We start from the raw sequence: 103,558 nt of genomic DNA on the forward strand, positions 1-103,558 counted from the left end.
GGGGCTAGTACAGGTTCAATGGGCTGAAGCCTGTGACAGGCGGAAGGATGGGTTTATTCTCACCGTTTGAGCTGTTTTCTGCCTGTCCGCTGGGTCGGCTGTCCCTCAGCTGCTCTGCTCCCTCGAGATTTCCACCATTCGCAGTGACAGGTCCGTGAACTCATCTGTGGACTGAGAGCAGACGGGAACCCAGATCAGAGCCGGAGCGGATGTGGATCAGAGCCGGAGCGGATGTGGATCAGAGCCGGAGCGGATGTGGATCAGAGCCGGAGCGGATGTGGATCAGAGCCGGAGCGGATGTGGATCAGAGCCGGAGCGGATGTGGATCAGAGCCGGAGCGGATGTGGATCAGAGCCGGAGCGGATGTGGATCAGAGCCGGAGCGGATGTGGATCAGAGCCGGAGCGGATGTGGATCAGAGCCGGAGCGGATGTGATCAGAGCCGGAGCGGATGTGGATCAGAGCCAGAGAGGATGTGGATCAGAGCCGGAGTGAACAGAGACAGCTGGTTACACATGAACCCTCACCCATTTCCCCCGTCCTGTGACGTTAGTGTGAAAGTGAACAGCCCACCCCCTCCCCCCCAACAACACATTCCTCCCCCCCCAACACCGACACATTCCTCCCCCCCCACCCCGACACATTCCTCCCCCCCCAACACCGACACATTCCTCCCCCCCCAACACCGACACATTCCTCCCCCCCCAACACCGACACATTCCTCCCCCCCGACCCCGACACATTCCTCCCCCCCCACACATTCCTCCCCCTTCCCCCCCCCCCCGTACATCCCTCCCCCGCCCCCCCTGCACAGTGTGTGTGATCGGTGAGCTGGAGTTAGCTGGAGGCCAGACTGGTGAGGCTGGCAGATTTCCTTCCCCAAAGGGGCATTAAGGGGTTATTTTTTGAAGCCACAGTGTGGGTGCCATGGTGACCACCCCAATCTCTTCCGAACCCCTCCCCCGTATTACAATCGGGGAGACCCCCTCCCCCACGATCCTATTCCCTTCGTCCCCAACCATCTCCCAAACCTCCCCCCCTTCTCTCTCTGCCCTTCCTCCCTACCCCCCTCCACTCCCAAAGCTTCTTCCCCCTCCCCTGCTTCTCTCCCACCCCCCTCTGCCCCCCCAAGCTTCTTCCCTCCTCCCCCACTCTGTCCCCAAATCCCTTCCCCCCCCCCCCACTTTCTGCCTTCAGCCTGACCACCCTCCCCCCCCCCCCCCCCCACCCCACCCCCAGTGAGCGGGGACCAATCCCGTGTGCCTCAGGACCCGAACCGAGCATTCGAGCCTCTCCGGAACATTCCACTGAGCTCAGCGGTTAGTTGTTGAGATCGAATCCCCCTATCCCTCTCCGTATCCGGCAGAAACCCCCTCCTCAAACAGCCCGACTAAACCCACCTCCCCCCCCCGCCCACCCCTCGCCACCTCTCCCCATCCGGGTGGGAACCAGCTCCCCGCCCCGATCAAACCCCCCTCCCCCCCCGGGTGGGAACCAGCTCCCCGCCCCGATCAAACCCCCCCTCCCCCCCCGGGTGGGAACCAGCTCCCCGCCCCGATCAAACCCCCCTCCCCCCCCGGGTGGGAACCAGCTCCCCGCCCCGATCAAACCCCCCTCCCCCCCGGGTGGGAACCAGCTCCCCGCCCCGATCAAACCCCCCTCCCCCCCCCTCACCACCTTTCCCCATCTGGGTGGGAACCACCCCCCTGCCCCGATCAAACCCAGCTCACCCCCCCGCCCCCCCTCGGTCCCTGGGCCGGACTCAACTCGTTCCCTGACCAGCGCTTGCTGCCACTGTCCACACTGTTAAAACCCGAATCCAGGTCACTGTGCTGCTGGCTCCCCACACAATTCATCAGGGAGACTGCAAACAGGGCAGGAACACAGTTACAACAGCAACAACACTCCCTCGACTCAATTACTCCCCATCTCTAACTGTCCCCCTGAACTGAGCCTCGCGCTTGGCTCCCCCCCAGAGAGAGGGAGGGTCGCGAGTCACCCACATTGCTGTGTCTCTGGAGTCACATGTAGGCCAGACCAGGGTAAGGACGGCAGATTTCCTTCCCTAAAGGGGCAGCACAGTGGGTTAGCGCTGCTGTCTCACAGCGCCAGGGACCCGGGTTCAATCCCAGCGGCACGGTGACACAGTGGGTTAGCGCTGCTGTCTCACAGCGCCAGGGACCCGGGTTCAATCCCAGCGGCACGGTGACACAGTGGGTTAGCACTGCTGTCTCACAGCGCCAGGGACCCGGGTTCAATCCTAGCGGCACGGTGACACAGTGGGTTAGTGCTGCTGTCTCACAGGGACCCGGGTTCAATCCCAGCGGCACGGTGACACAGTGGGTTAGCGCTGCTGTCTCACAGCGCCAGGGACCCGGGTTCAATCCCAGCGGCACGGTGACACAGTGGGTTAGCGCTGCTGTCTCACAGGGACCCGGGTTCAATCCCAGCGGCACGGTGACACAGTGGGTTAGCGCTGCTGTCTCACAGCGCCAGGGACCCGGGTTCAATCCCAGCGGCACGGTGACACAGTGGGTTAGCGCTGCTGTCTCACAGCGCCAGGGACCCGGGTTCAATCCCAGCGGCACGGTGACACAGTGGGTTAGCGCTGCTGTCTCACAGCGCCAGTGACCTGGGTTTGATTCCCGGTTTGGGTCACTGTCTGTGTGGAGTCTGCACATTCTCCCCGTGTCTGCGTGGGTTTCCTCCCACAGTCTGAAAGACGTGCTGGTTAGGGTGCATCGGGCCGGGCTAAATTCTCCCTCAGTGTAACCCGAACAGGAGCCGGAGAGTGTCGACAATGGGTTTTTCACAGTAACTTCATTGCAATGTTAATGTAAGCCTTCCTTGTGACACGAATAAATGAACTAAAAAACTTAATGTAAGCCTGCTTGTGACACTGATGAATGAACTTCAAACTTTTTTCAGTGAACCAGATGGGTTTTGAATCGATGAGGGGTCAATGGTCATCATTACTGGGATTAGTGCCAAATTTTATTAATTGAATTTGAGTTACATCGGGTATGGGATTCGAACCCGGGTCCCCAGAATATTAACATGGCCTCAGGATGACTGGCCAATTGATGTGACCACTTGTCCCCGCAGCCATCTCCACATATCTCGCTGGGGCTGGAATCCCGGGGGAGGGGAGGGGAGGAAGTGATACACCCAGTGGTACAGATTCTCACTCAGACCCCACTGGGGGAACTGGGAGCAGTTCTGCCTACCCCCCCCCACCGCCCCCACTCAGGAAGGTGATGCTGGCCTTGGAAGGGGCGGCAGGGGAGCGTGGGGTACAGCCCTGTTTGACCAAAATGAGACCAGCACTTAAAGGGTTAAGATACGAGGACAGGCTGGTATTGCCTCGAGTGTAGAGGATTAAGGGGGCGATCTAATCGAGGGTTTAAACTGATAAACACAGAAATTTCCACGCTGGGGTTGGGAGATTGCAGCAGAGTTAAAGCAATAAAGATTAGAGACTGAAGGCAGGTAGATGGAGTGAAACCAGAGATAAAACATGAATGGTGGAAGAGGCTCGAGAGAGGGGCTGAATGGCCTCCTCCTGTTCCTGTATAACAGGTTCGGGTGGGGGGGGGGGGGGGGGTGGTGCTGAATGGCCACTTCCTGTTGCTCTGTGACGGAGTTTGAAGGGTAATTTTCCCAGGGGGGCCAGGGCAGCCCTTTCCACTGAGTGTTCCTCAGTTCGATCCGCTGTGTACAAATTCAGAAAACACAGAGTGAGCAACTCACCAGGAGCCGAAACCGTGAGGTCGCATCGATCTCTCTAAGTCAGAAAGGTCAGGAACTGCTTTACAAGCTTCAATGTTCAAATATTTAAATATATGGATCTTCCCTTTGGTACAAATCTGAAAACAACAGGATATATACAGAATAAACCTCACAAACCGTCCCCATCAAACACTCCCAGGACAGGTACAGCACGGGGTTAGATACAGAGTAAAGCTCCCTCTACACTGTCCCCATCAAACACTCCCAGGACAGGTACAGCACGGGTTAGATACAGAGTAAAGCTCCCTCTACACTGTCCCCATCAAACACTCCCAGGACAGGTACAGCACGGGGTTAGATACAGAGTAAAGCTCCCTCTACACTGTCCCCCCATCAAACACTCCCAGGACAGGTACAGCACGGGGTTAGATACAGAGTAAAGCTCCCTCTACACTGTCCCCATCAAACACTCCCAGGACAGGTACAGCACGGGGTTAGATACAGAGTAAAGCTCCCTCTACACTGTTCCCCATCAAACACTCCCAGGACAGGTACAGCACGGGGTTAGATACAGAGTAAAGTTTCACAGTACTTACTTGTGCAGGTGGGGACTGTAAGGGGTTGTTATCCAGGAGGATGTTCTGGAGATGACGGAGATGTCGATAACAAACCGGAATCCTTGTGACTTTGTTACAGGAGAAATCGAGGCGGACCAGTGGGAGCTCGGAAAGTTCTGCAAGTAAGGAATGACATTCCGTGTTAGCCCGCCTGTCACCCAACAACTTGGTTCCCGGATGGTGAACTGGGAGATCAGAGGGTGCTGGTATCCCTCCCCTCAATCCAACCCACAGGACACTCAGAGGATTGGGCAAGCTGTTCAACTGTGAAGGCAGCACGGTCCAGACTTCCCCTGAATTGTGCAGTGGACAGGGGGTGTCGCTGGGGACGAGGATTGGGGGGGGTGTGTCGCTGGGGACGAGGATTGGGGGGAGGGGGGAAGGTGTTGCTGGGGACGAGGATTGGGGGGGAGGGGGGAAGGTGTTGCTGGGGACGAGGATGGGGGGGTGTGTGTCGCTGGGGACGAGGATTGTTGGGGGGGGGGTGGTGGTGTCGCTGGGGACGAGGATTGGGGGGGGTGTGGTGGTGTCACTGGGACGAGGATTGGGGGGGGGGTGTGGTGGTGTCGCTGGGGACGAGGATTGGGGGGGGGTGTCGCTGGGGACGAGGATTGGGGAGGGGGGGTGTGTCGCTGGGGACGAGGATTGGGGGGGGGTGTCGCTGGGGACGAGGATTGGGGGGGTGTGGTGGTGTCGCTGGGGACGAGGATTGGGGGGGTGTGGTGGTGTCGCTGGGGACGAGGATTGGGGGGGTGTGGTGGTGTCGCTGGGGACGAGGATTGGGGGGGGGGGTGTGTGTCGTTGGGGACGAGGATTGGGGGGGGGTGTGTCGCTGGGGACGAGGATTAGGGGGGGGGGGGGCGAGGAGGTGGTGTCACTGGGGAAGAGGATTGGGGGGGTTGCCAGAAGAGGTGAGGTGGGGGCGCCAGGGTCGAGAGAAATTAGTCACTGAGTGCTGGGGACTGGTGCGTGGTGGAGGGCATGTTGACCAGGGCAGGGGAGGGGTCACTGGGTTGAAGGGGGGGTAGGGGCAGGGGGTGGGGGGGTGGGGGGGGCAGGGTTGGTTGCCGGGGATGGGGAGTGTTGCCGGTGGGGGTTGGCTGGATAGTTCAGCTCGGCCTTTCCCGAGTCCTCCTCCCAAACACACTGATCCCCTGTCACCATCCACCTCCCCGATCCACTCACTGCAGCAGTGGCCCAGGGTAAAGCCCAGCCATAGACCCCCAGTGGGGAACACACTCACCACTCAGATATTACATCCTCAGTTCAAATCCCACCCCAATCCAGGACAACACTCTCACTGCCCGTGCCGAGGGAGTGCCGCACTGTCAGAGGGTCAGTGCTGGGGGAGTGCCGCACTGTCAGAGGGTCAGTGCCGGGGGAGCGCCGCACTGTCAGAGGGTCAGTGCTGAGGGAGCGCCGCACTGTCAGAGGGTCAGTGCTGAGGGAGCACCGCACTGTCAGAGGGAGCGCCGCACTGTGTGCTTGGTGCTCTGATAACATTGCATAAACAAGAAGCCCATTGGTTGTGAATGTCTCTCTGGGATGTGCTGAGGATGTGGCAGATGCTATAGAAATGAAAGTTTCCCTTGCCGCTATTGGGCACTGGGGAAGTGGCTCAAACTGGAGTGTGCAGCTTTTAGGGGAGGGGAGGGGAGGGGAGGGGAGGGGAGGGGAGGGGAGGGGAGGGGAGGGGAGGGGAGGGGAGGGGAGGGGAGGGGAGGGGAGGGGGTGTGAGCGACTCACCTTCGGGAAGGGTGACCAGCTGGTTACGTCGCAGGTTGAGGTCCCGCAGCGACTCCAGATTCCCGATCTGTGACGGCAACATCTGGATCTCATTACAGCTGACATCCTGCACGGACAAACACATCCCGGAGTCACCCACACGGAGAGAACCACACCCCCGCCCCCCCCCCACCCCTCCAAAACCTACCTCTCTCCAACAGGGGGTTGGGGGCGGGGGCTCCTCATTCCCCCAGTAATAAACACCCCCCCCCACCCCCAACACTGGGTGTGACCCACCCTGTCAGTGCAGCCCCTTCCCCTGGGGACAGGCTCCGTCCCTTCTGTCCTGTGTGTGTGCGGGTGTGTATACACTCACTCACACGGGTCCACGCACATGGATGCACACACAAAAACATACTGATGTGTGTACACAGATATACATGAGCACACACTCGTACATGCTTGCATGAACAAAAACACAAAGGCAGACACCAATATACACTCTGGTACGTGCACAGACACACCTGCACACAAAAAACTGCATGTACACACATACAGAAAAACATACCGGTGTATATACAGACACAAACATTCAGGGATTCAGAATTCATAATACAGTCACCCACACACACACAGTCAGGCAGGAAGGGTGTTGGTACATTGAGAAGTGACCCATGTCAGATGTCCACCCTCAGTTGGCAGAGTGACCCTCACTGAGTGAACCTACCAGTTCCCGGAGCTGTCGAAGGCACCCGATATTCTCAGGAAGTGACGTGAGCTTGTTGTTACTGGTGATGAGGACTTTCAGCGGAAGACAGCACAGGAACGGGGGTAACACACACAGCTGGCTGCGACTGCACACAGAGAGAGAGAGAGAGAGTGAGAGAGAGAGAGAGTGAGAGAGCAACAGCACAATCCCTCCACAGCTCAATACTTACCCCACAGGGGTCACTGGACAGTGATCAGGAGCAGGAACCCTGGCTGATTTCCCCCCTCTCTCTCTCTAACCCAGGGATCACTGGACAGTGATCAGGAGCAGGAACCCTGGCTGATTTCCCCTCTCTCTCTCTCTCTAACCCAGGGATCACTGGACAGTGATCAGGAGCAGGAACCCTGGCTGATTTCCTCTCTCTCTCTCTCTCTAACCCAGGGATCACTGGACAGTGATCAGGAGCAGGAACCCTGGCTGATTTCCCCCTCTCTCTCTCTCTCTCTCTAACGCAGGGATCACTGGACAGTGATCAGGAGCAGGAACCCTGGCTGTTTTCCCTCCCTCCCTCTCTCTCTCTCTAAACCAGGGATCACTGGACAGTGATCAGGAGCAGGAACCCTGGCTGATTTCCCCTCTCTCTCTAACGCAGGGATCACTGGACAGTGATCAGGAGCAGGAACCCTGGCTGATTTCCTCTCTCTCTCTCTAACCCAGGGATCACTGGACAGTGATCAGGAGCAGGAACCCTGGCTGATTTCCCCTCTCTCTCTCTAACCCAGGGATCACTGGACAGTGATCAGGAGCAGGAACCCTGGCTGATTTCCCCTCTCTCTCTAACCCAGGGATCACTGGACAGTGATCAGGAGCAGGAACCCTGGCTGATTTCCCCTCTCTCTCTCTCTAACCCAGGATCACTGGACAGTGATCAGGAGCAGGAACCCTGGCTGATTTCCCCTCTCTCTCTCTCTAACCCAGGGATCACTGGACAGTGATCAGGAGCAGGAACCCTGGCTGATTTCCCCCCTCTCTAACCCAGGGATCACTGGACAGTGATCAGGAGCAGGAACCCTGGCTGATTTCCCTTCTCTCTCTCTAACCCAGGGATCACTGGACAGTGATCAGGAGCAGGAACCCTGGCTGATTTCCCCTCTCTCTCTAACCCAGGGATCACTGGACAGTGATCAGGAGCAGGAACCCTGGCTGATTTCCCCTCTCTCTCTCTCTAACCCAGGGATCACTGGACAGTGATCAGGAGCAGGAACCCTGGCTGATTTCCCCTCTCTCTCTCTAACCCAGGGATCACTGGACAGTGATCAGGAGCAGGAACCTGGCTGATTTCCCCTCTCTCTCTCTCTAACCCAGGGATCACTGGACAGTGATCAGGAGCAGGAACCCTGGCTGATTTCCCCTCTCTCTCTCTCTCTAACCCAGGATCACTGGACAGTGATCAGGAGCAGGAACCCTGGCTGATTTACCCCTCTCTCTCTCTCTCTAACCCAGGGATCACTGGACAGTGATCAGGAGCAGGAACCCTGGCTGATTTCCCCTCTCTCTCTCTCTCTAACCCAGGGATCACTGGACAGTGATCAGGAGCAGGAACCCTGGCTGATTTCCCCTCTCTCTCTCTCTCTAACCCAGGGATCACTGGACAGTGATCAGGAGCAGGAACCCTGGCTGATTTCCCCTCTCTCTCTCTCTCTAACCCAGGGATCACTGGACAGTGATCAGGAGCAGGAACCCTGGCTGATTTCCCCTCTCGCTGGGTCAATGTTAGGCTCCACACTTCGGGGTGGATGTGGAGACCTAGGAGAGGGAGTGGAGGCAGATTGAATGGAATGGGGGCCGGGATGAGGGAGTTTAGTCCACGCGGAGAAAAACTGGGAGAAGTTGGGATCGTTCTCCTCAGAACAGAGAATTTACTGAAGTTTATTTATTTATTATCGTTACAAGTAAAGCTTACATTAACACTGCAATGAAGTTACTGTGAAAAGCCCCCAGTCGTCCACACTCCAGCTCCTGTTCGGGTTACACTGAGGGAGAATTTAGCACGGCCCAATGCACCCTAACCAGCACGTCTTTCAGACTGTGGGAGGAAACCGGAGCACCCGGAGGAAACCCACACAGACACAGGGAGAACATGCAGACTCCACACAGACAGTGACCCACGCTGGGATTGAACCCGGGTCCCTGTGAGGCAGCAGCGCTAACCCACTGTGTCACCGTGCCGCCGGGATTGAACCCGGGTCCCTGGCGCTGTGAGACAGCAGCGCTAACCCACTGTGTCACGGTGCCACTGGGATTGAACCCGGGTCCCTGACGCTGTGAGACAGCAGCGCTAACCCACTGTGTCACCCCCATTGAATTAATACTCAGTAATGAGGGGAGTGTGTGGTGCACCCACAGTCTTTGGACATTCATTAACAAACCACAGCCACCCTGGAAATCCCCTGGCCACATTCACCTGAGGTTGAGGTAGGTTAAAGCCTGGAGGTTAGTAATTGCTGAGGGAATAGTCCTCACACAGTTGTGGTACAGATTCAGCGTTTCCAGGGAGATGTACTGGCAGAGCTCACACGGAATCTCCGAAAGCCTGTTCTTCGATAGGTCTGTGAAGGGGAAGGAAAGGATGGCAGAGTCAGAGCACCATCTTTCTTTAGGGAAATGCAGGAAAAGACCACTGATTATCCTGAGGACCCAGGCTCCTCTCCAGGGCCCACCCCCCCCACCAAGGGCCTGCCCCGGGCCCGGGCTCCTTTCATTCAGTATTCATTAAGTACCTCTGCTATTTCTACCAGTTCCGTCACATTTAATAGATCCTATTCCTTCACCTCTTCTCCTCTCACTCTTCACATACTTGTAGAATGCCTTGGGGTTTTCCTTAATCCTGCCTGCCAAGGCCTTCTCATAACCCGTTCTGGACGTATACTATTCTCGATCTCTAACATTACTTGGCTCTCTGAACCTTTTATAACCTTTTTTCTTCTTGACTCGATTTATTACAGCCTTTGTACAGCACGGTTCCTGTAACCTACCATAACTTCCCTGTCTCATCGGAACATGGCTATGCAGAACTCCAGACAAATATTCCCTGAAAACTTGCCACATTTCTTTCGGATATTTCCCTGAGAAAATCTCTTTCCAGTTTAAGCCTCTAATTTCCTGCCTGATAGCCTCATAATTCCCCTTACTCCAGATAAACACTTCCTAGCCTGCCTGATCCTATCTCTCTCCAATGCTATTGTAAAGGAGATAGAATTATGATCACTGTCTCCAAAATGCTCTCCCACTGAGAGATCTGACGCCTGTCCAGGTTCATTCCCCAATACCAGACCAAGTACAGCCTCTCCTCTCGTCAGCTTATCCACATATTTGTCAGAAACCTCCTTCCCATCCAAACCCCTTACCCTAGGGATATTCCAGTTGATGTTTGGGAAATAAAATCTCCCATCACGACAACTCTTATTATTACATCTTTCGAGGATCTGTTTCCCTATCTGTTCCTCAACATCCCTGTTACTATTGGGCAGCCTATAGAAAACACCAGAAAAGTTATCGACCCCTTCCTGTTCCTAACCTCCATCCACAGAGACTCCAGAGACAGTCCCTCCACAGCGTCCATCTTCTCTACAGCCGTGACACTATCTCTGATCAACAGTGCCACTCCCCCACCTCTTTTGCCTCCCTCCCTGTCCCTCCTGAAACATCGGAAACCTGGCACTTGAAGTAACCAGTCCTGTCCCAATCATGTGACATTAAATCAAATCTACGTACACTATGAATGGTATGCTTTGTCTGTATATCGCACAAGAAACAATATTTTTCACGGTATCCCAGTGCATGTGACAATAATAAATCAAATCTATGTACTCTATGAACGGTATGCTTTGTCTGTATATCGCACAAGAAACAATACTTTTCACTGTATCCCAACACGTGACAATAATAAATCAAATCTATGTACTCTATGAATGGTATGCTTTGTCGGTATGGCCTACAAGAAACAATACTTTTCACTGTATCCCAGTACACGTGACAATAATAAATCAAATGTACTCGATGAATGGTATGCTTTGTCTATATAGTGCACAAGAAACAATATTTTTCACTGCATCCCAGTACATGTGACAATAATAAATCAAATCTACGTACTCTATGAACGGTATGCTTTGTCTGTATAGCCCACAAGAAACAATACTTTTCACTGTATCCCAGTACATGTGACAATAATAAATCAAATGTATGTACTCTATGAATGGTATGCTCTGTATAGTGCATAAGAAACAATACTTTTCACTGTATCCCAGTACATGTGACAATAATAAATCAAATGAAAGATTCTATCTATCTGGGTCTTTCCTGACAATAGAACTTTCTGATTTGGCACTGTGTCAGTGATCCCAGCTGAGACCAGCCCCAGAACGGATCGCAACGGAGCTGGAACCGGGACAGAGGGATTTCAGCAAATCTGGACTGAAACATGGGGTATTAGTGGGGCGATAGAGAAGATTTACTCCAAATCGATAGTTCAGACAGACACACTGTGACATTGTGCTAGTTGTTAAGCAATGTGAACAGACCCGGGACTGAGAAGTGCTCCAAAATATAACTAAATATTCAACTAAATCGCAGAGCACCAGGGTGAGAGGATGCGGGGGGGGGGGGGGGGGGGGGGGGGCAGAAATCATACTGTCCCCAACATAGACAGACTCAGTTAGAGTGCAGGGAAGGCCGTTTCACACATCACCAGCTCTAGGATAACTCCCTCAGACAGGGCACTGACACTAGAGAGAGAGACAGACCCTCCCCAGCAGGACAACTCCCTCAGACACAGCACTGACACAGAGAGACCCCTCCCCAGGATAACTCCCTCAGACACAGCACTGACACAGAGACAGACCCATCCCAGGATAACTCCCTCAGACACAGCACTGACACAGAGAGAGACCCCTCCCCAGGATAACTCCCTCAGACACAGCACTGACACAGAGAGACCCCTCCCCAGGATAACTCCCTCAGACAGGGCACTGACACAGAGAGACCCCTCCCCAGGATAACTCCCTCAGACAGGGCACTGACACAGAGAGACCCCTCCCCAGGATAACTCCCTCAGACACAGCACTGACACAGAGAGACCCCTCCCAGGATAACCCCCTCAGACACAGCACTGACACAGAGACAGACCCATCCCCAGGATAACTCCCTCAGACACAGCACTGACACAGAGACAGACCCCTCCCCAGGATAACCCCCTCAGACACAGCACTGACATAGGGAGAGACCCCTCCCCAGGATAACTCCCTTACTGTTCCCTCTCTTCAAAAACATTCTACCTCAAGAGAAACTTGGTCAGTCACTCCATAGAACCTCACGTGCTGTACCTGTCCTGGGAGTGTTTGATGGGGGGGACAGTGTAGAGGGAGCTTTACTCTGTATCTAACCCCGTGCTGTACCTGTCCTGGGAGTGTTTGATGGGGGGACAGTGTAGAGGGAGCTTTACTCTGTATCTAACCCCGTACTGTACCTGTCCTGGGAGTGTTTGATGGGGGACAGTGTAGAGGGAGCTTTACTCTGTATCTAACCCCGTACTGTACCTGTCCTGGGAGTGTTTGATGGGGGACAGTGCAGAGGTAGCTTTACTCTGTATCTAACCCCGTGCTGTACCTGTCCTGGGAGTGTTTGATGGGGGGACAGTATAGAGGGAGCTTTACTCTGTATCTAACCCCGTGCTGTCCCTGTCCTGTTTGATGGGGACAGTGTTGAGGAACTGTGTTGTAAACTGTACAGGAACTCTGAGCTGTGCATCCTTCCCAGGGATCTGCGGTCAGAGGTCAGGATAAGTGGACATTGGCAGGCTGCCCAGATGGTAAAGATCAGGGGTCGGGGGTTACATCGCACGAATGACAAGTATTCCTGCTGGATAAATGTGTACATTCCACAGCTGGAGTCTGTGTTGCCGGCACAAGTGTCTCACTGATACAGTCACAAGAACGTCTTTGTTCAAATCTGCATTCATGTACAAACAATCATTCCCACAATCCCTCCGTCTCGCTGCCAATCTCCATCTCCGCTGAACGGAGTCAACACTGCCTCACACTGCACTCCTTCGGAAAAATATTCCCACCACAAAGAACAGAGCTGGGGATGTGGAAGGCTCTACAGCAATGCACACTCTTATCCTTGGTCTGAGCCACTGAGGGCTCAGTGAAGAGTGGTCACTGTTGTCAAGGATCAGTGGCCATTTTAGACACAGCAAGATCCCAGAAAGTGATTTTTTTTTTTAAAGTTCATCTATTAGTGTCACAACGAAGGCCTACATTAACACTGCAATGAAGTTACTTTGAAAAGCCCCTGGTAGCCACACTCCAGTTTGGGTTCCACTGAGGAAGAATTTAACACGGCCCAATGCACCCCAACCCGCACATCTTTGGACCGTGGGAGGAATCCGGAGCACTGACCCTCTCACAGTGCGGCGCTCCCTCGGCACTGACCCTCTCACAGTGCGGCGCTCCCTCGGCACTGACCCTCTCACAGTGCGGCGCTCCCTCGGCACTGACCCTCTCACAGTGCGGCGCTCCCTCGGCACTGACCCTCTCACAGTGCGGCGCTCCCTCGGCACTGACCCTCTCACAGTGCGGCGCTCCCTCGGCACTGACCCTCTCACAGTGCGGCGCTCCCTCGGCACTGACCCTCTCACAGTGCGGCGCTCCCTCGGCACTGACCCTCTCACAGTGCGGCACTCCCTCGGCACTGACCTGCAGAGTTTTGATTTGATTTATTCTTGACACGTACTGGGATACAGTGAAAAGTATTGTTTCTTGCACGCTATACAAAGCATACTGTTCATAGAGAAGGAAAGGAGAGAGTGCAGAATGTAGTGTTACAGTCACAGTGAGGGTGTAGAGAAAGATCAACTTAATGTGAGGTAGGTCCATTCAAAAGTCTGACAGCAGCAGGGAAGAAGCTGTTCTTGAGTCAGTCGGTACGTGACCTCAGACTTTTGTATCTTTTTCCCCCGATGGAAGAAGGTGGAAGTCAGAATGTCCGGGGTTTGTGGGGTCCTTAATTATACTGGCTGCTTTTCCCGAGGCAGCGGGAAGTGTAGACAGAGTCAGTGGATGGGAGGCTGGTTTGTGTGATGGATCGGGCTACGTTCACAACCCTTTGTAGTTCCTTGTGATCTTGGTCAGAGCAGGAGCCCAGACCAAGCTGTGATACAACCAGAAAGAATGCTTTCTATGGACCATCTGTAAAAGTTGGTGAGAGTCGTAGCGGACATGTCAAATTTCCTGAGTCTTCTGAGAAAGTACAGGCGTTGGTGGGGCTTTCTTAATTACAGCGTTAGCATGGGGAGGGGACCAGGACAGGTTACTGGTGATCTGTTTTGATCTGGATTATCTTTTATGGCAGTTATAATCTCCCTCCCCGTTCCCCCCCCCACCACTGTCAGCTGGATCCTGTGTCCTGTCTGAGTGAGACACTGTGAGATCAGTGCTGAGTGTGACAGTGAGAGGGAGCTGGGGTGAGAGGATCAGTAATCTCCCCAGTCTGTGTGACTCAGGCTGTTGTTGCAACGGTAATCTCTCTTCCCCGTCTCACTGAGCAGGGGGATGTTTTGGTGATTTTCATGTGAGTCACACCTCTCCGTCCCAGTTCAAAAAAACATTAAATCCTGGGGTGGGCGGGCGAAGATCCACAGAGGCAGAAAGACAGAGTGTACTGTGCTCCGGACACAGACACACAGGCAGCAGCATTGTACAGTGTGTAAATCAGTGATTCTGTCAATGTCCACATTCTCCTATCTGTGACTGTAAGGCAAGGCACGATGTGGAGATGCCAGCGCTGGACTGGGGTAAACACAATAAGTCGTCTTGCAACACCAGGTTAAAGTCCAACTGGTTTATCTGGTAGCAAACAGCACTAACTTTCGGAGCGCTGTCCCTTCATCAGGTGTTTGAGACTCAGCAAGTGATCCAGAAGCTCGGGTTTTTGCTACCAAATAAACCTGTTGGACTTTAGAACCATATCCAGCTCAGAAACAGGCCGTTCGGCCCTCCTTGTCTGTGCTGAACCATTTTTCTGCCCAGTCCCACTGACCTGTTCTTGGACCATATCCCTCCACACCCTCTCATCCATGAACCCGTCCAAGTTTTTCTTAAATGTTAAAAGTGACCCCGCATTTCCCACTTTATCCGGCAGCTCATTCCACTCCCACCACTCTCTAATATTCCCTTTAAACTTTTCTCCTTTCACCCTTAACCCATGCCCTCTGGTTTTTTTTCTCCCCTAGCCTCAGTGGAAAAAGCCTGCTTGCATTCACTCTATCTGTACCCATCTCACCTTATACACCTCTATCAAATCTCCCCTCATTCTTCTACGCTCCAGGGAATAAAGTCCTAACCTATTCAATCTCTCTCTGTAACTCAGCTTCTCAAGTCCTGGCAACATCCTTGTGAACCTTCTCTGCACTCTTTCAACCTTATTAATATCCTTCCTGTAACTAGGTGACCAAAACTGTACACAATACTCTAAATTCGGCCTCACCAATGCCTTATATAACCTTACCATAACACTCCAACTTTTATACTCGATACTCCGATTTATAAAGGCCAATGTACCAAAAGCACTCTTTACGACCCTATCCACCTGAGACGTCACTTTTAGGGAATTCTGTACCTGTATTCCCAGATCCCTCTGTTCAACTGCACTCTTCAGAGTCCTACCATTTACTGTGTAAACTGGTGTTGTGACTCTTACTGTAAGGCAAGGAACAGCGGGTCTATTAGACCATAGGAGCAGAATTAGGCCATTCAGCCCATCAATTCTGCTCCCCCATTCAATCATGGCTGATATTTTTCCCCTCCCCATTCTCCTGCCTTTTCCCCATAACCCCTGATCCCCTTATTAATGAGGAACCTATCTATCTCTGTCTTAAAGACACTCAATGACCTGGCCCTCCACAGCCTTCTGCGGCAAAGACTTCCACACATTCCCCACTCTCTGGCTGAAGAAATCCCTCCCCATCTCTGTTTTAAAGGATGGTCCCTTTACCCTGAGGTTGTGCCCTCTCTGGTTCTAGTTTTTCCTACTAGTGGAAACATCCTCTCCACGTCCAGGGCCTCGCAGTATCCTGTAAGTTTCAATAAGATCCCCCCCCTCATCCTTCTAAACTCCATCGAGTACAAACCCAGAGTCCTCAACCCGTTCCTCATACGACAAGCTCTTCACTCCAGTCTGAGTGAGATCTAACCTCACCACTCACTCACTGCCTGGTTCCTTCACACTCATCACCCAGTGTACGAGGTATCACAGAATGGAGAAAAGTCTACAGCAACCAAAGATACCCCACTGTTAACGTGTCTGTGATACCCCCCCACAACACGGCGATGGGACGGGGAGGGGGTGGTGATCCCCCCCCACACGGTGATGGGGAGGGGGTGGGGGTGGTGATCCCCCCCACATGGTGACGGGGAGGGGGAGGGGGTGGTGATCCCCCCCACATGGTGACGGGGAGGGGGAGGGGGTGGTGATCCCCCCCACATGGTGACGGGGAGGGGGAGGGGGTGGTGATCCCCCCCACATGGTGACGGGGAGGGGGTGGTGATGACTGAGGGTGTGTCCTGGCTGCGAAGGGAAGCTGCTGTTTTGGGAGGAGAACGGGAGCAGTGGAGGCAGCGATCTCCAAGGGAAACAGCTCAAACACACAGGACAAAGCACACACTGGCAGGATCTCCCAGCTCTGCTCTGCAGCAGATGACAGACTGAGGAATATTCGCTGTGCGCTAATCCCAGTGTGGTTACACCCCTCCCCAGGGAATCCCTCCACCCTCACACCCAGCAACACTGGTTACCGGGGATCCAATCTGAAATTCCATTCCTCCCTAACACAACCCGACAGACAGGTCTGTACACCATTCCTTCCCATCAATTCACACACACTGGATTGAGAAATCACCCTCCCATCAATCAACAGAATACTTCCAGCCAACTGTGGTTTCTCTCCCTGTGTGTGAGTCGCACCGAGAGCCAGGGTTCCACACTTCCGGGGATCAGACTTTCAAATAGACCGACCTCACATTAACCCGATCTTTCTCCACACCCTCCCTGTGACTGTAACACTACATTCTACACCCTCTCCTTTCCTTCTCTATGAACAGTATGCTTTGTCTGTACAGTGTACAAGAAACAATACTTTTCACTGTATCCCAGTACATTTGACAATAATAAATCTTATTTAATTACTGTTTTGAATTTATGCAGACAACAGGAACTTTAAGGTTTGCTTATTTTAAGTGGGTGTAATTGATGAGACAGCTTTTCTGAGGAAAGATGCAGTGTAAACTAGACACAGGATACAGCTGACCAATCTGAAACTCTGTGAAATGTCAACTGTGTGTGTGCTGTTCTGAATAAAGCCATTCGACAGAACACATCAACAGAACTCTCAAACTAGCCTCAGGATTGAGCTTGGCTGCTGGTGAGAAGTACACTGCCTGTCAGATCATTCACACACATCTGAAATCTCAGCATCACAGAGTCAGAGAGGTTTCCAGCACAGAGACAGGCCCTTCGGCCCAACATCCCCACACCCCGTAAACTAATCCCAATTGTCCGTGTTTCTCCTATACCCCTCTATACCCATCGCACCCATCTAACTGTCTAAATGCTTTTTAGAAGATAAAATTGTACCCTTCTCTACTACTGCCTCTGGCAGCTTGTTCCAGACACTCACTACCCTCTGTGTGAAAAAAATTGCCCCTCTGGACCCTTTTCTATCTCTCCCCTCTCACCTTAAACCTCTGCCCTCTAGTTTTAGACTCCCCTACCTTTGGGAAAAGATATTGACTATCTAGCTGATCTGTGCCCCTCATTATTTTGTAGACCTCTATAAGATCATCCCTCAGCCTCCTGCACTCCAGAGAAAAAAGTCCCAGTCTATCCAGCCTCTCCTTATAACTCAATCCATCAAATCCCAGTAACATCCTAGGAAATCGGTGCAAGACTCCCCGAAACTTGTTGGCCTTCCAGTGCGAGGAACTGTCCTCCACCGGCCGCGAGTAGCAGACGGACACGTTCTAAGGTCCAGGACTGCGGGCCAAGCGACGCTCTCCAGCCTGGGGCAGTCTCCACCGAGGTACAATGGGGAAAGGTCACCGTCAGAGGCCTTTCAGGCCATGTAGGCTGAGGGGCTAGTAACTGGGTAAACCCCCTCAGACTGCATGCTTAACCCAACTGTACACAGTAACGATAAAAATCAGAAGCGGGGTGGGGGGGGGGGGCACTCGGCCCAGAGGCTGCTCTGCCATTCAGCTCAATCATGGCTGATTATCCAATTCAATATCCGGATTCCCCCCCTTCCCCCCTCCATATCCCTCAATCCCTTTAGCCTCAAGATTGATATCTAATTTCTTCCTGAAATCACCAATGTTTTGTCCTCAGCTACTTTCTGTGGGAGTGAATTCCACACATTCCCCACCCTCTGGGTGAAGAAATTTCTCCTCCCCTCAGTCCTAAATCCTCAAACTCTGACCCCCTAGTTCTGGACTCCCCCCCACCACCATGGGGAACATTCTTTCTGAATCTACCCTGTCTAACCCTGTGTGAATTTTATAAGTTTCTATCAGATCCCCTCTCACTCTTCTAAACTCCAGTGAATATAATCCTAACCCACTCAGTCTCTCCTCATACGAGGAGGGGGACCCTGTACCCCAGAGAGAGTCAGCACCTTCAGGAGAGGAGGGGGACCCTGTACCCCAGTGAGAGTCAGCACCTTCAGGAGAGGAGGGGGACCCTGTACCCCAGTGAGAGTCAGCACCTTCAGGAGAGGAGGGAGACCCTGTACCCCAGTGAGAGTCAGCACCTTCAGGAGAGGAGGGGGGACCCTGTACCCCAGTGAGAGTCAGCACCTTCAGGAGAGGAGGGGGACCCTGTACCCCAGTGAGAGTCAGCACCTTCAGGAGAGGAGGGAGACCCTGTACCCCAGTGAGAGTCAGCACCTTCAGGAGAGGAGGGGGACCCTGTACCCCAGTGAGAGTCAGCACCTTCAGGAGAGGAGGGGGACCCTGTACCCCAGTGAGAGTCAGCACCTTCAGGAGAGGAGGGGGACCCTGTACCCCAGTGAGAGTCAGCACCTTCAGGAGAGGAGGGGGACCCTGTACCCCAGTGAGAGTCAGCACCTTCAGGAGAGGAGGGGGACCCTGTACCCCAGTGAGAGTCAGCACCTTCAGGAGAGGAGGGGGACCCTGTACCCCTCCGAGAGTCAGCACCTTCAGGAGAGGAGGGGGACCCTGTACCCCAGTGAGAGTCAGCACCTTCAGGAGAGGAGGGGGACCCTGTACCCCAGTGAGAGTCAGCACCTTCAGGAGAGGAGGGGGACCCTGTACCCCAGTGAGAGTCAGCACCTTCAGGAGAGGAGGGGGACCCTGTACCCCAGTGAGAGTCAGCACCTTCAGGAGAGGAGGGGGACCCTGTACCCCTCCGAGAGTCAGCACCTTCAGGAGAGGAGGGGGACCCTGTACCCCTCCGAGAGTCAGCACCTTCAGGAGAGGAGGGGGACCCCGTACCCCTCCGAGAGTCAGCACCTTCAGGAGAGGAGGGGGACCCCGTACCCCAGTGAGAGTCAGCACCTTCAGGAGAGGAGGGGGACCCTGTACCCCAGTGAGAGTCAGCACCTTCAGGAGAGGAGGGAGACACTGTACCCCAGTGAGAGTCAGCACCTTCAGGAGAGGAGGGAGACCCTGTACCCCAGTGAGAGTCAGCACCTTCAGGAGAGGAGGGGGACCCCGTACCCCAGTGAGAGTCAGCACCTTCAGGAGAGGGGGGACCCTGTACCCCAGTGAGAGTCAGCACCTTCAGGAGAGGGGGGAGACCCTGTACCCCAGTGAGAGTCAGCACCTTCAGGAGAGGATGGGGACCCTGTACCCCAGTGAGAGTCAGCACCTTCAGGAGAGGAGGGAGACCCTGTACCCCAGTGAGAGTCAGCACCTTCAGGAGAGGAGGGAGACCCTGTACCCCAGTGAGAGTCAGCACCTTCAGGAGAGGGGGGAGACCCTGTACCCCAGTGAGAGTCAGCACCTTCAGGAGAGGAGGGAGACCCTGTACCCCAGTGAGAGTCAGCACCTTCAGGAGAGGAGGGGGACCCTGTACCCCAGTGAGAGTCAGCACCTTCAGGAGAGAAGGGGGACCCTGTACCCCTCCGAGAGTCAGCACCTTCAGGAGAGGAGGGGGACCCTGTACCCCAGTGAGAGTCAGCACCTTCAGGAGAGGGGGGAGACCCTGTACCCCAGTGAGAGTCAGCACCTTCAGGAGAGGGGGGAGACCCTGTACCCCAGTGAGAGTCAGCACCTTCAGGAGAGGAGGGAGACCCTGTACCCCAGTGAGAGTCAGCACCTTCAGGAGAGGAGGGAGATCCTGTACCCAAGAGAGAGTCAGCACCTTCAGGAGAGGAGGGAGACCCTGTACCCCAGTGAGAGTCAGCACCTTCAGGAGAGGAGGGAGACCCTGTACCCCAGTGAGAGTCAGCACCTTCAGGAGAGGAGGGGGACCCTGTACCCCAGTGAGAGTCAGCACCTTCAGGAGAGGAGGGAGACCCTGTACCCCAGTGAGAGTCAGCACCTTCAGGAGAGGAGGGAGATCCTGTACCCCAGTGAGAGTCAGCACCTTCAGGAGAGGAGGGAGACCCTGTACCCCAGTGAGATTCAGTACCTTCAGGAGAGGAGGGAGACCCTGTACCCCAGTGAGAGTCAGCACCTTCAGGAGAGGAGGGGGACCCTGTACCCCAGAGAGAGTCAGCACCTTCAGGAGAGGAGGGGGACCCTGTACCCCAGTGAGAGTCAGCACCTTCAGGAGAGGAGGGGGACCCTGTACCCCAGTGAGAGTCAGCACCTTCAGGAGAGGAGGGAGACCCTGTACCCCAGTGAGAGTCAGCACCTTCAGGAGAGGACGGGGACCCTGTACCCCAGTGAGAGTCAGCACCTTCAGGAGAGGAGGGAGATCCTGTACCCCAGAGAGAGTCAGCACCGTCTGGTCAGTATGGGATTCAGTTCCGTGTAGATGACGGAGTCATTGCCCAGACAATTTCTCACTTCTCACTATCACTCTGCCAGCTCCTGATTTCATGGGCAGTCCAATGGGAACTGATTCCACTCGATTGTGTGATAGAAGGCTGGATACTGGCACTTCCTCAGAAATACACTGACAGCTGTGGCTCTCTCACACTGAGAACTTCTCAAACTCTCAACTCTGGGACATCTCCATTGTGACGGACAGTAACAACTGTGGGAGCACAGAGCCAGCGCCCCATGTCCTCAGGAACCCCTGGGTTAGACAGAGAGAGAGAGAGAGAGAGAGAGAGAGAGGGGAAATCAGCTGCAGTTAATAACATTTTGTGTGTGGGACCCGTACCCCAGTGAGAGTCAGTGTGTGTGGGAGCCCGTACCCCAGTGAGAGTCAGTGTGTGTGGGACCCCGTACCCCAGTGAGAGTCAGTGTGTGTGGGACCCTGTACCCCAGTGAGAGTCAGTGTGTGTGGGACCCCGTACCCCAGTGAGAGTCAGTGTGTGTGGGACCCCGTACCCCAGTGAGAGTCAGTGTGTGTGGGAGCCGTACCCCAGTGAGAGTCAGTGTGTGTGGGAGCCGTACCCCAGTGAGAGTCAGTGTGTGTGGGACCCCGTACCCCAGTGAGAGTCAGTGTGTGTGGGAGCCGTACCCCAGTGAGAGTCAGTGTGTGTGGGACCCCGTACCCCAGTGAGAGTCAGTGTGTGTGGGAGCCGTACCCCAGTGAGAGTCAGTGTGTGTGGGAGCCGTACCCCAGTGAGAGTCAGTGTGTGTGGGACCCCGTACCCCAGTGAGAGTCAGTGTGTGTGGGAGCCGTACCCCAGTGAGAGTCAGTGTGTGTGGGAGCCGTACCCCAGTGAGAGTCAGTGTGTGTGGGACCTGTACCCCAGTGAGTGAGAGTCAGTGTGTGTGGGACCCGTACCCCAGTGAGAGTCGGTGTGTGTGGGACCCCGTACCCCAGTGAGAGTCAGTGTCTGTGGGACCCCGTACCCCAGTGAGAGTCTGTGTGTGTGTGTGTGTGTGTGTGTGTGTGTGTGTGAGAGACAGACAGACAGACTGGGTTGGGGACTTGGGGGGGGGGGGAACAGAAACTGGGCAGTGGTGGGGAGAGGGGAGGCTGTAATGTACAGATCCAGGGTCGGTCCTGATTATTTCCCAGTCTCTCGATCCCATGGTGACGGGTCGGAAAGCCCACAATCAGAGGACAGTCCAAGTTATTTCCTGAACTCTGTGCAGTGACTGAATTACTTCCTCCATCACTGCCTCCAGCGGCCTCTCTGACACCAGGTCAGTTTTTATAAAAATGTCAGAATGTGTCTCCGCCCTCACTCCGCTGGTATCGGGGCGGCAGTTTTCGCAGTTTGGAAAATGATGATAAATCGTATCTCAGTCCAGGGAATTCCGACAATGAGAGTCGCTTCCCGTCCTGCTTTCCACAAGCACTACAATAAAAATATCCTGTTTCCATCACTCGCCTGGCTACTGTCCAATCTCTAACCCTACTGTCCAATCTCTAACCCTACTGTCCAATCTCTAACCCTACTGTCCAATCTCTAACCCTACTGTCCAATCTCTAACCCTACTGTCCAATCTCTAACCCTACTGTCCAATCTCTAACCCTACTGTCCAATCTCTAACCCTACTGTCCAATCTCTAACCCTCAGCAAATGCCAACTCATCCACAACCTGGTCTCTCAAAACAACTCCCACTGAATCCCACTCCCCAAACATCCCCCGATTCAAACCCCCAGAGCACAGTCTCAGAGTCACAGACTCCCAGCAGGCCATTCAGCCCATCGAGTCTGCACCAACCACAATCCCATCCAGGTCCTATCCCCATAACCCCATGCATTTCCCTGGCTCGTCTCCCTGACAGTAAGGGACAATTTAGCATGGCCAATCCCCCGAACCCGCACATCTTTGGACTATGGGAAGGAAACCCACACAGACATGGGGAGAACGTGCAGACTCCGCGCAGTGACCCGAGGCCGGGAATTGAACCCGGGTTCCTGGCGCTGTGAGACAGCAGCGCTAACCCACTGTGTCACCGTGCCGCTGGGACTGAACCCGGGTCCCTGTGAGGCAGCAGCGCTAACCCACTGTGTCACCGTGCCGCTGGGATTGAACCCGGGTCCCTGTGAGGCAGCAGCGCTAACCCACTGTGTCACCGTGCCGCTGGGATTGAACCCGGGTCCCTGGCGCTGTGAGGCAGCAGTGCTAACCCACTGTGTCACCGTGCCGCTGGGATTGAACCCGGGTCCCTGGCGCTGTGAGGCAGCAGCGCTAACCCACTGTGTCACCGTGCCGCTGGGATTGAACCCGGGTCCCTGTGAGGCAGCAGCGCTAACCCACTGTGTCACCGTGCCGCTGGGATTGAACCCGGGTCCCTGTGAGGCAGCAGCGCTAACCCACTGTGTCACCGTGCTGCTGGGATTGAACCCGGGTCCCTGTGAGGCAGCAGCGCTAACCCACTGTGTCACCGTGCCGCTGGGATTGAACCCGGGTCCCTGTGAGACAGCAGCGCTAACCCACTGTGTCACCGTGCCGCTGGGATTGAACCCGGGTCCCTGTGAGGCAGCAGCGCTAACCCACTGTGTCACTGTGCCGCTGGGATTGAACCCGGGTCCCTGGCGCTGTGAGGCAGCAGCGCTAACCCACTGTGTCACCGTGCCGCTGGGATTGAACCCGGGTCCCTGTGAGACGGCAGCACTAACCCACTGTGTCACCGTGCCGCTGGGATTGAACCCGGGTCCCTGTGAGACAGCAGCGCTAACCCACTGTGTCACCCTTTAGGGAAGGAAATCTGCCATCCTTAGCCTGTCTGACTCACCTGTGACTCCAAAACCACAGTGATGTGGTTGACGCGGAGTCCCAGGGTAAGATGGTATGTTCCTCAGCAATACCCACATCCCATCAAAGGGGAATAAATAACAACCAATCAAACACTCCGATGTGTACACACTGCTGTAACACAGGAATTCGAGAAGCCAATATTTACACAGCAAGATCCCAGTATAGATAACTGACCAGATAAACAGTGTCACTGACGCTGCGGGTGGGATAAATGTCAGCCTCAAAATTGGTGTGTCTACTCTGTTCTGCTTCCGACTGGGAGTATTTACCTCACCAACAGTCAGGGGTCTCAGCACAGACCCTCTGACAGTGCGGCGCTCCCTCGGCACTGACCCCCTGACAGTGCGGCGCTCCCTCGGCACTGACCCTCTGACAGTGCGGCGCTCCCTCGGCACTGACCCTCTGACAGTGCGGCGCTCCCTCGGCACTGACCCTCTGACAGTGCAGCGCTCCCTCGGCACTGACCCTCTGACAGTGCGGCACTCCCTCAGCACTCACCCTCTGACAGTGCGGCACTCCCTCAGCACTGACCCTCTGACAGTGCGGCACTCCCTCAGCACTGACCCTCTGACAGTGCGGCACTCCCTCAGCACTGACCCTCTGACAGTGCGGCACTCCCTCAGCACTGACCCTCTGACAGTGCGGCACTCCCTCAGCACTGACCCTCTGACAGTGCGGCACTCCCTCAGCACTGACCCTCTGACAGTGCGGCACTCCCTCGGCACTGACCCTCTGACAGTGCGGCACTCCCTCGGCACTGACCCTCTGACAGTGCGGCACTCCCTCAGCACTGACCCTCTGACAGTGCGGCGCTCCCTCGGCACTGACCCTCTGACAGTGCGGCGCTCCCTCAGCACTGACCCTCTGACAGTGCGGCACTCCCTCAGCACTCACCCTCTGACAGTGCGGCACTCCCTCAGCACTGACCCTCTGACAGTGCGGCACTCCCTCAGCACTGACCCTCTGACAGTGCGGCACTCCCTCAGCACTGACCCTCTGACAGTGCGGCACTCCCTCAGCACTGACCCTCTGACAGTGCGGCACTCCCTCAGCACTGACCCTCTGACAGTGCGGCACTCCCTCAGCACTGACCCTCTGACAGTGCGGCACTCCCTCAGCACTGACCCTCTGACAGTGCGGCACTCCCTCGGCACTGACCCTCTGACAGTGCGGCACTCCCTCAGCACTGACCCTCTGACAGTGCGGCGCTCCCTCGGCACTGACCCTCTGACAGCGCGGCGCTCCCTCGGCACTGACCCTCTGACAGCGCGGCACTCCCTCAGCACTGACCCTCTGACAGTGCGGCACTCCCTCAGCACTGACCCTCTGACAGCGCGGCGCTCCCTCAGCACTGACCCTCTGACAGTGCGGCGCTCCCTCGGCACTGACCCTCTGACAGTGCGGCGCTCCCTCGGCACTGACCCTCTGACAGTGCGGCACTCCCTCAGCACTGACCCTCTGACAGTGCGGCACTCCCTCAGCACTGACCCTCTGACAGTGCGGCACTCCCTCAGCACTGACCCTCTGACAGTGCGGCACTCCCTCGGCACTGACCCTCTGACAGTGCGGCACTCCCTCAGCACTGACCCTCTGACAGTGCGGCAGTCCCTCAGCACTGACCCTCTGACAGTGCGGCAGTCCCTCAGCACTGACCCTCTGACAGTGCGGCAGTCCCTCAGCACTGACCCTGGATATTGAGTTCTCCTCTGTCTCTGGTTTTCACTGACCGGGGGAGAGGGCAGAGAGTTTCGTTCTGCCTCTGGGACAGTTGAAGAGACTGAGGATTGTGTAAACCCTGGAGATTGCGTAACACACAAGCTGAGATCAGGGCTGCAGGAAGCTCGACAGAGTCACAGACAAGACACAGCTCATGAGGAACAGCTCGGCCCCAGTACTGCTACCAACAGCCTGCAGGCTGCTCAAAAAAGATTGCAGAGAGAGGCCTTTCAGCCCAGTCTGCCTTTACTATCCCCTTTGAAAGTGCCAAATAACTGGCCCCTGATATCCCTGCAAACTTCCCCCTCCAAACCCCGCTTCTGAAACTTCCTGTTAAATCTATTTCCGTTTCTCTTTCAGGCAGCACCTCCCAGCCCACGACATCTCGCCTTGTTTAAAACAGTCTCATCTGCTCAGCCTGTGATAGAAAGGAGATGATTAAACTGGAAAGAGTGCAGAAGAGATGTACCCGGGTGGTACCGGGACTCGATGGATTGAGTTATAACCAGAGGGTGGACAGACTGGGACTTTCTTTTCTCTCTGAAACGTGATGTTCACTGAAGTGAACCCAGATGGGTTTTTCCGACAAGCAGATTCTTAATTCCAGATATTTTTTATTGAATTCACCGTCTGCCGTGGGTGGGATTCGAACCCCGGGGTCCCCCAGAAACATTCGCTGAGTTTCTGGATGAGTCATCTGCTGATAGTATGGCGAGACCATCACCTCCCCGACTGGCGGGGAGAAAGTGGGGGGGGGGGGGGGGGGGGGGGGGGGGGGTCACACTCACACGTCTCACACCAGGGGTGACCTTACAGAGGTCTATAAAATAATGAGGGGCACAGATCAGCTAGATAGTCAATATCTTTTCCCCAAAGGTAGGGGAGTCTAAAACTAGAGGGCAGAGGTTTAAGGTGAGAGGGGAGAGATACAACAGGGTCCAGAGGGTGGTGAGTGTCTGGAACAAGCTGCCAGAGGCAGTAGTAGAAGTGTTTAGACAGTTAGATGGGTACGATGGGTATAGAGGGATATGGGCTAAATGTGGGCAATTGGGATTAGTTTAGGGGTTTTAAGAAAAAAGGGGGCAGCATGGAGAAGTTGGGCTGAAGGGCCTGTTTCCGTGCTGTAAACCTCTCTGACTCTATCACCCCATACCTCCCCCCCTTTTGTTTCCTGGTTCTCTCTGATTTGAGGTGTTTGCTCATTCCCAGGAGAGGAGATGGACTGAGAGGTATGGGTGTGACACACAGCTACCCGCAGTTACTCCCTCCCCACACCGGGATGGTGGCAGACCTGCTGGAATTATCCCCAGGCTATTAATCCAGAATCTCAGCTAACGTTTCTGGGGGACCCGGGTTCGAATCCCACCCACGGCAGACAGTGGAATTTGAATTCAATAAAAAATATCTGGAATTAAGAATCTCCTGATGACCCATTGTCGGAAAAACCCATCTGGGTTCCCTTTAGGGAAGGAAATCTGCCGTCCTTACCCCGGTCTGGCCTACACGTGACTCCAGAGACACAGCAATGTGGGTGACTCTCAACTGCCCTCCAAGGGGTAACTAGGGATGGGTAATAAATACTGAATGTGCAAACTCCACATAGGCAGTGACCCGAGGCCAGGAATCAAACCTGGGTCCCTGGCGCTGAGAGGTAGCAGTGCTAACCCACTGTGTCACCCCCCCCAACCCCAAAAGAGGCAAAGGTGAAGGTTCATTCAGGCCAGTAACCACAGTAACTACACGCAGAACGTCAAACCTGCCCCGGGGTAATATTTACAGCAGGAATTAAAATCTGCTGCTTTACGACAGCGCTGGTTACTCAAACCACAGGCTTTCCGTTCACTAACAGGCCGCTGATCTGGCAATCAATCTCAGCAGGCTGAGGCGAGGCCTACACTCAGGCCCCAAGGCCCAGTTCAGATCCAGCCCTGACCCTGAGTGGCAGAGACAGAGGGGGTGCTGAGAACATCAACCTGCCCACTACCTAACGCCAGTGAGCGGAACAGTGGAGGAGGAAGTGGGGGAGAGAGGCACACACACACAGACAGAGAGAGAGACACACACACAGACAGAGAGAGAGAGAGACACACACACACAGACAGAGAGAGAGAGACACACACACACAGACAGAGAGAGAGAGAGACACACACACAGACAGAGAGAGAGAGACACACACACAGACAGAGAGAGAGAGAGACACACACACAGACAGAGAGAGAGAGAGACACACACACAGACAGAGAGAGAGAGAGACACACACACAGACAGAGAGAGAGAGACACACACACAGACAGAGAGAGAGAGAGACACACACACAGACAGAGAGAGAGAGACACACACACACAGACAGAGAGAGAGAGACACACACACACAGACAGAGAGAGAGAGAGACACACACACAGACAGAGAGAGAGAGAGACACACACACACAGACAGAGAGAGAGAGAGACACACACACAGACAGAGAGAGAGAGAGACACACACACACAGACAGAGAGAGAGAGAGACACACACACACAGACAGAGAGAGAGAGAGACACACACACACAGACAGAGAGAGAGAGAGACACACACACAGACAGAGAGAGAGAGAGACACACACACAGACAGAGAGAGAGAGACACACACACACACAGAGACAGACAGCGTCTCTCACACACACACAGTCAGAGTCACACAGTCAGAGTCACACAGTCAGAGTCACACACAGAGAGCGAGTAAGAGGCAGGCAGGGAGTGATGCTGGGCAGTGCTGTGACACAGTGCTGGTGGTTTCTTATTGCTCTAAACAAGGTTGTGCCTTTCTGATGGTCACTGGGTGGGTCTGTGTCTCTCTCTCTGCATCTCCTGCCCAAACCTCTCATTCCATCATTAAATCCACATCAACATTTATTTTTGTCCATGGAACTCTGACAGAGGAAACTAACACGACAGTTTAAACACACGGCCCAGAACGGGGAGAAAACAGCCCCACAAAAACAGGAAGCAACAAGTGATGTAAAATCTCTCTCAAACCCAGCCTCCCACAGCACACACACAACCCAGGGGAGAACCCAAACCACAAACACAGACTGTCTCTAACCTCCACCCCAAATACAGCACTGACCCTCTGACAGTGCGGCACTCCCTCGGCACTGACCCTCTGACAGTGCGGCGCTCCCTCGGCACTGACCCTCTGACAGTGCGGCACTCCCTCAGCACTGACCCTCTGACAGTGCGGCGCTCCCTCGGCACTGACCCTCTGACAGTGCGGCGCTCCCTCGGCACTGACCCTCTCACAGTGCGGCGCTCCCTCGGCACTGACCCTCTGACAGTGCGGCGCTCCCTCAGCACTGTGTGTCTGTGTGTGTGTGTGTGTGTGTGTGTGTGTCTGTGTGTGTGTGTCTGTGTGTGTGTGTCTGTGTGTGTGTGTCTGTGTGTGTGTGTCTGTGTGTGTGTGTCTGTGTGTGAATGAGGAGGATATTCCCCGTGCCTTAAATTTAAACGGTGACATCCCCCTAGCAGGTCAGACAGAAGCATCCTCGAGCGTGTCACCCCCACACACGGCAGAGTGAACCCCGAGTATTTCTGATTCACTTTGCGGGGAGGGGTTGGGTTAGTGCTTACAAGCAGCTGTTCCCTCGGCTGGCTCAATGGGGAAGGGGGGAGGTGGGAGCTGGAGCCGGGAGTTGTGGGGGTTGGGGGGGGGGGTTCTCTGCCTCAGGCGAGCTCCTTCTGAAATCCAGCAGTGCATTACTCAAGTGCCAGGGCCAGTATAAAGCTCGGAGCAGGATTCACATCTCTGCCATTCCTTGAAGGATAGAAACCAGCAGCTGCTGCCTGTCTCCGCCAGGATTCCTCACTGTCACACACTCCCCCTGATTCTGGCACACTCTGTCCATCTACCCCACATTACACACACACACACAGTCCATCTCTCTCTCTCTCTCACACACACACCCTGCCCAGATCTCTCTCCCCTGTGCCCCCCACCATCCATTTCTCTCCCTCTCAATAGCAGAGTGTGACCCACACTGTGCGCTGGGGGGAGGAATCCCAGGGCCAGGGGCCTCACTCACAGACACAGACTGCAGGTAGCAGAGAGCTGGAACACACCAACCTACTTCCTCAGCAACCACTGAACACAAAAGAAATGCAGACCCACTGACCCTTTGTAACCATCGCCCCCCCCCCCCCACCCCACCCCCCACCCACCCCCGCTCAACATCATCCCCAGAGTCCCTACAGCCAGCCTGGGGGCAGCATTCCACAACCCCCACCACCGCCAACCAACCCCCACCCCCAACCCCGCCACCACCCCTGCTGTCTCGCAGCGCCAGGGACCCGGATTCGATTCCTGGCCTTGGGTCACTGTCCGTGTGGAGTCTGCACATTCTCCCCGTGTCTGCGTGGGTTTCCTCCCACAGTCTGAAAGACGTGCTGGTTAGGGTGCATTGGGCCATGCTAAATTCTCCCTCAGTGTAACCCGAACAGGAGCCGGAGTGTGGGTGACTAGGGGATTTTCACAGTCACTTCATTGCAGTGTTAATGTAAGCCTATTTGTGACACCTTTTCTAACTTTTCCCCATCCCATAACATTTCACCTACCCACAGACAAAGTAAAAAGGGTCAAGACTGCAAGTTTTTAGGTGTCCAGATCACCAACAACCTGTCCTGGTCCCCCCCAATGCTGACACTATAGTTAAAGCCCCACCAAAACCTCTACTTTCTCAGAAGACGAAGGAAATTTGACATGTCCGCTACGACTCTCACCAACTTTTACAGATGGTCCATAGAAAGCATTCTTTCTGGTTGTATCACAGCTTGGTCTGGGCTCCTGCTCTGCCCAAGACCACAAGGAACTACAAAGGGTTGTGAATGTAGCCCAATCCATCACACAAACCAGCCTCCCATCCATTGACTCTGTCTACACTTCCCGCTGCCTCGGGAAAAGCAGCCAGTATAATTAAGGACCCCACACACCCCGGACATTCTCTCTTCCACCTTCTTCCATCGGGAAAAAGGTACAAAAGTCTGAGGTCCCGTACCGACCGACTCAAGAACAGCTTCTTCCCTGCTCCTGTCAGACTGTTGAATGGACCTACCTCACATTAAGTTGATCTTTCTCTACACCCTCGCTGTGACTGTAACACTACATTCTACACCCTCTCCTTTCCTTCTCTATTAATGGTATGCTTTGTCTGTATGGCACACAAGAAACAATACTTTTCACTGTATCCCAGTACATGTCAATAATAAACTGAATCAAATTCCACCCCCCGAGCCAGGCTTGTGCAACACAGCTGCATTCACCCCCCCCACCCCGTCTCCTCACAGCACCCGCCTTTGCCCACGAGGCCCCCCACCCTGGGGTTTACAAGAAGGTAGCCAGGGCTGGTAAAGTGTAGTTATGTGGAGAGGTTGGATAGGGTGAGGTTATTTCCCTCAGAAGGCTGGAGGTGTAGTAAACTCTGAGGGGGAGATCACAGGATAACATTGCTTTAAACAATATCGCTGGTGAGGGAGAGGCCTCCCCTCATCGACTGACTCAGCATCACACCAGGCTGTATTAAAATCCATACAATCCACACAGTACAGGAGGCAGCCATTCAGCCCCTCAATCACACCCAGCCCCTATCCCATAAACCCACACATTCCCCCGACACTAAGGGACAATTTAGCATGGCCAATCCCCCGAACCTGCACATTTCAGGGGTGTCGGACAAACCGGAGCTCCCAGAGGATACCCATGCAGCCTCCATACAGACAGTGATCCAAGCCAGGAATGAACCCGGGTCCCTGGCACTGTGAGGCAGCAGCGCTAACCCACTGTGTCACCGTGCCGCTGGGATTGAACCCGGGTCCCTGTGAGGCAGCAGCGCTAACCCACTGTGTCACCGTGCCGCTGGGATTGAACCCGGGTCCCTGGCACTGTGAGGCAGCAGCGCTAACCCACTGTGTCACCGTGCCGCTGGGATTGAACCTGGGTCCCTGTGAGACAGCAGCGCTAACCCACTGTGTCACCGTGCCGCTGGGATTGAACCCAGGTCCCTGGCGCTGTGAGGCAGCAGCGCTAACCCACTGTGTCACCGTGCCGCTGGGATTGAACCCGGGTCCCTGTGAGGCAGCAGCGCTAACCCACTGTGTCACCGTGCCGCTGGGATTGAACCCGGGTCCCTGGTGCTGTGAGACAGCAGCGCTAACCCACTGTGTCACCGTGCCGCTGGGATTGAACCCGGGTCCCTGTGAGACAGCAGTGCTAACCCACTGTGTCACCGTGCCACTGGGATTGAACCCGGGTCCCTGGCGCTGTGAGACAGCAGCGCTAACCCACTGTGTCACCGTGCCGCTGGGATTGAACCCGGGTCCCTGTGAGACAGCAGCGCTAACCCACTGTGTCACCGTGCCGCTGGGATTGAACCCGGGTCCCTGTGAGGCAGCAGCGCTAACCCACTGTGTCACCGTGCCGCTGGGATTGAACCCGGGTCCCTGTGAGACAGCAGCGCTAACCCACTGTGTCACCGTGCCGCTGGGATTGAACCCGGGTCCCTGTGAGACAGCAGCGCTAACCCACTGTGTCACCGTGCCGCTGGGATTGAACCCGGGTCCCTGTGAGGCAGCAGCGCTAACCCACTGTGTCACCGTGCCGCTGGGATTGAACCCGGGGCCCTGGCGCTGTGAGACAGCAGCGCTAACCCACTGTGTCACCGTGCCGCTGGGATTGAACCCGGGTCCCTGGCGCTGTGAGACAGCAGCGCTAACCCACTGTGTCACCCTGCCGCTGGGATTGAACCCGGGTCCCTGTGAGACAGCAGCGCTAACCCACTGTGTCACCGTGCCGCTGGGATTGAACCCGGGTCCCTGTGAGACAGCAGCGCTAACCCACTGTGTCACCGTGCCGCTGGGATTGAACCTGGGTCCCTGTGAGGCAGCAGCGCTAACCCACTGTGTCACCGTGCCGCTGGGATTGAACCCGGGGCCCTGGCGCTGTGAGACAGCAGCGCTAACCCACTGTGTCACCGTGCCGCTGGGATTGAACCCGGGTCCCTGTGAGGCAGCAGTGCTAACCCACTGCGTCACCGTGCCTTCCTTCACACCTGGAGAGGCCAGAAGGAAGGAAACAGATAGATTTGAGATGATAAAGGCGTCACGGGGAGTGTTGAGAGAGCGGGAATGTGACAGTGTGACAGAGGACCACTCCTGAACAGCAGAGCAGGATCAAGGAGGCCGAGGGGCCGACACGTTTGCCTATCACACCAGGGGCAGGTGCCACATTGTGCCAGCATGCCCCCAGGCAGGTTCATGTCAGTATTCGGAGAGGATTACCCAGCTCACATTGCCAGGCTGAGACAGATAGTGCTGGAAAGGACCCAGCCTCCAGACGCAGCAACACAATACCGCAAGGAAAATCACCAGTACAACGTCACAAACCTGCCGTGTGAGGGCAAGCATCAAACATTCTGATCGGATCAACACTAGCTGTCAGCTATGAGGAAGGATGTGTAAAGACCACAACAACAAGAAAAGGAACTTGCCATTTAATCAGACACTGAAAGTATTCACTGCAACATTCACACACACACTGACTCTCACTGGGGTACGGGGTCCCACACACACTGACTCTCACTGGGGTACGGGGTCCCACACACACTGACTCTCACTGGGGTACGGGGTCCCACACACACTGACTCTCACTGGGGTACGGGTCCCACACACACTGACTCTCACTGGGGTACGGGGTCCCACACACACTGACTCTCACTGGGGTACGGGGTCCCACACACACTGACTCTCACTGGGGTACGGGGTCCCACACACACTGACTCTCACTGGGGTACGGGGTCCCACACACACTGACTCTCACTGGGGTACGGGGTCCCACACACACTGACTCTCACTGGGGTACGGGGTCCCACACACACTGACTCTCACTGGGGTACGGGGTCCCACACACACTGACTCTCACTGGGGTACGGGGTCCCACACACACTGACTCTCACTGGGGTACGGGGTCCCACACACACTGACTCTCACTGGGGTACGGCTCCCACACACACTGACTCTCACTGGGGTACGGGGTCCCACACACACTGACTCTCACTGGGGTACGGGGTCCCACACACACTGACTCTCACTGGGGTACGGGGTCCCACACACACTGACTCTCACTGGGGTACGGGGTCCCACACACACTGACTCTCACTGGGGTACGGGGTCCCACACACACTGACTCTCACTGGGGTACGGGGTCCCACACACACTGACTCTCACTGGGGTACGGCTCCCACACACACTGACTCTCACTGGGGTACGGGGTCCCACACACACTGACCCCCACTGGGGTACGGCTCCCACACACACTGACTCTCACTGGGGTACGGCTCCCACACACACTGACTCTCACTGGGGTACGGGGTCCCACACACACTGACCCTCACTGGGGTACGGCTCCCACACACACCGACTCTCACTGGGGTATGGGGTCCCACACACACTGACCCTCACTGGGGTACGGCTCCCACACACACTGACTCTCACTGGGGTACGGGGTCCCACACACACTGACCCTCACTGGGGTACGGGTCCCACACACACTGACTCTCACTGGGGTACGGGGTCCCACACACACTGACTCTCACTGGGGTACGGGGTCCCACACACACTGACTCTCACTGGGGTATGGGCTCCCACACACACTGACTCTCACTGGGGTACAAGGAGGAAATAGCGAGGCATCTTGAGGAGAATTGTTTGATAGAGCAGACGCAGCACGGTTTCGTTAAGGGGAAGTCGTGTCTGACGAATTTATTGGAGTTCTATGAGGATGTGTCTAGGGCGGTGGATAGAGGAGAGCCGGTGGATGTGGTGTTTCTTGACTTTCAGAAGGCGTTTGACAAGGTACCTCACAAGAGGTTACTGCAGAAGGTCAGGGGACATGGAGTTGGGGGTAGAGTGTTAGCGTGGATAGAGGATTGGCTGTCAAATAGGAGGCAGAGAGTGGGGGTTAATGGGTGCTATTCGGATTGGCGGATGGTGACTAGTGGAGTGCCCCAGGGATCGGTGCTGGGGCCTCAGCTATTTACCATTTATATAGATGATCTGGAGGAGGGAACCGAGTGTATGGTGTCGAAATTTGCTGATGACACCAAGATTGGTGGAACAGCAAATTGCACGGAGTGTGTGGAGAGTCTGCAGAAGGATCTAGATAGGCTGGGCGAATGGGCCAGGAACTGGCAAATGGAATTTAATGTTGGCAAGTGCGAGGTGGTCCACTTTGGTAGGAATAATGGTAGGAAGGACTATTACTTACATGGCGAAAAACTGCAGCAGGCGACGGTGCAGAGGGACCTCGGGGTCCTTGTGCATGAGTCGCAAAAACCCAGCTTGCAGGTGCAGCAGGTGGTCAGGAAGGCGAATGGGATGCTGGCCTTCATAGCGAGGGGGATTGAATATAAAAGTAGGGAGGTCTTGCTGCAGCTGTATAGGGCATTGGTGAGGCCGCAGCTGGAGTACTGTGTGCAGTTTTGGGCGCCGTACTTACGCAAGGATATTTTGGCCTTGGAGGGAGTGCAGAGGAGGTTTACTAGGCTGATACCGGAGTTGAGGGGGTTGAACTATGAGGAGAGGCTGAATAAACTAGGCTTGTACTCGTTAGAGTTTAGAAGAATGAGGGGAGATCTCATTGAGACGTATAAGATGATGAATGGGCTGGATAGGATAGAGGTGGAGAGACTCTTCCCGCTCAGAAAGGACAGTAGGACTAGGGGGCACAGCCTCAAGATAAAGGGGGGGCGGTTTAGATCGGAGTTGAGGAGGAACTTCTTCACTCAAAGGGTGGTGAATCTCTGGAATTCTCTGCCCGTTGAAGTGGTGGAGGCTGCCTCGCTAAATATTTTTAAGAGGCGGGTTGATGGGTTTTTGATAAGAGAGGGGATTAAGGGTTATGGGGAGAGGGTGGGAATGTGGAACTGAGCCACGACAGATCAGCCATAATCTTAATGAATGGCGGGGCAGGCTCGAAGGGCGAGATGGCCTACTCCTGCTCCTATATCTTATGTACGGGGTCCCACACACACTGACTCTCACTGGGCACAGTGAGAATGTGAGTGAGCAGTGGGGAGTGAGTGAGAGAATCAGTGAGTGAGTGAGAGTGATATCAGCACAGTGCCGCTCCCCACCTCTCTCTCTCTCTCTCTCTCACACACACACATTTTCTCTGCTGTTTCTCTCAGGATGTGGTTGGTATCGGGTGCACATCAAACGGCTACCTTCCGCTGTGGCATCAACAAGTTCAGCTGCTCCTCTGGGGCCTTGCAAGGCACACACACACAGGCACACACACACAGGCAGCCTTCAGCTGTTGGAATGGTCACTCCTACTCTGGATTGTACACGGCCTCCAGTTCTGCCACTGGATCAAACTCCCCTTCTCTCCATCCAGTCCATTCCTTCAAAAAGGCAGCAGAACCTTCCATCACATCAATATTGTAGAGAAGACTAATCTCTAAATAACACAGGCCATCTAGCCCTTCGAGCCTGCCCCGCCATTCAATAAGATCATGGCTGATCTGAAGTGGATCAGTTCCACTTTCCCGCTCTCTCCTCATAACCCTTAATTCCCCTGTCTATCAGAAACCTATCTACCCGTGACTTAAATATATTTAGCGAGGCAGCCTCCACCACTTCAATGGGCAGAGAATTCCAGAGATTCACCACCCTTTGAGTGAAGAAGTTCTTCCTCAACTCCGTTCTAAACCGCGCCCCCCCCTTACCTTGAGGCTGTGCCCCCTAGTCCTACTGTCCTTTCTGAGCGGGAAGAATCTCTCTCCCTCTACCCTATCCATCCCCTTCATTATCTTATACGTCTCTATAAGACCTCCCCTCATCCTTCTAAACTCCAACGAGTACAGACCCAGTCTATTTAGTCTCCCTTCATAGTCCAACCCCCTCATCTCCGGTATCAGCCGAGTAAACCTCCTCTGCACTCCCTCCAAGGCCAAAATATCCTTGCGTAAGTGCGGCGACCAAAACTGCACACAGTACTCCAGCTGCGGCCTCACCAGTGCCCTGTACAGTTGCAGCAAGACCTCCCTGCTTTTATATTCAATCCCCCCCGCTATAAAGACCAGCATCCCATTCGCCTTCCTGATCACCTGCTGCACCTGCAGACTGGGTTTTTGCGATTCGTGCACAAGGACCCCCAGGTCCCTCTGCACCGTAGCACGCTGCAGCTTTTCTCCCTTTAAATAGTAATCCCTCCTACTGTTATTCCTGCCAAAGTGGATAACCTCACACTTGCTAACATTGTACTCAATCTGCCAGGTCCTCGCCCACTCGCTCAGCCTATCCAGATCCCTCTGCAGACTTTCCACACCCTCCGCACAATTCGCTTTTCCACTCATCTTTGTGTCATCAGCAAATTTCATTACCCTACACTCAGCCCCCTCCTCCAGATCATCTATATAAATGGTAAATAGCTGAGGCTCCAGCACCGATACCTGCGGCACTCCACTAGTCACCATCCGCCAATCAGAATAGCACCCATTGATACCAACTCTCTGCCTCCTATTAGACAACCAATCCTCTACCCACGCTAACACCTTACCCCCAACTCCGTGCACCCTAACCTTCTGAAGCAACCTTTTGTGAGGCACCTTATCAAACGCCTTCTGGAAATCTCAAAACACCACCCTTTACACAGTATGTACTATCCTCATAAACCAATACCACAATCCTGCTAAATCCAGTATAAATTTCCCTCGGTATTGTATCCAGGAACCACAGTTACCCTGTATTCTGTACACACCAGGCTCATTTCCACCCCCCGCCTCTCTAACCCAGGGATCACTGGACAGTGATCAGGAGCAGGAACCCTGGCTGATTTCCCCTCTCTCTCTCTCTCTCTAACCCAGGGATCACTGGACAGTGATCAGGAGCAGGAACCCTGGCTGATTTCCCCTCTCTCTCTCTCTCTCTAACCCAGGGATCACTGGACAGTGATCAGGAGCAGGAACCCTGGCTGATTTCCCCTCTCTCTCTCTGTCTCTAACCCAGGGATCACTGGACAGTGATCAGGAGCAGGAACCCTGGCTGATTTCCCCTCTCTCTGACCTGGGAGAATGGGACAGAGTGCTATGGAAGGTCTGTTCTCTCTCTCTCAGCCACGAGGAGTGTTCACATTCTGTGGGAAAGCTGGGGGTGAAGGAAGCGGGGTGATAACATTGAGATTCTCTGTTAATGGCCTTGAATCGGGTCCCATATCTACAGAGCCAAGCTGATTAAACAGCAATCTTTGCTCCACATTGGCACTGGACCTTCTCTGTCTCTCTCCCTCCCTCTCCCCTCGGTCTCCTTCTCTCTCTCTCTCTCACACACACAGTGGGTTAGCGCTGCTGCCTCACAGGGACCTGGGTTCAATCCCAGCGGCATGGTGACACAGTGGGTTAGCGCTGCTGCCTCACAGGGACCCGGGTTCAATCCCAGAGGCACGGTGACACAGTGGGTTAGCGCTGCTGCCTCACAGGGACCCGGGTTCAATCCCAGCGGCACGGTGACACAGTGGGTTAGCGCTGCTGCCTCACAGCACCAGGGACCCGGGTTCAATCCCAGCGGCACGGTGACACAGTGGGTTAGCGCTGCTGCCTCACAGCGCCAGGGACCCGGGTTCAATCCCAGCGGCACGGTGACACAGTGGGTTAGCGCTGCTGCCTCACAGGGACCCGGGTTCAACCCCAGCGGCACGGTGACACAGTGGGTTAGCGCTGCTGTCTCACAGGGACCCGGGTTCAATCCCAGCAGCACGGTGACACAGTGGGTTAGCGCTGCTACCTCACAGCGCCAGGGACCCGGGTTCAATCCCAGCAGCACGGTGACACAGTGGGTTAGCGCTGCTGCCTCACAGTGCCAGGGACCCGGGTTCAACCCCAGCGGCACGGTGACACAGTGGGTTAGCGCTGCTGTCTCACAGGGACCCGGGTTCAATCCCAGCAGCACGGTGACACAGTGGGTTAGCGCTGCTACCTCACAGCGCCAGGGACCCGGGTTCAATCCCAGCAGCACGGTGACACAGTGGGTTAGCGCTGCTACCTCACAGCGCCAGGGACCCGGGTTCAATCCCAGCGGCACGGTGACACAGTGGGTTAGCGCTGCTGTCTCACAGGGACCCGGGTTCAATCCCAGCAGCACGGTGACACAGTGGGTTAGCGCTGCTACCTCACAGCGCCAGGGACCCGGGTTCAATCCCAGCAGCACGGTGACACAGTGGGTTAGCGCTGCTACCTCACAGTGCCAGGGACCCGGGTTCAATCCCAGCGGCACGGTGACACAGTGGGTTAGCGCTGCTGCCTCACAGTGCCAGGGACCCGGGTTCAATCCCAGCGGCACGGTGACACAGTGGGTTAGCGCTGCTGCCTCACAGGGACCCGGGTTCAATCCCAGCGGCACGGTGACACAGTGGGTTAGCGCTGCTGCCTCACAGTGCCAGGGACCCGGGTTCAATTCCAGTGGCACAGTGACATAGTGGGTTAGCGCTGCTGCCTCACAGCGCCAGACACCTGGGTTCAATTCCCAGCTTGGGTCACTGTCTGTGTGGAGTCTGCACATTCTCCCCGTGTCTGCGTGGGTTTCCTCCGGGTGCTCCGGTTTCCTCCCACAGTCTGAAAGACGTGCTGGTTAGGGTGCATTGGGCCGTGCTAAATTCTCCCCCAGTGTAACCCGAACAGGAGCCGGAGTGTGGGGACTAGGGGATTTTCACAGTAACTTCATTGCGGTGTTAATGTAAATCTACTTGTGACTAATAAATAAACTCTCTGCCTGTCTGTCTGTCTCTCTCTCCCCCCCTCCCTGTCTCTCTCCCTCCCCATCTCACAGACTGGGTCCCTCAGTCCAATTTTAACAGAGAGACATACGTTACAGCTCGTCCGTGAAATAGACGGGCAACAGCAACATGCACACTGTCTCACGCGCTCGCACACTGTCTCACGCGCTCGCACACTGTCTCACGCGCTCGCACACTGTCTCACGCGCTCGCACACTGTCTCACACGCTCGCACACTGTCTCACACGCTCGCACACTGTCTCACGCGCTCGCACACTGTCTCACGCGCTCGCACACTGTCTCACGCGCTCGCACACTGTCTCACGCGCTCGCACACTGTCTCACGCGCTGTCTCGCACACTGTCTCACGCGCTCGCACGCTGTCTCACACAGTCTGGTCCCTATGAGACTCCATGACCACTGCAATGTGATTGGCTGTCCATGGCTCAGTCAGGTCACATTGCTAACCAGACAGAACCAATCAGTGATGGCCGTGGTCAGTGAGTGCCAGGGTTGAGTTTGGACAGTATTGTAATTATAGAGTCCACTCGAATCAAAGCAAACCTGACAGTCTAATGAGAGACACAGACACATCCCAGACTCACTCATCTCAAAAGGCAGACAGTGCAGACTGCAATCTTCACCAGAGGAGAATTCAACTGGGCAAGAGACAGGCTGAGTCACGTCTAACAGTGCAGAGGGACTGGGACAAAGGCAGCAGGAAGGGCACGAGGTTCAATGTGTATAACAGACCCGTCCTCAAACACACCCCAGCTGTACACTCAGGCATCTCCCAGGACAGGTACAACATGGGGTTAGATACAGAGTAAAGCTCCCTCTACACTGTCCCCCCATCAAACACTCCCAGGACAGGTACAGCACGGGGTTAGATACAGAGTAAAGCTCCCTCTACACTGTCCCCCCATCAAACACTCCCAGGACAGGTACAGCACGGGGTTAGATACAGAGTAAAGCTCCCTCTACATTGTCCCCCCATCAAACACTCCCAGGACAGGTACAGCACGGGGTTAGATACAGAGTAAAGCTCCCTCTACACTGTCCCCCATCAAACACTCCCAGGACAGGTACAGCACAGGGTTAGATACAGAGTAAAGCTCCCTCTACACTGTCCCCCTGGACCTGACAGGGTGGAACACTGTTATAAAAGCAGGAAACGGATTCTTGCCGCCGGCCCATCACCCCAAACACACCCAACCAACATGAAGTGTGTCCCTGCCTGCTGGCTGGCACAGAGACGATGGGCTGAATGGCCACTTTCCATCAACATGAACACGGCGAGTACAGTTGACCAGGGTCAGTGACAATCTTTCAGGATCGAGACACTGTCACAGCCCGGGATCATATCGATGATAGAGAAACTCACATTTATACCAAGGGGAGAATGCAGCAACTGGCACAGATCCTCAGACCCGACATCCTCCCCCCCCCCACCAACACACACACACCCCCACACCCCCCCCCCCCCAGAGAGAAACCCACCCCCACACCCCCCCACAGACACCCCATTCCCCCCCACACACCCCCCCACAGAGAAACCCACCCCCACACCCCCCCACAGAGAAACCCACCCCCACCCACAGACACCCCCCCCACACACACCCCCCCGTCCCCCCCCAAACACCCCCCCATCCCCCCCCCAGAGAGAAACCCACCCTCACACCCCCCCCCACACAGAGAAACCCACCCCCACACCTCCCTCACAGATACCCCAGCCCCCAAATATCCCTCTCTGCTGGTCCCTGTACCCTCTGCCCCTGTTACCCCCCCCCGGGTCACTCACCGGCCTGAGTCAGGCCGGACAGGTCCCTGACCCCCCCCCGGGTCACTCACCGGCCTGGGTCAGGTCGGACAGGTCGTGTTTGGCGGCGGCCGGGGGGAAGTCCCGGAGTTTGCGGTTGCTGAGGTTGAGGACGCCGCTGCCCGCCGCCTCCTCCAGCGCCTTCTCCACACTGCGGCTCAGGCTGGCCGAGCCCGCCGGCTGCGGCTCCTCTCCGGTGGCCATGGCCCGGGGATCAGGCTCCGGGCCCGGGGATCAGGCACAGTCTTACCGGGGATACAGTCTTACCGCCCGGGGATACAGTCTTACCGCCCGGGGTCGGAGATACAGTCTTACCGTCCGGGATACAGTGTTACCGGGGTCGGGGATACAGTCTTACCGCCCGGGGTCGGAGATACAGTCTTACCGCCCGGGGTCGGGGATACAGTCTTACCGCCCGGGGTCGGGGATACAGTCTTACCGCCCGGGGTCGGGGATACAGTCTTACCGCCCGGGGTCGGGGATACAGTGTTACCGCCCGGGATACAGTGTTACCGGGGTCGGGGATACAGTGTTACCGCCCGGGATACAGTGTTACCGGGGTCGGGGATACAGTGTTACCGCCCGGGATACAGTGTTACCGGGGTCGGGGATACAGTGTTACCGCCCGGACTCTGTCTCCTGGAGCTCTGGGGAAAGGGGCGGGTCTCCATCCCTTTGACTGACAGCCCCAGCCACCAATCACAGCCCGGGCTTGCCCGCTCCCGCCCCAATCGGAGACCCGTTTCAGCCAATCAGAGCCTGGCTGGGCTCGGAGGGCGGGGGTCAGCCATTGATTGACACTGAGACTGACCAATCAAGGGAAAAGGTCTGGCCGTCCTGTCCTGACTCACAGAGCGGGCAGACCAATCACAAAAGGGGGCGTCAGTGATTGACATAGAGGGTAAACCAATCAGAAAGGAGGTGCTAATGATTGACGGACAGGTTTGGCCAATCAGAATGAGGATGCTAATACGGGCAAGCGGGGCTAGACCAATCAGAAAAGGAGTGTTGATGATTGACAGGAAGACCTAGCCAATTAGGAAAGGGATGTTAATAGGGGGCAGGCGGAGCTGGACCAATCAGAAAAGAGGTATTAATGATTGACAGGAGGGCTTGGCCAATCAGAAAGGGGGCGGCAATGATTGACACAGCGGATAGACCAATCGGAAAGCGGATACTAATAATTGGCAGAGAAGGTTAGCCAATCAGAAAGGGGTAATAATGATTGACAGACGCGCTAAACCAATCAGAAATGGAATGTTAATTGGTGACGAAGGGGATTGGCCAATCAGAAAAGGGGGTGATAATGATAAACAGAAAGGTTGGCCAATCAGGAGTGTTCTACAGAATGACGACCAGAAATGATTGGCCAATCAGGAAGAGGGCAGATGATTGACAGGGCAGACTGACCAATCAGCAAGTGGCGGTTAATGATTGACAGGGACGAAGGCCAATCGGAATGAGAGTTTTAATGATTGACAGGGTGGTTTGGGCCTGAGGGGGTCGCTCCCACATTCTCCCCTCTCCCCCTCGGGGGGTCACTCCCACATTCTCCCCTCTCCCCCCCCAGGGGTCACTCCCACATTCTCCCCCTGGGGGTCACTCCCACATTCTCCCCTCTCCCCCCCCAGGTGTCACTCCCACATTCTCCCCCTGGGGGTCACTCCCACATTCTCCCCTCTCCCCCCCAGGTGTCACTCCCACATTCTCCCCCTGGGGGTCACTCCCACATTAGAACCATAGAAGATTCCAGCTCAGAAACAGGCCGTTCGGCCCTCCTTGTCTGTGCTGAACCATTTTTCTGCCCAGTCCCACTGACCTGTTCTTGGACCATATCCCTCCACACCCTCTCATCCATGAACCCGTCCAAGTTTCTCTTAAATGTTAAAAGTGACCCCGCATTTCCCACTTTATCCGGCAGCTCATTCCACACTCCCACCACTCTCTAATATTCCCTTTAAACTTTTCTCCTTTCACCCTTAACCCATGCCCTCTGGTTTTTTTCTCCCCTAGCCTCAGTGGAGAAAGCCTGCTTGCATTCACTCTATCTGTATCCATCAAAATCTTATACACCTCTATCAAATCTCCCCTCATTCTTCTACGCTCCAGGGAATAAAGTCCTAACCTATCCTCCCCACACCTGTGGCTTCAACATTCCCTACTCGATTTTCTTCCAGTTGTGTTTTGATTTTCCAGGGGACCATTCGGCCCATCGAGTCTGTCGCGCCATTCAGTGAGATCCATGACTTATCCGATGGGATAATTCTCAACTCCACTTTCCCACCTCATCCCCGTATCCCTCGATTCCCTAACTGATTAGAAACCTGTCCGTCTCAGCCTTGAACCCGTTACTGACCCAGCCTCTCCGACCCTCTGCACGAGAGAATTCCAGGGATTCACTCCCCTCCGGGAGAAGAAACTCCACCCCATCTCTGTCTTCAGTGGATCACCTCCTTACTCTGAGATTACCCCGGTCTGGTCCCAGGGGGAAACAACCTCTCAGCATCAACCCTGTCAATCCCCCCGCCCTGAGATGCCTCTCGTTCTTCTGAACTCCAGTGAGTCCCGGCCCAACCTACTCAAGCTGTCCTCCCTGCCCAGGACTGCCTCCAATGAACCTTCTGTGGACTGCCTCCAATGCCAATCTATCTACCTAAGGTAAGGAGACCAAGACTTGTTGACAGTATTCCAGCGCTGGTCTCATTAGACTGTCATATTCATGTTTGTGATCGTATAAGTTTGAACCTCTTTCCATTGTCCTGCTTCTTTTGTTATCCATCCCTGGGACATGGGTGTCTCTGGCTGGGTCCAGCATTTATTGCCCATCCCTAGTTACCCTGTGGGAGGCAGTTGAGAGTCACCCACATTGCTGTGTCTCTGGAGTCACATGTAGGCCAGACCGGGGTAAGGACGGCAGATTTCCTTCCCTAAAGGGAACCAGATGGGTTTTTCCAACAATGGGTCATCAGGAGATTCTTAATTCCAGATATTTTTTATTGAATTCAAATTCCATCATCTGCCGTGGGTGGGATTCGAACCCGGGTCCCCAGAAACATGAGCTGAATTTCAAGATTAGTAGTCCAGCGATGACTTTTTTTCTCTGGAGTGTAGGAGGCTGAGAGCTGATCTTATAGAGGTCTATAAAATAATGAGGGGCACAGATCAGCTAGATAGTCAATATCTTTTCCCAAAGGTAGGGGAGTCTAAAACTAGAGGGCAGAGGTTTGAGGGGAGAGGTACAAAAGGGTCCAGAGGGGGCAATTTTTTCACACAGAGGGTGGTGAGTGTCTGGAACAATTGTAGAGGCGGGTACAATTTTATCTTTTAAAAAGCATTTAGACAGTTAGATGGGTACGATGGGTATAGAGGGATATGGGACAAACACGGGCAATTGGGATTAGCTTCGGAGCTTAAAAAAAGGCTGGCATGGACAAATTGGGCCCAATGGCCTCTTTCCATGCTGTAAATCTCTATGACTCTAGAATACCACTAGATCATCACCTTCCCATTAACTCCTCGGGGATTTTCACAGTAACTTCATTGCGGTGTTAATGTAAGCCTTACTTGTGACCCTAATAAATAAACTTTAAACTTTACCTTCTTTATCTGGGAGGTTTTGTCTTTCTGTGGTACAGCCATCCCCAATCCCTCTGTTAATCTCTACCCCTCCTCCCCCCCCCCGGGCCCCCCCACCACCCTGCACCATCCCCCCCCACCCCCCCACTGTCACCCCACTGTTCCCCCAGATGCCAGCTTTCATCCTGTTCCTGTTGAGGAACGGGTTGAGGACTCTGGGTCTGTACTCGATGGAGTTTAGAAGGATGAGGGGGGGGATCTTATTGAAACTTACAGGATACTGCGAGGCCCTGGATAGAGTGGACGTGGAGAGGATGTTTCCACTAGTAGGAAAAACTAGAACCAGAGAGGGCACAACCTCAGGGTAAAGGGACCATCCTTTAAAACAGAGATGGGGAGGGATTTCTTCAGCTGGAGAGTGGGGAATGTGTGGAACTCTTTGCCGCAGAAGGCTGTGGAGGGCCAGGTCATTGAGTGTCTTTAAGACAGAGATAGATAGGTTCCTCATTAATAAGGGGATCAGGGGTTATGGGGAAAAGGCAGGAGAATGGGGAGGGAAAAAATAACAGCCGTGATTGAATGGGGGAGCAGAATCGATGGGCCGAGTGGCCTCATTCTGCTCCTGTGTCTTCTGGTCTTGGGTTCCATTCAAACCCCACCAACTCAATCCTGCTGGAATCCAGGTCTGTTCCCCTCTGCTGCCATCTCCTGACCCCATTGTCACTGGGTACTGCTCTAACCCCATCCTCTCCACATCCCGGTTCCCTGGGGCTCGCCTAGGCCGGGGTGGGGGGGGAGGAGTGGGAGGGCCGGCCTGGGACAACCCCAACCCACCCCCCAGCACACCCCACCCCTCCACCCCCCTCCACCCCACCCCACCCCACCCCACCCCACCCCAACACCAGCAGTGATGTCGAGGTTCTGACTGTGAGCTCACAGAGATGAGCCTGGTCTCCGGACAGCTCAAGGTGACCTCAGCACCGGGCGGGGGGGGTGCTGGAGGGGGCTGTGGGGGTGGGGGGGTTGTGGGGTGGGGTGGGGGGGGGTTGGGGGGTGGGGTGGGGCTGATTAATGGGGGTGGGATCCGTCTGCAAACACTTTACACCATAAACAGCTGAAATAATGACATGTGCGTGGTTACCCCGGGGAGAAACGCAGATCACAATCAACCCTTAGCTGTGCTGGCCCGAACATTAACTAACTGCAGACACCCAGACAGAGACAAGGACAATGACCAGCCGAACAGTGAGGAGCAAACTTCAGAAATATTCCCGACTTAGTAGGAATGACAGGCCACCCAGTGTAAGTATCAGGCACGCAGGCTACTTGGAGCTCACCCTCACCCACACCTTTGTGTGCAGAAGTTCCTCCTCAACTCAGCCCTAAACCTGCCCCCCCTTATTTTGAGGCCATGCCCCCCCCCCCCTCTCATTCTAGTTTCACCCGCCAGTGGAAACAGCCTCCCCTGCCTCTATCTTATCTCTTCCCTTCAGAATCTGAGAAGTTTCTCTCGGATCTCCCCCTCTGCAGGGGTTTTTAATCGAGGTTTATTAGAACTGGGGCAAGGCGGGACCCCTCGCTCCCGCACCTCTGTAGGAATTGGATTAACCTTTTCGAAAGAAAGGTTTATTTATCCAAGTGAGGCTTACATTAACACTGCAGTGAAGTTACTGTGAAAATCCGCGCCCCCCCCCCCCCGGGCGCCTGTTCGGGTTACACTGAGGGAGAATTTAGCCCGGCCCAATGCACCCTAACCAGCACCCGGAGGAAACCCACGCAGACGTGGGGAGAACGTGCAGACTCCACACAGACAGTGACCCAAGCCAGGAATCGAACCAGGGGTGCTGTGAGGCAGCAGTGCTAACCCACTGTGTCACCCCATGCTCCACATCTTAACGATCTGAATGTTCACTCCATAAGACACAGGAGCAGAATGAGGCCACTCGGCCCATCGATTCTGCTCCCCCATTCAATCATGGCTGATATTTTTCCCCTCCCCGTTCTCCTGCCTTTTCCCCATAACCCCTGATCCCCTTATTAATCAGGAACCTATCTATCTCTGTCTTAAAGACACTCAATGACCTGGCCCTCCACAGCCTTCTGCGGCAAAGACTTCCACACATTCCCCACTCTCTGGCTGAAGAAATTCCTCCTCATCTCTGTTTTAAAGGATGGTCCCTTTACCCTGAGGTTGTGCCCTCTCTGGTTCTAGTTTTTCCTACTAGTGGAAACATCCTCTCCACGTCCACTCTATCCAGGGCCTCGCAGTATCCTGTAAGTTTCAATAAGATCCCCCCCCATCCTTCTAAACTCCATCGAGTACAGACCCAGAGTCCTCAACCCGTTCCTCATACGACAAGCTCTTCATTCCAGGGATCATTCTTGTCAACCTCCTCTGGACCCTTTCCAAGGCCAGCACATCCTTCCTTAGATACGGGGCCCAAAACTGCTCACAATCCTCCAAATGGGGTCTGACCAGAGCCTTATACAGCCTCAGAAGTCCATCCCTGCTCTTGTATTCTTGCCCTCTCGACGTTTACCTTTCTAACTGCAGACTGAACCTGCACATGAACCTGTAGGGAATCTTGAACAAAGGATTCCCAAATCCCTTTGTGTTTCCGATTCCCGAAGCATTTTCCCATTTAGCAAATTGGTTTCACTCCAGGTTAGCACCCCTGTTACAGTGTCAGGGACGATGGGAGAGTGCTGCATTGTCAGAGCAGCTGCTTGTTGGACTGGCTGTTATGGGTAATGCTGAGAAAAGCCACTCAGGGGAACGTACACTTCCCTGTGCCTCCCAGTCCCTCACCCATAGCAGTATTACAACACGTCTCCAGCCAGCGTTCCTCCTCCAGCCGAGAGAGAGAACACACAGTCTAATGGGGCAATGATGGGGAGATCTTATAGAAACACATTAAGATGATGAAGGGAATGGATCAGATAGAAGCAGGGAAGTTGTTTCCACTGGCGGGTGAAACTAGGACTAGGGGGCGTGGCCTCAAAATAAGGGGGAGCAGATTTAGGACTGAGTTGAGGAGGAACTTCTTCACACAAAGGGTTGTGAATCTGTGGAATTTCCTGCCCAGTTGAGGCTCCCTCATTGAATGTTTTTAAGACGAGGATAGATAGATTTTTGAACAGTAAAGGAATTAAGGGTTATGGTGAGCGGGCGGGTAAGTGGAGCTGAGTCCATGAAAAGACCAGCCATGATCTTATTGAATGACGGAGCAGGCTCGAGGGGCCGAATGGCCCACTCCTGTTCCTAGTTCTGATGTAAATACTGACTCCTGTCTCTCTGCCTTTGCTGATTGGCCAGAACAGAATCCAAACCAATTCATTCTGAAAAATTGGTAAATAGTTGGGCAGCAGAATGGCCGGGGGGTGTGGGCAGAGTGGCCGAGGGGTGTGGGCAGAGTGGCCGGGGGTGTGGGCAGAGTGGCCGGGGGGTGTGGGCAGGGGGTGTGGGCAGAGTGGCCGGGGGGTGTGGGCAGAGTGGCCAGGGGGTGTGGGCAGAGTGGCCGGGGGGTGTGGGCAGAGTGGCCGGGGGTGTGGGCAGAGTGGCCGGGGGGTGTGGGCAGAGTGGCCGGGGGGTGTGGGCAGGGGGTGTGGGCAGAGTGGCCGGGGGGTGTGGGCAGAGTGGCCAGGGGGTGTGGGCAGAGTGGCCGGGGGGTGTGGGCAGAGTGGCCGGGGGTGTGGGCAGAGTGGCCGGGGGGTGTGGGCAGAGTGGCCGGGGGGTGTGGGCAGAGTGGCCGGGGGGTGTGGGCAGGGGGTGTGGGCAGAGTGGCCGGGGGGTGTGGGCAGAGTGGCCAGGGGGTGTGGGCAGAGTGGCCGGGGGGTGTGGGCAGAGTGGCCGGGGGGTGTGGGCAGAGTGGCCAGGGGGTGTGGGCAGAGTGGCCAGGGGGTGTGGGCAGGGGGTGTGGGCAGAGTGGCCGGGGGGTGTGGGCAGAGTGGCCGGGGGGTGTGGGCAGAGTGGCCAGGGGGTGTGGGCAGGGGGTGTGGGCAGAGTGGCCAGGGTCTGTGGGCAGGGTCTGCGGACAGGGGGTGTGGGCAGAGTGGCCAGGGTCTGTGGGCAGGGTCTGCGGACAGGGGGTGTGGGCAGAGTGGACAGGGTCTGCGGGCAGGGTCTGCGGGCAGAGTGGACAGGGTCTGCGGGCAGAGTGGACAGGGTCTGCGGGCAGGGTCTGCGGGCAGAGTGGACAGGGTCTGCGGGCAGGGTCTGCGGACAGAGTGGACAGGGTCTGCGGGCAGGGTCTGCGGGCAGAGTGGACAGGGTCTGCGGGCAGGGTCTGCGGGCAGAGTGGACAGGGTCTGCGGGCAGGGTCTGCGGGCAGAGTGGACAGGGTCTGCGGGCAGAGTGGACAGGGTCTGCGGGCAGGGTCTGCGGGCAGAGTGGACAGGGTCTGCGGGCAGAGTGGACAGGGTCTGCGGGCAGGGTCTGCGGGCAGAGTGGACAGGGTCTGCGGGCAGGGTCTGCGGGCAGAGTGGACAGGGTCTGCGGGCAGGGTCTGCGGGCAGAGTGGACAGGGTCTGCGGGCAGGGTCTGCGGGCAGAGTGGACAGGGTCTGCGGGCAGAGTGGACAGGGTCTGCGGGCAGGGTCTGCGGGCAGAGTGGACAGGGTCTGCGGGCAGGGTCTGCGGGAGGAGGCCGGGAGGGGGGGGGCGATGTTCTGCTCTCACTGACCCGGGGAGGGCTGTGAACGAACCATGTATAAACTGTGCTTCCCCCCTCTGTGTCTGTGTAAACAGGTGAAGAGGAGGAAAATGTCTTTTACCCGACTAACCACAGAGTGTGATCTGAGTGGAGGGGGAAGCAACAAGCAGGAGAGAACAGGTCCGTTCACCATCCTCTCGATTCCTCCTGAGTTAGTGAGTATCCTGAATAGTACATGGAGGAGGATACATCCGCTTCATCCCAAACGATGAACTCAATATTCCGCCCAAACCTTGTAAGATCCACTTCTAATCATACACCTTTCCATAGAACCAGTTCCTCAATCATTCATACTGTGTGTTCACATCCATTTCCACCCGGGATCCGGTGCCCCGGTGTGATCCACTGGGGATCCGGTGCCCCGGTGTGATCCACTGGGGATCTGGTGCCCCGGCACGATCCACCCGGGATCCGGTGCCCCAGCGCGACCCACCGGGGATCCGGTGCCCCGGCGCGATCCACCGGAGATCCGGTGCCCCGGCGTGATCCACCGGAGATCCGGTGCCCCGGCGTGATCCACCGGAGATCCGGTGCCCCGGCGTGATCCACCGGAGATCCGGTGCCCCGGCGCGATCCACCGGAGATCCGGTGCCCCGGCGCGATCCACCGGAGATCCGGTGCCCCGGCGCGATCCACCGGAGATCCGGTGCCCCGGCGCGATCCACCGGAGATCCGGTGCCCCGGCGCGATCCACCGGAGATCCGGTGCCCCGGCGCGATCCACCGGAGATCCGGTGCCCCGGCGCGATCCACCGGAGATCCGGTGCCCCGGCGCGATCCACCGGAGATCCGGTGCCCCGGCGTGATCCACCGGAGATCCGGTGCCCCGGCGTGATCCACCGGAGATCCGGTGCCCCGGCGCGATCCACCGGAGATCCGGTGCCCCGGTGCGATCCACCGGAGATCCGGTGCCCCGGTGTGATCCACTGGGGATCCGGTGCCCCGGTGTGATCCACCGGAGATCCGGTGCCCCGGTGTGATCCTCCGGAGATCCGTTGCCCCGGTGTGATCCTCCGGAGATCCGGTGCCCCGGCGTGATCCACCGGAGATCCGGTGCCCCGGTGTGATCCACCGGAGATCCGGTGCCCTGGCGTGATCCACCGGAGATCCGGTGCCCCGGTGTAATCTACTGGAGATCCGGTGCCCCGGCACGATCCACCGGAGATCCGGTGCCCCGGTGTGATCCACTGGGGATCCGGTGCCCCGGTGTGATCCACCGGAGATCCGGTGCCCCGGTGTGATCCACCGGAGATCCGGTGCCCCGGCGTGATCCACCGGAGATCCGGTGCCCCGGCGTGATCCACCGGAGATCCGGTGCCCCGGTGCGATCCACCGGAGATCCGGTGCCCTGGTGTGATCCACCCACACCATTGTCTGAGGGTGATCCACTCTAGGTCAATATCTGAGGGTGATCCACCCTGGGTCGATATCTGGATGTGATCCACTCTGATCAATATTGGAGTGTGATCCATTCTGGATCCAAATTTCCATGGGATCTACTCAAGTCAAATTATTCAATGCAATGTACCCCGCATCCATGTTGTAATGTGTAATGTGATCTACTCTCAACCAGCATTTATTGTTGTGATCTACTTGGGATTAGTGTTTGAGTGTAATCTGGTATGGGTCATTTTCTGACCATGATTGATCTATTCTGGGTTCATGTTTGAATGTGGTCTACACTGAACACATCTTTGAGTGTGGTCATATCCAATCACTGTGATCCACTGTGCATCGATCAACTCTGGGTCATTGTTTGAGTGTGATCTAGCCTGGGTCAGTGTTGAGCATAATCTACTTTAGGTTAATGATTCCATGTGATCTGCTCTGGATATTTGAGTGTGATCTACTGCTGGTCAGAATCTGAATATGATCTACTCTGGGTGAATCTGTACAGCTGTGATTGGATTGGATCTATTCTCTGCTGTCATTTTAAAATATGATCTATTGTGATTGTGATCCACTGAGAATCAACATCTGAATATGAGCTACTATAGGATCAGTGTTTGAATATGATCCACTCTGAATCTATAATCTGTTATGTTCTATGATTAATCTATTCCTGGCTGCCATGTTTAATGTGATCTACTCTGGGTGAATGTTTGAATGTGATCTAGTCTTGGTAAATGTTTGAATGTGATCTAGTCTGGGTAAATGTTTGAACGTGATCTAGTCTGGGTAAATGTTTGAATGTGATCTAGTCTGGGTAAATGTTTGAACGTGATCTAGTCTGGGTAAATGTTTGAATGTGACCTAGTCTGGGTACATGTATGAACGTGATCTAGTCTGTGTGAATTATTGATGTGATCTGCTCTGTGTGAATGTTTGAACGTGATGTATTCTATGTGAATGTTTGAGTGTGATTGAGTCTGTGTGAATGTTTGAGTGTGATCTACTCTGGGTAAATGTTTGAGTGTGATCTACTCTGGGTGAATGTTTGATTGTGATCTACTCTGTGAATGTTTGATTGTGATCTACTCTGAATGTTTGGATGTGATCTACTCTGGGTAGATGTTCGAATGTGATCTACTCTGGGTGGTTGATTAATGTGATCTACTATGTGTGAATGTTTGAATGTGAGCCAGTCTGCGTGAATGTTTGCATGTGATCTACTCTGGGTCAATGTTTGAACGTGATCTAGTATGTGTGAATGTTTGAACGTGATCTATCCTATGTGAATGTTTGAACGTGATCTATCCTATGTGAATGTTTGAACGTGATCTATCCTATGTGAATGTTTGAACGTGATCTATCCTATGTGAATGTTTGAGTGTGATCTACTCTGGGTAAATGTTTGAACACGATCTACTCTGTGAATGTTTGAGTGTGATCTACTCTGTGTGAATGTTTGAGTGTGATCTAGTCTGTGTGAATGTTTGAGTGTGATCTAGTCTGTGTGAATGTTTGAGTGTGATCTAGTCCAATCCCCCTAACCTACACATCTTTGGACACTAAGGGACAATTTATCATGGCCAATCCCCCTAACCTACACATCTTTGGACACTAAGGGACAATTTAGCATGGCCAATCCCCCTAACCTACACATCTTTGGACACTAAGGGACAATTTAGCATGGCCAATCCCCCTAACCTGCACATCTTTGGAAACTAAGGGACAATTTAGCATGGCCAATCCACCCTAACCTGCACATCTTTGGACACTAAGGGACAATTTAGCATGGCCAATCCACCCTAACCTACACATCTTTGGACACTAAGGGACAATTTAGCATGGCCAATCCACCCTAACCTGCACATCTTTGGACACTAAGGGACAATTTAGCATGGCCAATCCCCCTAACCTACACATCTTTGGACACTAAGGGGACAATTTAGCATGGCCAATCCCCCTAACCTACACATCTTTGGACACTAAGGGACAATTTAGCATGGCCAATCCACCCTAACCTACACATCTTTGGACACTAAGGGACAATTTAGCATGGCCAATCCCCTAACCTGCACATCTTTGGACACTAAGGGACAATTTAGCATGGCCAGTCCACCCAAACCTATGGGCTGTAAAGGGCAGTTTATCATGGCCAGTCTATGGGTTATACTTGCCGTCCCCTGTCTGCAGGGAGAGGGGAGGTGGAAGGGGGAACGATGGGCTGAATGGTTTTGCTGTGTTGTGAACCGGGAGCTGCCCGGGGCGATGGGCTGATTCCTGTTCTCTGTTGTGTAGCTGGATCAGATCATCTCGGATCTGTCTGTAAAGGATATCGTGATGCTGGGACAGACATGCCACTATTTACACGATTTCTGCAGTAACGAGGCAGTTTGGAAACGGATCGGCCGGAAGCTCGCTCCCAGGCTGAACACGGAGGAAACGGCGGAGGAAAGTTTCTGGAAGCGGGCATCCATTCTCAACTGTGAGTACTATCCAAACCCAGACAGTCTAGCTCCCATCCTGAGGGCAGAGCCCCTCTGCAGCCTGTCACACAGGAACAGAAGGCCATTCAGCCCCTCTGCAGCCTGTTACACAGGAACAGGAGGCCATTCAGCCCCTCTGCAGCCTGTCACACAGGAACAGGAGGCCATTCAGCCCCTCTGCAGCCTGTCACACAGGAACAGGAGGCCATTCAGCCCCTCTGCAGCCTGTCACACAGGAACAGGAGGCCATTCAGCCCCTCTGCAGCCTGTTACACAGGAACAGGAGGCCATTCAGCCCCTCTGCAGCCTGTCACACAGGAACAGGAGGCCATTCAGCCCCTCTGCAGCCTGTCACACAGGAACAGGAGGCCATTCAGCCCCTCTCTCTGCAGCCTGTCACACAGCAACAGGAGGCCATTCAGCCCCTCTCTCTCCAGCCTGTCACACAGCAACAGGAGGCCATTCAGCCCCTCTCTCTGCAGCCTGTCACACAGGAACAGAAGGCCATTCAGCCCCTCTGCAGCCTGTTACACAGGAACAGGAGGCCATTCAGCCCCTCTGCAGCCTGTCACACAGGAACAGGAGGCCATTCAGCCCCTCTGCAGCCTGTCACACAGGAACAGGAGGCCATTCAGCCCCTCTGCAGCCTGTCACACAGGAACAGGAGGCCATTCAGCCCCTCTGCAGCCTGTTACACAGGAACAGGAGGCCATTCAGCCCTCTGCAGCCTGTCACACAGGAACAGGAGGCCATTCAGCCCCTCTGCAGCCTGTCACACAGGAACAGGAGGCCATTCAGCCCCTGTCTCTGCAGCCTGTCACACAGCAACAGGAGGCCATTCAGCCCCTCTCTCTCCAGCCTGTCACACAGCAACAGGAGGCCATTCAGCCCCTCTCTCTGCAGCCTGTCACACAGGAACAGGAGGCCATTCAGCCCCTCTCTCTCCAGCCTGTCACACAGGAACAGGAGGCCATTCAGCCCCTCTCTCTCCAGCCTGTCACACAGGAACAGGAGGCCATTCAGCCCCTCTCTCTCCAGCCTGTCACACAGGAACAGGAGGCCATTCAGCCCCTCTCTCTCCAGCCTGTCACACAGGAACAGGAGACCATTCAGCCCCTCTCTCTCTCCAGCCTGTCACACAGGAACAGGAGGCCATTCAGCCCCTCTCTCTGCAGCCTGTCACACAGGAACAGGAGGCCATTCAGCCCTCAAATCTCAGTTTGGAAATTGTTAAATTCCCCCCATCACTCCTCCCCTCTCTTTCCCCCCACCGTGGGCTTGGGGGAGAATTCCAGACTCCCTTTGATGAGGAGGTGATTCCACCCCCGACCCCCGGACAGTCGGACTCCAGTTTGAAGGCTGGTTCCGGAAACTTCCCCCAAACCGGAGGAAATCAGTCTCTCCTGACCAATCTAAACACCCCCCCTCCTCCTCCCGCACCGCGACTGCATCACCCCGATCGACTGTGCTCCAGGGAGAGTGATCAGGGGCAGAGCCCCCCCCCCACCCGCCAGAGAGATCCCACACCCCTCCCCCCCCCCCCCCCCCCCCCCGAGAGATCCCACCAGGATTCCCCCCTCCCCCTCCCGAGAGATCCCACCAGGACTCCCCCCTCCCCCCCCGAGAGATCCCACCAGGATTCCCCCCTCCCCCCCCCGAGAGATCCCACCAGGACTCCCCCCTCCCCCCCCGAGAGATCCCACCAGGACTCCCCCCCTCCCACCCGGAGAGATCCCACCAGGACTCCCCCCCCCCCCCGAGAGATCCCACCAGGACTCCCCCCCTCCCACCCGGAGAGATCCCACCAGGACTCCCCCCTCCCACCCGGAGAGATCCCACCAGGACTCCCCCCTCCCACCTGGAGAGATCCCACCAGGACTCCCCCCTCCCACCTGGAGAGATCCCAGCAGGACTCCCGCCCCCTCCCACCCCGAGAGATCCCACCAGGATTCCCCCCCCCCCACCCCGAGAGATCCCACCAGGACTCCTGCCCCCCCCCCCACCCCGAGAGATCCCACCAGGACTCCCCCCCCCCCCGAGAGATCCCACCAGGACTCCCCCCCACGAGAGATCCCACCAGGACTCCCGCCCCAATGATCCCACCAGCATTCCCCCCCAGCACTGGCCCACAGACAGGGCTATATTTGCAGGTTGACTCCATCACTCTGCCTTGCTGACACACTGTATGCTCTGTCTCCCCCCGCGCCCCCCCCCCCCCCTTCCCCACACAGATACCAAAGGCCTGTACTTCCAGACTTTCGGAGGTCGCAGGAAGGCAGTCAGTCGGACGGTGGCCCCACATCTCTCGCACGGATACCGCAAGTTCATCCCAACCAAGGACAATGTCTTCATCCTGGATTACAGCGGGACCCTGTTCTTCCTGAAGAACGCTCTGGTCTCCTCCACCCTGGGACAGATCCAATGGAAGAGAGCCTGTCGTTACGTGGTCCTATGTCGTAACGTTAAAGATGTGAGTGATACATCTGTATCTAACCCCGTACTGTACCTGTCCTGGGAGTGTTTGATGGGGGGACAGTGTAGAGGGGGCTTTACTCTGTATCTAACCCCGTGCTGTACCTGTCCTGGGAGTGTTTGATGGGGGGACAGTGTAGAGGGAGCTTTACTCTGTATCTAACCCCGTGCTGTACCTGTCCTGGGAGTGTTTGATGGGGGGACAGTGTTGAGGGAGCTTTACTCTGTATCTAACCCCGTGCTGTACCTGTCCTGGGAGTGTTTGATGGGGGGACAGTGTAGAGGGAGCTTTACTCTGTATCTAACCCCGTGCTGTACCTGTCCTGGGAGTGTTTGATGGGGGGACAGTGTAGAGGGGGCTTTACTCTGTATCTAACCCCGTGCTGTACCTGTCCTGGGAGTGTTTGATGGGGGGACAGTGTAGAGGGAGCTTTACTCTGTATCTAACCCCGTGCTGTACCTGTCCTGGGAGTGTTTGATGGGGGGACAGTGTAGAGGGAGCTTTACTCTGTATCTAACCCTGTGCTGTACCTGTCCTGGGAGTGTTTGATGGGGGGACAGTGTTGAGGGAGCTTTACTCTGTATCTAACCCCGTGCTGTACCTGTCCTGGGAGTGTTTGATGGGGTGACAGTGTAGAGGGAGCTTTACTCTGTATCTAACCCCGTGCTGTACCTGTCCTGGGAGTGTTTGATGGGGGACAGTGTAGAGGGAGCTTTACTCTGTATCTAACCCTGTGCTGTACCTGTCCTGGGAGTGTTTGATCGGGACAGTGTAGAGGGAGCTTTACTCTGTATCTAACCCTGTGCTGTACCTGTCCTGGGAGTGTTTGATGGGGGGACAGTGTTGAGGGAGCTTTACTCTGTATCTAACCCCGTGCTGTACCTGTCCTGGGAGTGTTTGATGGGGGGACAGTGTTGAGGGAGCTTTACTCTGTATCTAACCCCGTGCTGTACCTGTCCTGGGAGTGTTTGATGGGGGGACAGTGTAGAGGGAGCTTTACTCTGTATCTATCCCCGTGCTGTACCTGTCCTGGGAGTGTTTGATGGGGGGACAGTGTAGAGGGAGCTTTACTCTGTATCTAACCCCGTGCTGTACCTGTCCTGGGAGTGTTTCTCTGAGTTTTGTGTTAAAATTTCCTCTTTTGCTCCTAGTTTGCCACTGACCCAAGGAATGATACGATATATCGGAAATATTTATACGTGTTGGGTACAAGGGACATTCCACCCTTGGTGACCCAAGACCCCAGTGATAGTACACACACATGTGACTGCGTGGAGGTATACCTACAGTCCAGCGGGCAGCGGGTGTTCAAGATGACCTTTCACTCTTCCATGCGATTTAAGAAGATTAAATTGGTGGGTCAGGAGACTGAACGTTCTCTGCTGTTGTTAACAGGTCAGTGTGACAGGCTCCTGACAATGTGTGGGTCATACAGAGCTTGCTGTATTATACTGGCATCAACCGGAGACGCTGTGTCTGTCTGTGTGTGTGAGTGTGTCTGTCTGTCTGTCTTTGTTTGAGTGTGTGTGGGTGGGGGGGCATTGCTCGTCTGGTTTTAATCATCCCTGCCTTATTGTCACTCGATAATGTAAACTCTGGTTCCTGTTATTGGAGCCTCTGAGAAGCGGCAGTGTTGGAATAGCAGTCATGTTTCACCTTAGGGTTCAGGGTTAAGGTGAGGGTTCGCGCTCAGGTCAGATTTACTGTCAGTGTTTGGGTCAGTGTCAGGGTCAGGCTGAGTGTTTGGCTGAGGGTCAGGCTGAGTATTTGGGTGAGGGTCAGGGTGAGTATTTGGGTCAGGGTCAGGGTGAGTATTTGGGTCAGGGTCAGGCTGAGTATTTGGGTGAGGGTCAGGGTGAGTATTTGGGTGAGGGTCAGGGTGAGTATTTGGGTCAGGGTCAGGGTGAGTATTTGGGTCAGGGTCAGGGTGAGTATTTGGGTGAGGGTCAGGGTGAGTATTTGGGTGAGGGTCAGGGTGAGTATTTGGGTGAGGGTCAGGGTGAGTATTTGGGTGAGGGTCAGGGTGAGTATTTAGGTCAGGGTCAGGGTGAGTATATGGGTGAGGGTCAGGGTGAGTATTTGGGTGAGGGTCAGGGTGAGTATTTGGGTCAGGGTCAGGGTGAGTATTTGGGTCAGGGTCAGGGTGAGTATATGGGTGAGGGTCAGGGTGAGTATTTGGGTGAGGGTCAGGGTGAGTATTTGGGTGAGGGTCAGGGTGAGTATTTGGGTGAGGGTCAGGGTGAGTATTTGGGTGAGGGTCAGGCTGAGTATTTGGGTGAGGGTCAGGCTGAGTGTTTGGGTCAGGGTCAGGGTGAGTATTTGGGTGAGGGTTAGGGTGAGTATTTGGGTCAGGGTCAGGGTGAGTATTTGGGTCAGGGTCAGGGTGAGTATATGGGTGAGGGTCAGGGTGAGTATTTGGGTCAGGGTCAGGGTGAGTATTTGGGTGAGGGTCAGGGTGAGTATTTGGGTCAGGGTCAGGGTGAGTATTTGGGTGAGGGTCAGGGTGAGTATTTGGGTGAGGGTCAGGCTGAGTATTTGGGTCAGGGTCAGGGTGTGTATTTGGGTCAGGGTCAGGGTGAGTATTTGGGTCAGGGTCAGGGTGAGTATTTGGGTCAGGGTCAGGGTGAGTATTTGGGTGAGGGTCAGGCTGAGTATTTGGGTCAGGGTCAGGGTGAGTATTTGGGTCAGGGTCAGGGTGAGTATTTGGGTGAGGGTCAGGGTGAGTATTTGGGTGAGGGTCAGGCTGAGTATTTGGGTGAGGGTCAGGGTGAGTATTTGGGTCAGGGTCAGGGTGAGTATTTGGGTCAGGGTCAGGGTGAGTATATGGGTGAGGGTCAGGGTGAGTATTTGGGTCAGGGTCAGGGTGAGTATTTGGGTGAGGGTCAGGCTGAGTATTTGGGTGAGGGTCAGGCTGAGTATTTGGGTGAGGGTCAGGCTGAGTATTTGGGTGAGGGTCAGGGTGAGTATTTGGGTCAGGGTCAGGGTGAGTATTTGGGTCAGGGTCAGGGTGAGTATTTGGGTGAGGGTCAGGGTGAGTATTTGGGTCAGGGTCAGGGTGAGTATTTGGGTGAGGGTCAGGCTGAGTATTTGGGTCAGGGTCAGGGTGAGTATTTGGGTGAGGGTCAGGCTGAGTATTTGGGTGAGGGTCAGGCTGAGTATTTGGGTGAGGGTCAGGCTGAGTATTTGGGTGAGGGTCAGGCTGAGTATTTGGGTGAGGGTCAGGGTGAGTATTTGGGTCAGGGTCAGGGTGAGTATTTGGGTGAGGGTCAGGGTGAGTATTTGGGTGAGGGTCAGGGTGAGTATATGGGTGAGGGTCAGGGTGAGTATTTGGGTCAGGGTCAGGGTGAGTATTTGGGTGAGGGTCAGTCTGAGTATTTGGGTGAGGGTCAGGCTGAGTATTTGGGTGAGGGTCAGGGTGAGTATTTGGGTGAGGGTCAGGGTGAGTATTTGGGTGAGGGTCAGGGTGAGTATTTGGGTGAGGGTCAGGGTGAGTATTTGGGTGAGGGTCAGGGTGAGTATTTGGGTCAGGGTCAGGGTGAGTATATGGGTGAGGGTCAGGGTGAGTATTTGGGTGAGGGTCAGGGTGAGTATTTGGGTCAGGGTCAGGGTGAGTATTTGGGTCAGGGTCAGGGTGAGTATATGGGTGAGGGTCAGGGTGAGTATTTGGGTGAGGGTCAGGGTGAGTATTTGGGTGAGGGTCAGGCTGAGTATTTGGGTGAGGGTCAGGCTGAGTATTTGGGTCAGGGTCAGGGTGAGTATTTGGGTGAGGGTCAGGGTGAGTATTTGGGTGAGGGTCAGGGTGAGTATTTGGGTCAGGGTCAGGGTGAGTATTTGGGTGAGGGTCAGGGTGAGTATTTGGGTGAGGGTCAGGCTGAGTATTTGGGTGAGGGTCAGGCTGAGTGTTTGGGTCAGGGTCAGGGTGAGTATTTGGGTGAGGGTTAGGGTGAGTATTTGGGTCAGGGTCAGGGTGAGTATTTGGGTCACGGTCAGGGTGAGTATATGGGTGAGGGTCAGGGTGAGTATTTGGGTCAGGGTCAGGGTGAGTATTTGGGTGAGGGTCAGGGTGAGTATTTGGGTCAGGGTCAGGGTGAGTATATGGGTGAGGGTCAGGCTGAGTATTTGGGTCAGGGTCAGGGTGAGTATTTGGGTCAGGGTCAGGGTGAGTATTTGGGTCAGGGTCAGGGTGAGTATTTGGGTGAGGGTCAGGGTGAGTATTTGGGTGAGGGTCAGGGTGAGTATTTGGGTGAGGGTCAGGGTGAGTATTTGGGTGAGGGTCAGGGTGAGTATTTGGGTGAGGGTCAGGGTGAGTATTTGGGTGAGGGTCAGGCTGAGTATTTGGGTCAGGGTCAGGGTGAGTATTTGGGTGAGGGTCAGGGTGAGTATTTGGGTGAGGGTCAGGGTGAGTATTTGGGTGAGGGTCAGGGTGAGTATTTGGGTCAGGGTCAGGGTGAGTATATGGGTGAGGGTCAGGCTGAGTATTTGGGTCAGGGTCAGGGTGAGTATTTGGGTCAGGGTCAGGGTGAGTATTTGGGTCAGGGTCAGGGTGAGTATTTGGGTCAGGGTCAGGGTGAGTATTTGGGTGAGGGTCAGGCTGAGTATTTGGGTCAGGGTCAGGGTGAGTATTTGGGTCAGGGTCAGGGTGAGTATTTGGGTCAGGGTCAGGGTGAGTATATGGGTGAGGGTCAGGGTGAGTATTTGGGTCAGGGTCAGGGTGAGTATTTGGGTGAGGGTCAGGCTGAGTATTTGGGTGAGGGTCAGGGTGAGTATTTGGGTGAGGGTCAGGCTGAGTATTTGGGTCAGGGTCAGGGTGAGTATTTGGGTGAGGGTCAGGGTGAGTATTTGGGTGAGGGTCAGGGTGAGTGTTTGGGTCAGGGTCAGGCTGAGTGTTTGGGTCAGGGTCAGGGTGAGTATTTGGGTGAGGGTTAGGGTGAGTATTTGGGTCAGGGTCAGGGTGAGTATTTGGGTGAGGGTCAGGGTGAGTATATGGGTGAGGGTCAGGGTGAGTATTTGGGTCAGGGTCAGGGTGAGTATTTGGGTGAGGGTCAGGGTGAGTATTTGGGTCAGGGTCAGGGTGAGTATATGGGTGAGGGTCAGGCTGAGTATTTGGGTCAGGGTCAGGGTGAGTATTTGGGTCAGGGTCAGGGTGAGTATTTGGGTGAGGGTCAGGGTGAGTATTTGGGTGAGGGTCAGGGTGAGTATTTGGGTGAGGGTCAGGGTGAGTATTTGGGTGAGGGTCAGGGTGAGTATTTGGGTGAGGGTCAGGGTGAGTATTTGGGTGAGGGTCAGGGTGAGTATTTGGGTGAGGGTCAGGGTGAGTATTTGGGTGAGGGTCAGGGTGAGTATTTGGGTCAGGGTCAGGGTGAGTATTTGGGTGAGGGTCAGGGTGAGTATTTGGGTGAGGGTCAGGGTGAGTATTTGGGTGAGGGTCAGGGTGAGTATTTGGGTGAGGGTCAGGGTGAGTATTTGGGTGAGGGTCAGGGTGAGTATTTGGGTGAGGGTCAGGGTGAGTATTTGGGTGAGGGTCAGGGTGAGTATTTGGGTCAGGGTCAGGGTGAGTATTTGGGTCAGGGTCAGGGTGAGTATTTGGGTCAGGGTCAGGCTGAGTATTTGGGTGAGGGTCAGGCTGAGTATTTGGGTCAGGGTCAGGGTGAGCATTTGGGTGAGGGTCAGGGTGAGTATTTGGGTGAGGGTCAGGGTGAGTATTTGGGTGAGGGTCAGGGTGAGTATTTGGGTGAGGGTCAGGGTGAGTATTTGGGTGAGGGTCAGGGTGAGTATTTGGGTGAGGGTCAGGGTGAGTATTTGGGTGAGGGTCAGGCTGAGTATTTGGGTCAGGGTCAGGCTGAGTATTTGGGTCAGGGTCAGGGTGAGTATTTGGGTGAGGGTCAGGGTGAGTATTTGGGTGAGGGTCAGGGTGAGTATTTGGGTGAGGGTCAGGGTGAGTACTTGGGTGAGGGTCAGGGTGAGTATTTGGGTGAGGGTCAGGGTGAGTATTTGGGTCAGGGTCAGGGTGAGTATTTGGGTGAGGGTCAGGGTGAGTATTTGGGTGAGGGTCAGGGTGAGTATTTGGGTGAGGGTCAGGGTGAGTATTTGGGTGAGGGTCAGGGTGAGTATTTGGGTGAGGGTCAGGCTGAGTATTTGGGTCAGGGTCAGGGTGAGTATTTGGGTGAGGGTCAGGGTGAGTATTTGGGTGAGGGTCAGGGTGAGTATTTGGGTGAGGGTCAGGGTGAGTATTTGGGTGAGGGTCAGGGTGAGTATTTGGGTGAGGGTCAGGGTGAGTATTTGGGTGAGGGTCAGGGTGAGTATTTGGGTCAGGCTCAGGGTGAGTATTTGGGTCAGGGTCAGGGTGAGTATTTGGGTGAGGGTCAGGGTGAGTATTTGGGTGAGGGTCAGGGTGAGTATTTGGGTGAGGGTCAGGGTGAGTATTTGGGTGAGGGTCAGGGTGAGTATTTGGGTGAGGGTCAGGGTGAGTATTTGGGTGAGGGTCAGGGTGAGTATTTGGGTCAGGGTCAGGGTGAGTATTTGGGTCAGGGTCAGGGTGAGTATTTGGGTCAGGGTCAGGGTGAGTATTTGGGTCAGGGTCAGGGTGAGTATTTGGGTGAGGGTCAGGGTGAGTATTTGGGTGAGGGTCAGGCTGAGTATTTGGGTCAGGCTGAGTATTTGGGTGAGGGTCAGGGTGAGTATTTGGGTGAGGGTCAGGGTGAGTATTTGGGTGAGGGTCAGGGTGAGTATTTGGGTGAGGGTCAGGGTGAGTATTTGGGTCAGGGTCAGGGTGAGTATATGGGTGAGGGTCAGGGTGAGTATTTGGGTGAGGGTCAGGGTGAGTATTTGGGTCAGGGTCAGGGTGAGTATTTGGGTCAGGGTCAGGGTGAGTATATGGGTGAGGGTCAGGGTGAGTATTTGGGTGAGGGTCAGGGTGAGTATTTGGGTGAGGGTCAGGCTGAGTATTTGGGTGAGGGTCAGGCTGAGTATTTGGGTCAGGGTCAGGGTGAGTATTTGGGTGAGGGTCAGGGTGAGTATTTGGGTGAGGGTCAGGGTGAGTATTTGGGTCAGGGTCAGGGTGAGTATTTGGGTGAGGGTCAGGGTGAGTATTTGGGTCAGGGTCAGGGTGAGTATTTGGGTCAGGGTCAGGGTGAGTATTTGGGTCAGGGTCAGGCTGAGTATTTGGGTGAGGGTCAGGCTGAGTATTTGGGTCAGGGTCAGGGTGAGCATTTGGGTGAGGGTCAGGGTGAGTATTTGGGTGAGGGTCAGGGTGAGTATTTGGGTGAGGGTCAGGGTGAGTATTTGGGTGAGGGTCAGGGTGAGTATTTGGGTGAGGGTCAGGGTGAGTATTTGGGTGAGGGTCAGGCTGAGTATTTGGGTCAGGGTCAGGCTGAGTATTTGGGTCAGGGTCAGGGTGAGTATTTGGGTGAGGGTCAGGGTGAGTATTTGGGTGAGGGTCAGGGTGAGTATTTGGGTGAGGGTCAGGGTGAGTACTTGGGTGAGGGTCAGGGTGAGTATTTGGGTGAGGGTCAGGGTGAGTATTTGGGTGAGGGTCAGGGTGAGTATTTGGGTGAGGGTCAGGGTGAGTATTTGGGTGAGGGTCAGGGTGAGTATTTGGGTGAGGGTCAGGGTGAGTATTTGGGTGAGGGTCAGGGTGAGTATTTGGGTCAGGGTCAGGGTGAGTATTTGGGTGAGGGTCAGGGTGAGTATTTGGGTGAGGGTCAGGGTGAGTATTTGGGTGAGGGTCAGGGTGAGTATTTGGGTGAGGGTCAGGGTGAGTATTTGGGTGAGGGTCAGGGTGAGTATTTGGGTGAGGGTCAGGGTGAGTATTTGGGTCAGGGTCAGGGTGAGTATTTGGGTGAGGGTCAGGGTGAGTATTTGGGTGAGGGTCAGGGTGAGTATTTGGGTGAGGGTCAGGGTGAGTATTTGGGTGAGGGTCAGGGTGAGTATTTGGGTGAGGGTCAGGGTGAGTATTTGGGTGAGGGTCAGGGTGAGTATTTGGGTCAGGGTCAGGGTGAGTATTTGGGTCAGGGTCAGGGTGAGTATTTGGGTCAGGGTCAGGGTGAGTATTTGGGTCAGGGTCAGGGTGAGTATTTGGGTGAGGGTCAGGGTGAGTATTTGGGTGAGGGTCAGGCTGAGTATTTGGGTCAGGCTGAGTATTTGGGTGAGGGTCAGGGTGAGTATTTGGATGAGGGTCAGGGTGAGTATTTGGGTGAGGGTCAGGGTGAGTATTTGGGTGAGGGTCAGGGTGAGTATTTGGGTCAGGGTCAGGGTGAGTATATGGGTGAGGGTCAGGGTGAGTATTTGGGTGAGGGTCAGGGTGAGTATTTGGGTCAGGGTCAGGGTGAGTATTTGGGTCAGGGTCAGGGTGAGTATATGGGTGAGGGTCAGGGTGAGTATTTGGGTGAGGGTCAGGCTGAGTATTTGGGTGAGGGTCAGGCTGAGTATTTGGGTCAGGGTCAGGGTGAGTATTTGGGTGAGGGTCAGGGTGAGTATTTGGGTGAGGGTCAGGGTGAGTATTTGGGTCAGGGTCAGGGTGAGTATTTGGGTGAGGGTCAGGGTGAGTATTTGGGTGAGGGTCAGGCTGAGTATTTGGGTGAGGGTCAGGCTGAGTGTTTGGGTCAGGGTCAGGGTGAGTATTTGGGTGAGGGTCAGGGTGAGTATTTGGGTCAGGGTCAGGGTGAGTATTTGGGTCAGGGTCAGGGTGAGTATATGGGTGAGGGTCAGGGTGAGTATTTGGGTCAGGGTCAGGGTGAGTATTTGGGTGAGGGTCAGGGTGAGTATTTGGGTCAGGGTCAGGGTGAGTATATGGGTGAGGGTCAGGCTGAGTATTTGGGTCAGGGTCAGGGTGAGTATTTGGGTCAGGGTCAGGGTGAGTATTTGGGTCAGGGTCAGGGTGAGTATTTGGGTCAGGGTCAGGGTGAGTATTTGGGTGAGGGTCAGGCTGAGTATTTGGGTCAGGGTCAGGGTGAGTATTTGGGTCAGGGTCAGGGTGAGTATTTGGGTCAGGGTCAGGGTGAGTATTTGGGTCAGGGTCAGGGTGAGTATATGGGTGAGGGTCAGGGTGAGTATTTGGGTCAGGGTCAGGGTGAGTATTTGGGTGAGGGTCAGGCTGAGTATTTGGGTGAGGGTCAGGGTGAGTATTTGGGTGAGGGTCAGGCTGAGTATTTGGGTCAGGGTCAGGGTGAGTATTTGGGTGAGGGTCAGGGTGAGTATTTGGGTGAGGGTCAGGGTGAGTATTTGGGTCAGGGTCAGGCTGAGTGTTTGGGTCAGGGTCAGGGTGAGTATTTGGGTGAGGGTTAGGGTGAGTATTTGGGTCAGGGTCAGGGTGAGTATTTGGGTGAGGGTCAGGGTGAGTATATGGGTGAGGGTCAGGGTGAGTATTTGGGTCAGGGTCAGGGTGAGTATTTGGGTGAGGGTCAGGGTGAGTATTTGGGTCAGGGTCAGGGTGAGTATATGGGTGAGGGTCAGGCTGAGTATTTGGGTCAGGGTCAGGGTGAGTATTTGGGTCAGGGTCAGGGTGAGTATTTGGGTGAGGGTCAGGGTGAGTATTTGGGTGAGGGTCAGGGTGAGTATTTGGGTGAGGGTCAGGGTGAGTATTTGGGTGAGGGTCAGGGTGAGTATTTGGGTGAGGGTCAGGCTGAGTATTTGGGTGAGGGTCAGGGTGAGTATTTGGGTGAGGGTCAGGCTGAGTATTTGGGTGAGGGTCAGGGTGAGTATTTGGGTGAGGGTCAGGGTGAGTATTTGGGTGAGGGTCAGGGTGAGTATTTGGGTGAGGGTCAGGGTGAGTATTTGGGTGAGGGTCAGGGTGAGTATTTGGGTGAGGGTCAGGGTGAGTATTTGGGTGAGGGTCAGGGTGAGTATTTGGGTCAGGGTCAGGCTGAGTATTTGGGTGAGGGTCAGGCTGAGTATTTGGGTGAGGGTCAGGGTGAGCATTTGGGTGAGGGTCAGGGTGAGTATTTGGGTGAGGGTCAGGGTGAGTATTTGGGTGAGGGTCAGGGTGAGTATTTGGGTGAGGGTCAGGGTGAGTATTTGGGTGAGGGTCAGGGTGAGTATTTGGGTGAGGGTCAGGGTGAGTATTTGGGTGAGGGTCAGGGTGAGTATTTGGGTGAGGGTCAGGCTGAGTATTTGGGTCAGGGTCAGGCTGAGTATTTGGGTCAGGGTCAGGCTGAGTATTTGGGTCAGGGTCAGGGTGAGTATTTGGGTGAGGGTCAGGGTGAGTATTTGGGTGAGGGTCAGGGTGAGTATTTGGGTCAGGGTCAGGGTGAGTATATGGGTGAGGGTCAGGCTGAGTATTTGGGTCAGGGTCAGGGTGAGTATTTGGGTCAGGGTCAGGGTGAGTATTTGGGTCAGGGTCAGGGTGAGTATTTGGGTCAGGGTCAGGGTGAGTATTTGGGTGAGGGTCAGGCTGAGTATTTGGGTCAGGGTCAGGGTGAGTATTTGGGTCAGGGTCAGGGTGAGTATTTGGGTCAGGGTCAGGGTGAGTATATGGGTGAGGGTCAGGGTGAGTATTTGGGTCAGGGTCAGGGTGAGTATTTGGGTGAGGGTCAGGCTGAGTATTTGGGTGAGGGTCAGGGTGAGTATTTGGGTGAGGGTCAGGCTGAGTATTTGGGTCAGGGTCAGGGTGAGTATTTGGGTGAGGGTCAGGGTGAGTATTTGGGTGAGGGTCAGGGTGAGTATTTGGGTGAGGGTCAGGGTGAGTATTTGGGTCAGGGTCAGGGTGAGTATTTGGGTGAGGGTCAGGGTGAGTATTTGGGTCAGGGTCAGGCTGAGTATTTGGGTGAGGGTCAGGCTGAGTATTTGGGTCAGGGTCAGGGTGAGCATTTGGGTGAGGGTCAGGGTGAGTATTTGGGTGAGGGTCAGGGTGAGTATTTGGGTGAGGGTCAGGGTGAGTATTTGGGTGAGGGTCAGGGTGAGTATTTGGGTGAGGGTCAGGGTGAGTATTTGGGTGAGGGTCAGGCTGAGTATTTGGGTCAGGGTCAGGCTGAGTATTTGGGTCAGGGTCAGGGTGAGTATTTGGGTGAGGGTCAGGGTGAGTATTTGGGTGAGGGTCAGGGTGAGTATTTGGGTGAGGGTCAGGGTGAGTACTTGGGTGAGGGTCAGGGTGAGTATTTGGGTGAGGGTCAGGGTGAGTATTTGGGTCAGGGTCAGGGTGAGTATTTGGGTGAGGGTCAGGGTGAGTATTTGGGTGAGGGTCAGGGTGAGTATTTGGGTGAGGGTCAGGGTGAGTATTTGGGTGAGGGTCAGGCTGAGTATTTGGGTCAGGGTCAGGGTGAGTATTTGGGTGAGGGTCAGGGTGAGTATTTGGGTGAGGGTCAGGGTGAGTATTTGGGTGAGGGTCAGGGTGAGTATTTGGGTGAGGGTCAGGGTGAGTATTTGGGTGAGGGTCAGGGTGAGTATTTGGGTGAGGGTCAGGGTGAGTATTTGGGTCAGGGTCAGGGTGAGTATTTGGGTCAGGGTCAGGGTGAGTATTTGGGTGAGGGTCAGGGTGAGTATTTGGGTGAGGGTCAGGGTGAGTATTTGGGTGAGGGTCAGGGTGAGTATTTGGGTCAGGGTCAGGGTGAGTATTTGGGTGAGGGTCAGGGTGAGTATTTGGGTGAGGGTCAGGGTGAGTATTTGGGTCAGGGTCAGGGTGAGTATTTGGGTCAGGGTCAGGGTGAGTATTTGGGTCAGGGTCAGGGTGAGTATTTGGGTGAGGGTCAGGGTGAGTATTTGGGTGAGGGTCAGGCTGAGTATTTGGGTCAGGCTGAGTATTTGGGTGAGGGTCAGGGTGAGTATTTGGGTGAGGGTCAGGGTGAGTATTTGGGTGAGGGTCAGGGTGAGTATTTGGGTGAGGGTGAGGGTCTGGGTGAGTATTTGGGTGAGGGTCAGGGTGAGTATTTGGGTGAGGGTCAGGGTGAGTATTTGGGTGAGGGTCAGGGTGAGTATTTGGGTGAGGGTCAGGGTGAGTATATGGGTGAGGGTCAGGCTGAGTATTTGGGTCAGGGTCAGGGTGAGTATTTGGGTCAGGGTCAGGGTGAGTATTTGGGTGAGGGTCAGGGTGAGTATTTGGGTCAGGGTCAGGGTGAGTATTTGGGTCAGGGTCAGGGTGAGTATTTGGGTCAGGGTCAGGGTGAGTATTTGGGTCAGGGTCAGGGTGAGTATTTGGGTCAGGGTCAGGGTGAGTATTTGGGTCAGGGTCAGGGTGAGCATTTGGGTCAGGGTCAGGGTGAGTATTTGGGTCAGGGTGAGTATTTGGGTCAGGGTCAGGGTGAGTATTTGGGTGAGGGTCAGGGTGAGTATTTGGGTGAGGGTCAGGGTGAGTATTTGGGTGAGGGTCAGGCTGAGTATTTGGGTGAGGGTCAGGGTGAGTATTTGGGTGAGGGTCAGGGTGAGCATTTGGGTCAGGGTCAGGGTGAGCATTTGGGTGAGGGTCAGGGTGAGCATTTGGGTGAGGGTCAGGGTGAGTATTTGGGTGAGGGTCAGGGTGAGTATTTGGGTGAGGGTCAGGGTGAGTATTTGGGTGAGGGTCAGGGTGAGTATTTGGGTGAGGGTCAGGGTGAGTATTTGGGTGAGGGTCAGGGTGAGTATTTGGGTGAGGGTCAGGGTGAGTATTTGGGTGAGGGTCAGGGTGAGTATTTGGGTGAGGGTCAGGGTGAGTATTTGGGTGAGGGTCAGGGTGAGTATTTGGGTGAGGGTCAGGGTGAGTATATGGGTGAGGGTCAGGCTGAGTATTTGGGTCAGGGTCAGGGTGAGTATTTGGGTGAGGGTCAGGCTGAGTATTTGGGTGAGGGTCAGGCTGAGTATTTGGGTGAGGGTCAGGGTGAGTATTTGGGTGAGGGTCAGGCTGAGTATTTGGGTGAGGGTCTGGGTGAGTATTTGGGTGAGGGTCAGGGTGAGTATTTGGGTGAGGGTCAGGCTGAGTGTTTGGGTGAGGGTCAGGCTGAGTATTTGGGTGAGGGTCAGGCTGAGTATTTGGGTGAGGGTCAGGCTGAGTATTTGGTTGAGTGTCAGGGTGAGTATTTGGGTGAGGGTCAGGCTGAGTATTTGGGTGAGGGTCAGGCTGAGTATTTGGGTGAGGGTCAGGGTGAGTATTTGGGTGAGGGTCAGGCTGAGTATTTGGGTGAGGGTCAGGCTGAGTATTTGGGTGAGGGTCAGGGTGAGTATTTGGGTGAGGGTCAGGCTGAGTATTTGGGTGAGGGTCTGGGTGAGTATTTGGGTGAGGGTCAGGGTGAGTATTTGGGTGAGGGTCAGGCTGAGTATTTGGGTGAGGGTCAGGCTGAGTATTTGGGTGAGGGTCAGGCTGAGTATTTGGGTCAGGGTGAGTATTTGGGTGAGGGTCAGGGTGAGTATTTGGGTCAGGGTCAGGGTGAGTATTTGGGTCAGGCTGAGTATTTGGGTCAGGGTCAGGGTGAGTATTTGGGTGAGGGTCAGGGTGAGTATTTGGGTGAGGGTCAGGGTGAGTATTTGGGTCAGGGTCAGGGTGAGTATTTGGGTCAGGGTCAGGGTGAGTATTTGGGTGAGGGTCAGGGTGAGTATTTGGGTCAGGGTCAGGGTGAGTATTTGGGTCAGGCTGAGTATTTGGGTCAGGGTCAGGGTGAGTATTTGGGTGAGGGTCAGGGTGAGTATTTGGGTCAGGGTCAGGGTGAGTGTTTGGGTGAGGGTCAGGGTGAGTATTTGGGTGAGGGTCAGGGTGAGTATTTGGGTCAGGGTCAGGGTGAGGGTTTGGGTGAGGGTCAGGGTGAGTGTTTGGGTGAGGGTCAGGGTGAGTATTTGGGTCAAGGTCAGGGTGAGTATTTGGGTGAGGGTCAGGGTGAGTATTTGGGTCAGGGTCAGGGTGAGTATTTGGGTGAGGGTCAGGGTGAGTATTTGGGTCAGGGTCAGGGTGAGTATTTGGGTCAGGGTCAGGGTGAGTATTTGGGTCAGGGTCAGGGTGAGTATTTGGGTGAGGGTCAGGGTGAGTATTTGGGTCAGGGTCAGGGTGAGTATTTGGGTGAGGGTGAGGGTCAGGGTGAGGGTCAGGGTGAGTATTTGGGTGAGGGTTCAGTTAGGTTTAGGGTTGAGGTTAGGGTTCAGGTTGAGGTTTAGGGTCAGGGTCAGAGGAGGGTTGAGCTTGGGTTTTTGGTTCGGGTTAGGGTTGAGTTTCAGGTTGGGTTTAGGGTGAGGGTTAGGTTTGAGGTTGAGGTTGAGGTTGGGGCTAGGGTTTGAGTTATTGTTGGAATTGGGGTTGGGGTTAGGGTTGGGTTTAGGGTGAGGGTTGAGGTTGGGGTTGGGGCTAGGGTTTGAGTTATTGTTGGAATTGGGGTTGGGGTTAGGGTTGGGTTTAGGGTGAGGGTTGAGGTTGAGGTTGGGGCTAGGGTTTGGGTTATTGTTGGAATTGGGGTTAGGGTTAGGGATTGGGGTTAGGGTTAGGGTTGGGTTTAGGGTGAGGGTTAGGTTTGAGGTTGGGGTTGGGGCTAGGGTTTGGGTTATTGTTGGAATTGGGGTTAGGGTTAGGGTTGGGTTTAGGGTGAGGTTTGAGGTTGAGGTTGGGGCTAGGGTTTGGGTTATTGTTGGAATTGGGGTTAGGGTTAGGGATTGGGGTTGGGGTTAGGGTTAGGGTTGGGTTTAGGGTGAGGGTTAGGTTTGAGGTTGGGGTTGGGGCTAGGGTTTGGGTTATTGTTGGAATTGGGGTTAGGGTTGGGTTTAGGGTGAGGGTTGAGGTTGGGGTTGGGGCTAGGGTTTGGGTTATTGTTGGAATTGGGGTTAGGGTTGGGTTTAGGGTGAGGGTTGAGGTTGGGGTTGGGGCTAGGGTTTGGGTTATTGTTGGAATTGGGGTTAGGGTTGGGTTTAGGGTGAGGGTTGAGGTTGGGGTTGGGGCTAGGGTTTGGGTTATTGTTGGAATTGGGGTTAGGGTTGGGTTTAGGGTGAGGGTTGAGGTTGGGGTTGGGGCTAGGGTTCATGTTATTGTTGGAATTGGGGTTAGGGTTAGGGATTGGGGTTGGGGTTAGGGTTAGGGGTTTGGGCCCTTTGATTCTTACTGATCCACTGGGTTGTAAAGTGTTACTAAGTGAAGCCTGGTTCGGTTGTGTCCTGACGTTGGAACCATGCTGCTTTGAGGAGGTTTCCGGGCTTTGAGATGGTGAATGGTCTCCCGTCCACCTGATGGAATCATTGCAGTGTTTGACCTGGCAATGATCTCACTTCAGTCACCTTGGCAACCAGATTAATCTCCACAATCCCGCTCCGAGAATCATCTCCAAAATCTCTGGGAAATTGCTCCTTATTCTCCTCTCCCTGAGGGGGAAAAAAGCACAGAACATTCCAGTGCAGTCCAGGCCCTTTGGCCCTCGATGTTGCGCCGACCAGTGGAACCAATCTAATGACCCTCTAACCTAAACTATTCCAATCTTATCCATATGTCTATCCACTGACCATTTGAACGCCCTTAAAGTTGGCGAGTCCACAACTGCTGCAGGCAGGGCATTCCACGCCCTTACTACCCTCTGAGTAAAGAACCTACCTCTGACATCCGTCCTATAATTACCTCCCCTTAATTTGAAGCTATGTCCCCTCGTGTTAGCCATCACCATCCGAGGAGAAAGACTCTCACTGTCCACCCTATCCAATCCTTTGATCATCTTGTATGCCTCAATTAGGTCACCTCGTAACCTTCTTCTCTCCAATGAAAATAACCTCAAGTCCCTCAGCCTTTCCTCATAAGACCTTCCCACCATACCAGGCAACATCCTGGTAAACCTCCTCTGCACCCTTTCCAATGCCTCCACATCTTTCTTAAGCAGGGGGAATGAGCACCCCCCAACGTGACGCCTGTGTCTCCCCCTCCCGGCCGATACTGAACCTGATTCCCCCCTCAAAGGGGTCCGAGTGAGGCTCTGTACCACTGAACCTTCAAAGACCACCACAGACCCCCCCCCCCCCCCCACCCCACAGGAAACGGCGGACCGAAGGCAAGACTCTGAACGGGTCCGACTCTTGTCGATTGATTTCTTTCTTGGTTTTTTGAATGCTTTTTTTTTCAGACGATGGGAAGATTTACAGCTTAACCATCAATGAGACTCAGCTGGACCAGCCCAGATCCTACACTGTCCAGCTCTCCACTCGGAAAATCACCAAATGTCTCCCTCACATCACCATCTCGGAGGTTCACTCCAACCAGAGCAGCGCTCTCTACATCACAGGTAACTCCTCACTGTCGATCTCCACCCCGTGGCCCCCACACGAATGACAGGAGATCTGTCAGATCGCAAGGTGGGGGGGGGTGGTCTGACAAGATGGAGGCCAAGAGGGTGTATCACGCCCCCCACCCCCCTCACCGGTGGGGCAGACTAGAACTAGGGGACACAGTCTCAAAAGAAGGGGTCTCCCAGTAAACAGCTGGCACAGTGGGTTAGCACTGCTGTCTCACAGGGACCCGGGTTCAATCCCAGTGGCACGGTGACACAGTGGGTTAGCGCTGCTGTCTCACAGGGACCCGGGTTCAATCCCAGTGGCACGGTGACACAGTGGGTTAGCACTGCTGTCTCACAGGGACCCGGGTTCAATCCCAGCGGCACGGTGACACAGTGGGTTAGCGCTGCTGTCTCACAGGGACCCGGGTTCAATCCCAGCGGCACGGTGACACAGTGGGTTAGCGCTGCTGTCTCACAGGGACCCGGGTTCAATCCCAGCGGCACGGTGACACAGTGGGTTAGTGCTGCTGTCTCACAGGGACCCGGGTTCAATCCCAGCGGCACGGTGACACAGTGGGTTAGCGCTGCTGCCTCACAGTGCCAGGGACCCGGGTTCAATCCCAGCGGCACGGTGACACAGTGGGTTAGCGCTGCTGTCTCACAGGGACCCGGGTTCAATCCCAGCGGCACGGTGACACAGTGGGTTAGTGCTGCTGTCTCACAGCGCCAGGGACCCGGGTTCAATCCCAGCGGCACGGTGACACAGTGGGTTAGCGCTGCTGCCTCACAGGGACCCGGGTTCAATCCCAGCGGCACGGTGACACAGTGGGTTAGAGCTGCTGTCTCACAGGGACCCGGGTTCAATCCCAGCAGCACGGTGACACAGTGGGTTAGCGCTGCTGTCTCACAGGGACCCGGGTTCAATCCCAGCGGCACGGTGACACAGTGGGTTAGCGCTGCTGCCTCACAGGGACCCGGGTTCAATCCCAGCGGCACGGTGACACAGTGGGTTAGCGCTGCTGCCTCACAGGGACCCGGGTTCAATCCCAGCGGCACGGTGACACAGTGGGTTAGCGCTGCTGTCTCACAGGGACCCGGGTTCAATCCCAGCGGCACGGTGACACAGTGGGTTAGCGCTGCTGCCTCACAGCGCCAGGGACCCGGGTTCAATCCCAGCGACATGGTGACACAGTGGGTTAGCGCTGCTGCCTCACAGGGACCCGGGTTCAATCCCAGCGGCACGGTGACACAGTGGGTTAGCGCTGCTGCCTCACAGCGCCAGGGACCCGGGTTCAATCCCAGCGGCACGGTGACACAGTGGGTTAGCGCTGCTGTCTCACAGGGACCTGGGTTCAATCCCAGCGGCACGGTGACACAGTGGGTTAGCGCTGCTGCCTCACAGAGACCCGGGTTCAATCCCAGCAGCACGGTGACACAGTGGGTTAGTGCTGCTGTCTCACAGAGACCCGGGTTCAATCCCAGCAGCACGGTGACACAGTGGGTTAGCGCTGCTGTCTCACAGGGACCTGGGTTCAATCCCAGCGGCACGGTGACACAGTGGGTTAGCGCTGCTGCCTCACAGAGACCCGGGTTCAATCCCAGCGGCACGGTGACACAGTGGGTTAGCGCTGCTGTCTCACAGGGACCCGGGTTCAATCCCAGCGGCACGGTGACACAGTGGGTTAGCGCTGCTGTCTCACAGCGCCAGGGACCCGGGTTCAATCCCAGCGGCACGGTGACACAGTGGGTTAGCGCTGCTGTCTCACAGGGACCCGGGTTCAATCCCAGCGGCACGGTGACACAGTGGGTTAGCGCTGCTGTCTCACAGGGACCCGGGTTCAATCCCAGCGGCACGGTGACACAGTGGGTTAGCGCTGCTGCCTCACAGCGCCAGGGACCCGGGTTCAATCCCAGCGGCACGGTGACGCAGTGGGTTAGCGCTGCTGCCTCACAGGGACCCAGGTTCAATTCCCAGCCTTGGGTCACTGTCTGCGTAGAGTCTGCATGTTCTCCCCGTGTCAATGTGGGTTTCCTCCGTGTGCTCCGGTTTCCTCCCACAGTCCAAAGCTGTGCTGGTTAGGGGGATTGGCCATGTTAAGTTGCCCCTTTGTGTCCCGGGATGCGTAGGTCTGAGGCTTAGTGGGGTAAATATCTGGGGTTCCAGGGGTAGGGCCTGGGTGGGATTGTTGTCAGGAAAGACTCGATGGGCTGAATGGCCACATTCTGCACTGTGGGGAATCTATGGTTCATCCATTCGTAGATGTGTGAGCACGAGCGAGTGAGACAGAGGTCTGTCGGGGTAGGGGGGGCGGTGCAGCAGCAGGGGAACCGACATGGAGATAGATTATTCAGGACAGGTGGAGAGAGCGGTTCAGAAATCATACCATCCCGGATTCAGAGTGAGTGACGGGCACAGCATGGAAAGATCCGCTGTCCTGGAGCGGGATTTTACAGTTCCGAGACCAGTGAGGCTGTGTAATCCCACCCTCAGTATCGTCCGCTCAGAGTAAGGTGGGGGGGGTCACCCACTGGAGACAGAGATGGGGAGGAAGGTCCTCTCCCAGAGGGGAATGAATCCCTTCCTGCAGAGGGCTGGTCCGTGAGTGTGTTCGAGGCTGAGACAGACACTCAATAAGGGAATCGAGGGATACGGACAGGGATAAGGAACTTGAGGATTATCCCATCAGATTATCTCATTGACTGCTGGAGCAGACTCGATGGGCTGAATGGCCACTGTTTTTAATTCATTCCTGGGACATGGGCATCGCTGTCAGGGTCAGCATTTCCTAGTTGCCCCTTGGAGGGCAGTTGAGAGTCACCCACATTGCTGTGTCTCTGGAGTCACGTGTAGGCCAGACCGGGGTAAGGACGGCAGATTTCCTTCCCTAAAGGGAACCAGATGGGTTTCTCCGACAATGGGTCATCAGGAGATTCTTCATTCCAGATATTTTTTATTGAATTCACCATCTGCCGTGGGTGGGATTCGAACCCGGGTCCCCCAGAAACGAGCTGAGTTTCTGGATGAACAGTCTGGGGATAATCCCACTGGGCCGTCACCCCACTCTTCCTCCGTCCGGTGGTCACTGGGCCTTGTGAGTTGCCAAGGATTGTCCACCAGTTGTTGTTAGGGGGTGAGCGGACATCTCGAGTGTCCAAGTCTGGAACGTTGAGGGTCAGATGTGGATCCAGGGGTTCTGTAAAACTCCAGCTGTCTTTGTCAGTGGGGCAGCAGGAATTCGGGGCGAGTGAGCAATAAACCTGGGGGTAAAGGCTGAAGGGTCCAGTGTGTCGCGCTGACCCCTGGAAGGCTGGGTGTGGGCTGGACGTGAGCCATTCCTCCCAACACCACCAACAGGGGAACTGCCTGATTGATGGCCACTGGTCTCCGTACACACTCGGACCTCTGATCCCGGACTGTCTGATTGATAGCCACTGGTCTCCGTACACACTCGGACCTCTGATCCCGGACTGTCTGATTGATGGCCACTGGTCTCCGTACACACTCGGACCTCTGACCACGGACTGTCTGATGGCCACTGGTCTCCGTACACACTCGGACCTCTGACCCCGGACTGTCTGATTGATGGTCACTGGTCTCCGTACACACTCGGACCTCTGATCCCGGACTGTCTGATTGATGGCCACTGGTCTCCGTACACACTCGGACCTCTGATCCCGGACTGTCTGATTGATGGCCACTGGTCTCCGTACACACTCGGACCTCTGATCCCGGACTGTCTGATTGATGGTCACTGGTCTCCGTACACACTTGGACCTCTGATCCCAGACTGTCTGATTGATGGCCACTGGTCTCCGTACACACTCGGACCTCTGATCCCGGACTGTCTGATTGATAGCCACTGGTCTCTGTACACACTCGGACCTCTGATCCCGGACTGTCTGATTGATAGCCACTGGTCTCCGTACACACTCGGACCTCTGATCCCGGACTGTCTGATTGATAGCCACTGGTCTCCGTACACACTCGGACCTCTGATCCCGGACTGTCTGATTGATGGCCACTGGTCTCCGTACACACTCGGACCTCTGATCCCGGACTGTCTGATTGATGGCCACTGGTCTCCGTACACACTCGGACCTCTGATCCCGGACTGTCTGATTGATGGCCACTGGTCTCCGTACACACTCGGACCTCTGATCCCAGACTGTCTGATTGATGGTCACTGGTCTCCGTACACACTCGGACCTCTGATCCCGGACTGCCTGATTGATGGCCACTGGTCTCCGTACACACTCGGACCTCTGATCCCGGACTGCCTGATTGATGGCCACTGGTCTCCGTACACACTCGGACCTCTGATCCCGGACTGCCTGATTGATGGCCACTGGTCTCCGTACACACTCGGACCTCTGATCCCGGACTGTCTGATTGATAGCCACTGGTCTCCGTACACACTTGGACCTCTGATCCCGGACTGTCTGATTGATGGCCACTGGTCTCCGTACACACTCGGACCTCTGACCCCGGACTGTCTGATTGATGGTCACTGGTCTCCGTACACACTCGGACCTCTGATCCCGGACTGTCTGATTGATGGCCACTGATCTCCGTACACACTCGGACCTCTGATCCCGGACTGTCTGATTGATGGTCACTGGTCTCCGTACACACTCGGACCTCTGATCCCGGACTGTCTGATTGATGGCCACTGGTCTCCGTACACACTCGGACCTCTGACCCCGGACTGTCTGATTGATGGTCACTGGTCTCCGTACACACTCGGACCTCTGACCCCGGACTGTCTGATTGATGGTCACTGGTCTCCGTACACACTCGGACCTCTGATCCCGGACTGTCTGATTGATGGTCACTGGTCTCCGTACACACTCGGACCTCTGACCCCGGACTGTCTGATTGGTGGCCACTGGTCTCCGTACACACTCGGACCTCTGACCCCGGACTGTCTGATTGATGGTCACTGGTCTCCGTACACACTCGGACCTCTGATCCCAGACTGTCTGATTGATAGCCACTGGTCTCCGTACACACTCGGACCTCTGACCCCAGACTGTCTGATTGATAGCCACTGGTCTCCGTACACACTCGGACCTCTGATCCCGGACTGTCTGATTGATGGCCACTGGTCTCCGTACACACTCGGACCTCTGACCCCAGACTGTCTGATTGATGGTCACTGGTCTCCGTACACACTCGGACCTCTGATCCCGGACTGTCTGATTGATAGCCACTGGTCTCCGTACACACTCGGACCTCTGATCCCGGACTGTCTGATTGATGGCCACTGGTCTCCGTACACACTCGGACCTCTGATCCCGGACTGTCTGATTGATGGTCACTGGTCTCCGTACACACTCGGACCTCTGATCCCGGACTGTCTGATTGATGGCCACTGGTCTCCGTACACACTCGGACCTCTGATCCCGGACTGTCTGATTGATAGCCACTGGTCTCCGTACACACTCGGACCTCTGACCCCGGACTGTCTGATTGATAGCCACTGGCCTCCGTACACACTCGGACCTCTGATCCCAGACTGTCTGATTGATGGTCACTGGTCTCCGTACACACTCGGACCTCTGACCCCGGACTGTCTGATTGATGGCCACTGGTCTCCGTACACACTCGGACCTCTGACCCCAGACTGTCTGATTGATGGCCACTGGTCTCCGTACACACTCGGACCTCTGATCCCGGACTGTCTGATTGATGGCCACTGGTCTCCGTACACACTCGGACCTCTGATCCCGGACTGTCTGATTGATAGCCACTGGTCTCCGTACACACTCGGACCTCTGACCCCGGACTGTCTGATTGATAGCCACTGGCCTCCGTACACACTCGGACCTCTGATCCCGGACTGTCTGATTGATAGCCACTGGCCTCCGTACACACTCGGACCTCTGATCCCGGACTGTCTGATTGATAGCCACTGGTCTCCGTACACACTCGGACCTCTGATCCCAGACTGTCTGATTGATGTCCACTGGTCTCCGTACACACTCGGACCTCTGATCCCAGACTGTCTGATTGATGGTCACTGGTCTCCGTACACACTCGGACCTCTGATCCCGGACTGTCTGATTGATGGTCACTGGTCTCCGTACACACTCGGACCTCTGACCCCGGACTGTCTGATTGATGGTCACTGGTCTCCGTACACACTCGGACCTCTGATCCCGGACTGTCTGATTGATAGCCACTGGTCTCCGTACACACTCGGACCTCTGATCCCAGACTGTCTGATTGATGGTCACTGGTCTCCGTACACACTCGGACCTCTGATCCCGGACTGTCTGATTGATGGTCACTGGTCTCCGTACACACTCGGACCTCTGACCCCGGACTGTCTGATTGATGGCCACTGGTCTCCGTACACACTCGGACCTCTGACCCCGGACTGTCTGATTGATGGTCACTGGTCTCCGTACACACTTGGACCTCTGACCCCGGACTGTCTGATTGATGGTCACTGGTCTCTGTACACACTCGGACCTCTGATCCCAGACTGTCTGATTGATGGCCACTGGTCTCCGTACACACTCGGACCTCTGATCCCGGACTGTCTGATTGATGGTCACTGGTCTCCGTACACACTCGGACCTCTGATCCCAGACTGTCTGATTGATAGCCACTGGTCTCCGTACACACTCGGACCTCTGACCCCGGACTGTCTGATTGATGGTCACTGGTCTCCGTACACACTCGGACCTCTGACCCCGGACTGTCTGATTGATGGTCACTGGTCTCCGTACACACTCGGACCTCTGATCCCAGACTGTCTGATTGATGGCCACTGGTCTCCGTACACACTCGGACCTCTGACCCCGGACTGTCTGATTGATGGTCACTGGTCTCCGTACACACTCGGACCTCTGACCCCGGACTGTCTGATTGATGGCCACTGGTCTCCGTACACACTCGGACCTCTGACCCCGGACTGTCTGATTGATGGTCACTGGTGTCCGTACACACTCGGACCTCTGATCCCGGACTGTCTGATTGATGGTCACTGGTCTCTGTACACACTCGGACCTCTGACCCCGGACTGTCTGATTGATGGTCACTGGTCTCCGTACACACTCGGACCTCTGACCCCGGACTGTCTGATTGATGGTCACTGGTCTCTGTACACACTCGGACCTCTGATCCCAGACTGTCTGATTGATAGCCACTGGTCTCCGTACACACTCGGACCTCTGATCCCGGACTGTCTGATTGATGGCCACTGGTCTCCGTACACACTCGGACCTCTGATCCCGGACTGTCTGATTGGTGGCCACTGGTCTCCGTACACACTTGGACCTCTGATCCCAGACTGTCTGATTGATAGCCACTGGTCTCCGTACACACTCGGACCTCTCACCCCGGACTGTCTGATTGATGGTCACTGGTCTCCGTACACACTCGGACCTCTGATCCCAGACTGTCTGATTGATAGCCACTGGTCTCCGTACACACTCGGACCTCTGACCCCGGAATGTCTGATTGATGGCCACTGGTCTCCGTACACACTTGGACCTCTGATCCCAGACTGTCTGATTGATAGCCACTGGTCTCCGTACACACTCGGACCTCTCACCCCGGACTGTCTGATTGATGGTCACTGGTCTCCGTACACACTCGGACCTCTGATCCCAGACTGTCTGATTGATAGCCACTGGTCTCCGTACACACTCGGACCTCTGACCCCGGAATGTCTGATTGATGGCCACTGGTCTCCGTACACACTTGGACCTCTGATCCCAGACTGTCTGATTGATAGCCACTGGTCTCCGTACACACTCGGACCTCTGACCCCGGAATGTCTGATTGATGGCCACTGGTCTCCGTACACACTCGGACCTCTGACCCCGGACTGTCTGATTGATGGCCACTGGTCTCCGTACACACTCGGACCTCTGACCCCGGACTGTCTGATTGATGGCCACTGGTCTCCGTACACACTCGGACCTCTGACCCTGGACTGGTTTTGGGTTGCAGATGCTGGAGCCGTTTATTTGGAGGTGCATACGGCTGGGGTCTATCGAGATCTCTTTGGGACTCTCCACGCCTTTGATCCGTTTGACCAGCAGATCCCCCTCGCCCTGGCACTTTCATCCAAGGTAAACCCCATCTCCATATCCCCAACAACTACCCCTGGAATCATCTGTCAGATACTCGGAGGAAAAACTAATGTACACACGCGCGCACTGAGACACGCGCGCACTGAGACACGCGCGCACTGAGACACGCGCGCAGTGAGACACGCGCGCAGTGAGACACGCGCGCACTGAGACACGCGCGCACTGAGACACGCGCGCAGTGAGACACACGCGCAGTGAGACACGCGCGCAGTGAGACACGCGCGCACTGAGACACGCGCGCGCACTGAGACACGCGCGCGCAGTGAGACACGCGCGCACTGAGACACGCGCGCGCACTGAGACACGCGCGCGCACTGAGACACGCGCGCGCACTGAGACACGCGCGCACAGTGAGACACGCGCGCACTGAGACACGCGCTCACTCACACTCGCACATTCACATGCACACTCACTCAAACATGCCCTCTCTCTCTCACACACACACACACACACACACACACACACACACACACACACACACACACACACACACCCTGTGGGAGGAATAATGGGGGTGGGTGTGGGTGTGTCGGGGGGGGTGGGAGGTGCACTGGAGGGTGGTGGGAGCTTCAGGTGGGTGTGACCCCCCACAGCGGTCATCTTGCTTCCAGCACCCTCAGCCCGCCACCATGTCTGGCTCGGTGTGGGGGTGGGGGTGGGGGCAGGGGCAGGGCGAGGGGGGGGTGGGGTTTGCTGCTTGTGTCAGGAACCTCACTGCCAATCCCTGGGCTTGGCTGGGTTTTGGGTGGGGGGGGGAGGGGGGTTGGTCAGTGTGGTGGGGGGTGGTGGACGGGGGGGGGAGGGAAGTCTAGCTGAGAAGTCCCTGTCCTTGCGTGGGGAACTGAGGCCACTGTAAGCACCCTGGTGCCTGGGTGAAGTGAGGAAGAGACTCGGAATGGGAGCAGTTGTCGGTGAGAGGGAGCAGCCCAGATTTCCTGTCTGAGCCCCCCTGGGCCCTGGTTCCCCCCCCCCCCAACCCCCCTGGGGTGCAGTGTGGGTGTTATGGGGTGGGAGGGGGCACACACCAGGGCTAGAACACAAACACAGCTCCGCTCCGCTGTCCCATCACTGATTACTGCTCTCAGTAATGTCTCCGCAGGTCACCAGCTGCTCCCTGGGATACAATCACCTGGGATTGGTGGATGAATTTGGACGGATTTTCATGCAGGGAAACAATCGTTACGGACAACTGGGAACAGGAGACAAGATAGACCGCGGAGAACCCACACTGGTAACGGCCAACTCCCTCCCACTGCCAACCACTGCACACACAGTCCGCATCCCGTACCTGTCCTGGGAGGGGGAGCTTTACTCTGTATCTAACCCCGTGCTGTACCTGTCCTGGGAGTGTTTGATGGGGACAGTGTAGAGGGAGCTTTACTCTGTATCTAACCCCGTGCTGTACCTGTCCTGGGAGTGTTTGATGGGGGGACAGTGTAGAGGGAGCTTTACTCTGTATCTAACCCCGTGCTGTACCTGTCCTGGGAGTGTTTGATGGGGGACAGTGTAGAGGGAGCTTTACTCTGTATCTAACCCCGTGCTGTACCTGTCCTGGGAGTGTTTGATGGGGGGACAGTGTAGAGGGAGCTTTACTCTGTATCTAACCCCGTGCTGTACCTGTCCTGGGAGTGTTTGATGGGGGGACAGTGTAGAGGGAGCTTAACTCTGTATCTAACCCCATGCTGTACCTGTCCTGGGAGTGTTTGATGGAGGGACAGTGTAGAGGGAGCTTAACTCTGTATCTAACCCCGTGCAGTACCTGTCCTGGGAGTGTTTGATGGGGGGACAGTGTAGAGGGAGCTTTACTCTGTATCTAACCCCATGCTGTACCTGTCCTGAGAGTGTTTGATGGGGGGGACAGTGTAGAGGGAGCTTAACTCTGTATCTAACCCCGTGCAGTACCTATCCTGGGAGTGTTTGATGGGGGGACAGTGTAGAAAGAGCTTTACTTTTGTACGCTATACAGACAAAGCATACTGTTCATAGAGTGCATAGATTTGATTTATTATTGTCACATGTACTGGGATACAGTGAAAAGTATTGTTTCTTGCGCGCTATACAGACAAAGCATACTGTTCATAGAGAAGGAAAGGAGAGAGTACAGAATGTAGTGTTACAGTCATAGCTAGGGTGTAGAGAAAGATCAACTTAATGTGAGGTAGGTCCATTCAAAAGTCTGACAGCAGCAGGGAAGAAGCTGTTCTTGAGTCAGTCGGTACGGGACCTCAGACTTTTGTATCTTTTACCCGATGGAAGAAGGTGGAAGAGAGAATGTCCGGGGTGTGTGGGGGTCCTTAATTATACTGGCTGCTTTTCCCAAGGCAGCGGGAAGTGTAGACAGAGTCAATGGATGGGAGGCTGGTTTGTGTGATGGATTGGGCTACATTCACCACCATTTTGTAGTTCCTTGTGATCTTGGGCAGAGCAGGATCCCAGACCGAGCTGTGATACAACCAGAAAGAATGTTTTCTATGGACCATCTGTAAAAGTTGGTGAGAGTCGTAGCGGACATGTCAAATTTCCTGATCTCCTGAGAAAGTACAGGCGTTGGTGGGGCTTTAACTATAGTGTTGGCATGGGTGGGGACCAGGACAGGTTGTTGGTGATCTGGACAGCTAAAAACGTGAAGGATAGCTGGAGGGAGGAAGCGATCAGTGTCGAGATGCAGGCACAGGGAAATGCCTGCCTCAGGACACGGTTATGAACATTTTGGAGTCAGCCAAGCTCATTCGGAAAAGTTTTGCTGTTCCGATTCTACTACAATGGTGCTGTGATGACCCCCGGAAGTTGCGTGTGACTGTCCCACATGTGGGGCTGGGACAGGGGCGGTGTGTGTGTGTTGGGGATGGGGGGGGAAGCAGGAAATGGTGGGGGGGGGGGGTGGTCTGTGTGTGTGTGAGCGAGCTGGTGGGGGGGGGTAGACTGGTTCCTTTTGCCACTCGAGCCGCACCCCACCCCCGTCTGTGTGTCCAGGTTTGGGGGGGGAGGTGGGTCTCAGTGTGTGAGTGGGTGGGGGGTGTAGACTGGTTCCTTTCGCCTCTCGAACCCCCCTCACTCTCTGTGTGTGTGTGTGTGGGGGTGGGGGTGTGGGTGTAGACTGGATCCCCCTCTCTAACCCCCCCCTCTCTGTGTGTGTGTGTGGGGGTGGGGGTGGGTAGTCTGGTTCCCCCTCCCCTCTCTAACCCCCCCTCTCTGTGTGTGTGTGTGTGGGGGTGGGGGTGGGTAGTCTGGTTCCCCCCCCTCTCTGTGTGTGTGTGGGGGTGGGGGTGGGTAGTCTGGTTCCCCCCCCTCTCTCTGTGTGTGTGGGGGTGGGGGTGGGTAGTCTGGTTCCCCTCCCCTCTCTAACCCCCTCTCTCTCTCTCTGTGTGCCCAGGTACCGTACCTGAAGAGACCAGTGGATATCTGGTGTGGATTAAATCATTCCCTGGTCCTGTCCCAGATCAGTGATTTCAGTAAGGAGATTCATGGCTGTGGATGTGGGGCAGGGGGACGCCTGCCTGGCTTCCCCAAGGGCAGTGCCTTCTTCGTCAAACTCTATATCCAGGTAGGGAGACTCCGCACACCCACAGGGACTTGGACTCTTAACCCCTGGAACCCTCACTCAGCGTTTCACACGGCAGTGTCGAGTCACAGAGGTTTACAGCAGGGAAACAGGCCCTTCGGCCCAACCTGTCCATGCTATCCCTTTGTTTTAAACCCCTAAACTAATCCCAATTGCCCGTGTTTCTCCCTTACCCCTCTATATCCCATCGTACCCATCTAACTGTCTACACGCTTTTTAAAAGATAAAATTGTACCTGTCTCTACTACTGCCTCTGGCAGCTCGTTCCAGACACTCACCACCCTCTGGGTGAACAAAATTTCCCCTCTGGACCCTTTTGTATCTCTCCCCTCTCACCTTAAACCTCTGCCCTCTAGTTTTAGACTCCCCTACCTTTGGGAAAAGATATTGACTATCTAGCTGATCTGTGTCCCTCATTATTTTATAGACCTCTATAAGATCACCCCTCAGCCTCCTACACTCCAGAGAAAAAAGTCCCAGTCTATCCAACCTCTCCTTATAACTCAATCCATCAAGTCCCAGTAGCATCCTAGTAAATCTTTTCTGCACTCTTTCTAGTTTAATAATATCCTTTCTATAATAGGGTGACCAGAACTGTACACAGTGTTCCAAGAGTGGCCTTACCAATGTCTTGTACAACTTCAACAAGACGTCCCAACTCCTGTATTCGATGTTCTGACCGATGAAACCAAGCATGCCGAATGCCTTCTTCACCACTCTGTCCACCTGTGACTCCACTTTCAAGGAGCTATGGACCTGTACCCCTAGATCTCTCTGGCACCCACATTGCTGTGTCTCTGGAGTCACATGTAGGCCAGACCGGGGTAAGGACGGCAGATTTCCTTCCCTAAAGGGAACCAGATGGGTTTCTCCAACAATCGATGATAGTTAAATTTAAATTTTTGTTGTAAATTAAATTTATTTATTCGCGTCACAAGTAGGCTTACATTAACACTGCAATGAAGTTACTGTGAAAATCCCCCAGTCGCCCACACTCCGGCTCCTGTTCGGGTTACACTGAGGGAGAATTTAGCACGGCCCAATCCACCCTAACCAGCACGTCTTTCAGACTGCGGGAGGAAACCGGAGCACCCGGAGGAAACCCACGCAGACACGGGGAGAATGTGCAGACTCCACACAGACAGTGACCCAAGCAGGGAATTGAACCCGGGTCCCTGGCACATTGTCAGAGGGTCAGTGGGCAGTTAGTGTATTGATGGTAAATGCCTTTGTGATAATGTGGCGGTTGAAAGTTTCTGTATAAATGCACCTCTCTCCCTCTCTTCCCCTCACCCTGGGGCAGGTCCCGCACTGCACCAAGCTCCTGTGCTCCACCCGTGAGTGCCTCTACATGCTGTCCTGTTACGATATCAGTGAGGTGCTGGTGTTCCGGGAACTGCCCTCCAACAAGGCGCGTTCACAGGGGCTGGAATCGGAGCTGGAGGGTTCGCGGATGTGTGCCCACTACCTGAGCCAGCTGGAGCAGTGCGGCAGCCTGGCAGAGCAGATGGAGAAGATGAAGGAGATCGTGGAGCAAATGGGTCTATGCAGTTACCAGAAGGACTTCCTCCAGGAGGCTATCAGTGCTCTGCAGCGCTCGACAGGAGGCTGTGTGTCTGTGTCTGCGCGGGACAGCGCACTGTGACCAGAGACCCCCCCCCCCCACTCCCGGCCCCCCTCCCCCTGCCCCCAGCCTCCGCCCGCCAGCTAGAAGCAGTGTCCCACACTAATGTATGGATATTTACTAGTTTTAATCTTCACAGACAAGGCTCCAAGAAATCAGGACATTAACTTGTGTTTTTATAACAATAAATTGCATTAATAAAACAGACAGGAACAAACTGTGATGGAGCGTCCAGGAGTGATTCCAGCCATGGATCCCACCCCTGAATCCCCCCTCCCCCGACCCCCCCCCCCGAACCCTCCCCCCCAGACCCCCCCCCTTTACCTCCCCCCGAACCCTCCCCCGACACCCCCCCTTACCTCCCCCCGAACCCCCCCGAACCCTCCCCCGACCCCCCCCTTTACCTCCCCCCGAACCCTCCCCCGACCCCCCCCTTACCTCCCCCCGAACCCCCCCGAACCCTCCCCCGACACCCCCCCTTACCTCCCCCCGAACCCCCCCAAACCCTCCCCCGACCCCCCCCTTTACCTCCCCCCGAACCCTCCCCCGACATCCCCCCTTACCTCCCCCTGACCCCCCCTTTACCTCCCCCCAAACCCTCCCCCGACACCCCCCCCCGAACCCCCCCTTACCTCCCCCTTACCTCCCCCGGACCCCCCCCACGAACCCTCCCCCTACCCCCCCTTACCTCCCCCTTACCTCCCCCCAGAACCCCCCCTTACCTCCCCCCACCACCCCTTACCTCCCCCGACCCCTCCTCTGATCCCCCTCCTCAAACCCCCCTTACCTCGTTCCACCCCCTCCCTTATCTCCCCCGACCCCCCCCACCACCCCCCTCCCTTATCTCCCCCGACCCCCCCCCCCCACCACCCCCCTCCCTTATCTCCCCCGACCCCCCCCCACCACCCCCTCCCTTATCTCCCCCGACCCCCCCCCCACACCACCCCCCTGCCCTTCCCTCCCTCTCCCCCCTCTCCCCCCTCAGCCCCAGACCACCCACCCTGGGGCAATCAGATGGAATCCTGACCCCACAGGAGCAGGTTACCTGTACCGACTCTCCCACAGAGTGTCTCACCCCCTCCCTCAAACCCGAAACATCCCCCCCCAAACTTACACCTTTGGACACTAAGGGGCAATGTAGAATGGCCAATCCACCCTCACCCACATATCTGTGGAGTGTGGGAGGAAACCCACGCAGACATGGGGAGAATGTGCAGCTTCCACACAGACAGTGACCCAAGGCTGGGAATCGAACCCGGGTCCCTGGCACTGTGAGGCAGCAGCGCTAATCCACTGTGCCAGCATGTTGTTACCTGAGGGGCTTAATGTGCCCTCGCCCCCTCCGCAATGCCACCCTCCCACTCCACACTGTGGCCCTTTGGCCCTCCCTCCACTCCCATGACCCCCTCTGATCTCTCTGACCCCACACCAGTCTTGACAGCGATGTCAAGGCATCTCTTCACCTGCCCGCCATTTTGCCCCCACTCCCCCCCCAGCTTTGCCTCATTACCTCTCCCCCTCTCTCTGTCCCCCCTTTCCCCTCCCCACCATGTGAATCAGAGCGCAGGATTGGAGTTATACTGCAGTACGCAGTACGACACTGCCACTCGCAGGGAGCTGCCTGTAACTACAAGCAGAAAAATGTCTTCCTTTGCAACCCGTTCCCCAACCTCCCCCCCCCCCACTCCCCTGCCACCAACCACCCCTCCATCCCGTTACCCATCCTCAGCTCCTGCCAGCGTGCACCCACCACCCCGAAACCCCTGAGCCCGCCCCTCCCCCCGGTCAGGCCGGCTATTCCCCCGCGGAGTGCGTCACAGCCCCTCCCCGTCCCCGCGTTCTCGCTCGCCGCTGTGATGTCAGAATGTCGTCGATCTGAATCAAAATATTTAGTTTTCAACGGGTCGGAAGATTCCGGAACCTGCCCCACCACCACACACCACCCCCCCCCACCCCTGCCATCCACACTCCCCCACCGCCCACAGAGGAATCTGTTTAAGGAACTTCTGAGTGTTTACTTCTGAAGTTGTTCTGCTGCAGGAGTGAACACAGACTGAAGGTGAGCGGGGGGGGGTGGGGAACGACAGGCGAGGGGGTGCCGATGGGCAGGAGAGGGACAACAGGCTGGGGAGGTGGGGGGAGAAGCTTCCTGGGGCGTTCGGTCGCTGGGCAGCGAGGGGGATCCCACAAATTCTATTTAAAACCCGTTCTGAATGTTCTGCTTCCCTGGGGGAGATTTCTGGACACAAACTGGCCGCTTGTATCCCCCCCACTGCGCCCCCACCCCCCCACCACTGCCCCCACCCCCCCACCACCACCCCCACCCCGGGTTACAACAGTGACTGCGCTTTCACATATCCAGAGGCAATCTTTCAATTCATCTCTCACACAAGTGTTTTTATTCATGTTTTTTTTAAATTTTATTTATTTATTCGCGTCACAAGTAAGGCTTACATTAACACTGCAATGAAGTGACTGTGAAAATCCCCCAGTCGCCCACACTCTGGCGCCTGTTCGGGTTACACTGAGGGAGAATTTAGCACAGCCCAATGCACCCTAACCAGCACGTCTTTCAGACTGTGGGAGGAAACCGGAGCATCCGGAGGAAACCCACACAGACATGGGGAGAATGTGCAGATTCCACACAGTGACCCAAAAGCGGGAATCGAACCCGGGTCCCTGGTGCTGTGAGGCAGCAGCGCTAACCCACTGTGTCACCGTGCCGCTGGGATTGAACCCGGGTCCCTGTGAGGCAGCAGCGCTAACCCACTGTGTCACCATGCCGCTGGGATTGAACCCGGGTCCCTGTGAGACAGCAGCGCTAACCCACTGTGTCACCGTGCCGCTGGGATTGAACCCGGGTCCCTGTGAGACAGCAGCGCTAACCCACTGTGTCACCGTGCCGCTGGGATTGAACCCGGGTCCCTGTGAGACAGCAGCGCTAACCCACTGTGTCACCGTGCCGCTGGGATTGAACCCGGGTCCCTGTGAGGCAGCAGCGCTAACCCACTGTGTCACCGTGCCGCTGGGATTGAACCCGGGTCCCTGGCGCTGTGAGGCAGCAGCGCTAACCCACTGTGTCACCGTGCCGCTGGGATTGAACCCGGGTCCCTGTGAGGCAGCAGCGCTAACCCACTGTGTCACCGTGCCGCTGGGATTGAACCCGGGTCCCTGTGAGACAGCAGCGCTAACCCACTGTGTCACCGTGCCGCTGGGATTGAACCCGGGTCCCTGTGAGGCAGCAGCGCTAACCCACTGTGTCACCGTGCCGCTGGGATTGAACCCGGGTCCCTGGCGCTGTGAGGCAGCAGCGCTAACCCACTGTGTCACCGTGCCGCTGGGATTGAACCTGGGTCCCTGGCGCTGTGAGGCAGCAGCGCTAACCCACTGTGTCACCGTGCCGCTGGGATTGAACCCGGGTCCCTGTGAGGCAGCAGCGCTAACCCACTGTGTCACCGTGCCGCTGGGATTGAACCCGGGTCCCTGGCGCTGTGAGACAGCAGCACTAACCCACTGTGTCACCCAGTGTGTGTGTGTGGGCGCCGCTGGCTGGGCCAGTGTTTATTGCCCATCCCTAGTTGCCCCTGGAGGGCAGTTGAGAGTCACCCACATTGCTGTGTCTCTGGAGTCACATGTAGGCCAGACCGGGATAAGGACGGCAGATTTCCTTCCCTAAAGGGAACCAGATGGGTTTTTCCCACAATTGACAATGGTTGTCAGTGTCATTGAGACTAGTTTCATAATTCTAGAGTTTATTCACTGAATTTAAATTCCACCATAAAACCTGGTGGGATTTCATAGCATCATGGCCAATCCCCCCTAACCTACACATCTTTGGACACTAAGAGACAATTTAGCATGGCCAATCCCCCTAACCTGCACATCTTTGGACACTAAGGGGCAATTTAGCATGGCCAATCCCCCCTAACCTACACATCTTTGGACACTAAGAGACAATTTAGCATGGCCAATCCCCCTAACCTGCACATCTTTGGACACTAAGGGGCAATTTAGCATGGCCAATCCCCCTAACCTACACATCTTTGGACACTAAGGGACAATTTAGCATGGCCAATCCACCCTAACCTGCACATCTTTGGACACTAAGGGACAATTTAGCATGGCCAATCCCCCCTAACCTACACATCTTTGGACACTAAGGGACAATTTAGCATGGCCAATCCACCCTAACCTACACATCTTTGGACACTAAGGGGCAATTTAGCATGGCCAATCCACCCTAACCTACACATCTTTGGACACTAAGGGACAATTTAGCATGGCCAATCCACCCTAACCTGCACATCTTTGGACACTAAGGGACAATTTAGCATGGCCAATCCCCCCTAACCTACACATCTTTGGACACTAAGGGACAATTTAGCATGGCCAATCCACCCTAACCTACACATCTTTGGACACTAAGGGACAATTTAGCATGGCCAATCCACCCTAACCTACACATCTTTGGACACTAAGGGGCAATTTAGCATGGCCAATCCACCCTAACCTGCACATCTTTGGACACTAAGGGACAATTTACCATGGCCAATCCACCCTAACCTGCACATCTTTGGACACTAAGGGACAATTTACCATGGCCAATCCACCCTAACCTACACATCTTTGGACACTAAGGGACAATTTACCATGGCCAATCCACCCTAACCTACACATCTTTGGACACTAAGGGACAATTTAGCATGGCCAATCCCCCTAACCTACACATCTTTGGAGTGTGGGAGGAACCTGGAGGGGGTGGGGGGAGGGGTGGTGAGTGGGTAGGTGCTGGATGGGAGTTGGGGGGCAGTGGGTGGGAGTGGGGAGGTGTTGTGGAGAGGCAGGCGATGAATTGGACAGGTTGTGGGTGTTACCCTCCCACCCCTCCCGAGTGTAACGTCTGTTTATCTCTCCCCCCCCACCCCCCCACCCTCCGGCCGGTGGCCCAGATGGAGTTTGTGACCGGTTACCGGGATCACCTGATCGATTTCTCGGAGCTGATATTTCAGTGGTATCGGAAGTACGTTCTGGAGCGGGGACAGGGACCGGGAGACACCGAGGCCTGGAGGAAGAGGAAGGAATGTGCGGTGAGGAAGCTGACAGCAAACGGATCCGTCTGGACCCTCCACGCCATCCGGAATTCCCGGACTGCCCTGACGGTGGAGAATCCGGCTCAGCAAATCCAGGAACGGTTCTACAATGACGAAGCTCTCTCGCTCCGAGACCTGGAGAAATACATCAGCTTTGTGAACCTGGAGGAAGAGGAGGAGGAAGAACTAGGTCAGTTTAACTAGTTAACCAGTACTCACCCGGGGAAACTGGTTAAACATTACTCATCAGGGTACTGACTGAGTTAAACTAGTTAAATTAGTTAAACATTACTCACTGGTACTGACCTGTGTAAACCACCAGTTTCACTCAGCTCATTAAACTAGTTAAATATTACTCATCCCTACTGACCTAGTTAAACTAGTTAAACATACACCACTACTGACCTGTCGGTCAAACTAGTTAAACATTACTCGCCAGTACTGATGTAGTTAAGCTAGTTCAACATTATTCACTGCTACTGAACTGGGTAAACTAATTAAGTATTATACGTGGCTTCTAACCAAGTTAAACTAGTTAAATATTACTCACTGCTACTGACCTGTTAAATCAGTTCAACATTTCTCACTACTGCTGAGCTGTTGGTTAAACTAGTTAAGTATTACTCAGTTCAACTGACCTGTTAGTTAAACATTACGTGCTGTGTCTGACCTGCTAGTTAAACTAGTTAAATATAACACAGTGCAACTGACCTGTTAGTTAAATTAGTTAAATATTACACACTGTGACTGACCGGTTAGATAAACTAGTTAAGTATTATACACTGTGACTGACCTGTCAGTTAAACTAGTTAAATTTTACACACTGTGACTGACCAGTTAGTTAAACATTACACACTGTGACTGATCTGTTAGTTAAACTAGTTAGACATTACACACTGTGACTGACCTGTTAGTTAAACTAGTTAGATATTACACACTGTGACTGACCAGTTAAACTAGTTAAATATTACACACTGTGACTGACCTAGAAGTTAAACTAGTTAAATATTACACACTGTGACTGACCAGTTAGTTAAACTAGTTAAATTTTACACACTGTGACTGACCAGTTAGTTAAACATTACACACTGTGACTGACCTGTTAGTTAAACTAGTTAAATGTTACACACTGTGACTGACCTGTCAGTTAAACTAGTTAGATATTACACACTGTGACTGACCAGTTAGTTAAACTAGTTAAATGTTACACACTGTGACTGACCTAGAAGTTAAACTAGTTAAATATTACACACTGTGACTGACCTGTTAGTTAAACTAGTTAGATATTACACACTGTGACTGACCAGTTAGTTAAACTAGTTAAATTTTACACACTGTGACTGACCAGTTAGTTAAACATTACACACTGTGACTGACCAGTTAGTTAAACTAGTTAAATGTTACACACTGTGACTGACCTGTCAGTTAAACTAGTTAGATATTACACACTGTGACTGACCTGTCAGTTAAATTAGTTAAATATTCCACACTGTGACTGACCTGTCAGTTAAACTAGTTAAATATTACACACTGTGACTGATCTGATAGTTAAACTAGTTAAATATTCCACACTGAGACTGTCCAGTTAGTTAAACTAGTTAAATATTACACACTGTGACTGACCTGTTAGTTAAACTAGTTAAATATTCCACACTGTGACTGACCAGTTAGTTAAACTAGTTAAATATTACACACTGTGACTGACCTGTTAGTTAAACTAGTTAAATATTACACACTGTGACTGATCTGATAGTTAAACTAGTTAAATATTCCACACTGAGACTGTCCAGTTAGTTAAACTAGTTAAATATTACACACTGTGACTGACCTGTTAGTTAAACTAGTTAAATATTCCACACTGTGACTGACCAGTTAGTTAAACTAGTTAAATATTACACACTGTGACTGACCTGTTAGTTAAACTAGTTAAATATTACACACTGTGACTGATCTGATAGTTAAACTAGTTAAATATTCCACACTGAGACTGTCCAGTTAGTTAAACTAGTTAAATATTACACACTGTGACTGACCTGTTAGTTAAACTAGTTAAATATTCCACACTGTGACTGACCAGTTAGTTAAACTACTTAAATATTCCACACTGTGACTGACCAGTTAGTTAAACTAGTTAAATATTCCACACTGTGACTGACCAGTTAGTTAAACTACTTAAATATTCCACACTGTGACTGACCAGTTAGTTAAACTAGTTAAATATTCCACACTGTGACTGACCAGTTAGTTAAACTACTTAAATATTCCACACTGTGACTGACCAGTTAGTTAAACTAGTTAAATATTCCACACTGTGACTGAGCAGCTTTCCCTGAAATGTAACCAGCTTTCTGTGATTTCTGATTTTTTTCTCCCTCGCCCCCCCAATCCCCCCTCCCCCACAAACCCCTCCATCCCCCTCCCCCCCAACCCCCCCTCCCCCCCAATCCCCCCTCCCCCCCAAACCCCTCCATCCCCCCTGCCCCCCAATCCCCCCTCCCCCCCAATCCCCCCTAAACCCCCCTCCCCCTGCCCCCCAATCCCCCCTAAACCCCCCTCCCCCTGCCCCCCAATCCCCCCTCCCCCCAACCCCCCCCAATTCCCCCCTCCCCCCGAAACCCCCCCTACCCCCTGCCCCCCAATCCGCTCTCCCCCCCAACTCCCCCCTAAACACCCCTCCCCCCAAAACCCCCCTCCCCCAATAACCTTCCCCCCCCACAATCGCCCCTCTCCCCCCGAATTCCTCTTCCCCAATCCCCTCCCACCTCCTCATCCTCACTGCCTCACTGCATTCACTATGACCTCCCCTTCCCCACCTCCCCCTATTGTCCAAACTCCCCCCATCTCCCCCCCCCTCCTCTCTCTGCCTCTCCCCCCTCGGAACCCCCTCCATCTCTCTCTCGGTCCCTCCCCCGTTCTCCCTCGGTCCTCCTTCTCTCTTACTCGCTCCTTCCCTCACTCTCCCCTCGGTCCCTCCCTTCCCTTTCTCTCCCTCCTTCACTTGTTCCCTCTCCCTCGCTCCCTCCTCCCGCTCCCTCGGTCCCTCTGTCCCTCCCTCACTATCCCTGCAGCTACGCAGCATGACCATTTTATCCACGTTGACAGCCTGCTCCTGTTAACTGATGATGATGGTTCTGTGATGGGTCTGGATTTCACTCTGAGCAGCGAGGGACCCCCACTCACAGCCACCCAGCTGGCAATGAAAATCTACGACCTGCTGTGCCAGGGCATCACCTTCCCAATGTGTGGCTCGGACCCCCAGAGACCCCGACAGCTCACCCTCGGGGACGAAGATATCCAGAGGTGGGTGTCCACTCCAAAACTTAACCCAAAAATACTGTCCCCCCCATCAAACACTCCCAGGACAGGTACACCACAGGGTTAGATACAGAGTAAAGCTCCCTCTACACTGTCCCCCCATCAAACACTCCCAGGACAGGTACAGCACGGGGTTAGATACAGAGTAAAGCTCCCTCTACACTGTCCCCCCATCAAACACTCCCAGGACAGGTACAGCACGGGGTTAGATACAGAGTAAAGCTCCCTCTACACTGTCCCCATCAAACACTCCCAGGACAGGTACAGCACGGGGTTAGATACAGAGTAAAGCTCCCTCTACACTGTCCCCCCATCAAACACTCCCAGGACAGGTACAGCACAGGGTTAGGTACAGAGTAAAGCTCCCTCAACACTGTCCCCATCAAACACTCCCAGGACAGGTACAGCACGGGGTTAGATACAGAGTAAAGCTCCCTCTACACTGTCCCCCCATCAAACACTCCCAGGACAGGTACAGCACGGGGTTAGATACAGAGTAAAGCTCCCTCTACACTGTCCCCCCATCAAACACTCCCAGGACAGGTACAGCATAGGGTTAGATACAGAGTAAAGCTCCCTCTACACTGTCCCCCCATCAAACACTCCCAGGACAGGTACAGCACGGGGTTAGATACAGAGTAAAGCTCCCTCTACACTGTCTGTTGTTCTTTCTGTGTAGGATCCTGAAGCCAATGGTTCTGAAGTTGGGAGTGCGAAGTACGAGGGTGCTATACCAATGCAACACTCCGAGGAATCTGACCTTCCGCTCCAGCCGAGTGAAGGCCTGTCACGTGTGTAAGAAACATAGTTTTGGGACGACACTTTCAGCATGGTAAGGCCAAGGATTCGAGCGTAGCCGTGCTCAGTGCTGTGTCCAGTCAGATCCTGGGCCTGCAGGCTGGGCCTGGACTCCCTGAGAAAGGACACAGCCCACCGACTGCTCCAATTCCTGAAGGGTGAAGGGAGAACCCTGCCCCCAACCGCCTGGACAGCAGGGCCCGGTCCCCAGGGACAGCAGGGCCCCGGTCCCCCAGAAACAGCAGGGCCTGGTCCCCCAGGGACAGCAGGGCCCGGTCCCCCAGAGACAGCAGGGCCCCGGTCCCCCAGAGACAGCAGGGCCCCGGTCCCCCAGGGACAGCAGGGCCCCGGTCCCCCAGGGACAGCAGGGCCCCGGTCCCCCAGAGACAGCAGGGCCCCGGTCCCCCAGAGACAGCAGGGCCCCGGTCCCCCAGGGACAGCAGGGCCCCGGTCCCCCAGGGACAGCAGGGCCCCGGTCCCCCAGAGACAGCAGGGCCCCGGTCCCCCAGGGACAGCAGGGCCCCGGTCCCCCAGAGACAGCAGGGCCCCGGTCCCCCAGAGACAGCAGGGCCCCGGTCCCCCAGAGACAGCAGGGCCCGGTCCCCCAGGGACAGCAGGGCCCCGGTCCCCCGGAGACAGCAGGGCCCGGTCCCCCAGGGACAGCAGGGCCCCGGTCCCCCAGGGACAGCAGGGCCCGGTCCCCCAGGGACAGCAGGGCCCCGGTCCCCCGGAGACAGCAGGGCCCGGTCCCCCGGAGACAGCAGGGCCCGGTCCCCCAGGGACAGCAGGGCCCCGGTCCCCCAGGGACAGCAGGGCCTGGTTCCTCAGGGACAGCAGGGCCCGGTCCCCCAGGGTGAGCAGGGCCCGGTCCCCCAGGGACAGCAGGGCCCCGGTCCCCCTGAGACAGCAGGGCCTGGTCCCCCAGAGACAGCAGGGCCCGGTCCCCCAGAGACAGCAGGGCCCTGGTCCCCCAGGGACAGCAGGGCCCGGTCCCCCAGGGACAGCAGGGCCCCGGTCCCCCAGGGACAGCAGGGCCCCGGTCCCCCAGAGACAGCAGGGCCCGGTCCCCCAGGGACAGCAGGGCCCCGGTCCCCCAGGGACAGCAGGGCCCCGGTCCCCCAGAGACAGCAGGGCCCCGGTCCCCCAGGGACAGCAGGGCCTGGTTCCTCAGGGACAGCAGGGCCCGGTCCCCCAGGGTGAGCAGGGCCCGGTCCCCCAGGGACAGCAGGGCCCCGGTCCCCCTGAGACAGCAGGGCCAGGTCCCCCAGAGACAGCAGGGCCCGGTCCCCCAGAGACAGCAGGGCCCTGGTCCCCCAGGGACAGCAGGGCCCGGTCCCCCAGGGACAGCAGGGCCCCGGTCCCCCAGGGACAGCAGGGCCCCGGTCCCCCAGGGACAGCAGGGCCCCGGTCCCCCAGGGACAGCAGGGCCCCGGTCCCCCAGGGACAGCAGGGCCCGGTCCCCCAGGGTGAGCAGGGCCCGGTCCCCCAGGGTGAGCAGGGCCCCGGTCCCCCAGGGTGAGCAGGGCCCCGGTCCCCCAGGGTGAGCAGGGCCCCGGTCCCCCAGGGTGAGCAGGGCCCGGTCCCCCAGGGTGAGCAGGGCCCCGGTCCCCCAGGGTGAGCAGGGCCCGGTCCCCCAGGGTGAGCAGGGCCCGGTCCCCCAGGGTGAGCAGGGCCCCGGTCCCCCAGGGTGAGCAGGGCCCGGTTCCCCCAGAGACAGCAGGGCCCGGTCCCCCAGGGTGAGCAGGGCCCCGGTCCCCCAGGGTGAGCAGGGCCCCGGTCCCCCAGGGTGAGCAGGGCCCCGGTCCCCCAGGGTGAGCAGGGCCCGGTCCCCCAGGGTGAGCAGGGCCCCGGTCCCCCAGGGTGAGCAGGGCCCGGTCCCCCAGGGTGAGCAGGGCCCGGTCCCCCAGGGTGAGCAGGGCCCGGTCCCCCAGGGTGAGCAGGGCCCGGTCCCCCAGGGTGAGCAGGGCCGGTCCCCCAGGGTGAGCAGGGCCCCGCTCTGACAGGGACGGCCAAGCTAACCCTACCTAAATGAAGCCTGGTGGCCCAGTGGTTGGCGCTGCTGCCTCACAGCAGGGACCATGCTATGAAACTTTCGGTGTATAACGATTTGCTCCCAAGCTCGGGATCTATAGTCCCAGAGTACAAGTACAATCACACCTCCTGGGGGTGGGGGTCTACACTGAGGATGTGCCGGTGTTGGAGAACCCCCCCCCCCCACCAGTGAACCCGTCACTCCCTCCCCACTCTGGTCCCCGTCTCCGGCCATTCCTGCCCTGACCCCACCCCCAGCTCGGGGTTATTTTGGGATTGGAGGAAGGGGGGGTGGGGAGGTGGCGTTCCCAGCTGGGGTCTGTCCAGGGGTCTGTGTTACAGGGAGAGGGGACAGGCCGGGGAGCACCGCCCGGACACTCCCGCAGAGCCTAACCTCCCTCGGGAGCATTCCCAGCGTTCCGGGATCCTGATCTCAGGCCGGAGACCCCGGGGAGGGGTCCCGATTACCACGGGCACCCTAACGGATGTGGGGCTTGGGGGGGAGCCATGGTCTGTTGACCTGGACTGGGGAATTCCTGGCCTGGGGGGGTGGGGGTGGGGTGGGGTGGGGTTAGCCTAAATCACCCACCCTGGGTGAGGGGTGACCCTCCACCGCCTGTGGTTCGGACAGTCGGTGGGGGGTCACCTCGCTGCAGAGGTGAGTGAGTCAGCCTGAGGGAGCCTCGGGTGAGGTATATCCCCCTTCCTTCCCTCAGTGAGTGACTCTGGAACCGTACGGCACAGATCCCCATATCTCCCGGTGAAGTGTCCGGCTTTTCCCTGCAAAAACAGTGAGGTTATGTTGCAGCTGTATAAGGTGCTGGTGAGGCCACACCTGGAGTACTGTGTACAGTTTTGGTCTCCTTACTTGAGAAAGGATATACTGGCACTGGAGGGGGTGCAGAGGAGATTCACTAGGTTGATTCCGGAGTTGAGAGGGTTGGCTTATGAGGAGAGACTGAGGCGATACTCATTGGAATTCAGAAGAATGAGGGGAGATCTTATAGAAGTATATTAGATTATGAAGGGAATAGATAAGATAGAAGCAGGGAAGTTGTTTCCACTGGCGGGTGAAACTAGGACTAGGGGGCATGGCCTCAAAATAAGGGGGAGCAGATTTAGGTTTGAGTTGAGGAGGAACTTCTTCACACAAAGGGTTGTGAATCTGTGGAATTTCCTGCCCAGTTGAGGCTCCCTCATTGAATGTTTTTAAGACGGGGATAGATAGATTTTTGAACAGTAAAGGAATTAAGGGTTATGGTGAGCGGGCGGGTAAGTGGAGCTGAGTCCATGAAAAGACCAGCCATGATCTTATTGAATGGGGGAGCAGGCTCGAGGGGCCGAATGGCCCACTCCTGCTCCTAGTTCTGATGTTCTCCTCTGCCATGTCTCTCCCACAGCGAGCGGTGTAAAGCTGTCCTGTACTGTTCGGAGAACTGCGAGCGACTGGACTGGAACAAAACCCCCGAATACGGAAACCACCAGTTCTGGTGTGAGAAACTGCAGGAGTACATGACCCACAGAGAGTCCCTGGCACAGTTCCCCTTCACATTCACCGCAGGTACAGAGTGAACCCACAGAGAGTCCCTGGCACAGTTCCCCATCACACTCACCGCAGGTACAGAGTGAACCCACAGAGAGTCCCTGGCACAGTTCCCCATCACACTCACCGCAGGTACAGAGTGAACCCACAGAGAGTCCCTGGCACAGTTCCCCATCACATTCACCGCAGGTACAGAGTGAACCCGCAGAGTCCCTGGCACAGTTCCCGATCACACTCACCGCAGGTACAGAGTGAACCCACACAGAGTCCCTGGCACAGTTCCCCGTCACACTCACCGCAGGTACAGAGTGAACCCACAGAGAGTCCCTGGCACAGTTCCCCATCACACTCACCGCAGGTACAGAGTGAACCCACAGAGAGTCCCTGGCACAGTTCCCCATCACACTCACCGCAGGTACAGAGTGAACCCGCAGAGAGTCCCTGGCACAGTTCCCGATCACACTCACCGCAGGTACAGAGTGAACCCACACAGAGTCCCTGGCACAGTTCCCCGTCACACTCACCGCAGGTACAGAGTGAACCCACAGAGAGTCCCTGGCACAGTTCCCCTTCACACTCACCGCAGGTACAGAGTGAACCCACAGAGAGTCCCTGGCACAGTTCCCCTTCACATTCACCGCAGGTACAGAGTGAACCCACAGAGAGTCCCTGGCACAGTTCCCCATCACACTCACCGCAGGTACAGAGTGAACCCACAGAGAGTCCCTGGCACAGTTCCCCATCACACTCACCGCAGGTACAGAGTGAACCCGCAGAGAGTCCCTGGCACAGTTCCCCTTCACATTCACCGCAGGTACAGAGTGAACCCACAGAGAGTCCCTGGCACAGTTCCCCTTCACATTCACCGCAGGTACAGAGTGAACCCACAGAGAGTCCCTGGCACAGTTCCCCATCACACTCACCGCAGGTACAGAGTGAACCCACAGAGAGCCCCTGGCACAGTTCCCCATCACATTCACCGCAGGTACAGAGTGAACCCACAGAGAGTCCCTGGCACAGTTCCCCTTCACATTCACCGCAGGTACAGAGTGAACCCACAGAGAGTCCCTGGCACAGTTGCCCATCACACTCACCGCAGGTACAGAGTGAACCCACAGAGAGTCCCTGGCACAGTTGCCCATCACACTCACCGCAGGTACAGAGTGAACCCACAGAGAGTCCCTGGCACAGTTCCCCATCACACTCACCGCAGGTACAGAGTGAACCCACAGAGAGTCCCTGGCACAGTTCCCCATCACACTCACCGCAGGTACAGAGTGAACCCACAGAGAGTCCCTGGCACAGTTCCCCATCACACTCACCGCAGGTACAGAGTGAACCCACAGAGAGTCCCTGGCACAGTTGCCCATCACACTCACCGCAGGTACAGAGTGAACCCACAGAGAGTCCCTGGCACAGTTCCCCATCACACTCACCGCAGGTACAGAGTGAACCCACAGAGAGTCCCTGGCACAGTTCCCCATCACACTCACCGCAGGTACAGAGTGAACCCACAGAGAGTCCCTGGCACAGTTCCCCATCACACTCACCGCAGGTACAGAGTGAACCCACAGAGAGTCCCTGGCACAGTTCCCCATCACACTCACCGCAGGTACAGAGTGAACCCACAGAGAGTCCCTGGCACAGTTCCCCGTCACATTCACCGCAGGAACAGAGTGAACCCACAGAGAGTCCCTGGCACAGTTCCCCATCACACTCACCGCAGGTACAGAGTGAACCCACAGAGAGTCCCTGGCACAGTTCCCCATCACACTCACCGCAGGTACAGAGTGAACCCACAGAGAGTCCCTGGCACAGTTCCCCATCACACTCACCGCAGGTACAGAGTGAACCCGCAGAGAGTCCCTGGCACAGTTCCCCATCACACTCACCGCAGGTACAGAGTGAACCCACAGAGAGTCCCTGGCACAGTTCCCCGTCACATTCACCGCAGGTACAGAGTGAACCCACAGAGAGTCCCTGGCACAGTTCCCCGTCACATTCACCGCAGGTACAGAGTGAACCCACAGAGAGTCCCTGGCACAGTTCCCCGTCACACTCACCGCAGGTACAGAGTGAACCCACAGAGAGTCCCTGGCACAGTTCCCCATCACACTCACCGCAGGTACAGAGTGAACCCACAGAGAGTCCCTGGCACAGTTCCCCGTCACATTCACCGCAGGTACAGAGTGAACCCACAGAGAGTCCCTGGCACAGTTCCCCGTCACATTCACCGCAGGTACAGAGTGAACCCACAGAGAGTCCCTGGCACAGTTCCCCATCACATTCACCGCAGGTACAGAGTGAACCCACAGAGAGTCCCTGGCACAGTTCCCCATCACACTCACCGCAGGTACAGAGTGAACCCACAGAGAGTCCCTGGCACAGTTCCCCATCACACTCACCGCAGGTACAGAGTGAACCCACAGAGAGTCCCTGGCACAGTTCCCCATCACACTCACCGCAGGTACAGAGTGAACCCACAGAGAGTCCCTGGCACAGTTCCCCATCACACTCACCGCAGGTACAGAGTGAACCCACAGAGAGTCCCTGGCACAGTTCCCCATCACACTCACCGCAGGTACAGAGTGAACCCACAGAGAGTCCCTGGCACAGTTCCCCATCACACTCACCGCAGGTACAGAGTGAACCCACAGAGAGTCCCTGGCACAGTTCCCCATCACACTCACCGCAGGTACAGAGTGAACCCACAGAGAGTCCCTGGCACAGTTCCCCATCACACTCACCGCAGGTACAGAGTGAACCCACAGAGAGTCCCTGGCACAGTTCCCCTTCACACTCACCGCAGGTACAGAGTGAACCCACAGAGAGTCCCTGGCACAGTTCCCCGTCACATTCACCGCAGGTACAGAGTGAACCCACAGAGAGTCCCTGGCACAGTTCCCGATCACACTCACCACAGGTACAGAGTGAACCCACAGAGAGTCCCTGGCACAGTTCCCCATCACATTCACCGCAGGTACAGAGTGAACCCACAGAGAGTCCCTGGCACAGTTCCCCATCACACTCACCGCAGGTACAGAGTGAACCCACAGAGAGTCCCTGGCACAGTTCCCCATCACATTCACCGCAGGTACAGAGTGAACCCACAGAGAGTCCCTGGCACAGTTCCCCATCACACTCACCGCAGGTACAGAGTGAACCCACAGAGAGTCCCTGGCACATGTCCCCATCACACTCACCGCAGGTACAGAGTGAACCCACAGAGAGTCCCTGGCACAGTTCCCCATCACATTCACAGCAGGTACGGAGTGAACCCACAGAGAGTCCCTGGCACAGTTCCCCATCACATTCACAGCAGGTACGGAGTGAACCCACAGAGAGTCCCTGGCACAGTTCCCCATCACACTCACCGCAGGTACAGAGTGAACCCACAGAGAGTCCCTGGCACAGTTCCCCATCACATTCACAGCAGGTACGGAGTGAACCCACAGAGAGTCCCTGGCACAGTTCCCCGTCACATTCACCGCAGGTACAGAGTGAACCCACAGAGAGTCCCTGGCACAGTTCCCCGTCACATTCACCGCAGGTACAGAGTGAACCCACAGAGAGTCCCTGGCACAGTTCCCCATCACACTCACCGCAGGTACAGAGTGAACCCACAGAGAGTCCCTGGCACAGTTCCCCATCACATTCACCGCAGGTACAGAGTGAACCCACAGAGAGTCCCTGGCACAGTTCCCCATCACATTCACCGCAGGTACAGAGTGAACCCACAGAGAGTCCCTGGCACAGTTCCCCATCACACTCACCGCAGGTACAGAGTGAACCCACAGAGAGTCCCTGGCACAGTTCCCCATCACACTCACCGCAGGTACAGAGTGAACCCACAGAGAGTCCCTGGCACAGTTCCCCATCACACTCACTGCAGGTACAGAGTGAACCCACAGAGAGTCCCTGGCACAGTTCCCCATCACACTCACCGCAGGTACAGAGTGAACCCACAGAGAGTCCCTGGCACAGTTCCCCTTCACACTCACCGCAGGTACAGAGTGAACCCACAGAGAGTCCCTGGCACAGTTCCCCATCACATTCACAGCAGGTACGGAGTGAACCCACAGAGAGTCCCTGGCACAGTTCCCCATCACACTCACCGCAGGTACAGAGTGAACCCACAGAGAGTCCCTGGCACAGTTCCCCATCACATTCACAGCAGGTACGGAGTGAACCCACAGAGAGTCCCTGGCACAGTTCCCCATCACACTCACCGCAGGTACAGAGTGAACCCACAGAGAGTCCCTGGCACAGTTCCCCATCACACTCACCGCAGGTACAGAGTGAACCCACAGAGAGTCCCTGGCACAGTTCCCCATCACACTCACCGCAGGTACAGAGTGAACCCACAGAGAGTCCCTGGCACAGTTCCCCGTCACACTCACCGCAGGTACAGAGTGAACCCACAGAGAGTCCCTGGCACAGTTCCCCATCACATTCACCGCAGGTACAGAGTGAACCCACAGAGAGTCCCTGGCACAGTTCCCCATCACATTCACCGCAGGTACAGAGTGAACCCACAGAGAGTCCCTGGCACAGTTCCCCTTCACATTCACCGCAGGTACAGAGTGAACCCACAGAGAGTCCCTGGCACAGTTCCCCATCCCACTCACCGCAGGTACAGAGTGAACCCACAGAGAGTCCCTGGCACAGTTCCCCATCACACTCACCGCAGGTACAGAGTGAACCCGCAGAGAGTCCCTGGCACAGTTCCCCTTCACATTCACCGCAGGTACAGAGTGAACCCACAGAGAGTCCCTGGCACAGTTCCCGATCACACTCACCGCAGGTACAGAGTGAACCCACAGAGAGTCCCTGGCACAGTTCCCCATCACACTCACCGCAGGTACAGAGTGAACCCACAGAGAGTCCCTGGCACAGTTCCCCATCCCACTCACCGCAGGTACAGAGTGAACCCACAGAGAGTCCCTGGCACAGTTCCCCATCACACTCACCGCAGGTACAGAGTGATCGCACAGAGAGTCCCTGGCACAGTTCCCCATCACACTCACCGCAGGTACAGAGTGAACCCACAGAGAGTCCCTGGCACAGTTCCCCATCACACTCACCGCAGGTACAGAGTGAACCCACAGAGAGTCCATGGCACAGTTCCCCATCACACTCACCGCAGGTACAGAGTGAACCCACAGAGAGTCCCTGGCACAGTTCCCCATCACATTCACCGCAGGTACAGAGTGAACCCACAGAGAGTCCCTGGCACAGTTCCCCTTCACATTCACCGCAGGTACAGAGTGAACCCACAGAGAGTCCCTGGCACAGTTCCCCATCACACTCACCGCAGGTACAGAGTGAACCCACAGAGAGTCCCTGGCACAGTTCCCCTTCACATTCACCGCAGGTACAGAGTGAACCCACAGAGAGTCCCTGGCACAGTTCCCCATCCCACTCACCGCAGGTACAGAGTGAACCCACAGAGAGTCCCTGGCACAGTTCCCCATCACACTCACCGCAGGTACAGAGTGAACCCACAGAGAGTCCCTGGCACAGTTCCCCTTCACATTCACCGCAGGTACAGAGTGAACCCACAGAGAGTCCCTGGCACAGTTCCCCGTCACACTCACCGCAGGTACAGAGTGAACCCACAGAGACTCCCTGGCACAGTTCCCCATCACATTCACAGCAGGTACAGAGTGAACCCACAGAGAGTCCCTGGCACAGTTCCCCGTCACACTCACCGC

General features: G+C 55.5%; 3 protein-coding genes across 3 annotated transcripts; 2 read left to right on the forward strand and 1 right to left on the reverse strand.

Moving 5' to 3' along the window:
• Window positions 1-3,745: 3,745 nt before the first annotated feature.
• On the reverse strand, window positions 3,746-41,583 carry LOC145339671 (DISP complex protein LRCH3-like). The gene is made up of 6 exons (XM_080184182.1): window positions 41,047-41,583; window positions 9,244-9,388; window positions 6,798-6,924; window positions 6,092-6,197; window positions 4,325-4,461; window positions 3,746-3,865 (listed from the first exon to the last, which is right to left on the reverse strand). Exons 1-6 carry the CDS (start codon window positions 41,216-41,218, stop codon window positions 3,746-3,748), a joined length of 807 nt encoding a protein of 268 aa, XP_080040308.1. The 5' UTR covers window positions 41,219-41,583.
• Window positions 41,584-43,542: 1,959 nt separating this feature from the next.
• Window positions 43,543-85,088, forward strand: LOC145339670 (F-box only protein 24-like). The gene is made up of 10 exons (XM_080184181.1): window positions 43,543-43,672; window positions 49,337-49,456; window positions 52,985-53,171; window positions 55,404-55,642; window positions 56,797-57,040; window positions 71,626-71,784; window positions 79,739-79,860; window positions 80,981-81,112; window positions 83,255-83,425; window positions 84,747-85,088. The coding sequence occupies exons 1-10, from the start codon at window positions 43,652-43,654 to the stop codon at window positions 85,086-85,088; spliced, it is 1,737 nt and encodes a 578-aa protein (XP_080040307.1). The 5' UTR covers window positions 43,543-43,651.
• A 1,959-nt stretch (window positions 85,089-87,047) lies between these two features.
• Window positions 87,048-97,839, forward strand: LOC145339672 (zinc finger MYND domain-containing protein 15-like). Its single transcript, XM_080184183.1, has 5 exons — window positions 87,048-87,126; window positions 90,017-90,347; window positions 93,226-93,457; window positions 94,152-94,267; window positions 97,702-97,839. Exons 2-5 carry the CDS (start codon window positions 90,017-90,019, stop codon window positions 97,815-97,817), a joined length of 795 nt encoding a protein of 264 aa, XP_080040309.1. The 5' UTR covers window positions 87,048-87,126; the 3' UTR covers window positions 97,818-97,839.
• The last annotated feature ends 5,719 nt before the right edge of the window (window positions 97,840-103,558 follow it).

Source organism: Carcharhinus amblyrhynchos, unplaced genomic scaffold (assembly GCF_965287045.1).
Source record: "Carcharhinus amblyrhynchos unplaced genomic scaffold, sCarAmb.v2.hapA scaffold_601, whole genome shotgun sequence".
NCBI lineage: Eukaryota > Metazoa > Chordata > Chondrichthyes > Carcharhiniformes > Carcharhinidae > Carcharhinus > Carcharhinus amblyrhynchos.

Excerpts from the sequence above, each read along its gene's own strand:
- LOC145339671 (XM_080184182.1), bottom strand. The coding sequence starts at position 41,218 with ATGGCCACCGGAGAGGAGCCGCAGCCGGCGGGCTCGGCCAGCCTGAGC. Across the intron at positions 9,389-41,046 it reads GTCCGACCTGACCCAGGCCG|ACCTATCGAAGAACAGGCTT; the intron begins GTGAGTGACCCG and ends TCCCCTTCACAG. Across the intron at positions 3,866-4,324 it reads TACAGTCCCCACCTGCACAA|ATTTGTACCAAAGGGAAGAT; the intron begins GTAAGTACTGTG and ends TGTTGTTTTCAG.
- LOC145339670 (XM_080184181.1), top strand. The coding sequence starts at position 43,652 with ATGCCAATCTATCTACCTAAG. Across the intron at positions 53,172-55,403 it reads GCGGGCATCCATTCTCAACT|ATACCAAAGGCCTGTACTTC; the intron begins GTGAGTACTATC and ends TTCCCCACACAG. Across the intron at positions 81,113-83,254 it reads ACCGCGGAGAACCCACACTG|GTACCGTACCTGAAGAGACC; the intron begins GTAACGGCCAAC and ends CTGTGTGCCCAG.
- LOC145339672 (XM_080184183.1), top strand. The coding sequence starts at position 90,017 with ATGGAGTTTGTGACCGGTTACCGGGATCACCTGATCGATTTCTCGGAG. Across the intron at positions 93,458-94,151 it reads GGGGACGAAGATATCCAGAG|GATCCTGAAGCCAATGGTTC; the intron begins GTGGGTGTCCAC and ends CTTTCTGTGTAG. Across the intron at positions 94,268-97,701 it reads AGTGAAGGCCTGTCACGTGT|CGAGCGGTGTAAAGCTGTCC; the intron begins GTAAGAAACATA and ends TCTCTCCCACAG.